General features: G+C 41.9%; 8 protein-coding genes across 11 annotated transcripts; 4 read left to right on the top strand and 4 right to left on the bottom strand.

Annotated features, from left to right (window-relative positions):
• Positions 1–627: 627 nt before the first annotated feature.
• Positions 628–4,206, bottom strand: zic6 (zic family member 6; the record flags this gene model as incomplete). Its single annotated transcript, XM_083980741.1, has 2 exons — positions 3,213–4,206; positions 628–1,253 (listed from the first exon to the last, which is right to left on the bottom strand). The coding sequence occupies exons 1-2, from the start codon at positions 4,174–4,176 to the stop codon at positions 628–630; spliced, it is 1,590 nt and encodes a 529-aa protein (XP_083836867.1). The 5' UTR covers positions 4,177–4,206.
• Positions 4,207–12,058: 7,852 nt separating this feature from the next.
• Positions 12,059–14,847, top strand: zic3 (zic family member 3 heterotaxy 1 (odd-paired homolog, Drosophila); the record flags this gene model as incomplete). Its single annotated transcript, XM_083980738.1, has 3 exons — positions 12,059–13,046; positions 13,854–14,017; positions 14,665–14,847. 3 exons carry the CDS (start codon positions 12,059–12,061, stop codon positions 14,845–14,847), a joined length of 1,335 nt encoding a protein of 444 aa, XP_083836864.1.
• A 62,024-nt stretch (positions 14,848–76,871) lies between these two features.
• gpr101 (G protein-coupled receptor 101) lies at positions 76,872–78,218 on the top strand (the record flags this gene model as incomplete). Its single annotated transcript, XM_083980737.1, has 1 exon — positions 76,872–78,218. The coding sequence occupies one exon, from the start codon at positions 76,872–76,874 to the stop codon at positions 78,216–78,218; it is 1,347 nt and encodes a 448-aa protein (XP_083836863.1).
• Positions 78,219–82,533: 4,315 nt separating this feature from the next.
• tm9sf5 (transmembrane 9 superfamily protein member 5) lies at positions 82,534–91,094 on the bottom strand. Its single transcript, XM_083980736.1, has 17 exons — positions 90,822–91,094; positions 90,299–90,366; positions 90,096–90,189; positions 89,862–89,989; positions 89,525–89,654; positions 89,234–89,361; positions 88,990–89,104; positions 88,790–88,869; positions 88,559–88,664; positions 87,655–87,787; positions 86,793–86,912; positions 86,613–86,670; positions 86,313–86,472; positions 86,050–86,201; positions 85,812–85,923; positions 85,270–85,441; positions 82,534–83,202 (listed from the first exon to the last, which is right to left on the bottom strand). The coding sequence occupies exons 1-17, from the start codon at positions 90,957–90,959 to the stop codon at positions 83,135–83,137; spliced, it is 1,962 nt and encodes a 653-aa protein (XP_083836862.1). The 5' UTR covers positions 90,960–91,094; the 3' UTR covers positions 82,534–83,134.
• Positions 91,095–93,367: 2,273 nt separating this feature from the next.
• Positions 93,368–98,433, top strand: rbmx (RNA binding motif protein X-linked). 2 transcript variants are annotated; one of them, XM_083980740.1, is made up of 9 exons: positions 93,368–93,664; positions 93,794–93,903; positions 94,457–94,563; positions 94,653–94,818; positions 96,084–96,227; positions 96,388–96,505; positions 96,667–96,795; positions 96,873–96,964; positions 97,805–98,433. In XM_083980740.1, the coding sequence occupies exons 2-9, from the start codon at positions 93,795–93,797 to the stop codon at positions 98,119–98,121; spliced, it is 1,182 nt and encodes a 393-aa protein (XP_083836866.1). In that variant the 5' UTR covers positions 93,368–93,664; position 93,794; the 3' UTR covers positions 98,122–98,433. The 2 variants fall into 2 exon arrangements, with proteins under 2 accessions (XP_083836866.1, XP_083836865.1); XM_083980739.1 differs by having other exon boundaries at positions 96,084–96,233.
• Positions 98,434–100,426: 1,993 nt separating this feature from the next.
• On the top strand, positions 100,427–127,419 carry arhgef6 (Rac/Cdc42 guanine nucleotide exchange factor (GEF) 6). 3 transcript variants are annotated; one of them, XM_083980728.1, is made up of 22 exons: positions 100,427–100,689; positions 102,143–102,226; positions 104,199–104,283; positions 107,095–107,216; positions 107,496–107,700; positions 110,228–110,280; positions 110,777–110,871; positions 111,111–111,206; positions 112,123–112,245; positions 114,406–114,544; positions 114,992–115,051; positions 116,543–116,689; positions 117,951–118,037; positions 118,181–118,262; positions 118,823–118,938; positions 119,153–119,314; positions 120,556–120,576; positions 122,560–122,656; positions 123,289–123,375; positions 123,510–123,609; positions 124,017–124,071; positions 124,822–127,419. In XM_083980728.1, the coding sequence occupies exons 1-22, from the start codon at positions 100,525–100,527 to the stop codon at positions 124,942–124,944; spliced, it is 2,304 nt and encodes a 767-aa protein (XP_083836854.1). In that variant the 5' UTR covers positions 100,427–100,524; the 3' UTR covers positions 124,945–127,419. The 3 variants fall into 3 exon arrangements, with proteins under 3 accessions (XP_083836854.1, XP_083836855.1, XP_083836856.1); XM_083980730.1 differs by lacking the exon at positions 100,427–100,689 and adding an exon at positions 101,867–101,953; XM_083980729.1 differs by lacking the exon at positions 120,556–120,576.
• A 1,919-nt stretch (positions 127,420–129,338) lies between these two features.
• cd40lg (CD40 ligand) lies at positions 129,339–130,920 on the bottom strand. Its single transcript, XM_083980742.1, has 4 exons — positions 130,675–130,920; positions 130,100–130,127; positions 129,880–129,969; positions 129,339–129,754 (listed from the first exon to the last, which is right to left on the bottom strand). The coding sequence occupies exons 1-4, from the start codon at positions 130,873–130,875 to the stop codon at positions 129,378–129,380; spliced, it is 696 nt and encodes a 231-aa protein (XP_083836868.1). The 5' UTR covers positions 130,876–130,920; the 3' UTR covers positions 129,339–129,377.
• A 2,221-nt stretch (positions 130,921–133,141) lies between these two features.
• On the bottom strand, positions 133,142–140,963 carry tmtops3a (teleost multiple tissue opsin 3a; the record flags this gene model as incomplete). Its single annotated transcript, XM_083981212.1, has 4 exons — positions 133,142–133,366; positions 133,910–134,143; positions 138,263–138,591; positions 140,570–140,963. The coding sequence occupies 4 exons, from the start codon at positions 140,961–140,963 to the stop codon at positions 133,142–133,144; spliced, it is 1,182 nt and encodes a 393-aa protein (XP_083837338.1).
• Positions 140,964–144,179: the final 3,216 nt, after the last annotated feature.

The following is a 144,179-nucleotide window of genomic DNA, read 5'->3' as shown; positions in this document are numbered from 1 at the left end:
AAATCACGCTCCAGGCCCATCACAGGCTTATTAGGTCTCAGGATTTAATGTGAGGAAAGATCTTTCAGATATTTATTTCATCTTTAGACATACATAAAGACATGAATAGTGTTTCTATACTTCCCGACATAGCCTACATTACACCTAGTTTACATTCAACAAAGAGCCCTACACTTAGGGTTACATTCAGCAAGACTTTTACTTTTACTTTCCAGTAATAGCCTATAAAGTTGAGAGGACTCGAGAGGCAGATTTCCATAAAAATCATTTGTCATTTTTTTTGTATCACTTAATAAAGATATCTTTAATACTTATGTAACACAGTGAACAATTATGCATACACACTTTGTAAAAGTTCCTATAACCCACTGTGGGGAGATGTAGCTACAGGCTACATAAGCCTAACCCAACCAAACAAACAGGCCTCACAACAACAAATAAAGCTCGCCACATTTCGCAATGCAAGATTTCAGATAGGATGACTCAGGACGTGTCACAAAATATTTGTTAACAACATTCACAAAAAATACAGAGAGTAATAGAGATACAGCTGGAACCTTTAGGTCATAACATGGAAAAATAGGCCCAAAATTAAATTGTAAGTTGCTCACGTGTCCCAGCAGGAACTCAGAGAGACGGGATGTTATTACATTGCTTTGGTGGGAAAGTGTCCACGCCGCTGTGGCATGTGTACCATCCATTCACAATACTTTTCTGAAAGGGAGAAGTGGAGGGGAAAGTCCTTGAGCTCTGGGCAAACGTGTGACCTGTCTGGCCGCAGGGGTACTGGGAGGACTGGGATCTGTAGCTGCCCCTCTGTAGCAACAAAGGGTCCAAGAGGGGCTGTGACCTGTGTGAGGAGTAGTCCAAACTGCTGTCAAACGTGTGATGGAAACGTGACCTCGAGGTCGACTGGTCTCGACTCTCTTGGGACAGGGGGACATCTTGAGTGGAGGTGGGGGGATGAGAGGGGCTGATCTGGGCTCCGTCCGGGACTCGGGTTGACCTGGCGTCAGCTACGTGACCCCCGTCGCCAGGTCGCGCGTCGCCGCTTTTGGCGACGTGGGCCTTGTTGCAGTGGAGCTTCATATGCTTCCGCAAGGAGCTTGGGTGGGTGTAACACTTGTCGCAGCCCCTGACCTTGCACATGTAGGGTTTATCACTGGAGTGCACGTGAGAGTGCTTCTTTCTGTCGCTGCTGTTCGCAAACCTCCGGTTGCAGCCCTCGAACTCGCATTTAAAAGGTTTTTCACCTAAACGTGCAAAAAGAGAAATGACGGCGAGTTACGGATATGCTCACAGGCCCGTGTTTGCTCTCCCTGGCCATATACTTTCCTGAAGCTGTCTGAGTCATCTAAATGCACTCCTATAGTGGTGTAAGACTATAAGAAACGTGATCCTTAAACTCCAAAACCTGCACATCCAGGCTCCACAGTAAACTCACTATCTGATCTTCAGCTTTCAATCAGTGACTCTGCAAACCCGAAGCCGCTCCCCAGGCCACATGCAGCAGCTTTGACTGGAAATGTTTTTAAAATACCACATTCTCACAATAAGCTGTTTCTAATGTGCAAAAAAAGTACGAGCCGTTCAGAAGCAGAGTTGGAATTAGTTGCTGAAACTTTACTGCAGCCCTGTTTGCAACAAGTGAGGCAGTTATCTGCGCAGTAAATCAGCAGGACTGTGGCTACACATGCATGAGAGGATGAAGTCGCAGACAGCAAATGCAAAGATTTGTTTAAATGGACTTATCATGCATAGAGTGAATTATGGCTATCAAGATGCTAATTGATCTTCTGGCACAAATGTGCCTGCAGCTGCGCGCCTCTGTCCCTCCTGCGCGCGCTCATACACACACACACTCTCTCTCTCTCTCTCATACACACACACACACACACACACTCTCTCTCTCTCTCTCTCTCTATCATACACACACACTCACTGATGTAGCGGGTTACCAGCAAGAGCCGGACTCTTTAACAGTTTCTGTTAAATCATCATTTACAGGCCTGCATGCTAATGGTTGCCAATCTTTGGGAAGTTGAATAAAAATGTTAATAAGCTTATATTTTTCTGACATAAATGATGCCTAATTAACACCACACGCATATGCAGTTGTGAAATAACAAATGTCCCCTTTCTGTTTCTATTCTCTTTGCTTTCATTAGGAAAACAATTTGCACCACAAATTAAAGGGGGGACGCCTGATAAATACAATTTTATTCTGCAGCCCTATTTTTCTGAGGGCCACTCACTTCATTTGATAATTATATTTTTAATTTAATGCCTACATTTCAATATAATTACACCTTGTGAGATCACGTTTCTACTACATCCCCTGACGTGTGTGAAAATAAAAGATTTCACTTGAAATCCTTATTATTCTGTGTCACGGGGGCGTTTGGATGGAAAATGCAAACCAAGTCACCATTATATGACGTAGTTTGACATATGGCATCATCTCACAGTGCTTCATGACAAAACAGGGCCATCAAAGGCGAGGACAAGGCCATAAATAAAATTATCTTTATGAAATGTGACTCATTTTGTCAATGCAGATAATTATTTCTTTTGCGGGCTGAGGTCAACCGTTTTACTCGCCTTTTTTATTCCCTACTACATCATAGTGTGATGTGCTCTGTTAGTGTTCCTCAGCGCAGGAGATGAGTCCCTGTGAGGCAGAGACAGCGTAACGACTACGTCACAACTCTCCGGTGTCCCAGCATTTATTTAATAATTTCACTGAATGAAGTGGGAGAGGCACCCAAACCACCAGGCCTGCAGACTCTAGTCATGTGTAACTGGCACACTATTACTACACATGTGTTTCCTGCATTTTCCTTGCAAAACCAGGCAGTGACAGAGACGGCGAGAAGCAGCACTATAGAAGCTTTGCATAACAACATTTATCATTATAACAATGTAGGCCTAGAATAAACAGCAGCACGCAATAAAAATAATTATAAAATAGACAATAACAGACTAATAACAATAATAACGAAACTACAACATTTAATTGAAAATATGTTCATACATACAAACATTGCAAAACTGATACATATTGACTATTAAGTGATTATTGTGAAATTGAAAATACCAAATTAATAATAATAATAAACTGTTAGTTTAAACCATTATGATCATTAATGATAACATTACATTAATCTTACTGTAGTTGTTATTATTTAATTGTATTATGACGATGAACTAACCTGTGTGAGTCCTCTTGTGGATCTTTAGATTTTCTGATCGTGCAAAAACTTTCTCACAGCCGTGAAAGGGGCATGGAAAGGGCTTTTCCCCTGTGTGCACTCTGACGTGGTTCACCAGCTTGTATTTGGCTTTGAAAGGCTTCCTGTCCCTCGGACAATTCTCCCAGTGACACACATATTCAGAGTGCTCGGGTCCTCCGACATGCTCCACTGTCACATGGGTGACAAGTTCATACATGGTCCCGAAGGCTCTGGAGCAAGGCAGCTTCCCAGCCCCCTCTTGGCCGTCAGTCCACTTGCACACCAGCTCATGCTTCACTGTTTGTTTAGAGCACCTGAGGAAAGCGTCGCCTCCTCCTCCACGCTGAATTGCCATGTTGAGGGGTTTGTACAGACCCAGGAATTGTGTGACAAGTTGTTGCTGGCTGTTTCCCTTGGGGCTGATGGTTTGGCCATAAGGGTGAGTCCGGGTGAGGAGGTCGCCAGGTAGACCCAGCATCATCTGGCTGCCGAGATCTCGGGATGCGTCGGTGGAGGCGTGGGCCTGCTCCTGATAACTTGAGAAAAAAGCATGGCTTCTGTTGTCTCTGCAGCCAGTAAAGTCACGATACCTTCCAATCCCGCCATGTTGGTTTGCTCTTGATGCCAGTTGATCAGTGACGGGTGGCATGCCGGCTCCAGAAAGATTGGCTCCAATGATAATGCCCCTAGGGCTGTGCTCTAACCGGTGGCTGGGGTATCCAGAGTCTGAAAAATTGGGAACCGAATGGTCAACATATGCACTGGACCTCGTCTCGGGGTAGTCTCGCAAATTGTGCGAGGGGCAGAGTTTTAAGGAACTGCCAGTGGGGTGTCCCATGTGCTCTCCTGCCAAAGGTGGCAGCACCACGCTGAGTTCAGTATTGCTCTCCCCGGGGTTGACGCAAGAGAGAGGGCAGCCACTAAACCTCGAAAGGCTTGTCATGTTGTGTTGTGAGTTTGGCTATGGGTTTGCAAAATCAACCAAATTCAGCACTCAGGATACACCTAGAAATTCTGTTTCCATGTTCCGTGTTGTATATCATCTGCATGTGAAATTCTTGGCCGTGAACTTCGCAGAAGTAGGAACCAGACTCAATTTCGTTAAAGTTGGTGTGAGTCCCATGCCGTTCACTTTGCCCTCTTGATTTGTGGCAATAACCGTGGTAGTAAAAATGCTTCGAAACAGGCCATGGTGCAATATAAAAGCACAGCAGGCAAACCTGCTTTTAAAAAGGGAGCTGTGGGATTGGTTGGAATGCGCTGTGATTGACAGGCGCTGGGCTTGTTTTAAAAGGGACACGCAGGCGTTCACTGCACGACTCCGTTTTCAAATGTCGCACAGAAAATGCTTTGAAATGTGCCGCGATATTCCCAAATATTGCAGCCTCTTTAACTTCAGGCGCTTTCTTATAAGTCTCCTTATCTCTATCTCTAAATTCGAAAAACGTACAGGTTAATATGAAACACTTCATAATCTCGTTAAAGTGAAATGATTAAATGCAGACACGAGCAAAAACAGGAGACAATCACAGCCTATCTAGCCTCTTTTATTTCCCTGGAAATCTCTGCCAAAGCAAATGTCCCACTCCTGCCCTGCAAGAATAACAGACTGGCCACTGCGTGTCCAGGCCAATTATTGTCAAGACTTTTCATTTTGAGTTGAGTGCCACATCTGAAAGTCACAGGATATTAGTGCTAACTATTTAATCAACCATTTGAAATAACTGAAAATACATTTGTATGTCATTATTCTGTACGATCGTAATTTGTAAGTTTTTTGTTGTTGTTGTTGTTGTTGTTTTTTAATGTAGGGTAATACAGATTCTTGAGCTCGCTCAAAGGTTATTGCATGGCAGCTTATTTTGTGGTATGCATTTTCATGAAGGTTGACAAACAATCACTTGTTGGCTTCATGTCCTGTAAGAAAAAAAAACTTTTGTACAGCAACAAGTAGCTCTACACTCAAGACGCACCGGGCCACCAATATTTGATAATCATCTTTTTTTGAAAAAGTTATTTCAGATAGAAAGCCCCTGTAGTGTCACTGGGGGATAGTACTCCAGAACAACATGTACTATTTTACCTTTGTATCCAGTTTCCATATACATAAACCCATTTTCCTTTTAAGCTGAAATAAATTAATAATCATCAAAAGCAGGATAGCACACGGTAAAATTAGTTACGTAAAATGGAAGTGTTGAAACGTGACAAACAGCAGTGAGAGAGGCTCCAGTGTTGAGAGGAAACTCAGATAAACTTTCTTACTTTGAGGTGCTGTGAGGACAGCAGCTTCAAGCCCTCTCCGCTCCTGTAGTGCAGCACATATTTCTGCACGTCTCCTCGTTTTGACATGGCTCTGATGCTGATCAGCGCACTTTCTTCCACCCAAGACCACTTTAGCCAAATTCCTTTATCTGTTGCTTTTATTTAAATCTACAAAAGGTGGCACGGGCCCCAGAGCTGTGGCTTATAGGTTTGAGGTGGAAAACCCCCTTATTTCCAAAGACTGTAGCTGGCGGAATTTTTCAACTTTTTCCTGAAAAAAAAAAAGGAGGGGAGGAAAAAAAAAATCCTTTTCCACATTGTTATGCTGACGTCACCTGCAGTGGATCCTAGGCAGAGACAAAGCGTGGGGCCCACTTGACATTAAGTGCCGCAAAATAGTAGACAGGCCCAGAACCGGCCTAATTCTGTCATGATTGTAATGGACGCTCATGTTTGTCAACCTTTAACCCGATGCATTTCCGAAAATGATTGAGGGTGGAAGGCCAATAAACCTAAAGTTGCCAATCTGTCATTCAGAGAGCATAAAGGACTGACAGACCTATGCCCCAAATAATCCAAGGGTTCTCATTTAGCAGCGAAGCAGCAAAACAGGAGAAGAGGGCTGTCTAGAATAACTGCACCTTCATGGTTTCATATGATGGACTAAGCCGATTCTATGAGGCTGGTTACCCATATTTTCCATAACAGAGCGACAGCTAGTGAGGTCTGCACTACAGGCCTATTTGATAACTACACTTTAGGCTGTAATATTTTACAATGTGCTATTAAAGGACTTAGATTATTTAATTGCTCATAACAACTTAATTTGCTAATATATTCTAATGAGTCTTAATGTGGTCATAACTTAATTAGACTTTAGCCTAATAGGCAGTTTTCAATAAATTACAATTCAATCTATCCCTCTGCAATAAGGCAGGTAATAACATAATGAGTGTGAGTAAATGTAGAAAATTTATGTTTAAAATTTGCCAAATAAGTTTAGCAAAATTGAAAAATTATAGGATTAATGTTTTAGTGCTAACGTTTGCTTCAGCGAAAAATAATAAAACCATAAAAGTAATGGCAAAGACCCGTAAATGGGAACCGCGAGATTTCAAGTAATATTTGTAAAATTTAATAAAATGTGCCAAAATCATGACAATGAAGCTCTTTAGCTTTAGACACTACTGGGGTGTTCATACAATTTCAGCTTCAATATCTGCATTGTGACGAATTATAGCATCCTGACATCTGCAATCCCTTCCAGCCCTGCAGCTTTATGAATTTGGTCACTTATGTTGGTTGTTTGACAGGCCAGACTAAATCCTAGTGACTGTTGCATACAAAATGTCACTCCCAACAATCAAAACATTCATGTCAGGGAATATGCTTTACATCCATAAGGTCCAAGTCACTGCCAGTACAGTGAATATGAACCAAATGACTGAGAGAAGGTGCTATGCAGGGAGGAAATGAAACAGGACTGCAAACGCCAGTGAGAAGAGCAGAGTTATGGTGCAACACCACACAGCAGACTGACTGAAAAAGCTGCAGATTTGATTTCTTTAACAACAGACAGCAATGAGAAGAGTTCTTTGTAAATAGCCAGATTGGAAAAAACTATTTGCACAAAAGCGCTAAATGTAGGCACAGGCTACACACACACACACACACACACACACAAATGTACATGTAAATATGCATGTTTATTCATAATAAACCAGTACTGGTCTGTATAACCATCAGCAAAGGTTACACTCGGTGATTAATGTCAATCCAACACAAGACACAGCAGAAAATAATAAAGAGCGAAGGCTAGGCAGCACAAAATAATTTCACCAGGTGTGAGTGTGTTCATATATGTGGCAACAGGAATGCCTGCGTGCATTTAAAATATTTTTTTTTTTGCATGTGTGTGTATGTTTGAACAACTGTGTCCCTTGGTGTGGAGTGTGCTGCTGAGATATTATAATTGATGAGGGATGGCAGTGCACAGTCTTGCCATGACTTTATGAAATTTAGATGAATTAACAGGTTTGGGATGAGTCCATTTGCAGACAGATGCTCCAGTAAATCACAGCAAGAAGTCAATTAGCCCTCTCCATCAGCCATATGAAGGCAAACCTCAAGTACTGTAAAAGTCACTCAAGACCAAACTGGCCATATCATTTACGAACTGCCGATAACAAAGGATGGTGTTGTACTCTATGTAGGTATAAACCTGAGTTGAATAACGTGAAGCGTTTATGGGAATTAAAATGTTACGGACAAACAAACAAAAAACCAAAACATATCTAGCAAAAAATATGATCGATAGCGATACAATACTGCAGTCAAGCCTTGCATTGTGAAATTCCAAATTACAGACAGTTGAATTGTGATCTGACATGTGAAGCTAGTATGGTAACAAGATCCTAGTCAGCTGCTCCACTGAAAAATATCATATTGGCAAACGCATAATGTAAATATTAGTCTTGTAAAAACATTTTGAAAATTCGTATAGCAAAAGTTTTATACATAACCGGGACGGTTGCTACTAAAAAACGAGAAACAAAAATTGTATTTCGTTTTATTATTTCATTTGTGTGTCTGAGATTTCCTGGGTCATGGTACGAGTGCAGACAATGAACCTTGACATTGTGGTGGGCTCCACACAGTGTAAGAGAGAACACATCTAATGAAGCACAGAAAACAAGAAATGCATTTTCTCGTTACTTCAAGGCACAGACAGAGACTGAGAGCAGGGACATGTCATTTTAAACCACAGCAAAAACCTGCTACTTCATTATGCCAATGTCCATTTGAGCAAAAACAGTGAATAACAGTGGGCTATCATTCATTCAACTCTGCCGCTGGGATAAAGTGACGATTTTTTGTCTGTTTAAAATGTAAATACAGAAAACACTTGTACAGTGGTGGTTGATAAATGGAAGCAATGGGTTAATGGTTTTGCTGTTGGTTTAGGGAGATGAAGCTTTCACTTCTGTCTGGTCACTATTGAGTTAACTTCCAGTCCACACACTTGTCTATAGCACCAGCGGCCTGAGCCAGCCAAACATAGTGTAGGCTAAAAGCCAGACAACATGGACTAAAAAAAAAAAAAAAGAAAATACCCAACTTTGCTTTTAGAAAAAGATCCAGACGACTGGGCTGCCACAGACCAATTTATTTATATCAGAAAATAATTTTCATGCATCTAAGGTCATTTACCAAAGGATGTACTGAAATAACCTTCATAGCTGCTGACTCTAACGCATCTAGGTGGAATAAATGTATAAAAAGTGAGTTGTTTACCATTTAGGCTGATGCTTTTGTTCTGCTCTTTTCCAACAGCATGGGCTTACTGTCACAGAGCTATGCACACGACAATATTGTGATATTTTAAGGTAACGCGCATGCTCAGTGCGCGGAAGGTTATGTTATAAGTAATGGGCTACCCCAGCGCCCAATGAGGTAATCCCATCAGAGAAACCTAAATAAATACATACCGCAGTCCTGCAGAAAAACCTGCTAGAATTATACACGTTGCATTTTGCCTGCGCCTATAAGTTATCTTTGAATATTTGAGCTGTACTAGACAATTAAACCAAAGAAAACACTGCCCAAAACTAGTCCAATGTAATCACTTGATGAAAATCAAAATGAACATCTCGATTTTCTTTCAATTATACAAAATAGTGTGAGTGGAAAACCTAGAAAAAGTATGTGTAATTTTTGTAAGAATTAAACAAAATTAGTATTTAAAAGAATAGAGGTGAAATGTCAGTGAGCGGAGGGCGGCATGCTCGAGAGGCGGTAAAAAAAAATACTTTGCTATGAAAAAAAAAAGTCTGGTGAGGGTGAGACAAACGTTTTGCAAAGGTGCAGCTCTGAGAGAAATCTGTGAAGCTGCCTCTCCACAACTTTTAAAGTTTCCTCTTTTTCTGTTGTCCATTCTAAATACTAGAAATACGCCAAGGCAGTCTGCTCTACGTGTAAACGTGGATTCATTTTATTTTAAGTAAATTAGAATAGAAATAAACGTGCAGGCATATATCACCTTATAGCGTCTTATTGCAATCCTGACTTTAGATTGGTTTTGATACTGGGGGAAATATATACAATTAGAAAATAAGTGTATGAAACCCTCAGTGGCCAAATTCCACGTTTGTAAAATAAATGCAATAATAACTAGCAGTACACCAGAGGAGATCTGTAGTCGTTTTAAATGTAACTTTCAAGCAACAGCTGCTTAACATTAGGCCTGGTTGATGACAGCTCCCCTTTTTCCCAGCAAGAGCTCAGTGCCTACGCTGCTGCTCTGTCGCTCACTAACATTTGTGACTCATCTAAACCATGTTACTTAATTATTTCATAGTGATAATATGCCTGCAAAATACACGGCACATAACCTTAAGTGGCAGTGCGGAGCCTCCACGTTTCAACAAGCCAATAAAATATGGAGGGAATATAGGAAACTTAACAAGCTGCTTGTCACTTGTGAAAGTTCACAAAGGTCTCCATAAATCTCACCCTGCAAAATTGCAAAGGCAAACTCCGTTCACTGTGTGTGTGTGTGTGTGTGTGTGTGTGTGTGTGTGTGTGTGTGTGTGTGTGTGTGTGTGTGTGTGTGTGTGTGTGTGTGTGTGTGTGTGTGTGTGTGTGTGTACATGGCATGCATGTACATTTACGTGCGCATTTTTTGTGGTAGGCATACGGGGTGTGTGCGTGTGTTGTGCGCGCGCGAGCCGTTTGCGAAGACGAGTGTGTGAGAGTGAAGGGAGGAGTAAACTGTGAGAGGGTATGCCTTCGTGGTGAGAGAGAGAGAGAGAGAGAGAGAGAGAGAGAGAGAGAGAGAGAGAGAAGGGGGGGGGCAGCTCACGGAGGAAAAAGAGATGAGTTGAATCTCATTCGTCGTTCTGCTTTAAGATAAACTGTCGACATTATGAACAAAAATCGCAAGTGTTGCACTAATGTGAGCGACGTCCATTAAAATAACAGAGGTGGGCTACTACACGCAGCACCGCGCAACAATTAAATTACCATATGCGTAGTAACAGGCCTATAAGTGCTGAGCTGTACGTTAACTAAATCCCATGCAGCCTCCACGGGCTAAACAACATAAAGTGTAGATTTACACACTTCCACAGCAGCATGCACTTCACACAGGCCTAAGTCATGTCCCGCTCTCCCCGGCACAGAAAGACGACGGATAAAGTCAGAAAACTCACCTTTTCAATCTATAACTCTTTCTCGAGGAAATGTTCGGGGAGTGAATGCGGTAGGATGAGGGCGAAAGCAGAATGAAGGACTGATTTGAAGATTTTTTTTTTTTTTTTTTTTTTTTTTTGGGTCCAGATCCCCTAAAATAAAGAATGTGAGCTCCTTCCTGGGACAGACTGAGGGGGAAAGGATGTGAAAGGCTTGGAGTTAAAAAGCGCCGCTTGAAGCACTCAGCGCGTCTCTGAACTTGATCAGATTTTATGTGTCCTGCAGCGAGTCAGCGGCAGCCCTGTGAAACTTGCTCAATGGCACGAATTTTTGGCTGAGCGAAAAAATCTCAGGATATTACAATTACTGCCATCTTTCTTTCTGTCTTTTATTCCTCCGTCTTACACCCTATAGAGCTTTTGCAGGAAAAAAATACCCCCCCCCCCCTTTCAAGCGGCTTCAAGAAAGCCACATTTTGGAACTGGGCCAAGTACATTCAAGTTTTCAGTTAATAAGAGCCAAAATGTTCACATAAAAGAGACAAATAAGTCAATATATGAGTGCGAGTGTAGATAGATAGATAGATAGATAGATAGATAGATAGATAGATAGATAGATAGATAACAAAGTTAAGTTGCCTTCAAAATAAAAGTTTTCTTTATACGCACTATGACAAAACACGTTATGTTGCAGATTTATTTCTGTAAAAAAAAACTAAACTAAACTAAAAGTGTAAACTGGTTATTAAAACCTGCCCTGTGTGTTTATTCTAGTCATTTTCCATTGCTTGCTTTGGGTGTTTGGGAGTTTCTCTGGGTGCAGGGATCAGGCAGGGCTGCACGAGAGGTGCACAACTCATAACACGTACTATGGGATCTGCGCTACACTGCTCCGTTATACCTGCAAAATAATGCCTGTAGGAGCCAATCAAATGAAACCAATTGAGACGACCTGCCATCTTCAATACCAAACGGTGCCAATCACCAGAAATCTAGCCAATTAACACCCTCCTTCACAGTCACGTGCCAGAAGGGTAGCTGCGCGCCGATTGGCTGCCGTGGCACTGCCTCCCGAGTTCATTTATGTTCTGGGAGTGAGTGATTGACTTTATCAGTCCAAGGACATCATCCGCCTGGAAAGGGGGGGAAGTTTGATCCTCTTTCTCACGGATCGCAGTCAACGGGAGTTTTTTCTCCCAACTCTTTACGCATAGGATTTTTCCCTGTTTGGCTTGGTTTGTTTTTTATTTTAGGGTTTTTCGCTAAACGTGGTAAATCTCGGCGCGGTGTCTGCAGCGTGCGTGCTCCGCTAAACTGGATTTTAATTTTCTTTTCTGTTTTCTTCCCGTCTCCTAAGTTTGCTTCAAGCTCATGACTATGCTTCTTGATAGCGGTCCGCAGTTTGCATCGTTAGGAGTGGGGGGCTTCGGGACACCACGGCATCACGATATCGGGAACAGAGACCCGAGTCTGGGACTGAATCCTTTCACCGATTCCCCCCACTCCGCAGCTTTCAAAATCAGCCCCGTGGCTCACGATATCGCCTCCAGCCAGACATCAGCTTTCACCCCGCAAGCCACTGGATATGCAGCTGCCCTGGGACACTCTCACGGCGGGCAGGTGGGCTCGTACGGCGGGGGAGCGTTCAATTCAACACGGGACTTTCTCTTCCGGAACCGGAGCGTTGAGTCCACAGCGCCGAGCGCCCAGCATGGGATCTTTGCAGCTTCAGCGGGGAGCCTGCACGGACCGCCCGGGATCAGCGATAACCCCGGACATCTGTTGTTTCCAGGACTTCACGACCAGGCGGTGAGCCACTCTTCACCGGGTGGACATGTAGTCAACAGCCAAATGCATCTTGGCTTACGCGGGGACATTTTTGGAAGACCTGATCCTTATCGCCCGGTCGCAAGCCCTCGGACGGACCCCTACGGGGCTCAGCTCCACAACTACAACCATCCTATCAATATGAACATGGGGATGAATGTGCCGACACACCACGGTCCAGGGGCCTTCTTTAGATACATGAGACAACCCATTAAACAAGAATTATCCTGCAAATGGATAGACGAGAACCAGATGAACAGACCCAAAAAGACTTGCGACAGGACTTTCAGCACCATGCACGAGATGGTCACTCATGTGTCCATGGAGCACGTCGGCGGCCCCGAGCAGAGCAACCACATCTGCTACTGGGAGGACTGTCCGAGAGAAGGGAAATCTTTTAAGGCCAAGTACAAACTCGTCAACCACATCCGTGTGCACACGGGCGAGAAACCGTTCCCGTGCCCGTTCCCTGGATGTGGGAAAATATTCGCCAGATCGGAAAATTTGAAAATCCATAAAAGAACACATACAGGTAGGCACAAACAATAGCACGGCATGGCTGAGCGTGAATATAACATTCAGAAAAGTGGGACTGTTGTGAGCAGGCATGATCTGTCTAAGACGCTGTTCTAAAGTGCTGAGGGAACGGGAGTGAGTGTTTTTGTTGTTTACAAAAACAATTTGGGAACTTTATCGAGCTGCAGCTCGGAGTTAGGTCCATAAATTGTTGCAGGACTAGTTTCTTTTCCGCATCACGTCGAAAAACAGCGACAGACGGGGGCTAAATGGCCTAATGCAGGGAGAATAACGTGCTTCTGTTGAGTAACTTCAGTGTGTTGTTGAGCCTCATTAATTCCTCCAGCCTCTGTGCTCAGAAGTTGTGTGTGATGTACAAAGACAGTTACTTCACTCACTTGTCAAGAGTTTAATTCGCAGCATTAGAGAACTGAGGCACACTTGAGGCTTCTTGTGATTTCTCAACGTCCTGTTTCTAATTATTGCATTTCTGGGTGAGTTTACAATTCTCACCCTCGCTCCTGCTACATGCTCAGAGCAGAAATGCCCTGTTGATTCACTGTTTACTACATAGGCTGGATAGAGCAGAGGCAGGCCAGTAGTAGCATGAAGGAGCAGGCCTCTTGAATAAATAAAGCCTGACAGAGCAGCGTGTAGTAGTGGAACTGTATCTATGTCGCACCCCCTGAAAATGTAGGTTACAGTGTTATATAACAAGCTGCAGACAATTTACATCTCCACGATGCGGGTTTTTACATGTGGTGTTACAATGGGAGTTTGTTTGTGCGGGCTATTCACGGTGTGTGTGTGTTTAATCCTGCAGGTGAGAAGCCGTTTAAGTGTGAATTTGATGGCTGTGACAGACGCTTCGCCAACAGCAGCGACAGGAAAAAGCACATGCATGTGCACACATCAGACAAGCCATACATCTGCAAAGTGTGCGACAAGTCCTACACACACCCCAGCTCTCTCAGGAAACACATGAAGGTAATTAACGTCTTCATTTCTCCTTTAACACATTAACACACACATATACACACGCGCACACACACACACACGCTCCCCCACTCCCCACCCCCCTTCCTACTCTTCCACAGACAGGGACTATAACAACTTCAAGTATTTCTTTACAGCACTGATTCAACACTGCCACAACACAAATTTATTAAAAAATAAATAGATAAATAAAAAAGCATGTAAGATGTAATTTAGTCCGAGTGACACTTCACCTCTTGGTGTAATTAAACAATTGAAACAGAGCCTGTAGTGAGTGAGTTGTGAATATTTTCGCTTGTGTGTCATTCTATTGCGAGCAGATTTATTTGTTTATTTAAGTTGCAATTATCACTCTCTCTTGATATATTTATTTATATATATATGTGCACTTAATTACAGCAAAACTACACTCGAAGTCATGTTATTTTATCAGTGTGGAAGTGTCCGTGTCTGTTTCAAGTTTGCTGTGTGTTTACTCGTCTAGTTCTCCTATAAAATCCTTAGTTTTATAGATAGTTAATCCTCATTTAGCTCCAACACCCTGCTCCTTCTGCAGGCTACTTGAAACGCACTGACTGACTGGATATTATAGGCTACACACCAGTCTCACTAACTAACTCAATGCTGTTTCCTTGCAGGTACATGAGTCTCAAGGATCTGAATCGTCTCCAGCAGCGAGCTCTGGATACGAGTCGTCCACGCCGCCAGTGTTGGTCTCAGCCAGCACCGAAGACCCGACAAAAACACCGCCGTCAGCCGTTCAAAACACGTCTGGTCACAGCGAAGGACTGGCACCCAACTTTAATGAATGGTACGTTTGAAGTCGTGAGGAACAACCCCTCCCTTCAATGTGGACCACGGGGATAAATGAGGATAAAAAAAAACAAAAAAAAACAAAAAAACAACAACAACAACCTAAAAAACTATTCTTGTTCACTTCACACACACATACACTCTGTCAGACACACACACACAAATGGGATTGGGACAACAGCAGCAGCAGCAGAAGCAGCAGCAACAACAATAACAACAACAACAACAACAACAACAACAGGAGATGAGAGCAAAAGCCAGCACCACGCAGGCCACGTCCGTTCTCAGGATCACGAAATTTGACTTTTATTCCGCAGTTTTGAGGGAATCAAACAAATGACAAATGAATAAAAAAGAAAAAAGAAAAAAAAGTAATACTTTCTCAGTATAAATAAATGGTTTTTTTATCTTTTAGTTTACAGATTTCAGAAAAAAATGTTTTATTTTTCATTTTATGTATTTTCTCAAATTTTTATTTAAAAAAAAAGAATAAAAAAGGAAGATTATTTCATGCTGTTTTATATGAGGGTGACAACGCTACTGTTGCCTCTTCAATTGATTGTTGGAACTTCAAACAGTCTTAAGAAACGTGCCAAAGTCTTTGTCATGAACTTGAACACAGAAAAAAAAAATCATAAATAAATATTATACTCGTGAATGTATTTCCTTGTTTGATGGGGTCGAATCTGTTGTCAACGTCCGTTTTCAGGTGGAGAAATGTGGTATTAGGTTACGATTGTTACCGTTGAATATAACGTTGCCTTTTGTTAATACCGTTGTAAATACATATCCATGATGCCATATTTATCAATTTGTAATTTAATTATGGGTATAAGTTCTGAAACGTAAATGATATTTATGGAAATGTTTTCTAACAAGAACTGTACAGTTTTGGTCATAACCAGCTTAACATTGAACAAATGATAAACTCTAAAGCTCCAACATCGCGATTGTATCCTTCTGTTTTTTCTTTTTAACCAATAGGCCTACATGTGTCTTATTTGGATCGAAGAAATCATCTATATGAATATTATGGATTTGTCTATATATAATGCAGATATTTCCGTCACTTTTATTTTGTTTATGAGACCATTGACATGTAAATCATTGACTTTGTAGGACTGAGTTCAGTTGAGCTGAGAAGCTATAAAACGGTTCTGTTGATATCTTTATTTTTGGTTAAATTTAAAACTTTTGTGTATTTTACTTTGATAGAATCAGAAATAGATGTCAATTCGTAGCATAAACTCAGTATTGGAAAGAAAAAAATAAGAAGAAGAAACCATCAGCCTATTGCACTCTTATACAGGTCTTAGACGAGTGGGCGAAGTTCATGATTTCCAAATCAAGGTGACAGTATTATGAGTATTTCAAATTCGGGGGTGAAGCGCCCATCAGATATATGCGCCAGTATGGCTAATCTTTATAGTTCCAGCAATGTCTTTGTGCAAGTATGTTTAAATGTGTGCATCGGCAAACAATGGAACTGTCACAACACAGTATCTTCAAAAATAAAAAAAGTTTTTTGTCTGTCAGCTTGCATTGTTTTAAATGTAATTCTTCTGTGAAACTAAGCGTGTTATTTGTTGTGGTGTTGCATATAGAAGCAGTTTGATTACACATTTGCTTGTTTTGTGTGAATAACTTGTCAAGATGACATTTTTTGTGTTTAACAAAAATTTAGTGGAGGGGACTCTAGATCTTATGTGGGTTGGGGGAGAATACGTTCAGTGGTTTAAAAAAAAAAAAAAAAAAAAAAAAAGAGTTACAGCATTGAATTGTAACCTGTTCTCAAGAATTAAATATTATGCATACACAAAGTATATTGTACTCATATGAGAACAATTTCAGACCACCAGCACTACTTTTAAAATAAAATGTAAAAAACGGTACCTCGTGACAGTGATATATGAAATAAGTTTATTTAAATAATTTAAGGAATATATGTTTTATATGCTATTTTCTATACCTTAATTTAAAAGAAGTACTTTTTCTTATTCCCACCTTTCTGCCCCATGTCCAGAGGTCAGAGAAAAATATCTGATGTATAAACACAGCTAGAATGTGATGTTGTAACACTTTCTGGGAGAAATGGGTCACACTCCAAGTTATTCCTGAAGAGCAAAAATGTTTTACTGATGAACTGTGTCACTGTGCCACATTGAGGCAAACCATGTTACAACAAGCAGGCCAATGCGTTATAGCCTATTTAGCTGCCAGAGGCAAAGGTTCCTTGTACTTTTTAGGCTACTGTATGTTGGTTGATTTGTTTTACCAACTATTTATGAAGAAATGTGAACGGAAAACTTTGACTGAAATTAAAAAAAAACATGATGAAAAGCGACTCCCAGACTGCGACGTTGATTGTTATTACTATTATTATTATGTTGTTGTTCTGCTCCATGCATCTTATGCACATGTAGCCGACACTGTTTGTCATGCTGTTTGTATCAGTGTTGTAGGAGTCACTTGAACTTGACACTGATTAAGGCGCCATCTTAGTATCTTGGCTGTGTGTGTGTGTGTGTGTGTGTGTGTGTGTGTGTGTGTGTGTGTGTGTGTGTGTGTGTGTGTGTGTGTGTGTGTGTGTGTGTGTGTGTGTGTGTGTGTGTGTGTGTGTGAATGGGAATACTGGGGGAGGGAGGAAGAGGGTAGATAGGGGAGGAGTGGGGGTGTAGATGGAGAGGTGGGTAATCAGTACATGACAAAAAGTTGCATAAGGCAAAGTTGTTTTAACGCTCGTTTAAAGGAGAGGTGCTTACGGATAATAAAGCTAACGTGCAGACTAGAAGACGGGCAACTGAGGACACTGTGTGACCGTGAAAGTAGAGAGAGAGAGAGAGAGAGAGAGAGAGAGAGAGGGAAGAAGAAGAAGGGAGGGGGGGTACGTCGCCAAAAGTGGCGCTGCCTCAGCGTCTCCCACCATCCGATTAACAAGGAACCGCTTCATAAAAACAACCAAAGGAGTTACCACACATCAATGGACGCCATAATAAGCATTTAAACGGCGAAAGAAATCAGCCTGAATCACAACATGCCGCTCAATGCACAGGCCTGAAATCTCCAATATCATACAGTGTCATTTACCCAGTGTTTGCAGAAAACCACCAATGGTTAAATGCAGGGGAAACACCAAAATATATTATAAGCATAGTGTGTTATTTTTGAAAGGCTGCTGTAAAAAAAAAAGAAAAAAAAAGAAGACTTTACTGTTTTACTCACCACTGAGTCCAAAGCAGAGCAGAGGAGCATTTATATACTCTCACCCCCCAACAAGGTGCTCCAAATCCCCCACAACCCCCTCAATCATCCCCCAACTATAACACAGATTTGGGAATATTGATTCAAATTCTGTTTTCTGACTTTTTGCGCACGCGCGCACCCCCTCGCATTCCGTTTGATTTCATTTCTCCTCACCCCCCCCCCCCCCCCCCCACCCCCAACCATAACCTTCCCCTTGCTACCCCCTTCCCACCACCACCACCACCACCCCCCAACCCCCCCCCCCCCCCCCCCCCCTCCTCTCGGCTCTCTAGTCTAGTCGCACTTTTTAAGTTCCTCCTCTCAGACACCGTGACGTCAAATAACAGAGACCCGGCTCCCTCTCGCTCTCTCTCTCGCTCTCTCCCTCCAAAACAACGGCGGGCTCACATGGTGGCTGCATTTTTTTTTAACGCAAGCATCTGGGATGTGCTAAACTGAGAAAGGTGGCTGCGCTCTGACCTGCAGCGACTGATCATCTTGAAGAAAGCGGCACAGCGTGATAGTGAAATAAATCAAACTTTAACGCATTTAGATCTGTTCCCCTCCCTCCCTGCCATTACATTAGGTTGATATGGATTTAGGTTATTACTGTCATCTTAAACCGGGTGGGACAACTGTAATTCTGCAAATAGGATTTCTGACTTTTAGGTATGTTTATACCCTCCACCGGGAATAGCCCGTGTTATTGCCTCTCTGCATGTGCTTTATATGCCGACGCAAGAGAAACCAGAGCGGGCGATTTGATCCAGAAGAGGAGAGAAAAGGGGGGGGAAAAATCATGAAAGGCTTCTTTCTGGTGGATTCTCAATGGATTAGAAAGCAGTGACGGTCACGTGGATGCAGTTGTGTAAAGACTAGCGGCTGTATCACAACAATGCCCCTCTGCAGCAGCAGCAGACTACAACTGGCTCTGAATTACGTTAGCGCTCATTCATCTCCAGTATCTTATGGACTGCTATAGTGAGCTGCAGCGCGTGGACGCAGAGGATGGCAGCTGACTGTTGGCAGCGCGCAGTAGCCTATAATCTCTCTCTGCCTATACGGTCTGCTAGTATCCGGAGGAAGCTGAGGGGGTCTGTATACTCTGTAAGAGGAGGGGGGCAGACTTGTAGCTCGTGCCTCAAGTTTGATATCGGATTGATAAGAGAGCCAAGCCCTCTCTCTACCTTCCTCTCCGTCTTCTCACTGGCAGGGTATTTGCTGGCTAAGCGGTGAGTGCGCGCTCTAAGAGGATAAACCGACACGAGCAGGTCCCCAGCGCCTCTTTGTCACGCAACGGAGGCTGCGATCTTAAAGAAAACAGTGGCTAATTTGCCATTCATTCATAATTTGTTAATTATTATATGCAAAGTGTGGTAATTCAAAAGGACATAGCGTGTAGAAAGCTGTACACAAGCAATACTCGTATTTTACCTGGCAGTGTTAGAGCTGTACAAGCAGCGCAGGGTGCAGAGTCATGCTCAAGGGCACTCTGGAAGGGAACTTGACCCTTGATCTAAATCAGAGACATTTTTGCATGAACAGCCCCTGGTACACCAGAAAAACATGTGTCTGCAACACACCAGGGCTCTGATCTCCTCTCTTTTCTACTTCTGACAGACAAGATGCCGCCAAAAACTGAATCATCATGAATTAATCCGGTCATCTCACAATGTGTGCGCAGGCTTTATCTCGTCACATATAGCAACAGAAAGTTAACAAAGTGGATTACTGTTGGAATATATAGGGCAGTCGTTTCTGTAATAGAACATTTTGTCACTGAACGCACCATGACAATTAGATTGAAGTGAGATGGATTTGTAACATCATGAGGGAAAACACGGCTTGATAAACAACTAATTGCATAAAAGCTAACATACATCTGATAATTGCTTAGCGCGGGCTTCCATTTGCTCGGAAGTTGATGCGCTCTCCAATTATCGATGCTTATTTCACCTCCAGCAGGGTGTTGAATATGCATTCGCAAAGTACCGTAATCCGCGGTTGCGTCTTTATATCTTTAACGTGTTTCATGGCTCTTGTGATGCAAACTGATTAACACAATGGCTTTGTCTTTGAGTTCAATTATTCCTCAATTGACTCCTAACAGACATTTACATACCAAATCATACTGTATACTGTAGCCTGCAGGCATTTCTGCTGATGAGGAAATGAGTGAAAGTAGGTTCGACCTGCCAACTCCGAGACGTGGAGTGATAAGGAGTTATTCTGTGGCTTCAGTTCAGGCACTTTGGCAGAGACAAGAAAAGGCCCAGATCAGTCAGACTGACTTCCTATGAAGAGGACAGGAAGCGGCCAAGTGCGCATGATAAATAAGAAATACCAAGGGGGCCACAACGTTAGATTTATAGTTAATCGTGTCATCCTTCCGCCATCATTTACAGCACCCCAACGCACACGAAACGCCCATCCCTCAAATAATATTTCTATTATGCTACGGGCATAAAGACAAACTATTGGTGGGATGTCCAACAGGAGACAGCACTAATTCCCCAACATCTGGCCGGGTGTCAGAAACTTGATGAATTCCTTATCAGAGCAGGCGCAGGAATCAACACTAATAGGTCCCCGGAGTGGAGGGGGGGTTGGGTGGGTGTGGGGGCTCCGGTGAAGGCTCGTTCAACAAAGCAGATGTTCGGCAATTGTGCTTCCGCGTTTGTCTTTTGACAGATATATTTTCAACACTTTTTGAGAGGTGGTAAATGAGCAATTGACATCCTTTTAATGGCCCGTTGCTCTGCCCTGAGCGCTGCGGTGGTGATGCTTCACCCCCCTCTACAACAAGCAACCCCCCCTCCCTCCGCCCTACCCCACCAGGAGCGAAGAGCAGTTTTATGAATCAATGCTCTGCAGGTTAGAAGGTGTAATGTGGATGTTTGAATTGTTTAACAATCTGCAATCACTCCTTTAATTAAAAAACCGCAGCACAAGTGTGTGCGGCTTTTATATCACATGCAAAGTCAACAGAAAAGCTGCCTCAGATGGCATGAAAGGTGGAGGTCAGCATTTTGAACAAACTTTTTCACCTGAGAGCCTCCACCTCACAGGGACTGCGGCTTCTCTGCCCCCCCGAGGGGACGGATGGCAGCGCTCACATATTCATCACCCTTTCAAAATAAAGAGGACAATGCTCCTTAATGTCCCTTTTCTCTCGAGACAATGAATTAGAATTGGAGAGTGCTTTTCCATTATTTAAAGACTTCATTCATGGTATCTTTTTTTTCCTTTCTTTTTTGCGCTTGCGCACCGCTTCTGAGTGAGTTCTGCAACGTTGCAAGTTACTGCAACATCAGAGTGCATATGGATTTAGATAGATAGATAGATAGATAGATAGATAGATAGATAGATAGATAGATAGATAGATAGATAGATAGATAGATAGATAGATAGATAGATAGATAGATATGAATGGTGTCTGTAATTACGGCTACTCCAACGAAAAATAAAAATATGTCAGTACTACAGAACAACGAGAAACAAAAGCAATGATTTGTGTCCCAGAAACGCCACTCACCGCGCAAAAAAGGCGAGCTGCGGTTGCATAATGTTTGTGCAATCTTTAATCCGTTATGGATATGCATGAGGCAGGGGAAGCACCATGAATAACAGTCCGCTTGATGCTGCCACAGCCTCAGCACGTGCGTGCGCGATTCCTGGCATCACACAAACAGAGAAAGAAACAATGAGAGATCATTACTCTTAAAGGTTTTTTTTTTCTATAAGACTCCCCCATCCAAGCAGGTGGTGGGGGTCTGACTGGCTTTTTTTTCTGTACTTCTAAGAGTAGACTCCATCCACATTTGTAATAATCTTTGTGATGTAAATGTATGGAGCACATCAGTGTCACCCCTGGTGATAATAGTGTCTTTCAGCCTAGAAGGTCATTTCAGATATAGATACTTTTAAGACCGGCTCCCTGTCCTGTTTTACCCACCTTTTTGATTTACATCACCTCCACTGCCTCTTCAAATATCATCAGCAGACAGATCTAACATTTCTGCCTTCTCCAAGAACACTGGAGTCATTATCTCCTAAAAGATTAACAGTTCTGCAAGAAGAACAGACCTGTTATGATTCTGAGTAACATGGTGCTATATTTGCGCCTTCTGTGAAACTAAATACTCCTCACCATGCAGGCATGATACAACTTTCCCAAGTTCTGCCTTGTGCAAAGTATCACAGCAGACAATCTCTTAACAGAGCAGTTGCTCATCACATTGTTAAATACATTTTAAAAAAGTCAAGTAAAAATGTTTCCTACGCATCTAAAATAACTGAAAAACAAATAAATAAAATGTGACAGGGATCAGAGCTGGTGTCTCACTTTACTTCTGATTTTGTCATATAATTAAGTTAGATCTAATAATAATAATACTGAGACAGGAATGTTTCCTTAATTCCTTTTTCCTAGGAGAAATGTTCTTCATAATTTGAAGACACTTTTTTAAGAATAGATTTTGTTTTAAAGAAATTAAAAGTTGTATTTCCTTTGTGCATTTGCAGCATCTTTTGAAGTGAGGGGATGAACAAGACTTGGAGCCACTTCAGAAATATTTGTGTGTAAGTTCTCATTTGCCATGTCACCAGAGGCACAGCTGTAAGGATGACAAAGAGAGGAGGCATGAAGCATAATAGCAAACACAATCCATCACAACAACCATACAAGCCTGGATTTTCCATATGTAATGTGTTGTGCTCCGAGGTGATCTAACTGTAATAAGATGTGTTTGGCTAACTGGGCGTTGCAGGGAAAGGACCAGGTTTGTGGACGGAGTTTTCTGCTGCTAAAGGGGAGTGATATTCAACAGCTGTGTTATACGGGTTTCTCAACAGCCATAATAAAAACTGACATAGCACCAGTTATTTTCTTCACACTTTTCCACTAATGTAGACTCGACTCTCCCACTGCGCCTTTTGGTCCAAACCATACACCACCAGCTCATATTTTCACAGCGTTAGACATACTATTATTCTGTGGTTTTTGGTCTTTGGGTATTTTCACAGTTCTCTCTTCGACTACACCAACACAGTCAAAGACATTTTCTCCCCTAGAAGTATCAACAATCAATCCTATCATGACGAGAAACAATACAGCGTGATTGCACACCTTCAACCTCTGCCACACTCACTGGACAGTAAAGATTTTTTTTCTCTTTCACCATCCTGGGACAATAGCAGGCGAGCAGGGTTTGGAGGGAAAGGAGGAGGTGTAGGAGGAGAAAAAGGGAACCAGGTAGGAGGGCCTGGTGAAGGAGGAGGGGGATGGGAAAGCCAGGTGCTGGTGGAAATTGGCAGGCGATTGCCAAAGCGACCTCATGCCAGGATAATGCACGGGGCCATAGGTGTCCCCCAAGCCAATCCCAACCCTCATGCTGATAGCTTTTCAATGCCTGTGGGACAATCTCTCCAATAATAGCTTTTCCTGTTTCAATTCTGGCCTGAAGGCCAGTAACAAAAGAGAAGGGACTTTGTTTCTCACAACCATTGCTAAACTGCGTGTTGTATTGTGTTTGGAGCCATTTTTAGTCACCATATACTTCTAAATTAGACCACAATTTGTCTGAATATGTTATGCTACAGCACCAAACAGTGGGTTTACATTTTCATTTTAAATAACACAAGAAAATGCAGCAGGACGACTGAGAGTGGTGCTTTCAGAGTTTGCACTAAACATGCAGCTCGTGACTGGCAGATGTCTCCTTAATATATTGCACATTTTCCTCCAGGAGCCCCTTTGGAGATTGTAACTAATCTTCCTGATTGTTAAAAAAGTAACACAGCCAAATATTTTCATTTGCATCCCTGAGACACCCTATCCGCCCTCTGCTATGATGACCGATGACATATTTCTCTCCTGATGGAGGGAGTGAAGCTCAGCAGGCCGGTGAAACCTAAAACCTCTCCCCACAGTCCTCACAAAAAAGTCCCAAGTCAATGGAAAGTTTGACTTGTTGCTCTAATAACAATAATAGTCATCTAAGAAACTTTTTGCTTCTTTTTTTTCCTCCTAAATAAGCTGGTCTGCCTTCATTTGTCGTCCGCGCCTCTCTGCCTGACTTCTACAATTAATCTATTTTTCAATTAAAATACAATTTTACATAATTAAACTTTATACTTTAGTCACTCAGTATTAAGAATGCTATTATTAAGTTGACAGAATTTTATTATTATCAAGATTATTATTATTATTGTTTGACTCTTGTGGGTTTTGTGGTTTGATGTGGCACATTGAAAAGATGGAAAATAACCCACAGGCCTTTTTTTTTTTTTTTTAAACAAACAACACCAGAAAAAAAAAACACAAAAAAAACAGGAATAACCTTCCTCATAGCGCTTTACACAACTCTAAACAAGAGAAGAAGAAAATGTGCGTTCTTCTAATTACTAACGACCCATTTGTCTCGCCCTTGGAAGGTTTTGGCCGCAGTTAAGTCAAGTAAACCCGAGTTCAATAAAAACAGAGCAGTTTTTATGGAGGGAAAAGTCTTAAAGCAGCGGTGCAACGTTCATAGTGATGGAATAATCAACGTGTTGCGTCGGGAAAAAACGAAATGAACTCGAAATAATAATAATAATAATAATATTATTAATAATGAAACAACCGATTCAAAATTCGGTTTAAATAACAGTTACTTCTTATTACCAGTAATATTGCGTGCTGTTTTTCTATTGAAATTAACCGTTTAACGCGATGTTTTTATTCCCTTCTGCAAAAGGAAGCAAACAAAGATAAGTTCATTTCTCACCTAAATAAAACAAAAGGGTGGGGGGCAGTAACTCAAGCTGTGTGCAGGTCAGATACAGTTTAATACTCAGAAACGTTACCACGCAGGCAGTTTGTTTTCATTCTTGCGGAGCATAAATAATGTAGAAGCTCTCCTGTCTGTCAGTTACATTTAATATGCCGTCGTTCATGCATTAGAAATGAAGGTGGTGGAAGCTGTTGTAAAAGGTGATATTATAAGACGTGGCATTGGGAAGTGGCTCAACCTTCAACGACCAAGTTCACACCTTGAGACGAGATAAAGAGGAAGAAGAAGAGAAAACAAAGATTATCAATAAATAAGTGAACAAACTTACTTGGTGTTTTTTTTTAGAGATCTGATTTTAGAACAGAAAAGAGCTTTGATTGCAAAAAAAAAAAAAAAAATCTTCAGGTTTATGAAGTGAAGCAAAAATAAAAATGTGTAGAGCTCAGTTTCATTTCCAGCGTTTTACATTCAACTTTATAAGGTGAAAAAAAAAAACCCAGTTCTCTCCTCACTGAGTTTTCTTTTGATATTCTATTGAACGGTGTGCCAGTCCAGTACCCAGTTTAATTTACCTTGTCTTGGCAATGATTTTTCTGTATTACCTAAATAAGGTGAAATCTGGGGCATGCAGACTCTCTACTGCTTGTGGGAATCAGTGGAGTGTGAAATTGCAACACCAGACAGCCAGGATAATAGCTCAGAAGGGGGCTAATGTCCCTGCTACATTCACAGAACATTTTTATAATGACTGAATTAAAAGGAAAAAACTATAGATTTATGTTATAGTCTGCTTTTTGTCACTTTCTTCCTGTCTTAACCTAAGCCTCAGCTTTTCCTGTACATGCATTTATCCTTTATATTAAGCGGAGGAAATTAATTTAGATCCAAAAGGCTTGTTTGTAAAATGGTCATAACCTGTGCAGTGCAGTCTGGTCTCATTTGGGCCCTTCAGGACCCTCCTCCACCAGCCTGCTTTGTCAGAGGAGGGCCAGTCAGAAAAATTATTATTATTGAGTGCTCTCTCTGCTCCATCACCACCCCCCAAGGCACTCAGTCCCACATACATGACCGCAGAGAGGGCACACGTGCACTTTCACACTCAAACCTCTTCCTTCCCTCTTATAAAACATGCACACACACACACACACACACAGACAAATTACATGGGGATTATTGAGACATGGTTCTGTTCAGGGAGAGATGTCACCAGCAGGACCTGATTTGTCAGGCTTTACTATACCCAAATTCAGCTGGTAACACGTCTGCTTTTAGATCACTCTAAAAAGCCCCCCCCCACCCCCTCCACCCACCCACCCAAAATCCCTGCTACTCACCAGTTACCACTCCCACTGGTGCTAAACCTAATCTTTCCTCTGACTGGGGTCACCATACTGGTGGTCTTTAGATTTTCAGCCACTGGACCGACTCAGACCACAGTCTGTCCCACATCGATGCAAACAGCTGACACGAGGAGAACGTTTTTATATCAATATTCACAGTGCAGGTTGTCGACGTGTGCAGAAAATGCAGTGATCAGGTAGATTCATAAGGATTTACCACGTAGGTCACTGCAAACTAAAAGTAAATGAACAATAAATGATAAAGTGGGTTCACATTTCACTTCATCTAAAGTAAGCAGCAGTATAAAAACTCTGGAAAATTAAGAAAAAAGTTAATCAAAGTTAGTCAGCTGTTGAATAAACATGTCACCTACTTCTAAAACACACTCGCAGTAAAATCAAAGTAATGCTTCTGTTAGGATGTTGTTCTGGCGATGTAAAAATGTCCAAGATAATCCCGGCTCAGAACTTCATGAAATCTGTCTAAATAAGCATGTTTACATGTACTCTCAAGCCCACAAACTAAACCCAACCCTCTTCATTAGGAAGATATAGTGTTTTTAGATTGTTTTGATGTGGCTGGGGAGCAGACGGACCATTGGCTAAGCATTGGAAAGAGCAGACAGACAGACAGTCCAAGCGGTTTAGCCTTGTTTAAAATTATTAATCCACTTCTAATTCCAGCTGGCCCCCTGACAGCATAGAACCCTATCAAAAAAATCAGCGCCTCCATTGTGAGGCCTGGCAGAAGGGGACTGGGCGTATTTTTTCTGCTCCAATCAGTTTCTAGAGGTTGGGCGATTAAAAAAAGAATCCCAAACCCCCCCTCCTTCCTAGCACAGCGGGGGAATAACGGAATCATTAATTCCCCATTAATTTCAGAAAAAAAAACCAAAATGTCGACTCGATGTAGTGCCGTAGACCAAATGAAAAGACAGGAGAGACAGGCAGGAGCGACAAGTGCCCGAAAAGTGTTGAAGGGCGACATTCCAAAACTCTGCATCTCTGTGTGACGGGGGGAAAGACTGTAATGTGATTTTTAAGATTGATTATAAATAGAGGACACAAAATAAGCCGTTTAAAAGTCTCATTCATGGACCGGCAGGGACACTATCTTATACTTCACCAGTTTCTTGAAGCTGATGTGTTCTTACTTTTCTTTTTATTTCTCACTTTTGTAACAAAGCTGTTCAAATTGATTTTTTTTTTCTATTTTTGAAGAATGCTTATAAAGGTACTTGGCATTGAAGCACTTTCGGAGTTGTAGTGTCTGTTTTGGGGCTGATCCACCAGATATCATTATGTGCAGTCTCACAACACAGTAGTTTAAAAAAAAAAAAGATCAACATCAAACCAAATACAAATACACAATTGACGCACAAGTTTATATTCACTTACAACCACAAACGACCAATATTTCAAAGAGTACTGTAGACAAAATAATGTGTGAGTGCTTCATGAAAAGGGTTTTTAACTTCGGGGTAACTACATAACAACTGGAAACTACATAACAACTGGATACACAACAGTGCAGCAATGAAGAATTGACTGTTGAAGTTCCTCTATGCGTATAACCATAATGTGTTTGTTGAGACTAACCTGCTGGATGATTCTTCACATGATTTTGAGGGACAATGATGGATTCTACAGTCTCTGTGTCTAAAACACCAATCGCTCGGGCACAAATGATTCAAAAAAAGTTATCCCGTTGTCCTGTATGATGCGGATGTGATGAGTAATATGAAAACAAACCCGTTATGACCCAGCCTGAAGGAGCCATTGTGATGAAGCTACTTGGAAAAGCTTAGGGCCATTTTCTTATGATGGGTTTTATATTCTTGTGTGTAGGCCCTGCACTATAGTGGTTCATAAATATAAGGATGTTCCAGGCTGGTAACCTCACATACAGCAGGGCGGAGTGAGGAGGGGGAGGAGGGTGGGGGTGGTGGGGCCCCCAATGTCAAATCTCTGAGGAGACAAAGAGGTGGTTCTGCTCCATCTCTCCCAATGTAAACACCATACCGCAAGCACACCGTTGTATGATCACCCAGAGAGTGGATGGGTTTTGATTAAGAAGCATGGTGGGGCCCCCAAGTATGGGCCCCTATCATCACCCCTTTCATGGATACGCACACACACTCACACACACACCCAAATACATACACATACAGACACACACCCATGGGGCCATTATAGTTGCCTCTGCTCAGAGTGACAGCCTTTCATATCTGTCTGTCTCCAAGCCAAGCGGTTATCATCTATGCACCCAGCCATTAGGAAATGTCACAAACACACAAGCTGTGACACACACACACACGTAAGCGCACACATTATTTTTTCAGGAAATGAGGTCCAATTAGATGTAATCAATGGCGGATAAGTAAAAAGCATTTCAAAAAATTCAATGCTTTTAATTTTTTTAAATTGATTTTTCCACTAATTTCTCTCTCTCTCTTTCTCTGTCTCTGGCTCGCTCGCCCTCTTTCTCTCCCCATCTCTCGGGGCGACTTTTGAACACTGCGAGATTGACAGAACAAAAGAGATTGTTGTGGAGATACTAATTATTTAATGAATTCTTTATTTATTTTAAAAGTTCCCTGGGTGGCGATGTGCCCGGACTGTTACAGTAGATGGAAAATTACAGGCTGGAAGACAGTGAGTGACATATGAACAGAGGCAGAGGGGCAGGGGGGTGGGCCGTGCCATCCAAACATGCCCATGCCCTTAAAGCCATGGCAACCCCACCCCCCTATAGATCCCATGCAACACCCCCCACCCCATCCCATCCCACCACCACCCCTCTCCACCTCCATTCGCCACATTCCATTTCAACAAAACTGCCATATTAATCAAATGTCAGTCAGTTGCCCCCCCCCACCCCCCCCTTTTTTTTCTTAATATTGCGCTCAAACTTCCAATTTTGCAGAAACAATCCTTAAAATGACAACAAATAACGGCCAATTTACCTCAGCAAGGGGCCACACGTCCACTACAATGAATGCAAACCGCAAAAAAAGATCTTTTCTACACATAACACGCTTTTGTTAAAATAATGTGTCCTCTCCTCTCCCCCCAAAACCAATAAGTAGGGCATGGGGATTGGGGAGAGTAGGCCACTAAAGACCGGGTCATTATTGATTTGACAAGTGAGTGAATAATTCATCTCTTGTGGCAGGCATCAGCTGGAGCGAACGTTTACAACTACTACTGTTACTATGACGGTCACGGACACATCCCAAATCTGACCTTCCCTCCGTCTCCTCCACCAGGCTGTTACGTCGTCTGGCACTAGATGCTGTAGATACTGTACAGCCCCTACGCTGCCTCTGTTGGCCTTCCTCGCTTTATGGGAACTTTTCTTCCAAATGTTCCCTTCAATCCCAGATTTTGTACTATTTCCTCAGTCAAGTGCTGCTTAATTTACGATCATTTCCAGCTTCCCTGTAGCTCTTGGCCAGCAGGACACAAGGACAGCTTTATGCATGGGTGTAATTCACACACTCATTGGCACCGGCCCCAGCAACTGCCTGCAGTACAGAAATACTGATTTACGCACCACCTCAGCTATAGAAGATATCAGAAAACAGATAGTTTTGATTGGCTGAGTCACGTTCAAAGCTGTTGCCTGATAAACACAGATGTGACTGCTGAGCTGCTAATATAAATCAGACATCCCCGATTGTGCCAGTACTATACTACACTTGGCAGATGAATGACTGCTAGTTAGTTCATGGCTATGACATGCACAGTAGTGCAAATCTGCTATAAGTCAATCTTGTTACTGCTAACAAAAACACAAGGGAGCTGAAAAACAGCCCTTGTGGTGGTAACCTCAGTGAAAGGTCGCAGGCTGATTCCAGGATTTAACTCACTAATGCCCAGTGACCGTCTGAGACAAACAAATCACCGGCAAAAACCGCCCTCCCTCTCAAGTCCTTTAAACAGGTATCACTTAAACACACGGGGATATTCTGTCGTCAAGTTACACTCTCACAGGCAACTCCAGTCAAATCTGAATTACATCAAATCTTTGACACACACGCACCTTGTAAGAAAATGACTGGGAGCTGAGCAACCCCTGAATCTATCCCATCTGTACACAATAAAAAAAAAGAACTCCTGCAATTTATTCTACAATAAAGAAACAGTCAAGCTCTTGAATAGAGCCTTCGGGATGTGTTGAGCGCAGAAAGGCAGAGTTAGTTTCAATCTGTACTTGGACTACCTGCTGAGTTACCAGATTCCCAGCGAGTGTGAAGTCAAGCAGACTGCTTCTCTGACTCACGCTGCCTGCCACCACCTCCACGCTGCATCATGATTTATTCTGTGACAGCAAGACGTTGGGACTGGAAGATTAAGATGCGTTCTGCAAGATGCCTGACACTGATCACCTGGTGAAGAAAAACATGTAGACAAGTGTTTAAGAACACACACATACACATATACACACACAAACACAGCCTCTGCTCCTGTAATAATTCAGATTTAGTTACATCTATTCGTGTACAGAATGTATACACACATACACACACACACACACACACACACAGGCACACACAGCCTCCCTGTCAGTAGGTCGAGGCACCGTAAAGCGTGTCAGAGCGGGCTGAAAGATGAAGAGTTATGTGCTTGAGCTGTCTGTGACCTTTGCGGCTTGTCCATATGATATCACTCAGAGAGGAGGAAACCGTGGGACTCCTCAGTCTCAGTCCTGCCACTCTGAACATGCACGCCAGTCTCAGATAATGTGCATTTTGGGAGCACATGCTTCAGTCTAAGGAGTCTAGCTCTTTAGTCTTCTCTTTTCTCTTTTAGCAGGATACGAGACAGCAGCTGTGTGGTTTAAAAAAATAAAAAAAATCACCTTTTTTTCTTGCCTTTTCTTTTTTCTTGCTCTTGTTCTTTGCTTCCTTTTCTTCTTTCTATCTGCATCTACCCCACTCACTCACACACACACACACACATACACATACACATACACACAGGGGCCACAGGGAACTCCAAGTTTCCATTCATGCTTCTCATTATCGGGGCATGTCGGTATTTTATGAGGCCGTGTAAACCACTGAATAACTGCACTTTAAAATGCATCCTGACACTATTACGTGACCATGTTGATGGAGAGGCCTTTCATTGCTGGAGCGAGGACCTAAAATGGTGGACGACAAAAGAGCATGACTTGTTAATTATTTTTAACTGCCGGATAAAAATGATTACGAAGTAAGGCAGGATACACAAATGACCAAGGCCACATCATAAAGTGACCTCCTGTCTTTGTAGAAAAACTCACGATAGTTTTAGAGGGGAAACGTGAATGTACACCAAGCTGAAAAACACTCTATCACGTCTTCTCATAAACTGCACTTTATTTCATCTAATTAAAGCAATTAAATAACATTACGCACTGACATTTACTAATGAGACATGACTTCCTGTTTGATTAGAAAGACCTAAAACAAATTTGTTTCCATGAACGCACACCTGGTTTTTCAAGCTTGTGTCTGACATCAAAAGATTATATTATATATATATATATTTCAAAAATATCAGATGAGTAAAAATTCCATAATTGTATTCTGAGTGGCAATAAAAATGAATTGAGTTGATGCACTTCTTTCAATTTATTCTGACATGCTATATTAATCCCAACTGTTTTTTCACTTTAATAAACAAGCATTTAATTAAGCGAGTCTCATTCAGACAAACACAAAGTGTTGCTGAGAAATATCAGTGGATCTGTGTGTGTGTGTGTGTGTACAGTATGTGTGTGTGTGTGTGTGTGTGTGTGTGTGTGTGTGTGTGTGTGTGTGTGTGTGTGTGTGTGTGTGTGTGTGTGTGTGTGTGTGTGTGTGTGTGTGTGTGTGTGAGAGACTGTGTCCCAGCCTCTGCAAAAGCCATTTATATGCTACCGATTTTTTTTCTTTGCATAAGTTGATCAAAAGATTTTTTTTTGAAATGGTTGTCATCACAAGTCAAAAAACTTGACTCTGACCATTTTCACTTCATTAAAAATGCAGATACATATTCATTCATCAACAGCTACAATTTGTCATAACTGCTGCTCACTGACAGACTGTTAAATGGTACACTTAACAGTATCGCAAATTATCAATTTTGCCGGCAGATCTCTCACTGCTGAGGGATATTATGTCAAATGCTCTGCATATTAATCAAACACCTAATAGGGAATTTTTTTTAGCATACTCTAAATTTGCTTTACACTTTTTGTTCTTTTCTTATTTTATTTTGACAATATATGAGCATGACATTCTTATGTTCACTACACAAATAAAGATAACAACTAGGTCTCCCTCCCTCAACTTCTAGTGCATTTATAATGCTCACATGCTTTTATTTGAACAGTGCTATCATCAAAGTCAATTCTTGTCTTTCCTATCTCTTCTGTATACCCCAGGGTGTCCACATGTGTGTATATGCATGCAAGCATACTGTGTATGGTGATATGTGCACACACACACACACATGCATTTGCATTCCAGCTTTTAGTGCATGCATGTGTTTGAGCACAAGTGTGTGTGCACATATGTTGTGCGAGCGTCTCTCTGCGAGCCACGGTGGCTGCGTAGCCGAAGCAGGAGCAAACTGTTGGTCGGCAGAGTGGTGACAATAAAAGGTGGCAGACCAGTCAAAACAAGCCCTGTTCTTCCAGGCTGGGCCAAAGTGCTGCTGAAGAGGTTCTTTTGAGGCACCCTTAATGTGGTAAAGTGATCTCCTCCACAATTGGGACACTCCAAGAGGCCATCCCTGACAAGCAAAGCAGGCTCCCTCCCCTCTCCCTCAGCCTTGTCAGTTTCCATCTAACCACCTTGGCCCAGATCTTGTGTGTAGATATACCCCAACACGGGGAAGGCATGTATGAAGAGGGCAAAAAATAACAGTAATTTCAACAAACACAATATATTAGACCAGAGCTCATCTTTTATCTGTATCTAACATCTCCCCCAGCTGTTTATGTGCCCATTTGCACACAGCACTTTCATGGTAGCTGTATTTCTTCAGAATAGCGAGTACTTTTATGGTAGTTTGTTCACTGACTGGTACTCTGAATGCAGCTGAACCAACATATTTCTCTCACCTCTATAGCTACAATTGCCCTCAATATCTTAATAGCCATTTCACTTGTGTTATTTATTATCTGTGGTGTGGATGTGATGGTGACTTTGTGACTGAGCCAGTTTACCACGGTAACCCCTGTGGGCACACATTAAAAGCTTCTGACTTTGTGGAGAAGCTGTCTGAATGAAACAGAGGCCTAGGTTGAGAAAAAGCCAGGCAGTGCCCAGAACTCGACAGCAGAGCCCAGTTGGCCTCCTGACAATTTGGCCGACAATACCAGCAGACTTAGCACTCACTTTTTACAAGGGCTGCCTCAAATTGCTTCTCTCTTTCTCTCTCCGCGGCGCTCACAAAAGAGAGAGTGGCAAATTGAAACCGAACTTTATTGGAGGCTGTAGCCAGACATAGTCCGTAATAAGTATGGTTTCCCTGATCCAAATAAATAATCAGCATCAAAGGAAACTGTCTGAAACACAGATCTGACCATTCGGGCGAACTCTCCGTAAAGCCTCCAAAGTGGAATGGAACTTTGGGCTCGACTTAAATGAAAAGGGGATTTCTTTTCTTCTTCTCACCCTATTCTAACTCTTCCTCCTTTCTCTCTTTACTTCTTCTTCTTCTTGTCTGTTGAAACATGTGGTCAGCTGTTATGCTTCCATGTGGTCAGATGATCAAAGCCGGGGAGCAGCAGTAATTGTCCCCCGCTGAAGCCCTGCCCCGGCTGGGATCAGGATCCCAGCAGGTGGGGGGGACAGCCATGAGAACGGAGGGAGAGGGTGGAGGAACGCAAGAGGCCCTGCCTGGCAGAAATAAAGACTTCCTAAGGGCTGCTCTCTGACAACAGAGCCCCAAAGGGAGAGTGAAAAATGAAGCCTCCACACATTCGGAGGGGTTTTCACTTAGGGAAAGGGGCCGCCATTGGGGTGAACATTAGGGAGAGAGGGCAAGATGGAAAGCATAAGAGAATAGGATTATAATATTTGCTCTGAGTGAAGAGGGACAATTGTGCGCCCATTTCACAGTGTCCTTAGAACTGAGCCTGTGTCGAATCCAAGAAAGGTTTTTTTTCTTTTTTGATGGTTCATGAAATATGGATGCTGTTTATTTCACCTGCTAACCCTGACTTCTCTGGTCAAACATTTTCTACCGGCAAACACTATTGTTGGCAAACAAGCAGAAAAACTACAGAAATAAACTTGGCAGCCATTCTTGTAGAACACACAAAAACATGAGCCACTGACACGGACGTAAACACACGAAAGTCCACTCTTTCCTCTCACAAGCATGCCAACAAACACATTATTACCATACACAAACACAAATACACACACAAACACCGAGGTGGGGAAAGGCCGTGCATACCACTGCCGGTCAGTGTTTACCTGAAGACCAGAGGGAGCTGTGAAAGCTCACAAGTCGGGCTACTTTGCATACGTGGGAGCCCGCAAAACACTTCTCACTGCTGTCCGTCATTTTGATTGCCCAGCACGACTCCTCCGCCCCAAACCTCCCAAAGCCCCCACCTCACTACTCCCCCCCCCCCCCTTGGCCAGATGGCTTTTTTTTTTTTTTTTTTAACTGTCTGTGGGCTCTTGCACCTCTGCTCTACCACACTAAATCCCTGAGATGGCTGGGTGGAGTGGAGGGTTTGGGAGCTCTGCGTGGACAAATGGTTCGGAGGTAGCAGAGCAAATAAAACGGATTAAGAGGAGTCTTTTCACAGATACTTCAAAACTATTTTGGCGCTGAGCCATGGATCCCCCTCCTCACCCCCCACCCCACCCCACTCCCCCATGATAGGACGAAAAATCAGACGGCCACAAAGAAATTTTCAGAGCATACAGACCTTGTCTTTGACCGATCTGTGATGGATGGAGGGTGCATGTGCTGCTGTGTTTTAGTGAGATCAAAAACCTTATTGAACCTAATTCAGCCTTCAATCCATTCATGACTGTATATGACAGCTTGTTGCATACTCTGTGCACTGATGCTCCAGCGCTTCAAAAGAAACAGCTTCTAGATATTGTGGTGTTAACTCCAACACAGACTCGGGGTAAACAATCTTGCACAGCGGTTACCGCTGCATGGATGTGCTCCAGATTTTAATCCAATAACATAACCATGTCATAAGGCAACAACAGAAGATCCTCGGCCTCATAACTCAGTCCAACAGTCCTTTTCCATTTTACATTATGGGAATAATTATGATGTGCACATTTCTTTACAAACCATGTGCTTTATGTTCTGTAAGTAGAAATAAAAAGCCTGTGATGACATAACTTAAAGCACATTTCGACATCACAAAGTGACTCATGCACGTCCATATGTAAGGACTGTCATTATCGTAACAGCTCCTTGACATTGATTGAAAGCTTTAAATTTTCTCACTGAAGCTGAAACAGTTTTTCTTCCTTATTATATATATATAAATAGAGTTACTTTAAAGCACACTTTACGCCATTTGAACCATAAAGTGCAATACAGCCACAGTGAGGACACAGTGCATCAATAGAGGGTGATATGAAGGAAATCCAAATGTCACCTCTTGGCTCTATCCAGCCAAAGGTTAGATTCTTGACTCCCTGCTGTCTCCTGTCATTAGGTTGCTTAGCGACAGGCTACAAGCTATAATTAGCTTAGCAAAATTAAGATTTCCATTTTGTTAACACAAAAACACTTATCTGAAAAGTGTCACATGTTCACTAAGAGATTCTAAAGGCATGCATTGAAATATGAGTGATTTTTTTTCTCTTTCTTTTTTTTTGAGGACTTGGCATGCTACAACTGTCACCATTGAGTGAGATGTACAAGTGCAGCTGTTATAGCATACTTAATGAAAAATCATAAGATGGGGCACGATATCACCCTGCGAGCATCTGTCAAGTGTTATTCTCATATGTTCGTAGCATACTAATTTTGAAACAGTCTAACAGGGCATCCAATCCCTTCATCCTCGTCATTACGCCTGTATACCTGCAGCAAGAAAGAAAAAAAAAATTCAAATAAACTGCATTTCTTGTATGCATCTTTCCATGCCTTTATAAAAGGCAAAGACCAGTTGGATCCTTTTATTCAATGTGCCTTAGAGTGCCTATGATTTCAATCAATTCTAGCTCTGTCAGCCCTGCAAGGAAACAAAGCAGAAATGGTAAAAGCATCAATGCCGAGCCACTGAACTGCACTTAACCTTGCTTCCTGACTATGACTATAGCCAGTGCATCCGGCCTTCATCTAGCATCTATCCTTCCATCATTTCTTCCATCAATGTAGCAATGCATCCCTCAACCACCGCCCATCATAGAGCTAGATGTCTAGTTATGACTTTAAGTGGTGGGCAGCGGCACCAGCTCCTGTTGATGTGTTACCAGGCAGCGACGACAGGGTCACCAGGATCACTCAATTAGCAGGGGTGACAAAAGACCCAGCAGGATCCAGCTCAGCCTTCCCCCCAACGCTGACAGAACATCAGCCATCAAGAGCAGGGGCCCGCCACCAACCTGCGCCTGTGTTGTCGTTAGTCATCAGAGAAGATGAAACTAAAACCTGTGCTTTTCCAATGAAACTATTGGACAATGATGTTTCATGCCAATATAACATTTAACATACACATTCATGCCAAACAATCTAAAGATGTATCTGTCATGAAAGGTTTTAAGCGCCGTAAATGGCATTTGGAGGGGGAAAAACACTTAATTCAAATTCTGTCGATTGTTTTTTTTCTTAGGTTTTGCATCTTTTTCAGCAAGATGACACCATTAACAGTAACTGTGTCATTGGTTTGTCTGTTAAATGTGATTTTGAAGGTTTTGCAACATTGCCACATTTATTTGAATATGTGCTCTAACTTTTGCGAGGTTTAGGCAACAAGACTACAATTTCAATCACATGTAACAATAACATTAACAAGTTTTCTCTAATACTAAGTCAAAGTTGGCATATGTATAAAACATACAATCAAATGTTGTTGCAAAGATTGACACTGAGCGTTTTGTAGAAACATTCAGTATTGATGTTTGCAACACGTTTCCTCATGATTTTTTTTTTTTTTTCCCCCAAAGGAGGTTAAATCCTCCCTCCCCTTTATGATATAAAAAAAATATCTAAGCAGCATTACATTTCTTTCTATACCGGCGGTATGTATTTGCTGTAATACATTTCTAGGACGCAGGCTTGAAGTTCTAGATGGATTTTTAGTAGTATCATTTCTATCATTTTACTAAATAGGTCAGTTGATATAATGTCAATAAAATGTGGGGAAAAACCCCACTGGAGCCAAGGGTTACAACATTCAGATGCTTATTTTGTCTCACCAACAATACAAAATGGCAAATTTGTTCAGCTTACAATAATAAAAAACAGAGAAAAGTGGTGAATTCTCCCGTTTGAGAAGCTGCACCCAGAAAATGTGGGGGATTTTGTTCTGTAACAGATCTCAAAAAATAATCTAATTCAGATGAGCTATTATTTTTAAAATTCAGGGGGAAAAAAAGGACATATCATTGCAGGCTGTTGAAATCACGACCAGGGCATCGTATCAGAAGCGGATGATGGTGATTGGCAGAGATTTAATAAAAAGGCAATAGTGGTCCAACATACAGGTCTGTAATCCTCAAGTGTATACACATGGCATTCAATATCCTGTGAGGATTCTCCCCAATACATGGCTATGCCCACACTGTTGTACAGGTATCTGGATGCATATACATCCTGTACGTATGTGTCTTTGTGTCTGCCTATTCGTTAGTCTACTTTTTTCTCATCCTCTGTCTGTCAGTCTGTCAAGGCCATCTGTGTGTATTTCCCCTCCGTGGCAACCTGCCTGCCTGCCTGCATTTCTCTCCCCCTCTTACTGTCCTATTTGCAGCAAAATGACTCCTGTCTAGATCAGTGTTCGGTATTTTCCTCGCAGCAAAGATATACACATAACCCTGTATGTGTTTTCCCCGTTGAATGGATGCTTTTGAGGTGAGGATGCTGGAAGTTGTAAGCGATATTGCCGCAGATAGAGGTGTCAGTGTGAACGGCAGCATTGTTAATTAGAACATTCCCCTTGATGGGACTCTACCTCAGCACCAATATGTAGGGCAATAGTAACATAAAATAGATGCCTTTGATTAAGAACACATACACACACACACACACACACACACACAATGCTGAAACAGTAATGAAAATAAAAAGATATTGAGACTTAAAAAAGAAAAACAACTCTCTAGAGTCTTCCAAAGGCTTTGTCTTTGGAAGTGAGTGGATTTTCATTACTGTTTCAGTGTGTGTGTGTGTGTGTGTGTGTGTGTGTGTGTGTGTGGTTCTAGACAATCCACTGGAGAATGATAAGATACTTTAAGCGCAGTGTCCTTGAAGTTCCTGTGGCTTCCTTCAGTTATCAGTGAATCCCTCTGTCACTCACTTCCATCCATCCATTCAGGCAAAATTGTTTTTTTTTTCTCCACAGAACATTCAAACTACAATGACAACAACCGCCACCACAACAACTGTGTTATCACACAGAAGGGCAAAGATTAACAAGTGGCAGCTGCCTGTTGCCAGGGAAAACAGATTGTTGAAGTCCATCATTTCACCTCTTTCCTGTCAGTTTTTTCTTCTTCTCCCTTTTCAAGATGGGAGAAGTAGGAGTTCAAACAATAAACATATGAGTTGGCTGACTGACTGATTGACTTGATAATGAGACAGGGCTGTGAGTGAAAAGCAGAGGAGAGAAACTGAGCTGCAGAAAGTTTTCCAAGAGGAAAACACACTGTATGTTCGCATAAACCACATTTTATCCTGATGTTCGATGCGCCATGTTAATTTTTAAAATACCAATGCTGCAGTGCAACAGCTGTAACCAGAGTTGAGTTTACACAAGGGGACTTCTTCAGCTGCTGACAAATACAGTCATCAAAATAAACATGCCTAAGGGACCAGTGAACTTTATGTCTCATTTCATTGCATTTGCATGGTGCAATTCAAATTCCAAGTTTGTTTTTCCTCCCTGGTCTCCTCCTCCAAGCCCCAATCACACACCAGGCAGGTATTGCGAGTTTACACGTCACTAATAGTTCCCTTTTGGTGCTCATTAATTGCCCAATGATTACCTTTACACTCCAAAGATTCACACGTCACCTTGTGTCACCACAAACTTGCCATTTAAAAGGCTGGGCTGGAGGGACGGGCCAGAGAAGACCAGTGGGAGGTTAATCAAACAAAAAGAAAAGGAAAGGATCAACGACGTATGTCCAAGACAATATCTCAACAAGCACTGTAAACCTCGCTAATGTTGTATTGGTACACAAATACTCACAAATAAAAACAGGAAGTTAGAGGCATGGTAAGGTTGTTATGACCTTCTTGTGTATTTCATCCATCTCATTTAAAGGCATTTCAAGCAAATAAGAATATTTCCCAAAATGTAGGACTCACTTAGTTCATGTCTCTGTATATTTATGTATGGCAAAAAGTCATTGATCATTCAAATTGCTTTAAAAATTTCTCATGTTGTTCCTTAGCTACACCACAACCAAACTCTTCAGTCCACCAAGAAGAAGATATAACCTCCTTAGCAGAGATAATTCAAGGAAAAGTGGGGTAAATGTTAAAAATTCATGAAGCTCAAGCTGAATGTTTAAATTAAAAGAACAACCCAAAGTAGGAGGAGGAAAGACGAGACAAAAGCAGGGGAGGGGGGTGGGGAGGTGTATGACACCTTTGTCTGTTGACTTTACACGTGTGTAGTATTTAATTAGCTGCAATCCAATTGAAGGATACGGTTTCCTGTTAAGAGAGGTGCAAAGGGCCAAAATAAAGAGCTTAAAAGACTATTAAAACAGTAAAGATGTGGCCCACCGTCTACAGGAAGACAACAGCCTGACCTCAAGGACAAGCTGAGCATCAGTCCAGTCTCCAGACGCGACCTGACCTCTGGAAGCGACTTCATGTCTCAGCTGCTTTAGCTCTGTCAGATCTATGAGAGCGTTTTCTCTTTATTAAAGCAGAGAGAAAAAAAAGGATGAGAGACAGAGACGGAGAAGGGGGAAATTGAAAGGATAAAAGACAAAGGACATGAAGAATCAGAGGCAAAGATAATTTTAGTTGTAAAAAAAAAACTGTCTTATCTTATCTCACTTTTATCATATCTTACCCAGGGGTGTCATTAAGCTAAGTTTTTTGGAAAATGTCGTTTTCAAGGCAGATCAAAAACTGTGGCTAGCGCGTGTTTCTAACTAGAACCCCTGCATACACATAGACCACAGAGTTATTAGGTTATTATGATAGTCATCTCTTTCTTTCATCAAAGCCTCCATTTCAAAACCACCGATGAGCCAAAGGTGTCAGCTTGTAAAGACTCTCTCCAGAGCTCATCCAAATCATGCTTCAATCACCATCCAAGCCCACTATCCTGCAGATGAATGAAATTCAGTATATACATGATTCAGAACAATCGCTCTGAGGGGTACAACAGTTGGTTGATGCAGAAGGCATGGGCTTTTTTATAGGAATAAATAAAGCTGAGTGGTCAAAAAAAACACTGATTGGAACATGGCTGAAAACCATGGCAACAGACTCCTTAGTAAACAGTTTATGGAAGCCCAGTAGGAAACCCGGCGGTTTGGATAAAGACAGCCTCGTGCTAATCAGTGCATACCAACACCTCCAGCGCCCAAACCTCCATGAATCTCAGGAACAGATGTGTCAACTGTGCCGGCCGTACATGCTGTGCCGCTGCAGTGTCTAAGCCAATCAGAGCAGTATTACTCAAAGAGAATGTCTGCATTAATTAGTGTGTGTGTACGTGTGCTTAGTGGTGTTTGGTATGCAGTCAGAAATCCTGTCAGAAACCAAAAGTTATTTCCCTGCCCTCTCGCCTCAAAACAAGTCCCTTCTTGTCTTTGTGCAGGTGCCACCCGGAGACAAAGGTGTCAAACTAAAGACAAAGACGCCCACTCTGTGCTCTGGCCTGTAGGCTACTACTGACTTCAAACAATGACAAAAAACACTAAATATTGGAGTCCAGTAGAAACCCCCGCACCAAGCAGCTTTCTCTTGTATCCAACTAGGAGTGCAAACAGATAAGAAAATGTGAAAGATACTCAAAACCACAAGTTCAAAGCAAAATGTAAGAAGAAAAAACGTATTTTGACCCATCTTCCTATAGTGAGGAGCCATGTCGTTAAATATAATGCTGCCACTCGCTGTGCTGTGATCAATAAGCCAGCAGCAGAAAGAACGAAGCAATCTTAGAGGGTGCACTACAAACACAACTCATCTAATCATCTTCAAAGTTTCTCAGGCCAACACAAACCCAGAGACCAGCTCCAAATCAAAGACTATATCACTCCGTGACAACCGGGCAGAGACAACGCGTGTGAGTCCATGTCCTCACACACAAATGCAGATGTGCACAAAGAAAGACTTATCCCTCCCCTGGGCAACTTTTCGCCACGCGCTCTCTCTCCTGCACAGGCTGCTCCGCTCCCAATGTAACCATAATGTATAATTCACCCCTATCGTTTATCAACTTAATCATCTGCTGTGGCAAACGGAGAGGGTTGGCGGTGAAGTGAGGTCAAGGGGAATCATCTTTCAGGGACTGCCGACTGCTGCCAAGCCGCGGCACTGGATGGTGAGGTGGCCGTGGCGACGAAGAACGGGGGAAAGGGAGGGGCGGGTGGGCGGGGGGGTTGTGTATGTGTGTGTGTGTGTGTGTGGGGGGGGGGTTAGCTGCCAGTGCAGATGCCCGCAGACAGACCGTCTTGCCTGGGAGACACGAGAGCTGCTGGAGCCTCAGACAGCTCTCTCCATCACCCCCTCCAACTCTCCCTCCCCTCCTGTTGCCATCTGTGATTCACACACACACACACACAGATACACACACACACACACACACACACACACACACACACACACACACACACACACACAGATACACACACACACACACATAAAGAAACACAGCACCCACTAACTAAGAGGCCCAGGGACACTTAGCCACGTTAGCAGCCTTACTAAGACTGCTGTGCCGGGTAACTGCTGACACGCTTTAAAAAGACTAAGAGAGAGTGAGAGTTAGTAAAGAGGGAGGGAGGGAGGGAGGGATGGAATCAGAGCTGCTGAGCCAGATGGTTGGTCTAAGCTAAGCTAAGCGCTGAAGAAGATTGAGATACCAGCCAGGTGAATTTTTCTCTTTTTTGACAGGTGGGCAGAGGGGAGCCGTCTGGGGTTTGACAGTGCTGCCATGTTTTCAATAAGCAGTCCTGCATATGAGTGTGTGTGTGTGTGTGTGTGTGTGTGGCAAGAGCTGCCATGCTCATGGTTGCGGACGGTTTGTGTGAGTGAATATGTATGTTTGTCTGTTATTCTGTTCCTGCGGGTCCACATGGACAGTGTGTGTGTCACATTTCGTTTACTTTTCTAAAATGCATGCGAGTGTCTCATGTGTGATAAGCTGCGGTGCTTTAGCCCTGTACTTGCATCAATTACAGTGGATAGTGTTGACAAGTGTAATGACAGAGTCTGAGCCTCTAAAAGGCCGGGCTCTGTCACGGAGAGGAGTACAAGCTACCGTTTCCACCACATCTCCTTCCTCCTCTCCTCTCTCTGCACTATTCTTACTTTTAGAAGTCTGCCTCACCGCCTCTCTTCTCTGTTGTCAGGTTAAAAAGGCCATGGAAGGTGAGAGCAGAAGAGAAGTGGTAACACCTGACTGCACTAAAAACTCAGTAACAGTTTCATCTGGCTCTGGTCAAGATTTCTGTTGAGCTGCTCAAACGTACCGACACATTTCAAGTTGGGAAAATTGAATTTATTTGGTACAAGTACAAATGTTCCTATACTTTGATTTACAGATCTATTCAATGCTTCGTGACAACTCATGCAACCATAAACAACGATAAAATGTGAACTACTCCAATTATGGGTTAGCTCTTAAATTCATTTTCTCAGTCTGGGACATTTAAACCAGATTGACCAGATTCAATTTTTGGACAGATTTCAAGCAGCTTGAAAATCCTGCATCAGTGAATCTCATCTTTATGATTGTGCCACCATTGAAAATGTGTGCTTGAGCGGCTTTGCTTTAACGTAGATGAGCTCCCAACCTCTGTAGTACATCATGTAGTAATTGTCTACCCGCATCATAAGGAATTTTCAATAAAATCTCACATTTTGATTGTTTGGAAACGTATTTAAGAACAATCTTAACTGTCTAATGGCGGGCAGCTTCTGCATCGATCTGGGATGCCAAGTCAAATCTGCCGTTAATAATTAATGATTAGTCTGGGGGGGGGGCAAATGCATTTCGTGATCACTTCAGTGAATGGAAACAGTGCAGATTTGTTCATGGAGGATAAAAGTGCTCCTGCACAGATGAGCTGTGCAGACACACAAACCTGCGCACAGACAGACATACACTACACACAGTTGCATTGGCTCTAATCTGTAATGCATCCAATATGTGGAGCTATTGGCCAGCGCTCTGGGAGGCAAAGCTACATGGCACACACTGAAACCTGCACGCTAGTCTCCATACATCTGTCCAATCAGCATCTTGTCTGGCTCCTGTGCCAGTGGGCCAATCAAATGCCCCAGATGAAGCCCACTCCCCACCCCCCCTCTCCTGGAAACAGACAAATATCTACAGTATTCTCTCTCTCTAACACACACACACACACAGACACACACCAATCCAGCTGTGACTCTTGGATATAATCCAAGTTGCCTGTCTGGTGTGTAGTGTAAGATGGTGTGTGCGTGTCAGTGTGTGAAAGAGATGATCTTCTATCATAAAAAAGAAGAGTGGCGTCATATCAGCGATCCCTGCTGCCCTCACACAAAACAGAGGAGGTGAACTCTGAAGGAGAGCAACAGACATACAGGTGAGAATTAGAGAACAAGAGACAGATAGCGAGTGAAGACGGGGAAAACGTGACTGAGAGCTACAGAAAAGCAGGCAGTCATTGAATCATTCTCTCACACAGCGCTTTGGCCCAGATCAGCCAGAGAGATAAAGGAAGAGGATTACACTCTGGCTGAAAGACTTGGAAGTCTCCTCTGACTCTCTGCCACTTCTACAAAGTCACCTCTGACAATGGAACTATCTGTTAGCAGAGCATTAGATCAAAAACACACAAGTACATTTGGAAAAGTATGCGCTGCAGCGACGTGGAGGTCATTTCGAATGTCCCGAATCCAAGATACTTCAAAGAATGGGCAGATTAGCGGTGCTTGATGGGTTGACTAAGCATGAATCCACAGGGGAATGGTGAAAAGTGGAATCATTGCTCCGTGATGTTGCGCTCTGTTTACAGTGTTCTGACGTGAATGGGACTCACCAGTGGTCTGGACGGCTGGTTTGATGCCATCCAGGGCTGCAGGTGTGAGTGAGCTCCAGCTACACTACGTAGGCCAGTGGGAAGACAGACAATCAGCGTCTGTCAGGGTTTAACACAAAAGAAAAATCTAGTTAGTTTCATCTAAAAAGAAAGTTCTGTTTTTCAATTATTTTCTTTCTCTTTTTGCTGTTTTGGCCATCATATTAATTATGATAACATTGTACTTTACAAATTGTACTTTAACAACAAGTCAACAAAAGTAGCCAACGAAACAACTAAACTAATATTAAAGCTTTATGAAACCTGAGCTTCCTTTTATACCCAAGTGTCCACTTTAACATGAGTAAGGCACAAAGGTCAAAGGTCAAAGATCACATTGTTCATAATCACCTTTCATGCACTGAAGTTTTGTTTGTACATGGTGACTGTTTGAGGTCTTCCGACAGTAATGTTAGTCATATTTGTTGCATACCGTTTGCATAATCACAGCTTATTGCTTATTCCGGGACGAATCACACAGATTTGAGGTATTCCAACATTGGATCTTTTGATTTTCTTGCTCTAGGCTACGCTTAACCATGCAGCTTTAGAAGTGTCAAACCAGTGCCAGCCTATTTGGACTTATTGTATGGAGGTGATCCTGGGGGAATGTACCAAATGTGGCTCAGGTAGAGGGCGTTGTGAGATGTATTTGGAGAAAAAGCTGCTATTTAGGGCAGTTATTGCTCTTTACCTATTTTGACATGTTAAGTGTAATATGAAAACCATTACCTTATCATATTTATCTACCGAGAGGCTCATACATAAGTTAAATATGTGCTGAATTGCATCCTCAAGTGGAAGGATGGTCCGAGCTTAAAGGGTCAGTATGTTTTATTTATAAGCATATTACTTATTAGTACTAAATACAAAAATAGCTGAGGCTGATGGGAATGTTGATAGTTTCACAGGTATTTTTGTCGCAGCCTGTATGTACAGTACTTGTCTGCAAATTGTTTGCTGTTAAAGTACATAGAAGCAGCTGTTCAGTGTGTTTTTATAATATCCTGAATAAATGAGTTGTGAGTAAATGTTTTGCATCTTTTCCAAGTCACTTCCTGAGGTGGCAGCGAGAGTCAGTGTGCTTTTACTTCCTGCAGCAGCTGGATGATATTGATGCTGCTTTCTGATGACCTTAAATAGCTTATTGATTTCTGTAAAAGCAGGAATGGACAGACAGCTTCCCCCCCCCCTTACCACCTCCTTTTGTGTTTTTCCTCTTCATTCCAATTATCAGAGTCAGGTTTATTGTGGTATAAAATGCAACTGTTTACACACTCTGAAAATGTAACATACATATAAGACCCTTGCTATGGTATGCACGTGTTGAGTGGGCAGTTGTGTAGATACTTATCCAAAAAGGTCAAAGACATAATGGGTTATAATTTCCTCATGGACAACCTTTCCACCCAACAACACTGCTACTTCTAACAAAGACCTTGGCCCCGGCCCTCAGCTGTCGCTTCCCCTCCTTGGCTTCCACTGGCAGACCTCAGATGACTGGTCTATTGTCGTACAGCCTATCGACTTGTAAGATGAATTCAAATTTCACATGTCAATTAAATGAGTGTTGCCCTGGTGATTAGCAGATCCCACTAATTGTCGCTCCCTCCTCCTCTTTCCTCCACTTTTTTTTTTTTGCCCCCTTTCCCTCCTCCTCTTGCTCTCCTGCCATTTTCCACATGGAGGAGCAGGGAATGGGGCTTTGTGCCGTCGGGCCCCATGCCCCATGTCAAAGATGGCTCCTCAGACCTCTTCCCCCAGCCGTGCTCCTCCTCTGAGAGCTCCAGATCCCCTTTACTCAAGCGTGGGGTGTAAGGAAAAGATGGACCTTTATGTGTAAGTCTGTGTGTGTTCCACAGGGCATATACTATAGATCACACAAGCCTCAAGCCATATATAGGGCTGAGTGGATATGCATTTATATCCCGTCTAGGGCCACAGCAACAGGATGCAGGAAACATCCGGCGTTACAATCCTATCTGCACCTATAGGAGACCTGAGCACAGAGACATGCTCACCCTGACGCACTCCAACACGTGCACCCTGGCAGATAATTACCCCAACAGCCTCTGGAGAGCAGAACGCCCATGTGGGCCCCATAACCGCTTTAGACAAGGGCCATGGCACACCCAAGACCCTCCTTCTTTGTCTATCTCCCAAGCCATGTGTTTGTTTTGCTTGACTAAATGAACTTGATCTGTGGCTCTCCACAGCATTTTGTTTACTGTGCATCCCAGTGGTTTTGAAATGAATAAATTAAGTCATGGTACAGTACAGACGATGTTGTCGGCTGAAAAAACATCCACCTCAAAACTGACATGATTTTCTGTGTTTGTGATCTGGCAACCTGCCTGTGTTATCAGCATCTGGGAAATGATATACCTTTACTTTCATTTTATTTTAAAAGAGCAGAATTGTTAAATATGAGTCAAGCACAAGTCTGCATTTGTGCAGCATCCTCCAACATTTTTTCAAAAAAGTACACAATATTTTACAATATTTCCGTACTTCACTCCTGTAAATGTCTCAACTGTTGATCAAATAAACTCTTAAGATCACGTTAATGTAGTTTGTTTGCTTCCAGCGTGACTTGCTCATATTGCTGGAGTGTAAAATGGAGTGTAAGTATTCTGTGAGTCACTCCTTTCATTACCAACACAAGTAGTTACTGCAGGTGTTGGATGAATGCATTGAAGTAAAAACTAGGATATTTCCCATATGCACATCAACACACCCACGCACATATGCCCTGCTCTGATCACTATGACAAGTGTGTCATGTTGGCGCTATCTGAGAACTCTATAATATTGGGATTTTGAAACCCTTGAAAGCGAGCGAGACAGAAAACTCTCCTCCAGTCTTAAGCAGAGCTCTAATCATCCCTCATCACAATTAAACGCAGTGGACAGCAGCTCCAAACACTGGGGGACATCTTAAAACTGTATGAATGGTCCCTACCCCTTGCCCCAACCACCCCCCCCCAGCCCATCACCTAATGTTCAACACTAACCAAGCATCACACAGACCTACATTCATAGGCTGAGCTACAATGGAAAACACTGCAGCAGGGCAGTGCAGCCCAGACGGTTTCGTTTGCACTTTATCAGACCATACAAAACAGCAACGCCTCATTGAGCCACAATTTGCTGCTAGTTTCCTACAAGAAGCAAAACAAAGAATGGGGCGGCCTGGTCTCCCTTTTTGTGCCAAAGCAGCGGACCAGAGAGCACACACACACACACACACACACACACACACACACACACACACACACACACACACACACACACACACACACACACACACACACACACACACACACACACACACACACACACACACACACACACACACACACACACACACACACACACACACACACACACACACGGCAAGAAGTACAGACAGAGAGAGAAGTGAGTGCAGCAGAAAAACACACTCCAGCAAAAACATCTGTCATATCCTTCAAAGGACATGATGCTGAGCTGTGACGCCTTTACCAGCCACTGAAAGTAAAAACAGTGACATTGCAGCTGTCAATAAATAGATTTTACATGTAAAATGCAACAATATTCACTTTAGAGAAGTAACTGTTCTGATTTCGTACATCAGCCTCAGCAGCTACAGGAGAGAACTGTGTCCTGTCCTCATGATGGGGTCACAGACATGGCAAAGTTCTAAAAATCGCTTGCGGATAAAACACTTTTGTTGGGACAATCGTTCTCCGCTTCTGTCCCGCTCTCTCCCTCTCGTCATCTCCCTCGCTCTTCCTCTATAGTTTTACTACCACGATAATTCCTGAATGAGTAAGCAAGTGTGTTTTGTGTGCGTGAGCCAGTCAAGGCTGCGGCCCTGTTTGTGCATTTGTGTAGTCATGCGAAAGCGCATGCGACCGAGTGTGTTTCTCGCGGATGAGTGCTGCGGCAGCGAGCGTGCTGAGGGAGACAGAAGTCTGCTAAGTGAGATGGGCTTACTTACTTACAGTCAGGCTATCAAATAGACGACAAGCCAAGAGTTAGGGGAGGTTTTGGCTGCGTCTGCCCCAGCACGCAAGGCACAGCCAAATAAAAAGAAACCTCACAACCACAGCAATTATCTCTGGAGTAGGGGTTAAAAAAAAAAAAAATGATGCAAAAATGACACAATAATGTGTGAGGGATAAAGGATCCTCACAAAACCATCTAAATAAACAAAGGCAAAGAGTTGCTTTACAATGCATACATAAGACCAGATTCATTAGCATACAAACTGAGATCAAAAGGCATTCTTAAGCTCAGTACATCATAGCCTTCTCCTCAAAGAATCCCTTATCACAGTACAGTCAAGTGCGCCCTCCCTCCAATCCCTTCCCTTCAACCACCACCAACATTACAGCGCAATTTGAAACCTAGAAGAACAGCCTCTTTGGAGAAGTAAATTACGTCGCCATGACAACACCGAGGAAGTTCAACTCCTGGCAAGAAGGTGCAGATGATGCACTGATTGCGCGTTGTGTTCCTCCCGTTTCCACCTTACCCCCCTCCCTCCCTAACTGCGCTTAATACCCCCCTTTTTTTTCTATGCTGGCAGCTGTTGGTCCTGGTACAGGATGGGTGTGTGTTGTTTTGTCTGCCTGTGTGTGAGATAAATAAATGATGAGAAGTGTTGGACCTTTGGGAGAGGGCTAGGCTGCAAATCTGGCCCCACTTGCTGGTCCTCTGTCCTGCCAACAAGGTGAAAAAGGGCCAGAGATGGCCGCTAATTGGAAGTGATGAGGTGATCTGATGACACTGCGGGGATACTTTGGTTTGTCACAACGCGTAAAGGCCTTAACATTTCAAGGGTGGCTGCCCTCAAGTAGGAGTTAATCAATGCACAGCTTAACGCAGACTATTGAGGACAGAGCACAGTTGCAGGTCCTGGGGTAACTGAGGTTATAATCAGCAAGACATTTAAGGAAGCCTCTTCTTTCCCCGCACAGACTTTGAAGCTATTACAACGAGGAAGCCCTCAGCCATACATAACACAAGGAACTGAGGCAATACATTCAACACTGTCATCTAAAGCAGTGGTAGACGGGCTCATGGTTTTAGGTATTTTACCTCAGCCATAACTTGAGAGCAGATGGCACCACATTCTGCAGACAGCCATGATAAAGAGCCTGTAAAAAGAGAAGATAAAAATGCATAAGCTGGAAAGATCAATCATGGTCAGAAAAAAAGGGATTCCATATGCAATCGATTTCCATAGTGTCTTCACTCCCTACAGCACATAGGATACTTTTTTTCTCCAGCTACATCCTTTTACATTTCACATCTCATGCTTGGATATGGGGCACAGAAAAATGGAAGAGGGAAAAAAAGATGTGTGAATTCTGAGCACATGCCAGTAACTCATATGTTGATATCTAACTCCTTTCTAAAGCAAAGATCATAAGACTAAGCACACATCTTATATATAAATCACTGCCTCTTCTGTTTTTTCTATTTTCTTTTGCTTACGCTCTCTCAATCACACACATGCACATTAACAGCCACCCTTTATGGTGTGCCACACTGACTTGTAAAGTTGTGATTTACACTTGTGTACTAAAAACAGCTTGAGACAAACAAACTTATTGAGGCATCCTAAACGTAATAGTGAGACAAAAAAACAGGTTGTTAAAAGTGTGTGCAGTTTTTCATTTTATGAACTTAAAGTAGAAGGAAACGTGCACATTTTCTGAGAGATAGAATAAGGTTTATATATACTTCTAGCATTTTCTATCATGCATGATGCCTGTGTGTGTCCTGCATGATCCCAGACCACCTTTGGTGCTTCTCTAAGAGAAATGAAGACCTTTAGAAATCAATTTACATTGTAAACACACCATGCATGCCATGTTGGGGGTCTGCAGCCATGGTGGTTGTTTGCAGGACTATGGATGGAGATCTAGAAGGATCTCCCTGGAGCCACCACACACACACACACACACACACACACACACACACAGACCCAACCCCGCACCCACCTACTACGTGTGCCCTCCCCTGGGGAGAGCGCCCAGCTCCCGACCTCCTCCAACAGGGGGGTCAAAGGGAATTTAACATGAGGGTCCCACATTCCTCTAAGGTGATAATTGCTGTAGCTGCTGGCAGGGGGCCATCAGGCGCAGGGTAAACAAGCAGTGACTCTCTCTGCACCGCCCATTCCCACCCCGCTAAACAGTATGCATGGCTGTGACCTGGGTAAATTACGCCATCAAGCCTGGCGTGACAGCGTGTCACCCATCGCGGTGCAGTGGAGTGTTTGGTGTCTGTGCACCCAGGTGGTTCGGTTAACTGTAACTAAACCATCAGTCAGAGCAGCCACTTCACACATACTCGCAACTACAAGCTACAGGCTAAAGGCTAACTCTGTTACAGTTAGCTACGAGCAGGGCAGAGGATCCACACAAAATGACAACCCTGCTACAAAAGAATAAAAAAAAAAAAAGAAAAAGCATCTGTGCGGCCTAATCACACCTCTCCATCTTTGGAAACCTGGGAGCGATAAGGAGAGTGTGATGGATGGAAGCAGGGAAACACTGATGTGTAGTTTGCTGGTTGGGTCTGTTCCCCACTCATATTCTCTCTGGCATGGGGTCTCACTGTGTTCACAGTATACCACAGACTGATACGTTACTGTCATATCAGGGGAGGATGACTTTTTTATGGAGCTGTGCAGTAAAACAGAAGCCTGCTACGGCAAATTTAACACTTCAATCCAGACCGAAATCACGCAGCTTGAGGACATAAATCAAAGGAATCTTCCTCTTACTGTTGACAAATCTCATAAATATTAACAAGAAAATCAAACGTACTAACAAATATTGTCCATGTAGCCAAATCCAGAGGCAGAATATCTTTATTTCTTTGTGGCATAGACCCACACTGTAATACTTAAACAATTAAAGACACATCAGTGAGCCGCACCGCTGGACTGGGTGACCTGTTTCTTCATTACGCCGAATATGTGCACTGTAGTTTACGTTGAGTCTCGCCTACACCATTCTTCCGCTGTCAGTACTCATTAGTGCACAAAATGTTTTTAGTGCTACAAATGTACAATTTCATCATGTCTGAGTAATGTTTCCAGAAAAGTGCAGTGAATGTCTATTGCAGGAAACTACTGAATCTTTGAAAATGTATTCATCATTACAGAAAATCATCACTTATTTAAAATATTTAAGATTTAACATATAATAAATGCACTGGTGTCCTGTGTGTTGTTGTTGGTGGTTAGTGGAGATAAGGGGAGGGCCTGGCAGTGCCATTATTTCCTGGTCTCTGCCCACATGTGGTCGCCCCCCCCCCCCCCCCCCCCCCCATACACACACACACACACACACACACACACACACCCTCCCCCAAGCGACACACTAAGACTTGGGAAGGTTATAAAAGCTGAGGGGGTGATTAAGAAGCAGGAATAATGGCCTCCACAAAACTAGGAATGCGTTTAACAGCTACAACGGCTCCGGAATCGTTCTAAATCGGACTGCCGCCATTAATATCAGGAATTATTCAGCTGCTCTTCCGCAGGGAACATTACGGCGGTTTTCAAAGGAACTGGTTCTGGGAAAAAACATGAGAAGCACAGGCAGGATGTACTGTAGGTTTATGATTTATGTCTGAGGGTGACCCCGGAGGATTTAGCTTGGGTATATCTGGAGCTGCGCTGACCTACCCACCAGTTCTGCATTGTTGGAGTTTGGTGGATCCTTATAAATCCAGGATTAGAAAAGTCAGATATACAAACACCTCCACCTCTCCGTCTCACACACAAGCAAACCAAGAAGAGGGAGAGGCAGAAAGAGTCACCCTTGGCGGCGGCTGCTGCCTGCTAAGCATGCCCAAACCCCAAACCCTATCACTTTCCTCATTACTGAAGCTTCATGGCTTTTTAGGGCTCTGTGCTTTATCTGGGATTTCACATTTCCCAGCCTGCCACTTGACATGGCTCACCCAGCTGCCAGCAATCAAGTAGCAGAGGGCAGCGGCGGGGCTGGCTGAGTCTTCAGGCTGCACCTTGATTTGAGAATTGCACATCACAGCCGCTGGCCCCGCTAAGCTTCGGTAATTACAGGCCACACATCCAATCGTGCCTCCAACCCTATTTCTACCCCACATCTTACACTGACCTGGCATAATGGGTGGAGGGGAAGGGGGTGCATACAGAGAGACAGAGATGGTCACGGGTCAAGGGTGGACTCAAGGGATGTGGATCTCTGCCTCAAAAGGCATGAAGTGTGTGACAGAGCTGGAGAAAGGAGCGAGAATGTGCTCCTCTAAGCATCCATACTGTCAATCTGGAGAGTGTTGCACGCATGGAACATCCTTGTACGTGTGTGTATGTGGGTGTGTGTGTGTGTTTTTTTTTAATGCATGTCCGTGTGCATGTACAAGTGTGCGCCTCGCTTACATCTACAGTACACACATTGTATGTGTATGTGCCTAATTGAGAGGTAAGCAAAAAAGTTGCCTTTAAAGTTGCCAATAAATATCCTGCCAGTAATGTTAAACACCTGCCCGTAAAGCCCAGAGGAATGCTAAATGAAACCAAGTTGCAGAGCCTGTCTCCTGTCTGGGGTCTCAAGTCAAGACAGCAGGATTTGTAATGGCTGTAACCAGGATTATTGAGTTCAAGCAGAACAGCCAGGAAGCGAGAAAAAAACTTGACATGGTCAGCAACACTGCTTTTCCTCCCTTTAACGGCCACTACAGCGACTTATGTGTGCATCCTTTGGTATATTTCAGATTATTACTCAACGTTACATTACACAGCAGAATCAATACTACAACTCTGAGTATTAAAAACACATGATGGTTTTTTTTTTTTTGGGGGGGGGGGGGGGGGGGGGGGGGCCATGGCCGTTACAGCTGAGTGATCAAAGCTCCTCATTGACTGTTGTGTAATACTAGTGGACACATGGGTGTTTAAACAAAAAAGTCTTCCCAGTGTCCTTTTGTGCGAGTCTGAGCCAGATAGAGTAAGACAGGACATTACTACAACTGAAAACATGCCCCCCTGATCTTCTCACCCCAGTGTCACACACCAATAACCGTCTCATACACACACTCCCCTCCAGCACACATGCCTGAACACGCACAAAGATAACCTCGCGCACATGCACTAAAGCATATACATTCACAAGATACAGTGTCAAGGGCAGGAAGAGGCTCTCACTGCGCTTATAGGAGCCTCCAGGGGTGAAAGGGAGCATCTGACCCCAGAAGCCAGAGGCGCTGTCGTTTGGCCTCATCTCTGGTTTCGATTCCCTAAACTCCTGACGCCTTCCTCCCACTGCACCTGTCGAGCGCCAGTAGACCCCCTGCCCGGACCCTTTCACCACAAAGAATATATGACCCCGCTCCCTGGTTCAGTCTGGCTAATTACTCCTGGCCTCAAACTGGCCTCAAATGCAACGACAGGACGAGACGTTCAGCTGCTGTTGCCACCCAGAGGCCCCACTTCGCCAGTCCTCCTTCTCTCCGGTGCCCCGCCATTCCTCAACAAGGGCCAGATAAGGCTGACCGAGCACAAGCATTTACTTCCAGAGTCACAGGCTGCCCCATTCAACCTAGAGATTAAGCACCGCTGTCTACACGCAACCATGAATAATGAAGCTATCACTCCAGACAGGCAGGCAACAGCAGTGCGAGTTATATACACCAGTAAGCTGCTGCACACACGTGCCAAACGTATACAGTAGCGGCACCCAGTATAGCTCATACATTATTTTGCAGCGCCAAAGACTCGGTTTTGCAGCGCCAAAGACACAGTCAATTAAATATCTTCAGTGGTCCTTACTTTCACTATAGGGTATCTAACTTAGCTTTACTTATAGTTTGAAATAGGACAATTCATTAAGGTGAAAAGCTGGGAGGCCCAGGTGCAACAGGAAGTGTTATGTGGCCCCACTACACACTCATTGTGCACAAGTGCCTTTGTGCTGTAAACTCACAGCCTGCACAAAGATAGTTAGTTGCCACAGTCCATTAAGCCATGAGCCAGCACTGATGTGCAGTCAGTGAACTGTGGCACATTATAGTGTAAAGACATCAACACACCACAGTATATCTATGGAAACATGATTGTATCGACACCTATTAATGTGTTGTTGTTTCAGTACTGTTCAAAGTTAAGCTGGATGAAAAGGTTACATGCAGGAACATCTGCCAGTCTGCTTTTGAGTGGAAGCAGCAATGATATTAATTTGCCAGGAATTGATTACTGGGTATAGATGAAGCTGCATCTGCAAAATACCATAAATAATTATTATTTGTAAGGCAAACTATGACCTTGCATCATATCAGGCTATAAGAGCTGGCAGTCAGAACAGCAGGTGGTGTTCATCATCTTCAATAATAATAATAATAACAATAATAACAACACTAATAATAATAATAATAATCCATCTGTCCATCTCTCTTTTTGTGATGACACATCTAAGCAGGAATTATAAAGATAGTGGAACACTCTTTGGGTTGTGGTGAAGTGCAAGTAATATTGTGTAATAATAAAATAAAACATAAAACATTTATTGCTTTCAGATTATCTTTAGTGAGGATATTCTGAAAAACATACAAAAGTGTAAATTTATGATTTTACACCTATTGAAATGAATACAAATGCATCAACTGAGTATTATCATTGCCCATTTTAATTTCATTTGTTTTATTCTTTCTTAGTTTTCGTTCACAATTAACAACTTGCCTTTTGCTATTATAGCACCTATATTTCTCATCTTTAATTGAGGAACAAGACCCTCCCTTGTAGGCTGTACCTGACGTGAGGGTGGATAATAGCAGACACCACGTGACTGCAGCACTTTCCGTCTGGGCGCACGGCAGGGCTCGTCAGAGCCTCCCTGGTGAGGACGACACACTCATGCACTGGACGGATAAAAATAGACGCCATTCATGTATTGAGAGGAGGCTTACAGAGTTACAACCTACATCCAACTTAGTGAACTTCATCGCCACCGGTTGTGTGTTTTTGTTGTTGCTATTGTTGATGTTCATCACAATTCAGACTTGAATCTGTCCAGATGAGTGTCAGATTGCGCAGGAGCGCACTGACCAGCCCCGCGCGGATCATACTCCTCCCTCCAGCAATTGTCAATCACGGCAAAAAAATACAGAGGTGTTTTCTGTTCCATCGCACCGCTCTCCTCAACCCCCGTGGTCTCAAAAGAGCGACGTCGACTCAATTCGCTGAATCACACAATAGCCTAAAGTCTTATCGCCTCTGCTAAGCGCTGCGTCACCGGCTTGAGAGAGAGGGGCAAAGTATGGCACCATATCTGAACTTGCATGAATGAAAGTGACGGCATTAAAGCACTCAGTCAGCAGGCGACTCACTCAGCCTCCAGTGCGTCTGTCTGTCTCGCCTGTGTGGCGCTCTCCTGCATCCTTCAATGAGCATCACTTTGTGGGAGCCGGTGCGAGGCATCCTCCTCTATACAAACACCGGTCCTGGACATCCTAGACAGCCCGTCCTGCGACATATTTTTAGTTTGGACCCGTTGATGTCACTTCCTGCCTGGGCAACAGCCTGCTCAAATGAGCCCAGGGATGTGGAGGGGTGTTCGGGGAGCCGTTAGAGGGAATTTTCGAGGTCACGCGGCAGGCAAGTTCACAAGGTCACGCGGGAGCGTAATTTCCAGAGGCAGACAAGAGGCACGTTAGTCTTAAAAAAAAAGAAGACAAGCATCATCCCCACCGGACTCATTCCAACTGTGCCCTATACTTTTATATAACCAGCCACATCCACATCGTCCGACCCCCCTGTGATGCGCCGGCGAGTTTCATTTCCTGGTACGCTGTGCGCATTTACGGCCACGATTATGCAACGAGGAAGGCTGCATCATCACTTTGGCGGTTATGACAAATACAACTAAGCATCACAATATTGAGAATGTGACACAGCACACAGGCAGAGACACTTGGAGTTTATCACAAAGTCATGGGACACCTGTTGATGTGAAATGAAAAATAATTCCATTTGGCTTCAGGTTTGCAGTTTTAAAACGAGCTCACGACCAATGTGGACTTAATTACTTGGTGTTGTGTTTAAGTTTCAAGCCCCTCCTTGTTTTAAAAAGTCTGTCCTTTGACATACATTCATGATAACTCAAAGGAGTCATAATGAGGGCACACATGGGGGCCTGGAGGAGACTGATTGCTCATGTCTGATGAGGAGTTGTGGTCGGCACACTGAGGTGATCTGCGAGATGGGTGATGGAGTCGACTCCTGCCAAGAGCACTATCCACTTTCCTCACCCAGGTCTCTCCTCTTTACCTTTGAACCCAGGCCCAGCAGCCCATCTCTGATCTACAGAGGGTCTCTTCTTACCCCCGTCCCCTTGCAGACCCCCTCATGATAGATGACCATCAGCATGCCAATACTGCACAATATTTCAATTTCCTGCCCAGGAAGAGGAATTTAAGGGGTTGAGTGAAGTTCAGAGGCACAGTGTGGTGCCTCCAGCTCACAACCAGCCCCCAGCCTTGCGCCGAAGCCCCGAGATCCAAACATTCGGCTGAGAACATTCCAGAAACCAGGCCCTCTCTGTGTCAACAAAACAACCCCATACCGCCATCGTCCTGCCTGACGGACAGCAACGCAGAGGACACTGACAGGAGACCCAGCAGCCTCCGTCAGTGCAACATTACAAAGATAAAAGCCCATTTGTTCACAAGTAAATATAGTTTCTGCAGAACTGAACTTTGAATGGTGAAATTCAAGCCACAAAATATTTTGGCTATTACTGAACTACACTTTTATTCAGGCCTCAAAATTCCAACACCTTATTATTTAACCTTGAATGAAAAATGTTGCTTCATATAATAAAATAGTGTCATATAAGTTATTGAAACATCAGACAAGTTTCTGTATTTGTCGAATAGGAGAGTTAATTACAGTTTTAAAAAGAAATCTTAATTTCAGGTCCAGGTTTCTAGGGCTTTTTTTCCAATTCACTTTTTTCCGAACCTAGATTTGTCTTGTCTATGTTGTGGCAAAGGCCATATACTGTAATAATATAAAAGAAAAATGTACATTTGCTGAATTACAAACCACAGGATAATGAAGATGTGCTTGACTTTGTGATGTGGATTAGTTATATTTATATGCCATGGTGAATTTAAACAAACAGGATTATGTACATTGTATCAATGTGAGTAGGGCAGGCAGATTTCCAATATGTGCACAAGTATACATGCGTGTGTGGTGTAGTATTTTTTGATAGGATGACGCTCTCATGTGGCTCTGTTGTGAAGGCCTGCCATTGGTCGATCAGTCAGAGGGCTGTGACAGGCAGGAGCAGAGGCTGCAAGGCAGGCACTGCAACCTAGTGGTGAAAGAGGGGTGTGTGGTGCAGAGGGGAGTGCACTATATGGATCATACTCTCACAAATACACACTTTCCGTTTCACTCATAGACACGCACACCAATGTGTGTACGCACTCACAATCAAACCCACATGTTTTGTTAATTCGCTGTATAGTTGTTTATCTCCTTGAAACACATGTTCTTAACCTCTAACCCATGCATTTGATCTAATGTCCTCAATACCCCACATAGTGTTCCAGGTTTAAAAATAACATAATTCCCGACACACCACCCACATCCATGACTTAAAGCCCTCTAACCAGGTTTGTATTTGTAATGTCAGTCCACCCTCGTTGCCCCTCCATCTTACACCCCCCAACTTCCATCCTCCCACAGCCAAGCCATGCTCTTGAACCAAACGGCAGCGATGACAACTTCAAAGTCAGGAGCTCTATGACTACCCAACCTTCAAAAAGGAGCATCCCTTTGCCTCTGCTATGGAATATTAAGAGCAGCATAACTAGACCAGCTGACCGACTGGGGGCTTCCACCTTTTTCCAATCAACCCAATGACACTTGGCCATACTAATTTATTTGGAGGCCTTCAGTTTAGGATCACAATTTAACCCCCTTCCCCAACCCCCTAAAAAAAAGAGAGATTACCCCACCCCTCCAGATGTGTTTTAGCAGTGATTGAAGGGGGCAGAAGGAGGAGCTTTGATAAAGAGGGGGCCGGGTATCGCTGGGTGGGTGGAGCTGCTTACCAATTTTGGGAGAAAGAGCAGTGCAGTACAGTAAGTGAAGGACCAAAAGCAGGGTTTAGCAGGGGCCCAGCTCAACCAGAGCCACGGCCCATTTTGCCTTGAAGGGGATTAATAATGAATCACGGCACTCCCACCCCCACCCCCCTTCTAAAAAGATATTCATGCATGCTAATGCATCCATTATTTATAGTGTGCATAGAGGCTGGCTAGTTGTGGCCACATGCAAGTGGGAGGGATGTAAGGATGCAGTGAGGAGGTGGGGGTCTCTTCCCCCCGAGTGAAGCGTAGAAGCTCTGGAAACAACATCCGCCCATTGTGGCTGGGCTGGAGCTGGGTGGGGATGTGATGGGGACTGGATATGGACAAGTAGGGGGAGGTGGGGGGGGTTGAGGGGGCCTCGCTGCCAGACAGGCAGCTCGTGCATAGGGAGAGAGCCGCCAAGTGTTGTGGGGGGAGGGGTGGATTAAACAAATAAATACATGATAAGAAATAATCATGCCAGGGAGGGAGGGCGTGATGGAGACAAAGAGGCTAAGAGGGACGAGTTGAGGGGGGGTGAGTTAAGTCGGACAGGATTTACTGTCTGGATGGTCCCGTACTTGACCAAAAAATAACATAGAAGGCCTGACAACTTTTGTGAGTGTTTTTCTGACTTGACTATCATAGAGGGTCGAAAGAAAGCTTTTCTACTCTGTCAGCATCCCCACATCTGAAATAAACCAGACACATCTGATTGAGCTCATCTTGTAATTTCAATAGCCGGTCTAGCATATACTATTAGGTAGCAGAGGGTGATAATTTAATAAAGCATTGCAGAAATTGATGTGGGGAAAGTGAAAGACGCAACGTAGATTTGTGAAATAGAGAAAAAGTGTGAGGCTGAGAGATGGAGGAAGAGTGAGAAGAGGCTGCGCTCCCTTTCATGTGCGCAGCATGCCAGGTATGTGGTGATGCAGCGCAGAAAAGAGCGGGGCGAGCTCAGTTGATAAGATAAAGCGTTAGAACGAGCCAGATGAGCTTTCAACCCTACTGATCCCCATATTAGCATAGATACAGAGTCATCAGCATGGCAGGGAGCTGGTGTTATGGAGGTGACACGAGGGCCATGACACCCCAACTCATCTCCATAGATATCACTGGGGCCCCAAAGATAAATCAGGCTTATCTATGACAGGTCTGTACTGCATAACATTCTGCCAACAAGCAACCACCTACAGTTTCAGTAATCCTTGTAAGTGATTTATTCCTAATACAGCTTTAGTTGTCCAAAACTGAATAAGTTAAAGATTACTTATAGTTGCTGCACAGTGCGCATGACAGCTGCTTCCACAAACTGTATAACATTGATAATCCTGTAGGGGGCTAGTCAGAGTTCACTGTTGTGACCTTGCTTCTTGCGTGCATGAATACACATCTGCTGAAGATGAGGTGATACTGTATCTGGGGTAAGAGGTTATCAGTGTGGCTTTGCAAAACCTGTTTCAATGGGATTGCCCTCTGATTTCAAAGTGTTGACCTGGTGTTATACCCGTGACATGCTAGTGAAGCAAATCCCCCAGTATGATGGCGTCATGAATACTTGTACCATAAACGGATCGAAAATTGTTACATGAAGTGTAAGATTCAGGAACAATGCAGGTACCAGCAAAACATCCATTAACGGCAAACATGCAACATGTTTCTCGACAAGTAGCACCGGAGGCAAGACCTCCCAGAAGGGACAATCTGCATTGTGCAAACATTGCAACCTTTGTTCCCCCAACAAACACAAGGTGAGGCACTTAAGTGTTTTTTTAATACCAAAACCTCAACCGCACACAGGAAAATCCATAAACTTTGGAATGATGTCAAAACAACATTGTGAGGTTTGACGGTTTTAATTTTCCACTGCTCAAAGTAAAAATGGCTCCTGCAACATTTCCTGCACCCCCGGTGATTTTTATGACAAATACAACAGCAGCTTAATTATACATGCGACCACCACCATAAAAGCAGAACCATTAACTACCATCTTGTTAACACAGAGGACCTGCCTTGAAAGTGCTAGAGTCGCATTTTAAAATGCTTTCACTCAGCGCCCGTCTGCTGTGGCAGATTGGCACCGTTTAGACAAAATATAAAAATTAATGTGGCCATGGATGCACGCCTCTCACTGTCTTGAATGAACAGGATGGTCACCAGTGAAGATCATTTTGATGGCCTATTCTTTATGTACTGGCTGAAGGAAATGCAAGCTGGTCAAATGTCACCCAGACAAACATGTGTCCAAAGAGGAAAAAACTGGTACACAGATATTTTCACTGACTTTGGATTCATCCTACAGCTGCATGGATGCAGGAAGAAAGGTGGCTTCTGGTGTCTCTGACCTGCCGCAGTGTGTCCAAGGAGAAATCTTTGGAGTCTCAAAATAAGACTGAACTATCAACCTCTTCCTGAAGAGGCTTTGGTTAAGTTTCAAAGGCTTCCTGGTTTTACGTTACTGGCCAAACACACCCCAGCTGTACACAAAGTGGCCACTCTCAACGAGACCCTATGGAGGCAGAGGGGAGATCAGACACCCCTTGACGTAACCAAACATCCCAGTTAAAAGCAAAGTGAGCAGAGGGGATGCCCTTGATGTTATTACTTGCTTCAACAGGTCGGTGCTCATTCATGGCAAGTGTGATATTACAGAAAGTAATATCATACTTGTGAGCAGTGGTTCAAGCCCAAAGGCCTCTACAAAGAGAATTCAAAGTTTGTCACTATGGTGAAGTAGAGCAGCAGTCTAAATATTTCATACTCTGTCCTTTAATCTACCTTATCCTGAAGAGTTCCATATGGCCTTCACAGCATATGTCAATCTCTTGGGTGATATAATGTAAAAACCCACAAAACACCCCCAAAAGGCAATCCCATCAAGCAGCATTCACTCAGAGATGTATGGTCCAATGTTAAGCAAATGGGCAGAGAAGCGGTGACCCACTGAATCCATTATTTCTCCTCCTATATCCATTGTCTTAAAGCCCGCCTTATGTGCCCAAAGTGCCTTTAAAGAGATGTTAAGAGAAAGGAGCTCTCTGCCTTGGAATGAGCTAACTCAATTATCATAGCAACTGGCAGTGCTCTTTAACATGTCAATGGTACTCGGCCTGTATGCATAATTTTGCTGTGTTATTGTGGTGGCCTCTGTGCTTCTCACTGACAAAAACCCAAACCACAGGCACGGGGGACTATTGTCATGGGCGCATCCATCTGCATCAAGGCCATTAGAGGATATTTGCACTTCCTCTGTGGCTCCTGGCTCTTTTTGACATGCGGCAGAAGGAGCAGGCATCACCCATCAATGTAGGGCCAATTGAGGTGCAGATTGACCAGAGGGACAGTGAAGAAGGACAGCCAGCAGGGCAGCGCTCCTGTCAAACCTAGTGATGGACACCCACGTGGGGGCTGGTAGCTGGCCTGCGGTTTCTGAGGTCCTATAGCAATTGATGGGACATGACTAGGCAGGCGCCCTGGTTTTATTCTTTTGTCCCCAGGGATGTTGAGGGTGTATCAGAATGTCAGCAGCTCTTGGCTGCAGCACACTTCTGGTGTCAACTGCCAACGATATACAACTGCCCCTTTCCTGCCTTCACACACACACACACTCACACACACCAGCAGGAAAAGACATGTTCAAGTTTACTGTGCCTTAGAGAAGAAAGAAAGAAACAGGTAGTTTTCTCTTTTTTGTTAAACCTCAGTACATGAATAAAACATGAATGTATAGAATCTATATGCTGCTTACATGAAGACGGCAAACAGTCTGAAGACAAATACATAAATGGTTCCCTTTGAAGCGGTGAGAACATGCTGATAGTCCTGATGTAGTTAACACCACAGCACTCATAGGGGCCTTGAAAGTCACCTCATAGGTGTGTGTGTATGTGCATGTATGAGTGTGCACAGCTGGAGCGGGGGGGTATAATAGTAAAATCATAGATCTCCATACGCGCATGGAAAAACAGCTCTCAGAGACATATCAAATAGAACCAATTCAGCTCCAACACATAAACACGTTAGCTGTCAATCCATATCTCCCCACATGTAACTTATACGCTTGTCGCTGCATACACAGCCTCCATGAGCTGTGCTGGAATGCTGACAGCACAGAGATATGGATCTTGATTTGATTAAGAGTCAGAGTTGAGGGTCCAAGCACTGGAGCCAATACTTGCTCGGGCGGGTGGGCAACGGGACTGTTGAAAAGGAGGTGAGGTGGAGGGGAAGGGGAAGGGGCAGAGTGTGATGGCAAAGGGGGGTTACCTGTGGCCCTGGCTCCAACTGGGAGTAATTTGGAACAGACTGCTCCCAATGTGTTCATTAGGTTGTGATTGGGCTGAGCGCAGGTGGGGAGGGCCTGCCCAGCCTGACGCTGAATAGTCCTGATTGTGCCCAGCATAAAACACCATCTGTTTCAATGAGGGAATGAGGGAGAGAGAGAGAGAGAGGGAAGCAGGAGGAAGGAGGAGGGAGCTACCGGTGAAAAGTCATGTTTTATGACTTCTGGACAATTTTGTGTACTAACAAAGGCACTAAAATTAAGAGGGAGAAAAAGCCATGCACAATGACATTTGAAACTTTCTCCGTCTAAAATCTACAAATAGAATAAGGGACATTAATATTAACTCCATTTTATGTAACAAAATAAGACCACAAACTCCATAAAATAAATTAATGACTATGGGAAAATTATCGCAATGAGAACAAACGTTGTTTCAAAACAAATAGGCAAAAAGTGGCCCATTCTAGACAAGAGGTAAAATGGCGTCCATTTGAATGGCAGGTTTGAGTCTAGCCGCAGCTTGCCACTGTGAGCAGACAGCTGAAGAGACAAGGGGATTGGAGATGGGGCAGCAGAGTTTATTTATGGGCCGTCCGCTTTAAAGCTGGGATGTTTTTGGTTAATCCTCTACTCATACCAGAAGCAGACATCCAAATGTTAATCTAGGTGTTTACACGCACATTTACACTGTCTGCTTTACCGTAGACACAACATTACACAAAATCACATTCACAGGTCTCATGCCGGTAAAAACACTGAGGACAAAATTTTCTTTTTACTCAGTCAGCTTCTCTCTCTGTCTTTTTTTCCTTTCTTTCTGCAAGGCCCTGGGAAGAAAAAGAAGAGAGCAGAAGAGAAGAAGGCCACTGTTTGCTGCTCGACTTTTGAAGCGTCTTTATCGGGCTTGGCAGCGTGGTCCTGCGTGTCCAAGCCTCGTCGTGCTTTTCATCCTTTGTGCTGTCCAAGGTGTGTCCAATGCACTGGGGCTTTGTGTGGGGAGGGAGACGACACATCACATTCTGTCTTCTGTCCCGAACTGGGGGATGGGGGGGATTGAGGGAGGGGGCTGTACAACAGAGGGGGGACAAAAAGCAAACTTATAGAAGGCCGCGAGTCTTCAAAGCCGCGATGCACAAAGGCTTATAAAGCGTTACTTCATGCAGAGTTGTGCCAGATGTAATTCCGGGGTTCCTGGAGATAGAGAATCACATGCAATGCCTGGCTCCGCCCCTGACACCATGAAAGGGCTGTGGCTAAGAAGATTCAACTGCAGAGGTGGGGGTGGGCAGAAAAGTTTGCTTGACTTTGATGAACAATAAACAAGTGAGTAAATAAGTTATCTTAAAGGTCCTGGTGCAAATCCACCCCTTGCCGTCTCAGAAAGGGTAATTTCATGTGCTTGATAGACGCAGGCGGACTGCCTGTCCCCATTAGAAATCAAGAAGGGTGGAAACAGCACCAAGCGACAAGTGACTCCCCTCCCCTTTATCACTCTGCTACCAGCTTCATGGTATAGGCTCTTTCATGTCTGATCAGTGCTTTCTACAGAAAATTATGTTGATTCATTGTTAATAAGCCCAGAGGTTGGCTGTGTGAGCGCACCGCATGGCGAATATAGGTAGGCTGTAGTTTTCCTGATCAACCTGACTAGTCCTCATCTGTTTCCTGTGGCCTCCTGCTGAGATGGGACGGGTGTCGAGTGTGCATTGTTAAATATGTTCCAGGGCACAAACGCTGCAACTGTCAGGTACACAGTACACAGCACAGCAGCCTGCTCCCTGTTCAGTGTGTGCACGCGTGTGCAGGTGGGCATGTGTATGTGTGTTTGGCTCACTGACAGTGAGTGATTGTGGGTGTGGAGGGAAGGGTGGTGCCATCACTTTAGGCCTGCAGATGGGGTTCCCACAGGAGGGGCACGCCCCGGTGTTTTCCAAGACAGAGACGAAGGCAAATATGGCAGCAGATCCATGTTTGCATCTTCCAGGTTCAGCAAAAACACTCCTATAGCCGGAGAACAGTAACGTCTTCTAGTCTCTTCATGTGCCATGTCCAAAGGCCTCCTGCTAGGGATGTGAAAACTACAGTGTCTGTATCCACAAGGTCAAGGCTTAGATGTCTTGCACAAAAGATTTTCTTTAGCAAGCTTTATTTCAGATATAACAGAGAAAACTAAACCGGGTAGAGCTTCATCAAGGTGACATAGTGCGAGCGCAATAATAGCATGTAAATGTACCTCAGTGACTCTCATCTTTGCAGGGTGGATTTACTCAGGGACCCGTGTTTATTTTACAGACTTCTATCTTGCCACGATGGCTCAGAATTTAAGTTTACTTTATGTCCTCAAAAGCAGTAAAAGGACCACATTTTTTTTATTTTTTATATACTCACGGAATTACAGTGGCTGGTTCAGAGCAGAATGAAATCTTGCCCGTGATTAGAGTGGAAATGAAGGATCTTGTGTATATCCAAGTGCTATTAAATGGCACCTGGCAGAGCAGGGCGCTAAAGCCTCACCCAGTTCTCCTTTGCATATCAATAAGTATGTACTTGCGTGAAATGGAATAATTCAACCATGGTATATTGGACTACAAAAATTATTTCTGATGTAGGAGCCACAATTAGCATGCAAATGCAGCGCAGATGAAATTATTTAAAATAATATTCAATAAAGAAATGAATTAGGGAGAATCCAAACATGTTGCCTCTCCTTAGTCCTTATATTGTAATGGCTGCCATTAGCGCAGATGTCTGTGGATTAAGGTAAGCGTTACAAGCATATGCAGCGAAACATATGGAAACAGTGTGTGCCACAGCGATAACACCGCTACAAAGTGGAGGTGCATAGGTGTTAAAGTGTGCAGCACTCTCATCTAGTGACTCATCGCTGTAACCTGTGTCCAAATGAAACTTTTGGATTAGCTACAAACTGCCGTGTATTTCTCCACATGCACACATCATTCTCAGGTCACAGAACAAAGCACAAGGGCCAGCAAGCAGGTGTCAGGGGTCATGGTATCCCAAGGGTACCTTGAGTCTCATCCCAAAACCTCTAACATTTTTCAAAGCCCTCCTGCAGCCCAGGACCTCATCAGCGAGTGCCCCCGATGGCCCCATGCACATATGCACTACCCCACACTCTTCTCTGCTGGGCGAAGGGGGAGCATGAGTGCATCACCTGGAGCCCTGAGTACGTGACGAACAGGCTTGGTCTGTCCAAAACCAGCCTGAGACCCGGTAGGGGGGGGCAATAATGATGCTGAGGGGGCAGAAACACATACAGGGGGCTGATTTCATTTACTTCATATTTCACAACGGCTTTTCGCACATTCCTGTTGAACTCAAAGTCGAGCCAGAGAGGGCTTCACCCCATGAGAGATAATTACTAATAACCCGCACGGCCCTGTTAGCTCGGGTTCATATACACATTCATTCAAATTTAAAACCATCACCTTAGGTTTACTCAAGCAGAGCTATGATAAATCATTTCAGTGTGTATGAAGTTAGATTTTCCCTAATATCTGGAACTTTTGAACATGCGCTGTGACAGAAATATAAGCCAAACTTTAACCACCACCAACATACGAAAGTGTCTATTGGGCCCTGATAAAGCAATGCGGTTAAAACCACTGATGGAGCAAATCTAAATCCCCATCCGCTTATCCAGCCTATCAGCAATCAATAAAGTATCTCCTCTTCACGAGTGGAGGCAGTTACAGCACTGACGAGCCCTTCCTTACATCAGGAGAGTGACTGTATGCCCCGCTATCTTACACGCAAGAGGCTGAGAAAAATTTAGGTGTTCAATCTCTCTGCAGATTATACTTTATCCGAGATGAAGGGCTGGAATAGAGCGAGTGTAGTTCAGTCAACCTAACTGAACGGGCGAGAATTAAGATGTTGTAGCGTGGGATGAGGCAGTTATGCATACATAACATGTTGAGGCTGGGACCCCCTACTGGGGAGAGGCACGACAAAGCCTCTCTAACAGCAATACCTCTGGGACAGCTAATGATTAATTAGCTTGTGTCATTAAGTGAGGCAAATGTCACCCGAGCTTCCTGGGGAAGCTGTCACACCATGTGTAGGCTACTCACAAGTTTCCCCCTCAGGTGCTGGGGAAGTCTGGGGGGGGGGTGGAGGGTGTAGTGTACTGTTACTAGTCAAATCCTGACATCTAGTGGCCAAATATAAAACTGCACCAATCTACTGCTGCCACAATGAGCAGGAAACATTTATCCAGACAAGTTTCTTAAACAAAATAACTAAGTAATTAAGGGAGAAGTTACACATAACAACTTGTGCCAAACATTGCTATAAGATAACAGGCGTACAACAGAGCGGTTATCCAGGTTCAGCCTTGGGATTACACCTTGCCCTCTGGTCGCTGATCACTAAATTAGGTGGGGTGACCTCTGACCTTTAAATGTCATTCACCTCATTGACCATGGCACCGATGTCAAAATTAGCTGATACTTCCTCAAACCCAAGTTTCAGAGGCACAAAGTGACAAATGGGGATGCTAGGAAATATTGGCTTTTTTTTCTTTTCTTTTTTTTTTTTTACTAAAAAGTCCTGACATCTCACAAACATTTTAAATGTAGCTTGCTTGATTTTATAGTGCAGAGTAATTTAAAAAAAGTTAATAAAACGCAGAGTAATTTTTAACATGAAAGCACACGATTTAAAATTTCTTACCAAAGATGCGAGATGCAGGCCGAGGTTGACGCCAGGTTGGGGCTAATCCAGACACCAGAATGGCAGTTAGAAAGTTACTAGCTTTAATTTCGCCATTTTCTTCCTTCTGCTTTGGACTATGCACATGCTCACACTTATTTATCTCTCTCTCTCGCTCTCTTTCTCCATGTCAGGATCAGTCAGTCTGACTCTTATGAAGATCAGCACTGAGTCCTGGCCTGCTACAAGACCAGACCAACAAGAAGTGAGAAGGCCTCTCTCTTCACCAGGGAGTGGCAGACAACGTGGACAGGCTTAACACACACACACACACACGCATATGCACCTCATGTCTGTGTTTATTCACGTCCACAACTGCACGTGCACACACACACACACACACACACAATCTGCTTCACCCTCACATAGACATACGCATACAAAAGCACACCTGTCAGGGCCTTTCCACTGCGTGAGCAAAAGCAAAGAAGTCTGGCCCCCCCTCCGTCTCTCTGTATGTGGTATCCCATGTCTGTTATATTAAAGCAAATCCATTCAGTTCCCACTTTCTCATCTGAGATAATGGCATGCGCAATTTTCACATTTAGGCAAGCAAGGACACATGCAGTCTCTCTCTCTCCCTCTCTCTGCTTAATGAATGGAATCGGATCCGGGCCCCTGTGGCTTTGGTCTAATCTGCCTTTGAAGATTTCTACAATTTCCAGATAAAGAAATAAACCCAAACCTCCTTGCACGGTGGTATTCTTTTGCAAAATACAGCACTAAATAAGACATCTACTCATATCTCATTATACATTTACTCATATCTACAAGTGCATGTGATTTCTATGTTATTTACGACAGCCATAAGGGCCCCGAGGCCTTGCCAGGAGCCTCCCAATTGTGCCAGTCTACTGGTGTGTGACGTTCATTTGAGGGGGGAATCTGTCAAATAGAATGATTGAATTAAAGTGCACTTTAGTCCAGAGTGCTCTCTCTTTGCCACTTTGCACCATAACATGTCTTGTCCTAAAATAATTAGAGTGAGGCCTTGGGTGGTGGAGTGGCCACATCCTCAATGGTCAAAAGAAGGAATGGTCTGGCTTTGAATGGAAGCCTCCCATCTTAAAAAACACTTTATTTCTTTACACTTGAGGTTTGTTGTCTTTTGTGACTATTATCCCCATTCACTATTTGCTTTCATGCAGCTGTGCCCCTCTTAAAAAAAAGTCTTTGTGCCAGCACCATGAATACAGGGAATGTGTCCATGGCAGGTAGCCCTTATTGCAAGTTAATCTCCTGAAAGAGCCTCATACAAGTACTTTTAAATTCTCCCTGAGCCACAGAGGGCTCATCATCAATCGAGCACTTCTCCCCTTTGTGGGGTTGATGAGTGTGGTGCGCGGCCGGTGACAATGGCTGCCAAGTGTGGCAAAGTAATCACCTTCTGGGGGAAAACACTAGTAATTACTTCTAAACTGTTTGGGCTTCGGAGACAACTGCTATTGTGCAATAAAATGAAAGGCTCGCTTTTGGAAGAGCAATGCTGTTTCTCTCAATCTGTTTGTCATCTGTTTGTTTACAGAGGTTTCTCTGTGCAGTTGCCCACTACAACCACGCTTGATCATATATGTGTGTATGTGCACACGTCCGCTAGTTTGTGTCTGTCCTCATGCCTTGGCACTCCCTCTCCTGTATTCCTGACAAGAAAAAGGACATTCGCCTCACACACAAAAGCAGACTTTGCATTGTATAAGCCACAATGTTAAGAGCCACTTAATTTTTATCAAACAATTAAATGTCTAATGTTCCCTCCATTCCAAAAGAGTATGTTAATTAAGCACATTCATTTTTTCAACCAGACTTACAGTATATTTCGTCCTCTATTGGGGTCTTAATAAGAGCTTTAGAGGAGTGACTATTTCCTGAGCTGCACTGATGCGATAGTACAGTTTCTGCTGATCCAGAGTAGCTTTTCATTTTAACTCATCATGGGTGGGACCACTACTGGAGAATACAGCATGATAGAAAAATAAACAAAACCAGCAAAAAAATGTTATATTGTGTAGAGATATTATGAAAAATGGTTTTCAGTAACACTGTTAATCTAATACCAACTCTTATCACCTTAATGCTAACTTTAAACTGTCACCATTACGAACATTATTTTATCAAATCAAATTCAGTGACGTTGCTAATTTTCTACAGTAATATATTTATCTTTGTAGGCCTGGGCTGAGAGATTAGGAACGCAGTTTAGATAAACTCCTGGTCTTACAAACTGCATTTATGGATTAAGGTGCGTATAATTCAGAGACAGATTTTGGTTTGCGGAATCTGCCGTAGATATGAACAAATCAACAAACAATCAAACAGACTACGCGTACAACACAAAATATTGGGAACTGCAAAATCATTTCTAAATTAGTATGTTTATATACCATAATTATATATCAATGCCTACACATACATACAGACACTTATGCGTAGGCACAGTGATGATTGAACCTTTGCTCATGCCGCAATTTTTCTTTTCAAGTTTATTGGGGTGAGCACTGATCTTTTGTGACATTATCAGTTAAAAGTAACCTGTCAGGGTTGATTTTAATACAACTCGTTGACCTTTTCTGTGCACCTCATTAAAGAGTGCTGCACTGACATAATTATTTCATTCCATGCTAATCAAACATCTGTTTATTGGATCTGTGCATGATAGTGTTGACATTACTCTAACTAAGAAAATAAGATATAATTTTAACCTTAAATTGTGGTAAAATGTTTCTAATATCACAAAACTTTAATTCTCTGTGTAATCTCTCAAGGATCAAACATCAAGCACCTGTTCACTGCAAACATTACATCACATTCACATGTATTATGTATGCGTATGTGAGAGATAGGTATCTGTTCTCAACGATGCATGTAAATAATTTAAAAAATGAAAAGCAGACTTCTAAAACATTTTTCAGAGTATGAAAGCCCCCTGCACTTGACCAGCACATGGAGCACGGTTTCTTTGAACATTATAGAGATTCACATCTAATGCAAGGATTATCAATAAATACAGGCAAGAAATTGCATTTCAAAAAACTTCTTGTCTCAGGAAAATAGCTTTCATTTCTCTGTTGCCTCGCACAGCGTCACACTCACTTACCTCGGCTTCATCAACTGCTGATATTGAAGGCTTGATATGGACTCATGGGGCCTTACTGGAAAAGCATGCAGGGCTTTTCATTCTATCAGGAAAAAAATGAAGTAAATTCAGCAATGAAAATGTTGATACATCTTTTCCACTTACTTTCCACATAATTCAATCTACTGTTAAGGCAGGGAAAATTCATTTTAAGTAGGCTACAAGGTTTGGTAAAATGATTGGGAGCCAGAAAAACATATGTAAAGAGTTAAAATAGCCTACATAAAATGCATTTTTGCTGTCCTGAATTACATATCATTGGTTAGAGAAACATTCATTTTCAATACCAAGAGCAAAATAAACTGTAGGGAGCTCTGCAACAATGGACAGTAATCATGTGTGCTTATACAGTCAGGGAGAGTTCAAGGGTTTTTGCACCTGCAACAATACCAGGTGTTTTCAGAATATATGAGTTTTCCTGACTGTTTGTGCCAGCAGCTGCATTCATTACTACATATAGCATAAGTAACAAAGACAGTTTGTGGTTGTGGTAATGAATGAATCCCCTTCACTCTCTTTACTGAGGCGCAATTTGTCTCTAATTTGCTTGAGAGTAGGCTAATTTTGGCCAGCAGAGGGCAGAAACCATCAAAACAAGCTGGCTGAGATGAGATAACACATCTCCCAAACAGCAGATTGATTGAGTGTCAGTGGACCAAGAAATCATAGCCTCAGACTCAGCAAATGTTTTCACATCAACTAAAAAAAATTGTGTAGCCTAATTATTTTAGCTGTTAATCAGTCAGCGCGTTGTGCTCTCTTCTGCTCCATAATAGACCACAATCACCAACTGCAAACTTAGAAACATGCCTACAATGACCTTTCAGTATTTTCGCATGCAGCATGACTGAAATTAGCATTCACGTTAATTTGACTTGGCAGATGTGACATAAACATTTATTCAACTGTATGCTTATACCCTGTACTGTTGTCTATTACTTGATACTGACAAACAGGAAGTTGGCTATAGTTTTGATGTTGTTGTTGCTGCTGCTGCTGTTCTAGCTGCAACAAGGAGCTATTTTCACATGTCAAGCTTCTTGAGTCTGATAGTGGGGCAGTGCACCTAGCTGACAGGCTAAACACAGTGGAGCAGGTAATTTCGGGCAGTGAGTTAGGACCGTGTAGCTAGTTGGGCCATAATATACAAAGAGCTAACAAGTAAGCCAACTGTCTATCATTTGGATCAATGTTTCTGGTCATTCAGCGAAGGTAAGTTCAGCATTGTCCTACTTACTTTGCAGCTCTGTTTGGGTCTTCACCTCCTCCAACTCAGAAAATGTCTTCCTTGCTTGCAGCTGGTAACTTAGCTACAACCTACCCTACTTGTAGATTTATGTAGCATTTGGGGTCAGACAGGTGACAAAGTGTAAGAAAAAGTGTTTTCATTTAAAAACCACGTTTCGTGCGAGCATTGAAGCTTTGAACGAATTAACTTCCCTGACCGTCCTACTTCACCCTTTGGTTTGTAAACACACGTCAGAGAGGGTCTGTCATTAAACGTTGACGTCGCCATTTTTCTTTTTTGGAGCCAAAATGTTTGGACGAAAGGGTGGAGCTAAGCAGAGGTGAGGGGCGGGCCAACCTGATAACACCTGGCTGCACCTGAAGGAGTGCGGAGCAGAGGGAGATTTCTGTTACACACCCGACAGCCCAATGAATAACTGATTTATTTTGTTGGTTTGAGGATTTCGGTCTGGCTGTCCTGTTTTCCAGTTTGATAATTTAGTTTTTGTTTGTTTGTTGTTGTTTTGTTTTTTTCCTATTTAGTGGTAATGCTCTCAAGGTTCTGGGTTCAGTCTCTGGACAATGTTCTCCCTGTGCAATAGGTTAATCTGTGACCCTAAAGTGTCACATGTGTGAGTGTCTGAACTTGTTTGTCTCTGTCAGTCCCATAGACCGGTGACCAGTTGGTGTATGCCCTCACCTGTATGCTGGTAGGCTAATGGGTGGATGGACTCTCTGGTGTGTGGCTGGGCCAGACATCCTTTCTTCTGTTCCCTTTGGCTAGCCTCCACACATATTGTTTGCCAATGAAATAACCATTGAATGTAAAGGTATGGCATCGCATCCTATGTTGCTGCACACTTGTAGGCTACTGTCTTCAGGGCAGCTGCAATAGGCTATGCATTACAGCCAACCTACAGCTGGTTGCACCATGCCCACTTAAATTGTAAGGACAGCTTTGAAGTTTATTCATTCAGACTTCTAAACCAGGCACTGAAAGCTATGAAGTATTATTTTTATGTTGACGATTTCTCATACATACTGTAATTTAGAGTTGTGCTTCATGTTGCACGAGAGATTCAGTTGCCTGTGTTATATGATGCAAACTTGTGACTGTGAAGTACATCTTTGCTTTGATCCACAACTGTATTTTATTTTCAGTTTTTATTACATCTGATTGCAAATTGCTACTTCTGTTTAAGCTTTAACCGGCAACTTAAATAATAGAAATGTTTATTAAATGTTGCTGGACTTACTCATGAAATATCAAAAGAGTTTCCCTTAAGTGTCTTGTATATTTTTCAGTTTTTATGATAAACTCTAAACTAATTAACTAGTTTGCTTTTAAAATCATTATGAGACATATGCAATTTATGCAAAAATTTGGATGTAGGACACACTTGTATGTAGCCTACTTGTGCCATTAAATCATGGTAGACTTGAGCTGAGCTAACAACTGCTTCAAACCATAAGAAATTAAAAGTGCTAGAGTTGATCCATCACTTAATTCCAGTTTAATTACCCTAATAAATCACCGCAGGTAATAAATCAAAGGCAAAAACAAAAGAAAAAGATATTAAACATATTTTTAAAATATAAAAGTGATATCTAGTGGACATGTTAATCTAGCCATCAAGAAGGCAGACACTGTGATAAAGATGCCAGTTTATGGGCAATAAACAGTAGAAAGACGCATATTAATAGGCTACATCAATATTTTTTAATCCAGAAAAGGAAAACTATGTCAGTTCTGCAATGGTTTTGTTTAGATTAATAAGAGACTTAATTAGATACTGTATGTAAAATACTGTTTGCCCTTTTCTCTGTAATATTCTTATAGGCTACATGTATGATTCTTACGTTATTTGGCAAATACCTAACATATAAAGTCCTTTCTGACTGAAAAATAAACTGACCTGAAAACAGACAGGAACAGTGAAGAAAAGAAGAGGAAGATAATTTGAGCCTGCAGAGCTGCAGCCCTTCCTGCTCTTCATGTGTTGTTATTTGTTGGCCCCTAGGTGTCAGTGAGTGACAGCAAATGAGTGACGGCGCTAGAGACAGAGAGACAAGAACCTGAGGCCGCTGTGAACATTCATACCAGTGTTATAATCGCATGAGGTAGCAGGCCTTTGAACCACTCAGCCCATTCAAGAGAGGAACAGGGAAACATCTCCCCACCTCTTTTGTGGTCACCAGCATTTCATTTGCAATCCAAATCTAAAACACAGGGTGGTGGAGAGTCACATCAAAGGGCTTTCTGATAGCTCAGATAGAGCAAAGACTTGAAATAAAATGGCTAATTATGAGTGTTAATTAGTAGGCCATATAAGCTGAGGACTAATTGGATTGTGCAATGTAGTTCTCCTTTTGTTTTCTGTGCATCTTAATGAAGCCTTTTTCTCTAGAAAGGCTGAAATGTTGAGACATACTTTAGAGTTTCCAGGATAAAAAATATGATATAAATGTGCAGTATACAAACATTAATAGAGGAACCTTTAACTCTAAGGCTGTGTTTATTTGATCAAAACAGCTAGGGCTATCCACATATTCATAAACAATAGATGTGAAAGCTCTTTTGTGTTAGTAGAGCCGTTAGAAGTTCCATGTAAATACATTTCAGCTGCATGGGCACAATGGGCTTCTATTTATCTATTCAGTCTCTGTCTTCAGTTTCATCCCATCAGAGGCTGAATGATGAAGCCTGAAAGAGTTGTAATAATGGAATACATGCAGTTAATTTCCCTTTTCCATTTGTGAATGGAGATTTTAAAGTTAAATAAGCTTCCTCGAACATATTATTTAACGATTGTTTTTTTTTAAATATATATCTACAAGTGAACATAAGCAACATTAGCTCTATGTTAAATAAATGTCAGAGGTGCAGTCCTTTGTAATAAATATGGAGTTTTTCTTTTTTGAGAAGAAGGTAATTCTGCCCTCTGTCTTTCTTTCTGTATGAAGAGCAGAAGAACAGCTGGCACACCTGCTCTGAAGTGAAGAGACAAACAAAAGACGAAATGAAAACAAGGATCTGCTGACAAATGATAAGAGAAATATGACTGGAAGTACCGGACCAGCAGTTTAGGCCATACAGATCTTTAGGTGAAGTTGTTGTATGAATCATTGCTTCCAAAGTCAAGAGCAAATTCTGAAACATTGCATTTGAAGGCAACATGAGACAAGAGCTAAATATCCTCTGGTGTGATTAAACCTTCTTAATTGAGCTTGATATTATAAATACAAGTGTCTACTTCTGAACAACTGTGACATTTCCAAAAACATGTTGAGTTGCTAACCACATTTCACCTTATAGCTATCAAATTAAAACCTTTATATTTCTAAACCTTTGGTGCTTGCAGCTCTGCAATGGGGGCTGATTTAGACCTATTTTCCTCTCTGCCCACAGTCGCCCTATTATGTGAAGATCACAGAAGCAGCCACTTGTTGTTACTAAGGAGATATGTGAGGCTGAAAGTATCCTATAGGCTGTGACTCAATGGACAATTTGGCTTTTTACAGAAGGGATAAAAAAGACAATTCTGATTTCTAAATGTCTAAATCCATATAAAAAGAAATGAAAGAAATTGTAATAAAAAGAAATAAAAATGATTCATTTGTTGGCAAATATAAATTATGCCTTTTCCTCTTATTAAAAATACATTTTCATTATGATTCCTCCATGTAGGAAAAGTGTGGATGTTGAAACGCACTTGCACATTCACAACAAAAGGGGAAAACGGAGTGAGGGAGGTGTAGGTGGTGGTGGTGGTGGGGGGGGGGGGTCGGTGACAAGCTCCAGCTAAGGGAGATTTCAGTGCAGGTGTCCTTGCCTCTTTTTTTTTTTCCTCTATATTATGACAGCTCGGAGACAGGACCCGACCGTAAGTAGCCTAAAGTCTGTTAGTGGAGGAATCACAACTGATCAAAAAAAAAAAAATGTTTGATCATCTGCCATGAAATCCGAAAAAGAGCAGCGAAGGAGAGATATGCTCGTCTGGATGAGAGACCCCCGCTGGGTGAAGACACACACGCAGCGTATGTGTTAGCTGAGCCGTGAAAGCCCCCATCGCTGCCATTGACTGGAGCCGAGGCTGAAATGGGAGCAAAGCGATGAAAAAAAAGAAAACGGAGCGCGGGGGAGTAAGTGAGCATCCTCCAGCAAACCATCACATCACCGATCACGCCGAGGTATTAGACACCGTTTTCAGATTAGTAATCCGAGATATTTGCCGCTGTCTGGACATTCACAGTCGATGTTGACGCGCGTACGGGGGCATCTGTAGGCGACTGTCGCCAGACAAATCCCCCCCCCCCCAGCTCTGTTTTTTCCATTGTGCAGATGTGGGCTGCAAGAATAATAGCTAAGGCCTGTTCGGTGGGTGAAACGATCAGGGATTAATCACCCATCACGATGAGCAGTGAATCGCTGTTGATAGTCTCCAGCATTACAGGCTCTACTCCTGGGTGAGTCTGCTCTACTGTTTCTTCTTCCTCCGTGTTATGGATGACATGCCATGTTTAGGTGAGGGATGCTTTGAGAGGCATTGTGAATTGTTGCACCTGAGATCCACTTGATCAAGAAGCACCAGCTACAACAAGCTCTACTGAAAATCAAAGAGGTGGTTTTCTCTCCAGTCGCCCCACTGGTCATGATGGGACTAACCTGACTCTGGTGGTGGACGTGAGGTGCGCATGCCCTCCCTGCCCCCTGCTGTTGGACCAACAATGCAAAGCTCTCATGCAACCGGTATGGACACAAATTTTACCGATGTTCCCTGGGAGCAAGGTTTCACCGACTCTGGTCAGGACCCGGTCTGGTCGTCCACGACTAACTGCGTGGTGAAGGTGGTGCTCATATCTCTCATTGTGTGTGTGTCCTTGTTTGGGAATGTGGTGGTTCTCCTGGTGTTCCAGAGGAAGCCTCAGCTGCTTCACGTGGCCAACCGCTTTGTCCTCAACCTGCTCTTGGCAGACCTTCTGCAGACCATCTTAGTCATGCCCTTTGCCATCGCGGCAACAGTGCCAGGCGTGTGGCCCCTGGATGCCCGACTGTGTCAGGCCCTGGTGGTGCTCATGCACCTTTTTGCATTTGCCGGGGTCAACACCATTATAGTTGTTTCTGTGGATCGCTACCTTGCCATCATCCACCCTCTGTCGTATCCCACCCGAATGACCCCTCACCTGGGCACCAACCTGATCATCTGCACGTGGGTGCTCAGCTTCCTGCAGAGCACGCCTCCCCTGTACGGCTGGGGGGCCATTGACTTTGACCGCCATCACAACGTGTGCTCGGTGGTGTGGTCCTCTAGCTTGTCCTACTCTGCTGTGGTGTCCACCTTTTCCTTCTGGCTGCCTGTGCTCATCATGCTCGGATGTTACTGGATGGTGTTCAGGGCGGCCCGGAGGCAGAACGCTCTGGTGCATCCCATACAAACGCAAGCCTACTCCCAGCCCTGCCCACAGGACTTCCAGGGACCCAGCAGTCCACAGCGGCAGCCCCCGGCCCAGCAGGCGAGTTCGCCAGATGGGCCCTGCTCTGCCAGAGGATACCCTGTTCGAGTGAGGCACAGACGCTTCCACTACCACTGCAAGGCAGCTCGTGTAGTTTTTGTGATCATGGCCTCATATATCCTCAGCATGGGGCCTTACAGCATACTGAACACTATATCTATGAGCACCAGAGCAGCAGTCCCCCCCTGGTTGTCTTCCCTTGCCCTTGTGCTCTTTTTTTTACAGTGCTGCCTACACCCGTACATTTATGGCTACATGCACCGTAGTGTGAGGAAGGAATTCCTTGCTTTGCTGTGTGGGCTGTTCTGCAAACAGGGTCGTCGTCCAGGCCAGAGCTCTGCTGTGGAGAGCTGCTTCACAACTACAGAGGGACGCTCAGGCGCCCACCCTCACCTGCCCAGCCTGGCTGCTCGAGTTCTCCCTCTGCGGACTTGGGAAGAATGCACAACATCCTCCACTCCCACTTTTGAGAGGAAGTCAAGGGACAGCCGTAAGGAGACCACGTCCACCAGCATCAGCTCAGAGAGGGAGCTCACGGTCCACAGCAAACAGAGCTCATGAACTGCCTTGAGGATTCATCACAGACCACGCTGGGTCTTACTCACAGAGATTGTCATACAGTGTGTTCACACATTATGCTAATATGCCTTTTTTTTACAACAGGGTCATTCATTCTGAAGTTGCAATGTAGTGGCACTTAATCACCACCATAACAATCTTTTCAATATTTTCATCAGCCTGATTAACTCAAGGTCAGATAATATCTCCTTGAACCATTTATTGTTGTATTATAAATTCATAATAGAATCTGCTTCGTGAAAGAATTTATAGATAATGATTTTCATTAGGTCAGATCTTGTAAAACAGGGGGTTTTATATGTAAACCACACGCCCCACATAGATAAGAGTTTGTGTAATGATTCTCATGTTTTGTCTCTACAAACCTATTTTAAATGTATGCAAGTACTGTACAAGCTACTGTTACATAAAACAGGCAGAAGGACCAAACTTATAGTAAAACTAGAAACAACATTTTAATTTAGATTTTTTTGTCTTTGTCTGCAAGTCTATTATAAGTGACACTGTTTTTTGTTGTTGTTGTTTTTTCTAGACTTAGACTTGCGATGTAGAGACAGAAATAAGTGGAATCAAGGTGGTTGGTGGTGTTCTGAACACTTTGCTTTAATTCTGGACCATAGATGTCTTTGATAAGGTATTTAATTGCAGTATCTGCGCAATGACTCTATCTCCTTTAAACTTTTAGTGTGTTTGTGTGTGTGTAACTTGTATTCTGTGTGATCCTGCCAGAGGGCAGAGGATGTAGGCTACTGTCCTTGTGTTAGTGCAAGCAAGCTTGGCCTGCATCTAATGAACTCAGGGTATGCTTGTGGAAAAACGTGTAGCGCCGCCAGTCTGTTGTTGAATCTTGTCGAGCAAGTGAACATAAGTGTGTTTATGTCCATGTCGCAGTAACTATTCTTAAATCTCAAAGCGCCTTTTGAGTAAATGGGTAGATTAGTGATTCATTGTGCCTGTAAGTTACAAAACAAACAAGGGGTTGGTGACTCCCTTTCCCTGAGGGGAGGGCCACGCAGTCAAGTTTAGTCTTAGCCTCTTTGTTTTCTTTCACTTTATTTCAACTGAGGTGACATTTAGCATCTTAAATCATCTGCCACTGTATATTCGGACTCAGTATTTGCTGCCTTTTTAATGTAAGCCTTTCCTTGAGGAAGCACAGTATTTTTGTTGAAAAAAGTACAATGTGTTGAGAGCAGGCTCAAAAGATAACTCCTTGCACAAGCTCTTTAACATAGACTGCATCATATAATGTATTGAAAACAGATTTCTTATATATCGACTGTACACTTGTAGATTTGTAAAGGTAGCAGTATATTGAATGGCCTGCTTAAAGCCATGCAGAGGATGAGTAGTTATCTAAGTGTTATATGACCACCATGACTCATCTCATGGAAAGATAATTCATGGAGTTCATTGGGTAGATGGTGGGTTGCCAAAGGATGTCATTGATGCATCACAACATCATGCGCATTATTTGAAAAGCATGTTCAGTCATTTAGTTTTCATTAAGTACGGTGGCCCTGAGGGCTCAACACAATGCAGTTTAAGAAACACATGCAAAGACATGCGTGACCCGTGCTGGAAGTCTTAAATTTGCTAGCACATGACCTGCAAATTCACACAATGTGACAGAAGTTTTTCCAAGTGACACAAAAAAGTTATGAACCTGGCTGGGACTTGTTGTTAAATCCCCGAATGTGACTTTTGAAATGAAAAGCGTTGCATAACAGTTGCAGAGGGGGATGAGGGAGACAGGAGAGTCAGGGAGGGAGAGGGAGAGAGGATGTTATGGAACAAAGGGCCTTGGGTTGGATGTAAACCTGGGCCACTGCAGCAAGAATCGCAGTACAAGTATTTGCATGTTACCGTACTTGGCAGAATAACCCAGGGTGTTCCTGTTTTAAATATTACAAAGAATAAGATTATGATGAGAATATTACCAGTATTATTATGAATTATTATTAGACTGTGATTAGGAAACAATTCACAGTTCCTCAGACTTGCCTGGAGTTAGTGTGGATTTGAGCCTTGGTGTATTCAACAGGTGACTGGAAATCCACAGTGGAGTAGTATTATGACCAGTGTTGTGCTAGTTACTGAAAAATAGTAACTAGTTACAGTTACTAGTTACTTCATAAAAAAGTAACTCAGTTAGTAACTCAGTTACTTAAACCAAAAAGTAATGCGTTACTGAGAAAGTAACTTTTTCGTTAATTAAAAAGTTTTTTTTTTTCCAATGCTCCCATTAAATAAAGGCTGATTGAATTCCCCTCTAGCCGTCATTTCAGTTCTGTAGCCTACTGATGCTGATGAAGAAACACGTGTTTTTATCTGTACAATTTTACCATCATCATCATGCTGCATGATGTCAGCAGCAGCTTGACCTAACTGCAAAAAAAATCTCGAGTTACGTTTAAGACTGTTTTCAGTGACGGAAGTAAATTCACTCCAGCGGTATTTTTTTTATCGATCGATCAGCTGTGTTTACCCAGAGCGATCAGCTGTGTTTAGCGTTTCAGGCGTCATAATTCGAGTCCGTCTGTCGGACTCCAACCACTGCTGCTCGGGTGGAGTGGGTGCTGGTGTGTGCGGGCTGTGACTCGAGCTGTGTCCCAGTTCAGGGGCTCCAGCCTGAACTGACACACAGCTTCGGTCTCGGATGCTGCGTTAGCAAAGTTACCTTAGCTCGCCGTCATGCCGTGCCCAGAGAATCGCTCTGACCTGCCCAGTCCTCTTCATGTAGCGTGTTTGATTACGTGTGGGACGCTAGAGGGCGGCCACCAACTAGTGCTTAGTGGTGCTTAGTGTCTGTGCTCTGTCTTTCTTTCAATTCAATGAAACTTTATTGATCGCTGAAATGTTATAGGAATTTTGTGTGCCGCTGTAAAACCTCACCAAAAGGAACGGAAAGGAACGGAGTAACGCAGCGTTTGGTAACGGGAACGGAGTTACTGATTTAAAAAAAACAACGCGTTACGTTATTAGTTACTGAAAAAAGTAACGGCGTTACGTAACGGCGTTACTAATAACGCGTTACTACCCAACACTGATTATGACTGACAATCAAACTTGCATAATAAGTTTGCCACAATGTTTCTCTGTAGAGACAAAGCGACACAGTACAGTATGTCATACAATCTATCATCAAGTAAGAGAAAATAATGTTTTCAAGTGCTTTAAAATGACATAATTTTGTGATTTCTATTGTGCTTTTGTATTATTTCTGTTAGAATTATTCAACTAAAGATGTCTGTTGTTTAAATAAAAGTGAATTATATGTAATACTATGTGTGTTATGTTACATTTCACAGTTTGATTTTTTATAGCAAACAAACACTCAGTTGATCTTAGGTGTGATGGAGGTGTTTGATGGTCATAAAAACCAATGTCAGACTTCAGATGTGACAAGAAAATGTCATCTAACTCTAATGATATTTGGATTATTATCACCAACTTGCCTGAGATTAAACAAAATAATTTGAGGTGTTTCTCCGGGGCAAAGTTCAACATTTTCAAAAGTCAATTAAAAGGTTTTAAGAAATTCATCAACATTTTGACAGAAATATTTAAAACGTGCCAGTTCTTGCTTCTGAGTTTACATAACTGGGGCTAATCTGCGTACAAATTCAAAAGCCATTATATACAATCTGTGGAAAGTGGGACTGAAGAGGCAGAATAAGAAAGCTGCATGTTGTCTGCATTAACTCATGAACTGTTGGGAGAGTTATTGCGATGGTACTCATAATTACAGGGCCATTTTTCTAAGTATGCTCAGAGTTCTGGTTTCAGCCAACTACACTTAAGTAAAGGTAGCAGCTGGAAACTAAAGCTTCAGGTCCAACATGAGTTGTGAGGACCATGGCTGAGTGTATAAAATGTTGATGTGCGCCTTCCTAAGGGCTCAAAGAAAAGAACATGGCCTTCATCTTGGATTAACTGCATTTATTTTGTAAAAACGTTATCACCTTGGGTGATGACTCCACACTGCTCGAAGCAAAAGACAGCAGTGTTTTATGTAGTTACAGTTCAGCAAACTGTTTATTAAAATCTAAAAGGGTGCATCTCAACGGTGCATATGTATTGTGTGTGTAAATGCAAGGTCTGCGTTATGATGGGTAGGTGAGGATCTGTCCTGTGGCCAAACATATTAGACATGTCACTGAGAGATTGCCCTTAATGTGCAACACACCGTAGCTGCAGCATATTGGTCTATGATACAGATGTGCTTCTTAACCAAGAGAGACCTTTGTTATTCAAACATAAGTGTAGCCGTCAAATGCAAGAAAATGGACATGTATCATAGCAATGTCAGTGTTTTATATTTTTTCTGAACTACAATACAAGCTGATATTTGTAAGGATTTACAGCCCACCTTTACTTCAAAAAAGAAAGAAGAATGGAAAATTTCATAAAGGTGACAATCTTTAAGTAGCATTCTCTCACTCGCTCGCTCTGTACAGTATATGTACACAATGGTTTTCATCATTACAATACAAGTAATAGATGAAAAACAACATTTAGACATAATATAAAAGAAAACAAATACAGAACATTTTACCTTTAGAGACTTAAAATAATAATATTTCAGCTTTTCTTGTTAAACCCACCAAAGGAAACTGCTCATTAGATCACTGGAACACTTCCCGCCCCCCCCCCAATGATTTTTCAAGGCGCCACTCATATTACTGGTCAACAGTGAACACAAATTATATATATTTTAAAAAAGAAAACAATAGCAACATATGTTTAAAGCACAAAAGAGGACGGGCTTTGCTCTTCAGGTCTTTCTATTGTAGATGATGTTTTCAATTCAGGTCCACATAGACCACTTTATCACACGGCCAGCACTGAGGAGGCCAGTGCTGCGACAGCAAGGAGTCAGTCTTTCCACCAGTCCTCTAGTCCACCTTGACCACACTGTAGATCTTATTTACAAACCAGAAGCAGGCGAAGAAGCCAATTGTACCTGAGAATAAAAGAAAGAGGAAGGTTAGAGGAACGATTTAATAAGTGCTGTAAGATTAAATATCACACAGAGATCAAGAAAGGATACGCAGAACTAGCTGTTTTGGGAAATCTGCTTAAAACAAATATGAATAAGGTGCAAAATGAATGAAAGGCCACAGGGTCCAGAATTGAATCACTTCAGGGACACGAGCAAAAAATAACCCACGTGTCAGCGGTGCAGCCACATTTCATCCACCAGAAGCGCGAAAAAGAACCTTTGACTGCAATCTCCACAGTGTTGTAAAAGAAACAGCACCAGCATTTAATTTTGTCATAGAGAACAGCATATTTCTCTGAGCTCCACCGATGTTGAGAAACCAGATTGGTCAAAATCCTGGATCATATCATCTGGGTATAAAAGTCCTATCTGACTGCTCAATGGGGGCCATGCAGCCCAATCCTGAATTAAGTTATGATCAAAGTTGCAATGAGGTAAAAAAAAGGCAGACAACAAAATAAAAACTTTTAAAAATGGGAAATGAGAGATTAGGATTATTTAGATTAAAACTGGAAGCAGGGAGGCAAACTGATAATCTTTTCCTTGAATCCTTGGATTATTTCTTGGTGATAATCTTTTGACATCTTGTCCCCCTGGTACTTACAACTCTGTCTTAAGATAGTGTCAAACAGTAAAGCAGTGACAAGCAAGGCTACAGGCTAGTTTTTTTTTATTAATCTGGCCTCATGACAGCATAGCACCAGAAAGTATGTCATCATTGTGACATCGTGGTGAGCCTCGTTTCTGGGAGACATAGAGACTCAGCGTGTATTTGCTGGTTATCAGGCCCTGTGTATTATCCTCTTTTCACACACATCCCTACTCTCATCTGAGTGGGTGTGCAGGAGAGCTGGACAGGGTCAGAGAGTGCCGTTACCATGTCAACAAGTGTCAGTCTTTGTGTTATTTCACATGGAGACGAAACCGGCAACAGTGTTCTGTTCATCCTGGCTGTGTGATGCCGTGTGAGGTACACAGACCGGAGCCACACAGCTGGATTTTAAGTGCAAGCACAGAAAAGTCATCTAAACAACAGTGGTCAGGATTCCTGAGTGCATATAGATTTGTCGTCCATCACAAAAAATGAATGTGGAGCCTGTATATTTTGATCTATAGAACAAGGAAATAAATAAATAAATAAAATGAGTCTCTGGCTTGTCGAATCAAACCATAGACAGTAGAACTGACCTAAATAAGTCTCCAAAACTAGATCTGACCTAGAGGGACTTTGAACATTCTAGTGTCATTTCACAAAGTCTCTCTAATTTCATTTATCTTCAAACAGACTTATACATTATGCTCAAATGGGACCCATACACATAAATGCTCTTTAGTTTCATTTGACACGGTGCTTTTGTACTGCTAGTGCAGACGTAAGAAGGCCGCGGCTTGGTTTTTCATTAAAAGACAAGCAAACAGTTGTTGCACAATAGTGAAGTTACTTCCTCCTGGTGCACTACAGTATGTCAGAGAAACAGGATGGAGATCCTGAAGCTTCACTCTGCTGTAGAATTGACATTTGCTGTTACTAGATAATCCCTGGACAAACAATACCATTCACACCTGTAAACGTACACACCCCATTCTGACAGGGCAATTCAGAGCAAGTTAGCTGAGCTTCTTCACCGCATTTTAAGGATTATTTTTTAATGTGTATAGATAGATGATCATTTGTGATTTGAAAGCTCCCAAATAAAAGAAACAAATACGAATAATATGATATTATGATATGATGTCCCCACTTTGCAATTCAAGGCAGGGCAGTTGGGACTTTACCCCCGCCCACCCCATTCTGTATAAAGTACGAACACAGAATGACGTAGTGGTGAGGGAGTGGGAAGACACACTATTGTTCATCCTCTACCTCAGCAGCAGAGTTACACACTCGGTTATAGGTCGCACCTTGGACACTGGAATTCAGGCATGCAAACTACATCACACAGTGTCACCAGTTTTGTTTGCATTGGCTTCGATAACAACACAATGTCAGTGTAGTGCCTCTCTGTATAAATAGGGCTAAAGCCTCACCTGTGAAGAGGAAGAAGATGAGGACCATAATCATAGTATATCCGAAGTAGAGGAAGGTGCTGGCCGCTCCAATTATTTGCAGTTTTGAGAAGAAGTAATGCACAGCATAGATGAACAGATAGACTGCTGTGAAGCCGCTGGTCAGGAAGGAACGCCACCACCAGTGGTAGTCCTGGACACAAGACAAGAGATGACATGGTAGGATCCAGCACATGAAGACAGATCAAATTAAGTCTGGACCAGGAGAGAAAATTAGGCATGAAGAAGCTTCACTAATGCCGATACTTTAATCTAATTTTTCATTCTATGCAAAAAATACTATAGATTTACACGTTTTTGAGGACCAAGATCAAGAAGATGCTTTTAAAATGATCTTGTCTATTTCAGGTGATATGATGGGTGACCATCTCACATTACTCTTAGCACAGTGTTTACAACAGTGTATACTGTTAATTTAATTCATTGTTTTTAATTTAACTTTTAAACTTTATAAATATTAAGTTTATAATGAAAGAGACCACGTCTTTTGAAAATTCGGGTACCTCAGCACATAGGTGGAAGTAGCAGAGCAGGACTGTGGCCTCAGAGCAGGTGATGAGCAGGATAATGAAAACCAGGAACAGGAAGCCAAACATGTAGTACATCTGATGAGACCTAAAACACAAACATATACATATGTATAAACCTAAAGAAAATAACACAAGGAAAAGTGCAAAGTCCTGTGTAAAACTAATCTGTCATTCATGATAAGCAGGAATAGCAGCATTCCTGTCCCCCTACCAAATGCTGTTGAGGATGAAAAAGAGCTGGATGAAGATGCAGCCAAAGGGCAAGATTCCACCCATCACAATACCAGGGATTGGCTTCGTAAAGAAAGACTGCTCAGGAATCTGACGGGGGATCTGGTTTGTTCGCACTGGTTGCTCAATTGCCTGCACATGTGAGATTACATTATTACATTCCAGAGAGACAGACATGACATGGCATCTGAAATCAGTTATTTCAAACTAGACAAATAAATGAACTTAAAGGGTCTAACTCACAGGTTTCTTAAATCCAAAGTAGGCCCCAACAAAGGTAAGGGGCACTGAGATTCCAAACCACAGCGCCAAAATGGCCACCAGAGTGCCAAAGGGGATTGCAGCTGAGGAGCCCTCCACCCAGAGGATCAGGTTCATCAGGAAAAAGTCAGCAAACACAATGCTAGGAAAGGGAGATGGACAAAGGACAATGACACACAGAAACAGAATACATGAGAGGATACTAGCAGTGTGCACGGGGCATGAGACAGAATTTAAGTGCATAGAAGTACAAAACTGAAGCTAATGTAGCACTGATCATACCCTGGGCACAAGAGTGCTGTCAGCAAGACATTTGTCTTCCACTTTTCACCTCCAAAAGCTGAAAATAAAAAGAGAGATTATGAGAATATTATTTAAAAAAAATAAAAAGACCACAGAGTGTCTGTGCCAACTGTTGAGCCTGACATTAACTTTGCAGTCAGGTTTTCCCTGGACTCTTACTTTTATAGAGGCGTGCAGACACGTAGCCGGCAGGTGTTCCCAACAGAACCCAGAGGACCACAGCACATGTCATGAGAGCCCCTCTGTTGGCTGGTGACAGGAAACCAAGGCAGGCCAGGACTGCAGTGGACAAACAATCATCAGTTGACGCATTCAGACATACCAGCACTAATGCAGAGTAAGTACTGAAACATCAATGCAAAGACCGCTTTTAATCCCACAGCTCTTAGTCTGACAGTAGTGTACAGGAAAACACATGATGAGGTTTGTTTTGGGTATTGGAGCTGAGATTTAACTTGCATTATCTTATTATTTTCACACATCCATTTGCAAATATTTAATATACAAAACTGCCTAATATATTCAATATCAGTATTTTGGATTTCAATTAATAAAGTCCTAATTTTTGAGACAATTTACAACAAGTTGCACACACAACTGCAGTACAAGTACATCGCCACCACCTGCATCCTCAGGAGAGCAAATCACATCATAAAAGACTCCACACACTCTGGTAACGGACTGTTGGAGCTGCTGCCCTCACGCACACACTCCAGGACTCCCAGAGCATGAACAACCAGATTGAGAGAAAGTTTTTTCTCCCCAGAGTCATCGCTGCTTTAAATTCTCTGTCTCTCTAACTGCTGCCTATCAATTGCACTTTAGACTGACTGATTTTAGTCTATTCTATTTATTATGTATGATGAATGGTTGTATGTATGCATGTATTTAAGTTGCACTCTTATTTTTTTGTGTGTTCATACAATGACAATAAAGGATAGCCTTTCATCTACATCTGAAGTACAGGAAAGAAAATGTGACCTGTATTCCATATCACAGCCTTATGTAAAATAGTTCTTACAGAGTGTGATGAAGGTCATGATGAAGATCTGGGTGCCCTGTCCGAGGAACACAGACAACAACATGCCTTTCCTCGGGGGACGGAAGACATCCCCATGCACCTGCTTCCACCCGGACTCCTCCTGAGCATCCTCCTAAGAAGAAAGACAGAAGCACAATCAAGGAACTACTTAACATTTGTAAATGCTAAAAGATTAACCAACCACCAATCAGTGAACAACCTCATAATCTCACACCTGCTAGCAAAGCAAAATAAGGTGAAGACTGGGAAAACTCATTGACTACAGGCTGTAAAATTTTGGTGTAAAAGGTACAAAGGTCCTTCCTTGAATTCTGTAATGTTTTAAAAAAATATATATATCCGCACCACATTTTGCATTTTATGCTATGTGCCACACCCAAACACCAGATTCAGGAACCACAAACATTCTTGTTCAAAATGGTTTTCGATAAGCTTACATAGGGCAGAGGGAATTTTTCCTTGGTCGTTGGAATCTTTATCAAGTCTGCCTGTGAAATGTAACACAATATGTATGTATGTATATATATATTTGCAATTCTGGGACCAGTGGACAGAGAGTGTTAGGTGGGTTGTCTAGCTGCAGAGCAACAGCCATATAAATGGGATAAGAAAACATAGCCAGTAAACGATGTCTAATGAAGTCCTCAGCATCTAATATTTCTGATTTTCAGTTAAATTAAAAAAAAAATTATCATCCACTGTGTGGGGAAAGAAAAAAAACAGAGAATAAACAACCTTTTAAATCCCAAAGTCATAAACTGAGTAATGCATGGTCATCTGGCCAAAGACAATTTGTTACCTTAAGAATATAATCCATTTTGTTTTATTTCTTACAAATGCATCTTCAAGGGTCTTATCAGATTCGGCAGTGCAATGCTTTTACCTGATCCACCTGGTTGTATCTGGCGATGTCCTTGTGCAGGGTTCTCAGCATGATCATGGCAACCATGCCAGACAGGAAGAGGACGATGACCAGGGAGTTCATAATACTGGAAATAAAAACACAGACGATCAAGACATAAAACAGGATTGGCTAACAAGCATCAAGAACCATAGTTGTGGTTTTAGGGAAAGAGTATTTCAATGGTGCACAGTGTGAAAAATGTCCATGGACCTGAACCACTGGATGTTGGTGTGGGGCATGGACACCAGGATGTAGTCCCACCTACTGGCCCACTTGATTAAATTGTTTTCCTGTTAAAAGGAAGCAAATATGTTGGTAAAGCAGTGCCCATATAATGTATTTCTCACAGAAAAGGTCACGCATTAATAACATAGAATTCGTTAAGTAATACAGTTGGTCATAAAGCCTACCCCAAATGAGACAGAGTAGGTGTACACGATTGAGACATCGTTATCGAACGTCGCAGGGACCTCCATCGGGGCGGTCCCCTCACAGTTTGGATTTTTTTCATCTGGATGCTTGATACTGATGTGCACAAAACACATAAAATACTTCAGGTCAGATCATTCAGTCATTCAGCTGCAGCATGTTGAGGTAGATTAAACATGGATTGTGAAATCACATCAACAGTATCTGCTATGAACCAACATTTACCTCTTTGGCTCCAGAGTGGCAGCGACCAGCCGGGCTCCTCTCCATCCTTCTGTTTCTCCACTGTGGTAAGTGATCTTGATGTCCACATGGTTGAAGACGTAAAACGTGTTCTTCTTGTTAAATTCAGACTGAAAAAAAACAACAACAAACAAACTCATTATCAGATGCGTATTAACCTCCTACTTTGCGAGTGACCTAATCTTTACTTAAGGACAGTCAACTGTGACAGAGAATGAGAACCGCTTCGTCAAGACAGAAGACTTAAAAGACTAAAAGACAGAAATAACTCACGTTGATGACACAAGCATCTTTGGGTCTGCCATCTGGGGTAACAAGGCAGCCAATGGGGAAGCCTGGGTTGCAGTACTTCTGACCATCTTCCACATCGTAGCACCATGTCACTGGCATGTTGTCAACGATCCTGAAGACAAAATAAAAGAAGGAAACCTAAATACACTCACTCACTGCGGTCTCATCTCACAGGCCAGAGGGGTTCGGGTTTTGTCCCTGCTTAGGAGACTCATGACTGAATTTTAATTATTACTCCCCATTATTTATCTATCTCAATCAGATGAATTTCAACTCACAAGAAAGGAATGTCAGTACAATGCAATGTTGAATTACAAACCAGTGGTGCTGGTAGTTCAACTGCATCCCCATTTTGAGAAAATCCAGTTTGGTTGCATCCTCCTTGCTGCTTTTCTTGTATTGTTTCGTGCACACTGCTTTGCATTTCTCGTCTTGTTTAAAGTTAAACTGTAAAAGGTAGACAAGAATCATGTTACATAAATAGAGTACATTTACCAAACATGGTTATTATACTACAGTGTGCCATATATGTTTCAATATGCAAATAACACACCTTGTATGGGGAAGATGCAATTCGTTCACCAAACAGCACCTGTCCAAGGTTCTCAGAAGGCCTCTTTTCTGCGACATCTTGGCAAAAGTCAAACCTTTAACACATTCGCAGATGGACACACAAAATGAGGAGATAATAAAAACCTAGTAAATATATGAATACATTGCAAATTTTGCATAAAACAAGAACTAAATAATACTTACACGTCATATTCATAAGGAAGGACTGACTCCACTGAGTCTAAGCGATTGACGAACAGTTGGATCTGTGACTGTAAAGCAGCAAAAACAGTTTGTTTATCAGTCTACATTTGTTTCACAAACTTTTATCGATGGGTAAAACCTGCCAGAAAACCTTGGCAACGGGTGCCGCGGAGTCATCAGGCCAAAAGCTGACATTTCAATCTGTAGTCATGTGCTAAAGCTTTGATGCTATGCTGGTGGAGAAACCACCACATCAGAAAGCATAAATGCATGTTTATACAGCGTAAATAAAAAATAGCCGTAGCAATGTCAGCCAGCGCTAAAAAAAAAACCAATTACGATAGAGGCACATCGGAGTATTACTCCAGTGTTCCGGTTCCAGGTAGTAGCCGGGGCCTACGGTGAGCACAGGCTTGCTAGCAAGATTTAAATAGCTGACAAACTCATAAACGTGCTTATTACAATTTCAGCACAATGTCCACTATGTTGGGCAAGATTTATGAGTTTTATGATTTCTCCATACCTGACAATCATCTCCTGCTGTGCTGTCTTCACAAAAACTCACTGGGGCTAAACCCGGAAGATAAAACGCCGAGCACGAAAAGAAATACGAGACCAACGTATAAACCAGCACAAAACCGAGGTGTATCCGCCTCTTCATTTTCTCGCGGACACAGTTCTTCCAAGATTGTGTATAGTTGCGTAAAAGGAGATTATAATTCTATATAGCGGGAGAAAATGTATACTAGCTTTCCACGGTTGGCTAGGTCCGTCTACTCAGGACGCGGTGGCTAAGATGACCTGCCAGCGTCAGAGGCGTCCAACGCAACCACAAGATTCTAACCGGAAGTTAAAACTTTTACTTACAGAATAAAATACCATACTAACTAATCTGTTTACTATGCACAATGTATGCGTGTATAGCTGTGTATTTACACACACACATGTCATTTTAAGGCATTATGTATACAAATATAGTATGAATACGATTGTATATGATTACATTTTAAAACTCAGAAACATCTACCGCGACAATAGTTTTACTTTGAAAGGTATACAATCGGATGCCGTGTTTGACTCTGACATACTTGACACCATGGAAGTAACACTGACGTTGCCTATCTATTATTCCATAGGCACTTTCATTTTCTTCTTAAAACAAATACTTTACGTGACATTGCACAAACTACGAAATAAATATTGGTGCATAGTGGTAATACAAAATTTAAACAGCTATAGGAAAAAATAAATAAAAAGAGCGGGGGCGGGTAATTAATTACCTTGAGATTATACTGGCTAATTTTAGAGATCTTTGTAAGGGGTGGATAAAGCAGGTTGGAAAACAGGAAACGCAACATTCATTTGCATGCACAGGTAGTGGGCACACCTTGGCAATGAATTGAAGAGAAATATACGGTTATTGATTAAAGTTCATGAGATAAAAGGTTTTCCTTTATAAGGATTGTTTTTCTTTTTGCTTTGTAGGCTATCTACTTCTTTTCACCTCAGAAATAAGCAAACTTTGTCAGTTGCCCAGGGATGCCCCAACTTTTGCATGGAGTGGACAGATATCCCAATGAGAGTTGATGAACAAGTAGAGCCAGTGGTGCCGGTGACCTTTCTTGAAAGGTTAGCCTACTTGAATTGAATTCTGACTTCCGACAGTAATGCAAATTTCGCTACCCAGTGGAGGGCAGCATTGCATCAACTGTGAAAGCAGAGGACCTATGCTCAGTAATACATCCAGTTACTGGATTTATAGTTTCCTGATAAGCCGTCTACTGGTATAAATCATATAACAAGGTATTTAAACATCAACAATAAGGTTGATGCAAATATCTTTTAAAGATGTAAGTGTAACCAAGACATTATAGGCCTACTTGTCAAGGCTCTGTGGTGGACAAACTGTGGAGAAATTGTGTCTCCATACCCAATTTGGCATGTCTGTACTGCATTTTGTGTTACTTATGTGTCACAGGTCTGTGATACACTGGCCAGGTCAATTTTTGCAAGCAGGAGTTAATTCTTCAGACAGTATACTGCACATTCAACTTTATTAAGTGTCTGGATTGTATTTGGACTCCAGTGACCTACAAACAAAATGTTAATCATTGAGGAAAACAGTTGAAGATGACACTTTTAGCCTTAAACTATTGTTAATAAGTAACTAGGCTACTCAACAAGTTGTTAATCCATTTTAGAGCTAAATAAAGTGCTGCGTATGTTCATGTTCCAGCAGGTTATCCTCAGGTCTATTTACTTAGTAAATGTTAAAAAAAAAAAAGAAAAAAAAAAGATTGTAAATCTACCATCCCATTCTCACAGTGGCTTGATACTGCACTCTTCAATCAAAAAGATGATTATGAAGACTCTGTAATAAGAAAGTATGGGTTGCTGGTCAAGCTGAAAGCCGCCCAGCAAACCAATCTCACTGAAATGAAGGAAAATGTAGTTTACATAGATGTAATCACATTTTTACTTTTGCAACATTCCACTTAGTTAGGTTTAATAAGGTTTAATAAAAGTCGATTTGCCACTGAAGTAGAGGACTTGTCTCATGTCTAACAATTTCGCCTTTTAAAAATGAAATAGGCTACAGAAGTATAGTTAATTTTTAACAGATAATAGGCTTTATGCACAGCTCCTCTAATTCCTGAACTTTAGCCAGCTCCTTTATTTCCTGTTTTACATTATTGGACAAACTGATTAATCCAGGTGTCTGACGACCTCGCAACAATGGTCAGATCTGGATTAATCAGTTTGTCCAATAATGTAATAAATAGGCACATCCATGTGTAAAACAGCCAGGAAATAGCTGGCTAAAGTTCAGGAAGTAGTGGAGCTGTGCATAAAGCCAATTAAAGTTGTGGAAACAAACACACATTCAATTTATAGCAGAGTATTTCGTGCTTTATAAGATGTCAGAATGGTAGCCTACACAGTATTTAATTTAGGTAAACGTTTTAAATTTGCTCCCACTATGGTCATGAATCCTGATTCGCGCGTTTCGACCTATGGGTGGCAGTGTTTCTCCGCGAGGCGCCTCTGTTCAACCGGAAACGTAGCGGAAGAAGAAGGACGCAAGGGGCGGGAGAGCTGCAGCCGTTGTTCACCGTATTTACTCAGAGCTGCGGCGTAGAAGAGATAGGTAGCCGCCAGCAGCTTGCTTTGTGTTTAGCACAAACTGCACTTTACTGTTGTTGTGTGTGCTTTTTAAAGTAGCGTTAGCATCTTAAGTTAAGCTCAATTTGCTTCGTTGTCGGATCACTTGCTAGCTAGCGTTAGCCAAGTAACAAACCACAACCACTGGCACGTTTATCGCCATTTTGCGCATTCAACAGCCCTAAGACTTTGGCCAGCAGTAAGGTAATAATAATCACATTAATGTCTGATATACCGAGGACAAGTACTGCGTTGCATGCATTTCCAACGCGCGAATTTCTAGATACTTTAACCGAACTTCCTTTTGTTTTGTTGGATGTGTGTTTTTCGCAGCATGGCAGAGGCAGACCGACCGGGGAAGCTCTTCATCGGTGGACTGAACACGGAGACCACCGAGAAGGCCTTGGAGCAATACTTCAGCAAATATGGCAGGATTGTAGAAGGTGAGAATAGAGCTGTTGTTGGACATTGTATTCTCGCAGTCAACTTTGGATAAACGGTATAGTGTTACAAAATTAGCCTACATGTTGAAGACACAAGAGTCAAATAAGTATAACCGAAGTTGATCCATGCTTTGAATGTTTTCCTAATTTGTGAGCCCCTAATTTTGCTGCATTTTGTTTAGGCACTCAAAGGCTGCATGATTGACGAGTTTTTCTGGAGCACACTTTTGAAGTCAATCTTTAAAAATCTGTGAAATTGTTAGCTGATTGCATATTATTTCACCTGAATACTATTTTAGCTACCAATATTGAAAATGATTGATTACTATAAGTTGAAATTTAAGCAAAGCAAACCTATCTGGGAAGGCAACGCCTCTTTGAAGTTACAGTAGTGAAAGCATGCTTGTGTCATAGGCTTGTGTACATCTCACTTTGTTATTAATTAGCTCATTGGTGTTGTACCATTATCATCTAGGCTACTGATGTAATCAGAGTAAACCAGAGTAGTCACCAAGTGCTGATGCTCAGCTCTCTGCTATTTTCTTCATTTCAGTTCTTTTGATGAAGGATCGCGAAACGAACAAATCAAGAGGATTTGCCTTTGTGACTTTTGAAAGTCCAGCAGACGCTAAGGATGCGGCCCGTGAGATGAATGGAAAGGTTGGTAGTGTCTTTTAAATCAGTCACAGTCTTTAAAACCTGTAGGCCTAGTTGAAATTATAATTTACATTTTGTTTTGTCTACTGCAGTCTCTTGACGGTAAGCCTATCAAAGTGGAACAAGCTACAAAGCCTCAGTTTGAGAGTGGTGGCAGACGAGGACCTCCACCTATGCACTCTCGCAGTCGTGGTCCACCTAGAGGCCCCCGTGGTTCAAGGGGAGGTCCTGGTGGTATGAGGGGCCCACCATCCAGAGGTAAATTTTTCGCTTGTAAACACAAAATTGTTAATATGTATAATAGTTCAACAGCGTAATTAAAGCCTTTGGAAACCCGACTATATATAGTAAAAATGCTTATATTATATCAAAGTCAAGTGCCTCATTAAGCATCCACAAAAGTCTGAGTGACAATAACTATTCATAACTATTAGAAAACCTGGTTTAAAAACAGCTCATTTTGCTATTGAGGCACTATTGAGGCCACTGGTCAGGACAGTGTGGGCGTGGCAGATAACGTTATGATTGTCAGCTCCGTTGTCATAGCAACACGTCAATGGCGACCGTTAAAAAAAAAAAAAAAAAAAAAAAAAAAAGTCCTCAGCCGTGCATAGATTGATTGATGCTATTTAGCAGCTAACTAGACTACCAGCTTCGTTTTGGAGCATCATAACCGTCTTTGGTCGTAGTCTCACAGAAAAAAAAAGCTTTTAACCGTCACTCATGTCTGTGTGAGCGTCAAGAGGGGCTGACTGACACACACACAGAGACAAGGCAGTTCGCGCTGGAAAGCTAATAAATGCTAAAAGCTAATCGCCAATTTACACACACCCTCCCTCCCTCCCTCCCCTCACCCCCCCAACAAAAAACGGCTGTATCGGCTGTATGTAGAGAGGAGTTGTGAGGAGTTGTGGGCACACACACAGACAGACAGACTGACACACAGACACAGACAAGGTAGGTCGCGCTGGAAAGCTAATAAATGCTAAATGCTGATCGCGGATTTACACCGCCCCCCCTCCCCCCCCAAAAAAACGGCTGTATCGGCTGCATGTAGAGAGGAGTTGTGGGCACAGACAGACAGACACAGCAGGTCGCGCTGGAAAGCTAATAGATGCTAAAAGCTAATCGCCACACTGGTTGCCATGGCTGTGGTTGTGAGGACGAGAGGAGTGGAGGAGCGACCGTTAGCAGAACGGTTTTGTTCGCTGCCACTGGGGGGCTGGGTGAGAGAACTGACGTGGCGATTTATGAGTGGTAGGATTTATTGCGTGATAAATCCCAGAGATAACTCCGCCCAATTCAAACCTACTGTACAAAACCTTAAAAGACAAATATTTTCAATTTGGATGGAAACTTTTTTCTAATTATTTTTACATGTTTAATAATATGTACATAAGACCCTAAAATACATAGTTAGGAGGCTTTGGTGGATTTGGGTTTCCAAAGGCTTTAATGCATGATTTGTAATTTTTCTTTTGAGCTTGGTTGTGTAAATATTTGCATTTCTTGTCTTTGGAAAGATTACTATGAAAATTCAGGGAGTTCAGAGCCGTTCTTCAAAGGGATGTCATCCAGAGGCCCTCCTCCAATGAAGAGAGGTCCCCCAGTACGTAATGGAGGCCCCCCACCCAAGAGGTCTGCCCCGTCTGGTCCCATGAGCAGGCGTACGTGTGAGGACATTCTATCTTTTTCTACCCGACTCAATTTAAATGTACAAAGAAGTTTTGATGTTCTCAAAACTTCACCCATTGTCTTGCACCTAGATGGGCTGCTTGTATCACAGAGTTTTGTGTGGTAAATAATAAGCCGTTTTGTGTATTCTAGCCCCCATGTCAAGGGACAGGGATCCCTATGGTCCCCCTCCTCCACGCAGAGACTCCATGATGTCCAGGAGAGACGATTACCCATCACCAAGAGATGACCATTACAGCTCAAAGGACAGGTAGGATTTCTAGTACTTGGTTACATTATACAGTCCTGTTAAACTATTTGAAAACGCTATTGCATTTGTGGAGATTTTGTTTCATAATTCTCTACTGCATCTCATATCTAAATAAGCTGTAGTCACAACTCTGCGGCTAATTTGTGGTATATGTTTCACAGCTACTCGAGTCGGGATTATAACTCCAGAGATTCAAGGGACTATGGACCCCCTCCAAGAGATTACTCGTACAGAGAGTACTCCAATTCCAGTTCCAGGGATGACTATGGCTCAATGTCAAGAGGATATAGGTATGTGTCTTAGTTGATCTGAAAGGTTTAATGATATGACAATTTGGCATATACTAACACATCATGCTATTATGTAGTGATCGTGATGGTTATGGGGGAAGCCGGGAACCCAGAAGCTACATGGACCGTCCGAGTGGTGGCTCCTACCGAGATTCATATGATGGTTATGGTAAGACATGATTCCACTAGTGTAATGACAACAAAAGATAAGCACCGTGGCACAAAGAAGAGCTGCACAAATAACCAACCAAATCATAGCATTGCCCTCCACAATCTCCTGTCACAACAAGCTGCAGTTTCCCTCCCCAGTGGAAACGACATTTGCAGGCAGCGTTCTCGTTAAGATTTTTTTCCTTTCCCTTTGCCGCATTCCTGACTTGCAGTACTAGTGCCATTTGTTCATGCTACAAGAAATATATAACCATTGGCATCTCAACATCAAAGCAAAATTATTTTCAACAGCTGTGACCTCATATCACAGTCCCTGTTACCGCTGCATTCATCACAAGATTCAGTATTTGTGGCAATGTCGTGCAGAAATAATGCAGAATCTTAAAGTGCCCCAGAGAGTTTGCAACAATAAGGAACCCAAAAAAGTCCTTGGAAGCATCTGTTGACCACTCAGTATGTGTTGCCTAGCAAAGCACTCCCTCAAGGAGTAACCTTCACAAAACCATCAAGACAACTCTGAAAACCTCGTCCTTAACCCGCAATTCTAACTCTTGGATCTCTAAAAGGAAAATGGCTTCTCAGATCAATGGCATGCTGAAATGGGTGACACTGCCCACTTATTCCCTGTGCTTGGAAATATTACTGCCCGTACCAACTAAATATCCATGTTAAATTTAAGAATAATAACATGATGGGACATTTATACATGTCTTCCATTAGTAACTCTGTTTGTCACAGAATTACGGTAATTCTATTGGCAAAAAAAATGAGCACTTCACGGTGCAAGAAAATGTCTAAAATTATACCTTGCCAATTACCTGACCCATTGACCCTGCAGGTAACTCTCGCAGCGCCCCACCCTCACGGGGCCCCCCACCATCCTATGGTGGAAGCAGTGGAAGCAGTCGTTACGATGACTATGGCAGCAGTTCCCGGGATGGCTATGGCAGTCGTGACAGTTACCCCAGCAGTCGGAGTGACCCGTATCCACCTAGCCGTGGTGAGCGAATGAGCAGGCAGGAGAGGGGCCCAGCTCCCCCTGTCGAGAGAGGCTACCCTCCTCGCGATTCATACAGCAGCTCAAGTCGCGGAGGGCCACGAGGTGGCCGCGGAGGCAATCGAGTCGATAGAGGAATGGCTCGCAGCAGATACTGAACTGGACTTGGAAATCACAGTAAAGCAAACGTTAGTCTCCGTGCACACAACACGTGTTTTGGAAGAAATCTGACAAGACAAATTAGCCATGTCTAAATCTGTGGAATATGAAGCTTTGAATTGTATCTTGACTATCCCAGTTTTTTTTATGTGTAAAAGTTTTTTGTTTTGTTTTTTTTAGTATTTCTCTTGCTCATGTAACAGTACAGTTACCACGTGAGTGTTAGTTTTTGTACATTCAGTGCTGTTGGATTCTGCAATGCCCTATAAGTCTGGCTTTCCTACTCTAATAAAGCTTTTAGTTGTTCTTGACCACTGCTCATCGATTTTCAAAACAAGATCAGCGACAGTAACATGAATGTTAAGTAACAACATGATCTCCTTTACAAAGTTGTCTGTACAGCTCTGCTGTATGAATAGCAGAGTGACTTGAGTTCATTCTTGTTTTGAGAATGAAGAATGTACTTCCAACTGGACGCTACTGTTTTCAAGGGTCAGGCAAATGTTACTGTCAAAATGTTCCAATGTAGTTTCCTTGGAAATGGATCCATCACCCTAGAGCCATTTGATGGCATTCAACGACAAAACCAAAGGCAACAACAACCAAATGCAACTCGACCGCTAGTCAACAGCTGGTAAGCAAAGCAAACCTCTTTGTTTCTCATCTGTAAATGAGTTTCACATTGTCCTGTATTGCAATCTCCACTCAAAAGGGTGATATTCAAGACAACTTTTGCCTCAGAGGACAAAAGAAAAAAGAGGAGGTCGACTGAGTGAGCCTTTTTCATTGTAGTCGGTTTTCATCAGCTAAAATTGTCAAAAGTGCAGCAACATCCCAAGACATTTCGTCTCTTTTCAAGAATGAAATCGTTAACAGCCATTTTGCCAACTGAGCCCTCAAAACTTTTTTTTTGCCTAACCAATCATCCAACCCCAGTACCCTGATTGGCAACAGCGCATTTTTAAATCATAGCTCAAATATGTCTAGTTATTTGTAACACGTTTTTATTGGTTAACAAAATTAAAAGCCGTTTTTTAAATTAAGAGCCGTTTTCTCAGTATCGAAACCTTTTCAACAAGCATGCCAATTCAAACAATGGAGACCTCTGGAAGAACACCACCGTCCTCACTGCCAAACTGGAACCAATCAATGAAGCGAATTCACTGTTGGACCAAGGACTACAATATCATTTTCAGATATTTTATAAATACACGATTAAGACGAGGGCAATTTGCTAATATTATGTTCTAATTGCAGGATGAACATCCCTCCAAAGCAACTGGCCTTGTACATGCCTGAATAGTGTTGTGAAGTTGTTGGACGAGTGAAGCCACAGTGCACCACTGCAGGTATTTAACCAGAGTAACTGTCTCTTGACTTGAACTATCAAATTGTAAAGGTATCATGAGGGAATGTTATATAATGTTATCTACTAAATATTAAAAGTAATTGTGTTGTGGTACAATTGATTTTTATCACTGCAAAATCAAAGTGTTGATGTGTAAACAGCTGTTTTTTTTTTTCGTGTCAACTCAATTTCAGATGCTGGCACAGACTTCTGTTGGGATTGCTGGCTGCATCTCTGCCAAGTGGAACGGCGTTGTGAAAGTGGGAAGAACAAAGGCGGCGAGCTCACTTGAATCCAGTATCTGTTGTCTTCAATAAAGACTTTGAAAAAAAACGCTGTTCACTTTTAGTTTTGTCTTGACATGAAAGAAGAATGCAAAGAGCACCAAAGGTATTTTCAGTGCTGCTGTTATCTTTGTAGATGGAGCTGAGGTATCTGTGGCACCTTGTTGATGTTTTGCAGCATAAACTCAAGTTGTTATGGAGATTTTTGTAGCAGCGGTAAAAGCATTTTCCACAACTTTTGCACTACTTCATTTTTAAATCAATTGAAGCAATCAGAGTATTTCCTTTCACAAATAGTCAACACATGATTCATGGGTGAACATTGCAATACTCAGATGGCATTTATTGCTGTCAAAATAATTTGCAGATGACATGGATTAAATGTCAACAGACTACCTATCAGGCTCACTAATCACATATCCTTCTCCAGAGTGATAGGTGTTTCCTAATTCCTGCTCCCTTTTAACTTGTAATATAATATTAGATAAAGTGGTTCCTCTGTCAGCATGTGCCACTGCAGGGGAGAAAAAAAAACACACACACTCTTGTATATTGTTGAGGTGCTTGTTTGCCAGTAGGGGTGATCATCAGTTTGGCGTGTGGAAACAGCGTCGTCCTGCCCCCACCGCCTCTTTTTTTTTTTTTTTTTTTTTTTTTACTTGTAGCAGAAGTGCGGATGTGAGTTGCATATTGATACGGAACAGGCCGCCAGTTTCTTTTTTCTTTTTTTATGGCTATGCGTGCTTAGGCAATGATCGTTTTGTGGAGCTATGAATCCCGAGGAGCAGACAGTAACGTGGTTAATATCACTAGGAGTGCTCTGCTCGCCTAAAAAGAACATAGCGGACCCGGAGGAGTTTTTGAAAACATCGCTGAAGGATGGGGTCGTCCTGTGCAAGCTCGCCGAGCGGCTCATACCTGGCTTCACTTACAAGGTGAGTTGCTGATTTAAGTTAACTTAAGTCAACAAAAGCCAAATGATCGACGGGCTCTTGTTGAACGGAAGGGAGGGGTTTGCTGTAAAGTGATACCGACAAGAACTTCGCTTCCCTGCAGCAGGGCCTTTCGGGTTTTTTTCTTTCTAGCTCACACACACACAGTACCCGAGGCGTTTAAGTTTTGATGTTCTTATTTTTGCTCCGAGCTCCTGCACCGAAACACACTTGCATTTAGCGAGTTTTCAGACGTGAAATTTTTAAGATGCGGTTTCCTGTGAAGCGAAGAAAATGTTCCGCATTTGACAGGAGTCAGTCGGTGTGAACACCCCCCTCAAAAAAAGAAGAAAAAAAAAAGAAACAGGACAAATTCGGCATCAGGAGGGTATGAAAGCACAGGCCACACCGGAGAGATAAGATGGAGCAGGGCAAGTTCAGCGTGCTCAGTTTGACAACAACTTTGTTCAACATAGTTAATGTTATTATCACTGTGAATCACATATATTTCGTTGTCGAGATGACAAAAGTTGATAGTGATAAATAACAGTTGCAAAGATAGTTCGTCACTTCCTCCTGTAAAGACTCGGCTCTACCCCAGTGCGACCTCCTCTTTCATCAAGCCGCGTCAATGCGATTGGAAACAGCGACGATAAAACCGGAAGTAGTAACTTTTTTTCATTTACTTTTTTATTTGTTCCATGTATTAGACATTTTTAGTTTGTACACTATTGACACAGTGATAGTTTATAATTTGCACATTTCACTTCCATGCATGGAAAGGAGCAGGATGAAGAAAACTGATTTTACCTGCCCCTTAATCATGGATTGTCTGCCATTATAAATATAACATCGACAAAAAAAAAGCCTTCCCATTAATGAGCAACTACCTTCCCATTGTATATGATATCTTAGTGTGTTATGTTCTAATTCTCTCTTGAGATGTTTACTTTTCTGCCCAGTTTGTCGCTCTTTCTCCTTTTCTTTTTTTTTTCTTCTTCTCTCCAACACGTTACAGTTAAAAGAAAGGTTTTTGGTTAAAATTAAAAAAAAGCAGCGAAAAGCCAAGCTTCTTCTTCCGCGTGCGTTTTTTTTTTCACGTCCATTGAAACTCGGCAGTACTGTTGTTATATGCTTTTATTTTGAAAATCCAAACAAAAGTGAGCGGATGTTTTGCTCACAGTTGTAAACTTGACGTTTGTGTGGTGTTAATGGTTATGTGTGCATGAAGGAGACGCAGGAGGAATCCACAGTTATTTTGTTAACTGTAGGTAACCGCATTCAGGTCACTAAAACAGTGTTTTTTTTTGGCGCTTTTATGTGTAACTGAAATGACAGCAGCGTCGGCGTATATAGCCTTTAGCTAACAGCTAGGGTCAGATTGATATCTACCTCCTGTACTAGACCGAGGTATTGTTTATATATTTATTTCGTCTATGTTTGTGTGTGTGCTCAGTATTGTCAGGATCCCAGAAGTGAAGCCGACTGCATTTCCAACATCAGGGAGTTCTTAAAAGGATGCTCGTCCTTGAAAGTGGAGGTAAGTTGACAGTGTTGTCTGTCAAGTTTCATACACATAACGTTAACCTACGATGTTTTAACGTGGACTGAGCTCCCTCTCTCTCTACCTTTATTATCTCCTTCCTGAGCCCTCTTTAGCCCACTGCAGGTTACAGAGCAGACTTAAACACACTCTTGCTTGTGTGTTGTTTTGATCTGCTTACCCTCCTCCTGACATATGCTTTCTTCACACGTCCATGTGCAGTGAGTGAGCCACATTAACAGGCTGCTGCTGTCCACCAGTCACTCTCTCACACAACTTTTGGCCTACATGACAAGTGTCTCTGCTCTGGAGAGGACAGAGGTTTCAACAGTGTTTACTTCCCTGTTAATTCCCTTTCTCTTTCATACTGCAGTGACTTTTTTTTTCTTCTTTTTGCTCCCGAGGCAACACTGCAGGCCTGCACAGTGCACACCCAAAAAAAGATGTCCTAATATTGGAAAGGGTCAAATCATTTGCAGATGTTGGGAGTTTTCTCTGTCTTTGTACCAGCCTGTTTGTGACTACTGCCACACCGGACAGTAATTTCTCCCCCAACTTTATAAATAGTCTTTTTCTGGGCTTGAATCACATCAGTTGGTTTCTTTAAACAACTAATTGAGTCAGCAAGCCTGGCTCACTGCAAAGTCAAGTGCTTCAGTAGGTCTGCCCAGCTGGCTTGTTATGTCTGGGAGGTCCCCTTTGCTTTTATCCATCAGCCCTGCTTTAGCCCATAATTAGACCTTTTGCGGCTAGCCAGTAGCTCATGGGCAGAGGTTTTTTTGCAGAGCCGCTGTCAAATGTATCAGCCAGGGCATGTCTGTGGTGCTACGGCAAGCCCTGCCCATCCTTCTGGTCAGTGATGTGATCATGGTTGGAGAAACCTTGTCTTTCTGTTTTTGCTTGAGCAAAATAGTGCCTGCTTGTCCTGTGACTGCATAAAGAGAGCAGTCATACTGCTTTCACTTCTGCCCGGAGGTACAGAAAGAGGAAGCATCAATTACTGCTCAATGCCTCTGATTTTTTTTTTTGCTGGGTTATGAAATGCATGGGATAATTTTATTTGCCCTGATAGTACTACAGGCATTCAGAGCAACATGTGTTCATAACGTGACTCATTGAAACTACTTGACCCTAACCATGGTCAAGGTTTTAGCACGGGCAACAGTTATTAATGATCCAAGTCGATACGGTGATGTAAGACCCATTTGGTGTTTCGTTTTGTTTTATCAGTGCAAATGGATTGTTCCAGTCATTTAGTACTGGCACTGCAAAATCATTATGCATAAAGCAAACATTGTATTATTGCTGCTTTTTTTTTTTGCAAAGTGAAAGGCAACCAGAGTACATTTTGATAATCAAGTCACCCCTATGATCGATCCTGTACCAAAAGATGTAATGGTCACACCTTCTTTAACAGTGAATTAGGTCACCCAAAACTCATGACCACGGCTGTACTACTCAAACTCTATATTTAAGATGTTTTATTTAAAATGTGAAACTTTATCTGCTGGAGGAAAGAAGATAGCTGTCTGAGACAGAGCAAGCAAGCGGTGCGACTATGAGAGTGCGCGAGCATCTACGAATCGCAAATGTGTCTGGCACTGTCTGTTTTATTTCAGACCACTAAGTCACAAAATATGGGTCATGCTCAACATGTCAGTTTTTATCTCTATCTTGTTATAGGCCTTTTTAAATCCCTGTGTGTGTTTTTTATTGTGCATGCGTCTTTCTATTGTTTGTGCAGCAGCCTGGAATGAGTCTCTCTGCCCTTCTCTGCCTCTCTCTCCCTGTCCGTGTGCACTCAACAAGCATTACTCCTCACATCACTGCAATCATTAGTTGTTCAAAAGTTGTAATTTTGACTTTCTCTTCTTCCACATCTGAAATATTCCAGGTGATTTGAACGGATGGTTTGATATTTTTCTATCCATTTGGCTGAAAGCATCTTCTCTGTTCCTTTTCCATCCAGGGGTTTGAACCAGAGTGGTTATACACTGGTGAGAATTTTGGCAAAGTGCTGACCACTTTGCTGGCAGTCAACTTTGCCACACAAGGTAAGCATTTTGCAGTCTCTCTCTGTACTTTTAATCCTCCATACTGGGGACAGCTTAACAACATTACTTCTCCTCTCTGAAAGCAGAGAACCAAACAGTAGTGAGCAACCGTTTTTATATACCAGTATCAGAGTACAGTCAAGAAAAAATTAGGCAGCTTATGTGGGAAAAAAGCAAAAGCAAATCCTCATATTAAAGATAAACACTTTGTAAATATTCCTCCCTCCCCTGCCTTTTGACATAAACCTCAGATCAAATAAAGAAGCTTAGACAATGAATAGTACATGCAGCTAATGTGTAGCTGTGGTTGGATGATCTCCCCTGCCTCATGTATTTATTATGGTGATGGTCTTTTTCAGTTTTTGTTCATGCATCCTTTCCAAATCATGATTGAGTGTGTGTGGCCCATGGGCAGCTGGCATGGCAGTGTGTGCTTGTGTCATGCTGGGTGCCATATTTTCTCATGTTCACCCATAGCTTGAGCCACCCTGAATAATTCTCCTTCTTTGCTGATCATTTTTCTACATTCACATAAAGCTCCAGTATGAGGCAAAATGTCCAGTGTTGATGTATGTGTGAGCATTATATGCATTTCACACACACACACACACATACACACACTCCCCTTCTTCAACGAGGACGCAGCGTATTGTGGTTTACAGTGCAGCAGCCCCACAGCAGTTTAGAGTTAATTACCTTGCTTGAATCGCATTGTTTGGGTAGAGAGAGGGGAGTGTAACGCCACTTTCCCTCCAGTCTCCAAGTCGAAGCTGCCTCAGAACCAGCAGCCTAAGAATAATTTAGTCAGCATTTTTTGAGACCATTGTGCCACTGCTGCACACTTCATAAGAGATGCATAATGTTCCAGGTTATTTGAGAACATGTGTTTGTGACATTTCTGTATGTAAAGCGAGTAATGGGATATGTGCCTCAGATTCTGGCTGAATGATATTGGAGTTGGAGAATAACATGAGGGCTGCAACTGCTGATTATTCTCATGGTTAATTATTCTGCTGATTATGTTTCTGATTAATTGAGTCATCCATTTTTTGTAGCTGGGGGTGACATCTTCATGGCCTTATTTTGTCTGACTTAACTGCTCAAACCCAGATATGAAGTTCACAGTTATGTAAAACAAAGATGAAAAATCTCCACAATTTAGAATTGTTCAGCAGCAGATATCATGTTTGTCTTATTTTTTTGCCGTGTGTAAATTAATTATCTCTGATCTGTTAATCAGCTAATTGTTTACATACTGCATGGCATTACCCACTGCACCTTCCTTTTGTGATATGTAGCGCTGTCACTTTGTTAATGCATGATCAATCTCTCCTGAGTGCACATAAATGGATGGGAGGATGCTTGCCCCACTGTGAGATGTGTGGGCCAGAAGCCTCTGCTATAGCGCCTGGGCTCTGCTTGATATGCAAATCTTTTACAGGCTGGCAATGCCTAGCAGCTGTTCTCCCCTCTTCAGAAGTGAACTTGATTTGAAGTGGATTAGTCACAAGTTAGTTGATATGATTAAACATAAGAGGCCTCTGTGTTTTTACTCAGGATCCTCTTCCAAGCCTCTCACGACGAGCCTCTGTGCTCGGCATTTATGTTTATGTAGGGTAAATGCTTTGAACGTTGCCCTCATACAGAAATAACAGTGGAAACCACGGAGCTTAGCCGACAGAAGGGCTTGTCGGGATTCTCTGTGTGCGTGTCGAGTGTGGCATGTGGGATCCATGAGTGCATGTGGACTACCCTGCTGCCTTCAGTGTGATTTTTATCATATCAGTTATCCCACAGAGTTATGCACCCTGACGTCCCAGCATATGGAAAACAGCGGGAAAGCTCCAGAGTTTTTCCATGTAAATGTACATTACACAGATATCAGATGTTGTACTGATAAAAAAAAAAAAAAAAAAAAAAAAACGAAGACGCAAAAAGTGTTGCCATCGCTCATTTTACTGCCTGTAAGTGAAAGTGCACTTAAGCGTTTGTCGATTTTAGAGCCACAGAGTTGAACTACTTATTGGATCGGAATTAGAGGCTACTAAGGGCTAATGGTGCACGCTCATTATTTTTTTTATTCTTCTGTAATATGCAACAGGATTAGACAGTAGACCTGGCCTGCCTCCCAGTTCACCGAGCGTGTTTCTGCTTGTTAGCCCGTAAGAGGCTGCGGGGCGGCCATGTGTCACTTTTCAAGTGAAGGGCTGGCAACAAAATTGAGACCTCCATCAGTGCATCTGGAAGATTGCGCCCACACCGCAGGACAGCTTGACAGCCACTGACCCTAAATCACATGCACTGACTGCTGCAGTGGCTTCGGCGATGACACTGCAGAGGGTGTGGGTGTCTGTTACACGAGTTCGCCCACTAGATTGCACTTCAGATAAAAGAGAAGAGGAAATTAGGCTATATACGTGTCAGTTTGTTTGGATGAAATATATATGCAGGACTAACTGACTATATGAGCATGTCAGTGAGACAGATGATGTATCAAAGTGCATGTTGCCTTCCTTTTTACAGCTGCTCCATGTTTTTTTGGAGCACTGTGCCAGTTCTGGTTAACTCCGATGATTCTATCCACTGCTGTAAATGTGCATGTTCACTGCCCCGCGGCTGTCCCGAGCAATGGACCATACTCACATGAATTATCATCAACTGGTCATCCCCCAAAGTATGTGCACCTGCGTCAGCTGTGATGATGATGGTGATGATCATGATGAGTGTATGTGTGTGGGTGTGGGTGTGATTTCAAACACCATTGCAACCAAAATAACAGAGGCTCTACATATTTCCCGTGTGTGTCCATAGACTGTGCTCCTGAGAGGTCATGTCCGCCGTCTGGTGCTCCGCCTCCTAGTCAGTCGACGTCTTCACACACACTCTCCTCTGCCAAATCCAAAGGCTCACTGCGTAGACAATCCAAATCAGTGGTATGGTCTCGTCTTTATACATCCACATTTTCTGTCTTCCTGTTTTTTGTTCACTTCACATGCTTGAAACTGGTTTTATCCGAATTTCCTTTTTCCCCATTTTGCATATATTTTACATTGAATATATCGGATCGTATCGATTGTTTTACTCTACATGACTATTTCCTTTGCACAATATATAACTAAATGAATGTATTGAGTCATAGCCAAAGAAGAATTTGAAGATATCGCACTGTAGATGAGGATACACCTTGTGACACATTTGTGTCCGTGTGCCAGGAAATGTCTGAGAACGGCAGCGGCGGGAACCAAATGGTGAAGGCCCGCTTCAACTTCAAGCAGAACAATGAGGATGAGCTGTCGTTCGGTAAAGGTGACATGATCCTTGTGACGCGGCAAGAGGAGGGAGGGTGGTGGGAGGGCACACTCAACGGCAAGACGGGCTGGTTCCCCAGTAACTACGTCCGGGAGATCAAACCCTGCGGTGAGTTGGGTCACATAATCGGGATCGTAAATTCCTTATGGTGCTATGGTGTGTGTGTGTGTGTGTGTATATATATATATATATATATATATATATAACTTGTATGGTCATATAACTTGTATGGTGGTGGCAAGTCTTTGGAATACACTGGTTTTCCGCATTAATTGGGCATAACATGTAATCAGATCTTCATCTGACTCACAAATGTAGACAAACACAGTGTCCCTAAGCTAATATCACACAAGCAATTAACACTGCTGGTGGAAAAAAATATGTGAACCCCTTAAATAACTAGTCAAAACTCCTTTGGCACTGATAACCTCAAACAAGCTCTTCCCATAGCTGCTGATCAGACTTTTGGACTTTTACTCCATACACATCATCTCTACTGGGTTTGGACTCTGACTGGGCCACTCAACCAAAAGATGGATTTTCTTTATTTGCAGTCAGTCTGTATAACAGTATTTTAATGTTACGGTTGACAAAATTGAGAATTCATTCTTCCCTCAGTGATGTGGAAATGTTCGTACGCACCAAATAATGATGCTGCCTCTACAGCACTTCACATTACATATACTTGATGTTTTCATTTTGGTTATGAAGTTCCCTTTTTTTTTTTTACACCAAACATTTTCCCAGTGGTACTGTGGAGAGTCAAACTGGCCAACTTCAGTGGTTTGCCCCAGATATTTTTTAATGTGTCTGTGGCTGGACTAGGGCTGGGCGATATGGACCAAAAGTCATATCCCGATATATTTTGTCTGAATATCGATATACGATATATATCCCGATATTTTTCCGCAAAGTGAGAGCAAATGTTCAGTCAAAGTTAAAGCCAAATATGACAAGTCACAGGTAGTTTTATTGAAACCGGCTATTTCACTGAACAGTTGCAAAATCAAATGAATACATAATAAACAGGTTTCTTCATCTGGTTCATGAATAAATGTTCAGTTGCTCAAATAACAAAATATAAACATAAATACTGCCTGACAAGAGTACCTTTTTTGAAATCAAAGTAATGGAGTAATGGATTTTAGAAGGCGTGATTCCATAAGGCCTCTTCTAAGATCAATGTTAAAAGTTGGCTGGAAATGTGAAAATATTGTCATTATCATGTATAATTTATTATAAGACATTTCTGTAACATAAACACCAGCTATAGCAGAGTCTTATAGAAAGGCACTCTTGAAATAAAAAAAAACGATCAATTGTCTGCACTAAAAACTAAAAAAACAACAACTATGTGTCTCTGTTATTTCTCAGAGATTTTTTTTTTTAACCTGGAGTCACGTGACGTGCCCCACGTCTTTTCCGGTCAGTCGTCATGGAAACGTCACGTGACACTCACGGACCCACGGTTTGGACCAGAGTGAAAAAAAACGTGTGTAAACCATGGATGTATTATATTATCATAGATCCATGGGGTAAACGCGAACCTCACGAGCTGTATCTGGTGAAAGCACCGCGGCTCACAGAGGTCTGGAGCTCTGACGCTGCTGCAGGGGACGACGTGCTAATGGCTAACGGCTAATAACAGCTAACAACAGCTAACGGCTAACAGCCGTGCTACAGCAGCTGGCTGAGCCTCTAGAGCCGCGGCTCGGCTCGTTAACGGCAACGAGGTCGACGTGGACTCGGTGCGTTCCTCTCGGTCAGCTGGTGAAGCAGCGGTCAGAAGCATGAATAAAATAGGAAGAGGAGGGGCGGAGCGGAGCGCGGCGAGCAGTGCAGGGAGCTCCAGATCAGCAGCCTGAATGGAGCAAGGATCACAGCGCAAATTTGAACTATATCGATATATGCGATATGGTCAAATTCCATATCCCATTAAAAAATATATCGATATATTTTTTATATCGATATATCGCCCAGCCCTAGGCTGGACAGCAGGCTACATGTCCCCACGCACCATGATTTCCATACGATAGACTCATGAACACAGACGTTAACCACAGCAATGATTCATTTAAGCCCTTAGCTGTTACTCAGAGGTTCTTTGTTATGTTATTGATCACTCTCCGCCTTGTGGCCTTGGAGTCATCCCAGCTGGGCGCCCACTTCCAGGAGGAGTAGCCACATAACTAAACCTTCTCCATTTATAGCCACTTTGTCTCCCTGTGGACTGATGATCAATATCTAAACTTTTTGACCTTGTAACCCTTTCAGCTTCACGCAAATCAGCAATTATTGATCTGTAAACTGCTATCTTAATTTGTGAGACCCAGTTCAGATCAGCATATGCTTCTTTTGAATAGCAAATTCAAAATGTTTGAAAGTTGGTTTCATTTACCAGGCTCTAGTTAGTTTTTGTTGTTATGATTAGTTGAACGGTTCTAGTGCTTTTTCCAGTAACGTTTTAGAGATGTTTTCTATACAGACAGAACAATAGAATGATTTGGGTGTTATTTGTTAAAATAGATTTTATAGATATTCACTGTAAATGTTTTCTTTTTCTATTTATTCTTATCACGAGAGAGTCCTGAGGAACTCACTAATCCTTGCACATTGTCACTTATATTCTCCACAGAGAAGCCAGTGTCTCCTAAAGGAACTCAGTTGACCAAAAACTACTTCAGTGTGGTGAGTGAAAATCCTGTGGGATATTATATAATTTGTGTTATTCCCTATAGCAGGTAGGTTACATAAGCAATCATGTTTTTTTCATAGAGATCTGACAAAAGCTAAAAATCACAAGGTGTTTTGCTTTAATCTGTCAGCACATATAGTTTGTATGCTGGTAAAAACACTGGTTTGCTTGCTTTTGAAAAATATTTAGAGGTTAGTCTTGGTCGAATGCAGTAGCAGGAAGGAAATCATAGGTTTGACCTCATCTCTGTCTACTCATAAATAACTAACTTCTGCATTTAAAATCACACTCTATTGCCCCTGCATCTCTTTGTTTATTTTTATGGTTGATTTAAACAGTGAGAAAACAAAGTCCTGGCAAAATAACATAGACTAATGTCTAACATAGACTAATGTCTAAAAATATCCGTATCTTCTTTGCCTGAAACAATGTTGGTCTGGCAGCAGTTAACATGCTGTATTATTCTGCTGATTTTGCTGCTTATTACAGGTGGTGCAGGACATTGTGGAACATGAAAGGGAGTTTGTCAAAGAATTGCAAACAGTCCTGACCTGTTACCTGCGACCTTTGCAAGCCAGTGACAAGTAAGAGCGACGTAAATTAATGGGAAAAGGTCACTTAAATTTGTGGAGTGGATTACCAGAAAAAATGTTCTTGATCAATTGAATCATCTGAAATTCCTGAATTTTACATTTCCTTTTTTTCACTACATATGAAATGAGATTTGTGACTTTGTGTAATTCAAATGTCAGAATTCCTAATAGTAATTCACAATAACTGGAGTCAATGATAACAAAATAACTCAATATCTGTGTATGTTCAGACTGAGCAGTGCAGACAGCGCCACCCTGTGTGGGAACCTGGAGGAGATCCTCACCTTTCAGCAGGGTCTCTGTGTGGCTTTGGAGGACTGTACCAAGTAAGTCGTGCTGGACAGACATGGGTCTTCATGTTTGATCAGTTATATTCAGCTTCGATTATCAACAGTCTCGTGAGCAGCAATGATTGGACCATAGTGTGCAACCTTGCTGCTTGTTCCTTTTTTCTTTTTTTTTTTTTTACACATTTGCTACTCTGCGCATACTATACATTACTGCCAAGAGTTCTCCAAAACATACCATACTTGGATCTGTTTTTGCAATCACTTCCTTCCTCTCCGACATCTCTTCCCTCTTGGTACAAAGACCAGCTTGCAAAAACTGAAATATTGCCTCAAGTATGCAATCTGTCTCAGTGAGGAAGAAACTGAAAGTATATTTTTTTATCAAAGTTAATAACTTTTCACACATTGATTTGAAAAATCTGCACTTCTGTGGGGAAACTCTGATACGAATGTCTGCCTGAGTGGAGAGGAAAATATGTTCATACATCTAAGAAGGTATGGTATGCTTTGGAAAATGGCCTCTAGGAAAGTGTGCAGTCTAAAAATAGCCCTTTGAATAATATGTACTTTAACTACATTACTTGAAGCCTGGAAATGTCCTCAATTTCTCTCATACAGCAAAATAGATTTTAAGGTGGTGTTGTATTCTCGGTGCTCTGTTAACCCGATGAGAGAGCAGTCGTGCGTCAAAGACCTGGATTCTATGAGTGTTCAAAAATGCAAGCACGGTCTTGTACTCTGCTTGTCAGTAAAATGTCTTTGGCAGACTAAAAAAATCTTCCAGACACCCTGAATAATGGCAGCTTTTCAGTTATTGGGAAATGACTCCATATATGATCATAACTTTTCTCCTGGTCTTTTTCCATATCCGTCCCTTTTTTTTATTATTATTTTCTTGTTCCTTCACTCCTTCCACTTCTCTGACCTTGTTTCTGTGTCTCCAACTACGTAGAGTCCCAGAGGGCCAGCAGCGAGTGGCAGGCTGCTACTTAAACCTGATGTGTCAGATCAAGACCCTGTACCTGGCTTACTGTTCCAGCCACCCTTCAGCTGTGTGTATCCTCACCGATCACAGGTCAGTCTCTGCGCTCAAAACAGCACAGACAGTCATAACACCATATCAGAGGGTGGGTTATTATGTCACGTGATTCATCTTAACATTCAGGGTTTACAGACATGCATAGTATATAAAAACTGAGACGGCACCATTAAACAATATTTTAAGCCAGCTGTTCCCAACAGGGTTTACCTGTCTTTCCACACCCGGTTGTGAGGAATCTTGACATGCATCATCACTGTGTGATTTCAGGGATTACTATGTGTTGTTTTCTGTTGACGAGCTGCACTTTAAACCTCTGGCCACAAGATGTCAGGCTCTTCATCTGTAAACGTACATGAGGTTAAACTCAGTCCCAGTACGTGCACCGGGTCCCCATGTGCTGAGGGTTTTCTTCAGCCCATTTACTATTGAAACGCGCCATTCTCATCGAGTGGGACGCGCCACCATGAGTGTGTAGATCCCAGTCATTATGAGACAGCAAAATGGTCAAGGTGCAGTTTAAACAGTGGATTATTGAATAATGTACAAGGGGCATGTTAGTTTATACATTATGAGCTGCAGATTAAGTTGAATTACACACAGGAAGAAGCTCGACTGTTGACAGGATGTATGAGTTGTGGTTACTGTGAAAAGCAAGCAAGGCGCTTTTTCACAGTAAACACATTTACATTTCAGTTGAACAAGTCTTTCTTTTTTTTTCACTCTCACATTTACCCACTGTTACCAGGCAGTGCTGCTAGAGGATACACTTTTACTGAAGTTCTGGATCCCTAACGTTGACAGTGTTGATAGCAAAATTTCAGAAAGCAGACTGATGACCTAATTTGTGCTTCTTTTAAAATGCTGTTAACACCTGGGACAAGTTGTTGGTGGCTTTTCACACATGCTACCATACACATCTACCATAATACTGTCACAGTTTTTCTGAAATGAGTACCAATATTATATTTATCATCAAAAATATGATACCCATACTATACTATAAAAATGTACCACGCATATAACAATTTGTTTCCAGAGTGGGAAGCAGTTATATATTTTAGGTTGTAGGATGTAGTCACCACCTTTTTTTTAGCTGTTAAAAAAAAAGTAATACATATTTGTGTTATTTTTAACTGTGTGTATGACATGTAGAGGATATAACTGTTATGTATCATGATATTTACTTTACTTTACTTTATTGTTTTATTGTACGTGGACAGTCCCAATTAATCAACTGCATTAAATACAGTAAAAAGGGCAGCTTTAGCCAGCATGGCTAATATGCTGCTGTAGTCCCCGGCCAGATGACAATGGGCATCCTAAAAAAACAACAACAACAATATATTACACAATGATTAAAAAGAATCAATAGGGAAAGGATAGAAAAGGTAGGCATCAGTACAATCATGCAAAGACAGCACATAGAAACATACAAGAGCAGCACATGCAATATACCAGTAATCACACACAATAGGCTACATCAGCACATACTGTACTACACATTCTGGGATGCAGACAGACAGGGGTGCATGCAGATATCACGTAGACAGATAAAACACAGACAGGCAGCATGATCATGACGCAAATAGCACAATATCTTAGTGGGTACAGGTGTAATTATGAGCGAGCCATGTTTTTAGTTTGGATGTAAAGGTACAGTATGTATGTATTTCTTTAATATGGGTGGGAAGTGAGTTCCAATTTTGTAATGCTTTAACAGAAAATGATAGCTGGCCAAATGTACTTTTCCTGAATGGGACTGTTAAGTCACCACGAGTGGTATGGTCTCCTGCTGTGTTTTAAACATAATGTGATTAACATGAGCATTTTTTAAATAGTATTTTCAGGTTCAGGACACATTCACTTAACCTGCACATGATCCAAAAATGGACTGTATAGTAAAGCCATTGTTTTGGTTCTAGCCATACTATACTGTATGTGTAACAGCAGAACATTATTAACTTTATATTGAAATGGCACTGAGCTGCAATACACTGATATTGTTATATTCTTATGGTAGAATTAATGTTTTTATTAAAAATCTGCACCTTTGAAGTCTCCTTGAACTTTGACCTATACAGTCAGGATGCCCTGTACTGTGTGTCCCCATATAAAAAAAAAAAAAAAAAAATCGTAACCCTCAACTGTGCATTAACCCTGCTGTGTGTCTGTGTGTGTGTGCGTATTCAACAGTGATGAACTCGACAAGTTCATGGAGAGCCAGGGAGCGAGCGCCCCAGGGATCCTGACCCTGACCTCCAGTCTCAGTAAGCCCTTCATGAGGCTTGACAAGTACCCGACCCTGCTGCAGGAGCTGGAGAGACACGTGGAGGTACAAGAGGACACGTCTGCATACAGTGGCATGCAAAAGTGTGGGCACCCCTGACCAAACTTTCTGTGAATGTGAAGAGTTAAGCAAGTGGAAGATGAAATGATCTTTTGCATGCCACTGTACATACTGAAATAACATTTGATAAATAGATGATCTAAATAATAATATTTTTTTTTTTACAGTGCTCTTGATTACTCAAATTTTGTTAACTCGATCTACTTCCAATTATTAAATTGGCCAATAAAATCTGACAATGTATATAAATGAAAAGTTAAAAACTCTAAAGAATGAGTAAAGAACAAGAACTTTCTCTTCCTGTCTCTGACTTCCTTCCTATCTCACTATAAATCTAGTTATCACACCTTCTTTCCTTTTAGATTTAGGGCACAGTGGCTTGACTTTTAAGATGCTGTATCTGATTCAATGTGTTGTTTGTTCCCACCACAGGAAGCCCACCCAGACTATACTGACATTATAAAGGCGACAGCAGCATTTAGGAGCCTTGTGGTAAGTCTGGAAATCCAGGGCTCTTCAGTCTTCAACACGCTTTTAACCATTTGATCTTTGTTCACCTCCACCGGGGATAAGGCCTCCTCTTTTTTGTCAGTGCAGTCCAAGCCTCATTTACACAAACTTTAAGCCTCTTGTATCAATTCTCAATTTACTGCTGGATTTATTTATTTATTTATTCTGCAGAATTAAAAACACTTGATTTGTGTTTTCTGTTTTATCATAACCCCTAATTATAATTGTAGATTTCAAAATAATCCAAAGTACAGGTTATTTCTGACATTAAATGCGATTACAGATGTTATGATGTCACCTTCATTGTTTCAGGGGCTACAAACTAATGTTGGTGTAATGTAACACAGCGCCTCACAGTTGAGCTCAGCTTTGGCGAGAGTTAAATGAGAGTGCTTGAGATTTGTGGCTGTCGCATGTTGGTGATAATGTTGTTCCTACAGTGGGTGTGAACTGAAATGCCATTTTTGAAGAGCTGGACTAGAAACGAGCAACCGCAGTGAACTTGGGTGAACATTATTCTGAGACACAGTTTCCCCAGTACAGCTTCGACTTCTGTGTAAGAATAAATGAGGTGACTCACACACGTTTCTTGAACAGGGCCGCGCAGGAAAGTGTGGAGAAAAAAAACTTAGACAACACTGACAATTGTAATTTGCAAGTCTCTCTCTTTTTTTTCTTTGTATGTGCTTGTTTGTGTGGGTAAGGTGGGTAGACACAGAGAAATGCAAGTTACCTCAGTGTTCTCAGTTTTGTCTCTTTGCAGTGGAAAGCGGCAGATGTTGCATTGTCATTTTTCCTGCTTGATGAGGGAGAACCCCTGCATTACACCTAAATATACTTATTTATTTTTTACAGATTACGCCTTTTTAGAAGTAAAAACAAACAGATAAACTGAAAAGAAAATGACATAGACACTGGGAATGGCTCAAGAGGTCAAGTGGGTCATCCACTGATCAGTGGCTCTTCCTGTTCGTATGTCTGAGTGTCCTTGGGCAAGATACTGAACTCCACATTACCCATGATATAACATTGTTGTGTGAATGTGTGTGTGAGGTAGAAAAGTGCTGTATGTCTGGAAAAAACATTGCATGAATGTGTGTCTGTGAAAGGTTGAACGAAACTTGTAGTGACCCTGAGTGGTAGATAAACGCTATGTAAGTGCAGCCAAATTATTAGATATCAGAAATAAACCAATATTTTTTTCTAAAGCCATTTCCATAGTGGAAAATAAGTCTCCCACTGCTCATTACTCAGTATTTCTATAAGGCAAGAAAGTGTGTTGTGAAAAAAAATGTTGAAAATGGTTCAGTCAAAGCTGGATTGCTCACTTCTACCAGTGAGCAATCCAGAAATCTGCAAATGGACAGGAATCAAAAGCTTTTTTGTGTGTATTATTTAACTGTTGCAGTGATTTGTGAAACATTTTGTCACTTCGTCATGCATCTATATCCGTGCGTGTGCTTGTGTGTTCAGACGCAGTGCCAGGAGCTGCGAAAGCGTAAGAACCTGGAGCTCCAGATCTTGTCGGAACCAGTGCGTGGCTGGGAGGGAGACAGCATGAAGGGCCTGGGTCACGTAGCCTACATGTCCCAGGTTCACATGAAAAATGGGTCCAGTGAGGTGAGAGCCATGTTAGGGTCTGTTTGTCCATTTTCTCCCCCCCCCCCTCCCCCATCTGATTGGTAGGATTTGGTTGTCCAAGTGAAAGGTGTAGATAAGAGTCCCATGGGTACCATTCAATCAAAGAGGATAGATAGATAGGGATCTGAGAGAAAAAAAACTGTCACAGGACATATTGGATTACACAAAAACACAAAAACCCGCCCCAGTGTGCATGGAGGAGATTGTAATGATTTCTGTCTGCTTCTTTTCTCATCTTCAAAACCCTTTGGTATCGTTAAGCAGGAGTCTGAAATTCAATCATATGGTCATAGCTGTTTCTCATTAGGGAATATTGGGTACATTTCTTGCTGCATAACAGATTAGACATGCATTTAAGTCTAACACTAATCCCATACTCTGGAGAAACTGCACTGATCCCCATTCATTTTAGAAAAATGCAATGAAAGTAGTTTTTTTATGAGTTCAAAATGAGGTAAGTGAGATGATCTCTGCACAGATAGGACGTTTCATATTGGGTCAGTGCTTTTCATATTTTGTGCTAGATTGAGAATGCAGGTGGTGTTTAATGCAGGTACACAAACAGAGGAAGTGTGAACACCACTTTGAGGTCAAGTGCTCTAGATTCACTTAACCCAGCAGAGTGTCATTATTTCCAACACAAGTAAAGTGTTCATCATTATCTCTATGTATTGTAGGATTCCCTGTGTCCATAAACCTTGTAGGCTAAAATCGACCCCCCCCCCTCCCCTCCGCTCCCCTCCCCTTGATGCTAATTTGATGTCTCCCACAAGTTTCAAAACAGAAACCTATGTGGGTCAGATGCAGACTGAAAAGCCAAGTCCTGTTTTTTGTGTGGTTTCTGTGTAGGGGTCGACTGTGACTTGGTGGTTGGAAGAAAGTTAAGAACTCACATTTGGATTCACCCTCTTTTGATCACGGCCAACCACTTTCCAACCCCCAGACCGCTCTCCATAGTTATTTCGGAACTCAAACAGTCTTATCAGCTCATCTTGGTTTCCATTCATATAACAACGTTACCAAAATGCCATCTAGTCGCTAACTTGAGCTCAAATATGCTAATGATGGTTGCACAGAACAGGTCGCATCTGGTTTATAGTGAGCAACATGACGAACAGGTTCAGCTGCAGACAACTGCTAGTGACGACACCTACTAAGGAGAACAGAGGTTACCCTGTTGCACCTGTATATAAATGAATGGTCACATACCAAAACTCTCTTGGTTCTCTCTTTCCTGCAGGAAAAAGAAGAGCGCTATTTAATGCTTTTCCCTAATATGTTGGTGATGCTTTCTGCCAGTCCCAGGATGAGTGGCTTTATTTATCAGGTGAGCTGCGGTATCTCGACATTTAAGTGAAGATAAAAATTGTATTTAATTGATTTCAGGTAATGACAACATATCATAGCAACATATCCTCCACCTATGACACACAGTGACTTATCTTCTCTCCTGCCATTTGATCTATTCAGGGAAGACTGCCGCTGACGGGCACCACAGTAACAAGACATGCGGAGGACGGAGACAGTCCCCACTACGCCTTTGACATCACAGGTTTGCATCAGAAGCTCGTCATCATCTTCAGTTTAGCGGAGGAGGCTAGGGCAGTGATACAGTTTAATGGCTGGACTTGTGGACCGAGAGATGGCGGATCTCTAGCAGTTCTGTGACCGTGTCTTCAATGTGTAGAGATTCTTACATTCTCAGTCTCAGCGAACTGATTCACAACATGAACATTTAAATTTGGCTGATGAGGAGGCAGCACTCACTCTAGAATATTCATGCTAGTGCCTGCACATCGTCGATAAACTCATTTTTCAAAGATAACAGTCTGATACACCAATGAAACAATAAGATGTAGCATTTAATTCAGATGGATTAAATCTGAAGATCAAAATGATTCACAGTAATGAAACAAAACCTGTACTAAAATTAGAATAGATTTGAGAAATTAAACTAGACTTAGACATGATCATTGGGTCTTTAAATGTCTCACTTTAACTTTTCTAATTACGATGATATGTGTTGTCAGCCATGTCAAACCTTCAGTGTAGAAAGTGAGTTTGTGTATGTGTTTGTTTGTTTATTTGTGTGTGTGTGTGTGTGTGTTGCAGGAAGCATGATTGACCGCATCACAGTGTTCTGCAGTAGTTCTCAGGAGTTGCAGGAGTGGCTTGAGCACCTTCAGCCCTTTACCAAAGGAGGCAGCCCTGTAGCCACCATTTCAAAGGTAAGGACACACACACAATGCACACAGTACATATTGTCTGTCACAAACACACACACATACAATACCGTCAAAACGGTACTAAAAGTGTCGTTTGCACAATGCTGAAGTGTGAAAAACCCTTTGAACAAATTCTCACCCTGAGGTGACAAACACTAGTCTTTCACAGTGTGTGATCCACTAGCCTTACTTTTGTCTTTTTGACTGTCCCATGTAGACTGTAGAGGGAAAGCCGCTGAGTATGATCGGCACTCCTGCTCACCTGTCCACCCCGGGCCGTGGCCCCCTAGAACCACCAAAGATCAGCAAGCCCTGGTCTCTCAGCTGCCTGCGCCCCGCACCTCCCCTCAAGCCGTCTGCGGCGCTGGGCTACAAAGAGGTAGGAGGATGTTGTGTTGCATAAACAAGCCCACACATGCTTGATATGCATCTCCGGTAAGCAGTCATGCAGAAGAAAATGAGTCTCAGGAACCACAATGAGTCCCCATCCTCTACAAGCCCCCTCCCCCCCTCCCCCTTCTCCCCTCCACTGTTCCTCTGTCTATCACTTTATCTTTATCCAGAATCCCTGTGTTTCCCACCAAACAACACACACACACACACACACACACACACACACACACACACACACACACACACACACACACACACACACACACACACACACACACACACACACACACACACACACACACACACACACACACACACACGCACACACACACCTTAAAACCACTCAGATTGAAGTAGTCCAATTAAATGACTTTAGGTTCAGTGGTCCAACATGTCCAAAGGAACATTATTATTCAAAATCTAATGTTTTGAGTACTTCTTCTCAAGTTAACCAAACCTTTTATCATTACTCTCATGTGACTTGTTTACAATAACTTCAGCCATGTGGCCAGAGCCTTTCAAAATGCCGCATTGTGTTGTTAATACTTTGAAGAAGGCGTGGGCCAGAGGCTGTGAAAAGCAACAGCGAACGCTTTTTATAAATACTCAGAACTTAACAGGTAGAACTGATGTGAAACCGCTGGTGCAGGTGTGTTGTAAACATGGTGGGCCACGCTGTTTTTCTTAGTAGTAGTAGTTCCTTAGTAGTTTATTCCAGTAACAGCAGCGCAACGGCCGAGTCTGACGGGCACAGTAGGAGAATGACTGACAAACTGGTCATAAGCTACTTGTGTTGGGAGATGGAGGTAACTTCACACTGTGGTCCACGTGGGAGGCAGAAACTTTCACACAGTCAGCACTCTAAAGCTTTCGGTTGTTTTGGACTCCTACAGTCTAGTGATGTGATGAATGTACAGTAAATCTGCGTTCTCTATACGTTTCTCCACTAAATACACTCATGACTATTTTTACACTAAACTAGGAACTCATTCTCATCCACTGAATGCATAACCTTCTCCTGTCAGTACCCTCATATATCTTTATTTATTTATTTATTTATTTTCTACATGAAATAATCACTCTATGCTGCACAGATAAAGACAAGGTAAATGACAATGGGCGGGTTAAAAAAATGTTCACCATTAACTCTCCATCACATCCTTCTCTCATCATATTTTTCATGCACATTTCCCCTTTTTCTCTCTTTCTCCATCTTGCCTTCTGTAGAGGATGTCTTATATCATGAAGGTAAGGTGTGTGTGTGTGTGTGTGTGTGTGTGGGAAAGGATGTGGGTGGGATGGGATGGGGTTGCCTGTGTGTGTGTGTGTGCGTGCGCGTGTGTGTTTGCCCCCAGTGTTGAGCAGGCATGCCATCGCTCTGTTTGCTTCTCTCCTCCCTCGTTGTCATCCGTTGGTTTCCTGTTTCCTGTGGTTCTGCGTGTCTACATCTTTTTTTCTCTCTCTCTTTCTTTCTCTCTCTCTGATTCCCTGTAGTGTCACTCACACCTAAAAGCATTTCTGATGCAGAAACAAAAGTAGTCACTTCTTCTAGGGCTGCTATTTTTGGAAATGAAGGCACTGAGTGCAAAAAGTGCAGACGAGCATAGATAGAGCCGCCATACAGCTGAGAATATATTTGCACATGTTGCAAATTTGAGTAAAATGACCTGTCGGTGTCTCTTTTTAAATTGATTGATTGTTCCATGCAAACTTGGCGGGAACTCTTGCATGCATAATGATGTACAGTTCGATCACAATGAACATCCATCATTCCCCAGGTGGATTTAAACTAGGGCTGAACAATGAAGATAAATAACACGTGCAATTTCTAAATCACAGAGGGTGCAGTGTTTTTTATGATTAAGGTATAGCGTGACATAACATACCACAAGTGAACTGCGGCGCTACGGAGAAGCTCTGGTTTAGAAAAAAACAGATTATCCGGACGTAGAGGAACAAGTTTTCTACCATGTTGTTTGGTATAAATATCACAACATCGACAATTATTAAATTATTTTTCATTGATGATAAAAACGCAATAACGACTACTCAAACTGAAATTGTGACTCATATCACGGTCGCGATATCTGCCCAAATAAACACAGTATGATTTTTATTCCATATTATTCAGCGCCGCCACTCGGAAAGACTTTCTGTGTCTGTAAGTGTCTCGATAATCCATTCCTGATGTACTCAAAGCATTCAGACGGTGTGAAACGCAGCCGATTAAACTGAATTGCCATCGGTTACACTGCTTTTATCCACTATATTCCCCTCAATGACACTTTGAGCCGCCAGTGCTCTAACTTAGCGAGGAAAGAATCTCCGCACTGTACTCGAGTTTCTTACGTGACGTGAATCCCTGAGGTTCTTCAAAGGTTGTAAGAGAAATGATTCAGTCAGTTCTTCCCTCCAAGTCTCATGAGTGAGTGTGTGGTCGACTGTCAGGATTCCCCATGAATGGGTTCACTACCTGTTCTCCCATTGCGTGTGTGTCTGGGTTTCTCCGTTCCAGCCAAGGGCACGGCACACATGACGTTATGTTAAGTGTCAATGACAGTATATGTCACAAGGCGGGATTACGCTGTCACGTTGGTACATGCACATCAATGTTTTTTTTCGTTTCTAGTAAGTTAAATTATTCATGACACCTCAGCTTTTAATGTGATGAGGAGAGGAAACAGTCATTGCACCTTTGTTCAGGCCTTAACCAATCCAGCAGAACAGAGAAATTCTTTCATTCACCGCACTGGTGTGGTTTGATATTGTAAGATTAATGCCATACATCTTAAATTACTTTCTTTGCTACAGTATGTAAAATCTATGTCTCATAGGTAAAGCTTGAATATGTGTAGTACATTATTTATTTCTCTCACCCTGACTGAAGTAGTCAGTAAAGACTTTTTTACAATGTGTAAATCATTTTTAATAAATCTTTGGTCTTCTTTGAGCTTTCATGTACATCATTACCGTGTTAGGCAGGATTCATATCAGCACATATGGGTCACATGGGTGGTTTGGTCGCAGTCATCACACCATGCTTGCTGCCTTGTTTGCTGATGGTATTTTTTGTTCTTCGATGTTGTTTGTGTAAAAGGGATGTGCGTCCCTGTGAGCTTGCATTGTGTTTGGTTTGGAGTCTTGGCTTTACAGGTGTGTGTAGCAGTGTGTGCGTGTGTGCGCTAAGGTGAGGAGGGATTAGGCTAAATTTGAAATGTTGCACTCCTCCAGGACTCGAGCAAGAGCCCGCGTCCCATGAAGAAGTTCCTGCCAGGCAACAGGAAGAAGGAGCGGAAGCCCTCGGACGACGAGGTTCAAATGAGGAAAAGTACGAGTTTTACCTCCTTTGTCTAATACAGGAATCCATTTCTCACTTTCTTGTAATTTAAATAATTGATATAATTTTTCTTTTCTTTTATGGTTGTTTTGATATTGAGTAAAGTAAGTAAATCTGAAAGATTCGAGCAACACTAAAAGTCTGTTTTACTCTTAATGATTGTAATGGACACCTGCCCTTAAAGGGCATTTCCAGTTGTAATCAATTCTTACCTCTTTTTGTTCAAGAATCTATTGTTTTTTCAATGTTCATTAATGGTTCATTAAAATTGTTCTGTAGTTGCAAGTAACGTCCTTTTGACCATCATTTGAATTTAAAAATTTGCTTTACAATTAAATTAAATCAAAATTTAGACTTACCGCGGCTTCCGCATTGTTCCTTCCCGGGTCAGAGAACAAACGCCTCAGAGTCCCTCATGGATATCTATGAGAGTCCCTCTACTGTTGTGTTCTCTGACCCGGAAAGGAACAATGCGGAAGCTGCGGTACGTCCAAATTTTGATTTAATTTAATTGTAAATCGAATTTTAAAATTGATTACGACTGGAAATGCCCTTTAAAGAAAAAAAAGGAAATCAATGCTGAATGAAAGTCATAAGTGTCTTTTATATGATAATCTCATCAGGTACCGTTGCTCTGGAAGAGGATGCTCAGATCCTGAGGGTGATTGAGGCGTACTGCACTGGAGCCAGTCTACACCAGAGCACCACAGGTGTGTGTTTGTGAAAGAAACATGGACAAATTAGTTAGTTACTTTAATGCCTTCTTTGATTGCACATCCTCCACAGCTCATACAGCCATGAATCAGGCTTTCTCATTAGTGTGTGTGTGTGTGTGTGTGCTCAGCGGTGCGGAAAGAGTGCGTCCCTCAGGTGCTTCTGCCAGAGGAGGAGAAGATCATTGTGGAGGAGATGAAGAGCAACGGGCAGACAGTCATTGAGGAAAAGTAAGTAAGCATATTATTACCATGAAAAATAGGTTTTCATGTACCCGCTGTACTGACGGTGACAAAAAGCATTTGTCATTAATTCTATTTGGATCCTGATCTTCTCTGTAATGAGATTCAGAAATATGATATTGATCCCATTCAGGCGGTTGAGTAATGAATCCTCACACAGCATGACTGTGGCTCGGAAGCCAAGGTCACTTTAATATACTTTAACTTTAATATACAAATACGTTACCAATACCAAATAATACATACAAATACTGTATATATTTTTGTAATGTCTTTCTTTCTTTCTTTCTTTCTTTCTTTCTTTCTTTCTTTCTTTCTTTCTTTCTTTCTTTCTTTCTTTCTTTCTTTCTTTCTTTCTTTCTTTCTTTCTTTCTTTCTTTCTCTCTTTCTCTCAGGAGTCTGGTTGATGCTGTGTATGCTTTAAAGGACGAGGTTCATGAACTGAAAAAGGTACAAGTTCTGTGGACAAGTCACTAACACAGCGTTCTTTGTGCCGGCGGCAACACACTAATGTGTCCTAGACTCACTGTGGTTCTTGGGGTTCATACGTTCACATATGTGGTTGAATGTGGTTTTAGGTAGGGGGGCAGATATTAATACCGATAAGTATCAGTCTGATGAAAATCATACTTGTACGCAACCACATAAAATGCATTTAGTGATCAAGGATTGTCTCTGTAATGATTCCATACAAATGTAATCATCAAAAATAACAGTGAAAGTAAATCCACATTAGATTTTCAAGGGAAATCACAAAATTGAAATATATGATATATTATTTAAAAACTAAAATAAAAGTACTAAATAAAAGCTGAGAAAGATTAAAGTCATACACAGCAAATATTAAAACGTGTATTACTGCATTGTTTACTGGACTACTGAGAATTAACATTAGATTATTGCTGTGTAACACACTGTTGTTGTAACCCAGTATATAAATATACGGTGTATATATAATACATTAATTAATCTACAGTATTTGTAACTCCTCATCTGGAGACATGCTCTATATTATTACAACTATGTTTTACTTTATTGTCACATTATCTATTTTTACATGTGGATCATTGTAGTACCTTATGAAACATTAATTAATATGCTGCCTATAAAAGGTAAATCTGGCTTGTATCTTTGAGTTTCTTGTAAGATGCAGTGGTCACACAGTCTGTTGAATACTGTCACTGTCTGAATGTGTAACAGGAGAATAAGTGGATGAAGACGTTTCTGGAGGAGGAGCAGAAGTCTCGCAAAGAGCTGGAGAGAGTGGTCCGGAAACTGGCCAAGCAGAAGAATGATTGTGTTTGGGATGACGGCGGCCACTGAACACATCCCTATGATCAGCCTCATCCTGGTGTGTGCGTGCGTGCGTGCGTGTGTATGTGTGTGCAATCATGCATGGTTACATTTTATGTAAGCATGCTTGCAGCAGCACAGAGAGGGTCGGTGTGTGTGTGTGTTTTTTTGTGTATCTGTCTAAGTTGCGTCTCCATATTTCAATCTCACATTGCAGAGTTGGACTCTGACGATGATACTTAGAGTTGCTTCACTCCAAGTGCTGGAGCTCGATTTAACATTGTGATGAAATCTTATCTGTCTTCCTGATCCAGCCTCACAAGATGAGACAATGAATATGCTTCCTCCTGAAGCAGCTCAGCTAAACCGGGACTGATTTTTAAATAATGGGATGTTTCAAACATACCGCCTCTGGGCTACTGGCACTGTGAACACTCCCCAGCAAATACAACTATTTTGGACAAGGACTGAACAAGTTCTCTGCTTCTTTTGCTTCACTTGGAAAAAAGAAAAGGAGCTCGAAGCCATCGTGTCCAATAGATGTTCTTTTGCATGCACTTCTGTTACCAAGGGGACCGATGTCCTTGTCCTCACATCATGGCGTTTTTTGTCATTTTCATATTTTTATTTGTCACAAGGGCGCCCCCAGTGGTGGAGAATTGATTCATTGCGCTTTTGTGAGGACGTGCAATCGGCAGTTTTGTAACATTCTGGACGCTGACATACACAAGTTTCCAGCTGTTTTATTGGCGTTCAAGCAAATCCAACAGGTTCGCTCATTGTCTTACAATCAGTTGTTTCCAAAATGCAGCCCTGATTATTTAAACTGCATGAATGTACAGTGTTTCTACAGTACCAATTCTGCATCAGAAGTGTGATAATCAAGATATTCAGATATATAATCCAAAGCTATCAGGGATGTAGCTGCATAATAAAATAGAAAAGGCATAACTATGTATCATTTATTATATAAGAGTATGCAAATAATGACAGATGTCATCCCTGCTCTTACTAAAATATATTATCATTTTACCATATTAATAATATAGCCTGGCTTTATTTTGGATTTTTAAGAAATATTCCTATTTATTGTTCATCCAAGCATTTAAATGTGGGTGTTAGCCTTATAGATCTAGTTCTGCTGCCTTTATGTCCGTCTGGAATTATATTAAACAACACTGATGTGTAAAGGCAGAAACAATATCCTTATTGTGGCCAAGGGAAAAAGAGACATTTATCATTACAAAAGAGGTAAAACAACTTTAATAATGAGTGTGACTTGATGATTCAGAGGTTTCTGTTTTGCAACCTCTTTGGCCTCCTACTGGGTTCCTGCAGAGCTTATGGAGACAGACTGAGGAAATAAATGGAGAGAGATTTATTTGTTGGTGTAGAGTAGAGCTCAACTGTTTAAGTGCCTCCCAAAGGGGTCGATAAACTCGAGAGTTTAAGACCAGACTGGGACTTAACACATGATTTGTACTGAAAGTGTCAGAGATGGATTGTGGTGATATTTTAGTGAGAATGGCTTGGCTCAGTGGGCGTACATCAGATCTGATAACAAACAGGGCTCTGTGCGCTGTTAAACTTGCGGCCTCTTTGCAATACAGCGGTACATTTCCTCATGAGGCTGAGTGTGTGCACTGTCAACACTGTTATCTACTCCTGCTGCGCTGCAGAGCAGCAGTGGATGTTATTGAAATGCAATAAGTGACTGCTTTACTGACTGACCTCTGGGTGAGTCCCAGCGTGTTAGGCCAGATTTGGAGATATTGCAATAATGAATGAATTAACCCAATTTATTAACCAAAAAAGCGCCAGGCCATGTGGTTTAGCCACCACACAGTTAGGCTGTTCATTTTGTTCCCTTTGCCTTTATTTAATTAAGTCTCTGCTTGGTATTGATGATTGTTTGAAGACCACAGACCGGGTCCCAGGTTTCATTACAAATGATACAAATTTTAATAATATTATGATACTGTTCAATCCCTGTGGGGAAGTGCTGTGTTTGAGTGCACCTCTTTACAGGGAGGTGAGAGCACTGTGTCGGGTACAAGGCAGCACCGGTACATCTGCAGCAGAGCCACTGTCCGTCTCGGGGGCGCTGAGCTGAGGTAAATTCTTGGACAGTTGCTGGGACCTGGTTCCTACTTGGCTCAAAGTGAGCAAACAGAGCCTGTGCTGCCTGCACAGATGTACAATCACATTGCTGTCCAGATTAACAATGTTGCTGTTTCTGTATTTTAAACTGTTTTCATTAAGTATAACATACTGTAGTTTTCAATTCCCATTTGCCTCAGTGAGCACTTACTGGTGGGAAGGGGCTGAACTCCGGTTTCATCTTGTTTATTTGACATGACATCTCCAGACCACTGTGTGTATTGTTTTTGAAAGGTTGTTCTATGCAATTATTGTTGTTGCAAGTATTGTAATGCTTTTTTTTTCTAGACACTCTGTACTTTATGTTTGGTATGGTCATTCTTTTATTAAAAATTTAATATAACAGCTTGAGTTAAGCTTCTGACATTATTTTAACAGCATGAGGAATGGAAAACTCCGAGAGATTTCAGCCTCCGTGTTGTTTTTCTACCACACAAAGCACAAACTGTGGGCTCCCTTTTTATTCATAGTAGAAAATCCACCAAGTATGGCTTTTCCATGTAGCGTTTAGCACATGTGCGCCTCAGGAATTTGTAGGTTGTTCAGGTTCAACAGTAAGAAACCCTATGTGGAAGGAGTGACTAGAATAGATGACATCCTGTGAGAGTGCGTCGCCTCTGCTTCTGTACACACCTCCAAAGATATTCAAATTTTCCATGCTCTTCTGCTCATGAAACACTACTGGGTTTTGTGATGTGTGTGTGTGTGTGTGGTAGTAATCTACAAACCTCCACTGTACATTTACTTGTGATGGGTTGGTGGAGGATGATTTTTTTTTATATATACATATATATTACTCACCCAGTGAGTTAAAGCCTTCATATTAGTCACCAAGCAGGCTAAACATTATTTCTAAGTCATACCTGTGGTGAGAGGTGCAGCCAGTGATTCAATAAAAAACCAGGTCAGCGTTTGTCACTTGTACATATACATTTTAACCCTTTCATTTACCAGGAATCAAAAAATGATCACTAAGAATTATGTGTCAAATAGAGACTGTGCTTTCTGCACAGATGTACAATCACGTTGCTGTCCAGATTAACGTTGTTGCTACAGTAAACGTCAAAATGTTTTTTGACATTTAATAATTCTTAAAATGTCTTCCAATTTCCATGTCATTTAGGTCAGTGTTGGTCTAAATCCAATTATATACAGAGTAAAAAAAATATAATATAAAATATATAATATAAAAAAAGATATTACTTCTTGAGTTGTGTAAAATATCACAGTAATGCGCTCATACATGTCAGTTAAGACAGTTTTAAGTTCATTGTGATGGATTACACAACTCAAACCAGTTTCAACAGTCAAACTGTTAAGTAATTATGACTCACACATGGAAATGAATGTAAACCATTGGCTAAATGGAGTGAAAGAAAAAACTTGTGGAAAGTGGAAAGTCTTCATTCAGCTCGATTTAAAACCCATTGTAACTTGTTACTAGGGAAAAATTGCAAAAACATTCATATGTTTACACTGGAAGTGTCCCCTCTGAAAGTTAATCTTTGTCACACCACTGAAAACAACATGCAGTTTGACATGTGTGCACTTGTAAAGGATCAACATTACTGTGAGAGTAGTTCCCTTCTCAAGTGGTAACCTATATCTCTAGTAGTCCTGTTTATTGTGGCTTAGCGTCATGAGAAAATGCTCGTGTTTGCTCTGTGGTTACTTGCGTCCTAGAAATACAATTTATGACCAAAGTGGAACAGACTCAGCTGGTGGGGTTTTGCATTGACAGTAAATATGATACAAACCAAAAGAGAAGCGCTTTGGTTATGCTAAATAAGTATTGTACAAACTTTGCTGTTTTGATAACGATCTGGATGTTTTTAACTTGTCAAAATAAAAAAAATTAAAACCCTGTTGGTCATTTCTTGATCAGCAAACCTCTCTCTTAGACAATTTATAATGTTCTACATTTTCATGCAGAATAGCTGTGCAACCCAACACTGCCAACATCACTCCAGACCAGATGCTTCAGTCTCTAATGTATATAATGAGCAGATGCAATACAAACTGATGAAGTAAAATTTTAGTTTTAAATATAAAAGAAAATAATTTCACATCCATACAATCTCATCTACAACAATAAATACAGAACAACCATTTGTAACAACAGCACAGAAACACACAGTGATAGAAAAGTTAATAAATTATAGTTAAAGAACGTGGTTTCCTTGAAAAGAAGTCATCAATCCAGGGTATTAAACAGTGTTCTCAGTAGATTCATATCCATATCCATTTGTTCACTGAGTTCCCTCTCTTCAGCTTAGTTCCATGCACTTGCTTATAAAGAGTTCCTACAGTTTGTACATCCCAAAGGTCGTGGCTTTGTCATCGTAGTCCACCAGCGAAAGGTTTGGCACCCAGACACTAAGCTGGTATCCTTTCTCCAGCTTGACCACTTTCCCCTGTGTGGCTGTGCACAGGTTGGGGATCTTCTGGGTTGGGGAGCTGTGCAGGCTGCAAGAAGCTTCCATCACCACTGTTGCATCTTCATTTTCGCTTTTCCTCAGCATGATTCTGTTGGCCAGCGGGTCCTCTGGGTGGCTCTTGGAGAAGGTCACCGTGGAGTAGACGTAGTATTCACCTGGCTGCAGGATGGTCAGCCAGCTCTCTTTGTAGTAGTTGATGTTCCTACGAATGGAGGGGGCCATTTCCCACATGAGGAACCCCGCTGGAGAGACAGAGAGAGAGGTTTATGTCACTGAATTAGTACCAAAAACATGTTTACTCTTAATTCCTGAATAGATGTTTGGCCATTTGCATTGGGAAAAAAAAGTGTAATTTCCAGTTTCTCACCTGAATTTTTTTCTCTTGTTTTCCTGTCGACCACCATGGCTGCCAAGGATCTGAATCCACTTCTCTGTTCTTTTGATGATGAAAAAGCAACTGTAGAAAAAGAACAAACATCTGGTCAGAGATAGTTTTCAGAATTTGTGATGTTTTTCATTTTTATATTTTGTAATCAACTTTATGTATAAAATTAGTTTCAGGAAGGAATAAATAAAAAGAAATGTACCTTGTCCTTCAGCTATCGGAGGTCTCTCCTGTAGGAATGAAGAAAGAAGATCAGTAAAATGTCCTGAAATCAGGATTTCCCTGTGACATTTAACATTGATATTTTGTATTCAAATAGAAAAAGCTTTCTCTTTCTTCTTTCACAAAATGCTTGCTTTGTAAGAAGAAACTGTGCTTACGTCTCACCTGCATGTTCAAGAGCATTTCCTGTGTCTATGTGAATTTCACAGATCTATTTCAGTATAGCCTATGTGGCTGAGACCATGTGCAGAGCTGTAGACAGTTGCTTCATGTGTTAATTTGAAAATGCAACTGAAAAAAGTCTGTATTATAGTTTCAGTTGTTGAGAATTCTTTTTTTTTAAGTTTAATAGTGGGTGGATATGCTTTAAAAATGTGTTTTTTCTTAAAGCCATCACCTTTATTAATTAAATTCAATGAAATTAGATTAAATTAAATTAAAAGTAATTCATTTGAACTTGTCATGACCTGGAATATAACCAACACTTAATACAATTTCAACTAGAATATATTAACTGTTCTTTTCTAAATTCCTCAAACATGAGAAAATATTTACCATTTTGTCTTTGTAGTACAGAAAGATGAATCCTCCAGCAGACAGCAGTAAATGCAGCACCACCACACCAACCAAGAATCGGATGAGAGGCTTGCTGTGGCCTGGGGATGGAAGTTGAGTTGGGATGAGGACAGAGTGGGACCTGTTGAGGCGCGGTGGCACCGGCGGAGGCGCCAGGCTGGTCTGGTAAGTGTTGATCATGGTAGAGAGTCACGGTGAAATCTAGAGCTGCCTGCTGTCCGTGACATCCCATGCACATCTGAACTGCTGCTCTCTCGAGCAACTGAGTTTTTACTCTTGCTACTTCCTGGAAGCTCTGAGGTCCTCAAAGTGAAAATCTACAAGAGATGTGACCTTTGGTGAGTACATGTATGCATTCATGTGAAATACCTTCTTACATGGTTTTTTCCCCTTTTTTCTTTCTGTTACCTAAACTTCTCAAAATATCATATGACTTGGCATTACACAGTATTTCTGTGTGAGAGTGCCGCACATTTCTATTTTTAGCAAATAGGAAAAATTCCCATTAAGTTCATTGTAATGTATGACATAAAATAACATTCAATGTTAGAAACTTTGCAAAAAGCATACCAGTAGGCCTGTTTACAAAGTGTTCACAAACATCAGCAAATAGATGATTGGCAGTAGATGCAGGAAAGAACACATTTACTACACACTTCTTTTAATAGCACATGAGTGTGATAGCTCAGTGACCACAACACAAAACAGACTGTATTAACCAGACAGTCCAAAAAAGCAAAGGTGTCTTTTAGTGTTGGTTTGATTATTTGGTCATTCACTTCACAAGTGAATTCAGGAGGGACACCTCTAAAAGAAAGGCCAAATGTGAGATGAAAGCATTCTGATTTCAAGTAATTATTTATTCACACACCACACAGTTGTCAGTCTGTAATAATAACCATCGAATATGAACTCCACTTAGTTGTGGCAACATAGTCACATCGTCATGGCTGCAGCAGTCTCATCTGGCTGATGCGAAACATTTTCTGTGGCATGTGTACCACCATTAGTCATGGAATGTTGTAAAAGCATGAAGTAATGATGGTTTGGTTTCTGTGAAGTTGCAAGATTAGTAGATTTAATTATTTCTTAACAGCTGTGAGTCAGTGCAGCTTCAGGGCCTTGTGCGCCGGATTTACACGAGTGACAGGATCAGGAGAGAGAAAAAAATCCACATTGGAGATGAAAAGTCACAGCCATACTGTTATTTTGTTATGTAAACATATGAATTATAATCTACAACAGTCCTTTTTAAAATTACATGCCACTATTTGTTACTGCTTCTTTGTAATATATTTTACCTTTGCAGTTTTTGAATGTTGAAGTAGCATTTTGTTGAAAGAATACAAGTAAATCCAGCACAGGTGGTGCCACAAGGTTTTGTGCTCTCATCCTCCTTAATATGGATATTATACTGCTCTTTATACCGTATAATGCACTTCATAAAATAACCACATGTGCTATACAGTTTAGTAAATTCACAAATCTGTATTAATATGGCATCTCTGGTCCACAAAAGCTTATTTGAGTAGATTTTTACCATTGAAAAATGCACATTGTAAAATGACTGACATGCATGCAGCCAAAACAACCTAGATTACTCTCTTGTACTTCCACAAATGCATAGTTGTGGTAAGCAACCACTTAGAGAAGACTGAAAACATTCATATCATGCAACTTTTGCAACACCCCATAGCTTCCTCTGATGGTACTGTACAACTGATAAGTTATATGTAGACTATTTACATGTACATGAATAAACAATTACTGTAATAAATGTTGATAAACTCTCATTAATTTGGCTACTTTGTCATCTCTACTCTGTGCTAGACAATATAAAATTAGTTGAGTTAAATTCAAGTAACCTATAGTTCCTATATGTTAAATTATGTCTTTTCTCTCCATTAAATAGCATATTACACAGTACTATATTGTTGTATATGTGGTTGCTGTTTGTTGTGGTAAAGGAAAACAATTGAGAGACAAGGGTAATGCATCAAAATCAAAGACACATGTAAGAGTAATTTAAAAGTTGGAGTTTGAGTTTATTTTTACATATTTGTATGTAAACCGTGACAGACATTCATTGATTTGTAGATTTTTTTTATATAAGTCTGCATTTCAATGCTCTCAGGGAACAGAGAGAGAACAGTACATAATGTATTTCCATAGCATTCATTCAGAGCATATACTATACATTGGCATTATGCATACGTGGAAGGTCAACATATGACCAACTTAAATATGCATCTGAGCAGTGGCTGGACTGCATGGCACTGAGTACATTCACATGTTACAGATTTGACAGTGACATTCATCTTCATGTGTAAAATCAAAGGCAGGAGGTGTTGAGAGCTAGAGGGTGGGTGTGTCTTTTAGTTGCACTTTGGATTGTGGACATTCATTCAGAAAACACAGTCACAGTCTGTCAGATGAAAAAGATTTTTCATGGAGTGTAGTGGACAACGAGTGTGTGGCGCTCAGTGTGCCGGCTACAGAGGGCGGTGTTCCTGGAGCCGCTTTGGGTCTGAGGTTGTGCAGAGCTCAGAGACGTTTGTCTATGAATGGGGAAGAAGCCTGAAAGCTGTGTCTTGGGAGCTGGGTGCACATCTCCATGAACACACTGAGGTTCACCGCTGCACTTCATCAGAGCCACAAAACATCTGTAAAACTGTGTAAAAGCACAAAACAGGATGTTAAAAAAAACCACCTCATTTGGTTAAAGCTGGGATTCATATGTTGAAGGGAAACATTCTTTATATTAAGGGTACATTGAATCATAATTTTAACACTTTTTAAATCCATAACAATGTGAAGTAGGACCTTGCTAATCATGAAAATGTAAATGCAATGGGAAAATAATAGTCATATGCTATAAAAAGTTATTAGTCGCATCATGTATTTATGCTTGTAGGAACAATTGTTGTTGCCCATATTAGGCTTCAAGGGAAGGAGAGCGCATGTGATTATCATAGACATGAAGTAGTGAAGAGACACTGGGAGTAAAGTGACTGAGACTGAGCTTAGCTCTCCTCTGTGGATGTCACTTTATTTTCAGCTCTTTTATACAATCAGATACAGAGCTGCAGCATACTGTATGTGCTGCAGCCAACAGATCTTACATACTTGCATACATACTTCAATCTCGTGACAGATGCAGTGAAGGCCTGGACTATGGGTCATCATTCATCACCACTCAGTGCAGCTTTCTCACCTGGTTGTTGAAGAACATGTAGATGACAGGGTTGATAACGGTGCTGAACTTGGCCAGGACTGAGGGAACCACACTGGCCATAGGAGTGACCAGCCCCAGCCTGCCGAAAGTAGCCATGAGGGCGGTGATGCCATAGGGCATCCAGCAGAGCATGTAGCAGGACACCATGGACAACACCATCACCAAAATGTGCTGCTCTCTGCGCTGAGCTGCCAGCAGGTTGATCTTACCCACCTGCAGACATGAGAGATGACGAGAGGAGGAGACAGATGTTAAACTTGTCTTGACCAAAAATTGAAATCTAAATACTATTTTCTACACATGTCTGTGTAGTTGGTGTGTTTTTTATTTTTTTGTTTGGTTAAATTCATTGTCTTAGTCATTTCATGATTGATTACACTAAAACTACACTACGTGTTGCATCTGCAAATGTCCTTCTTTGGTGCCATCCAGTGGTGTTATCAAAAAAAGACAATGGCACAGTGGTGAATACTGATATACCAACCTATGGGCAATGACAGGCATGAAAGCAACACACTGGAAGCAGCTTCCTACAATACGATTTTAATATTTCTGCAAACAAAGATCCACCAGAACAATGTAAGAGACAAAAAGGGCAACACAAATTCAGCTACATGTCACACAATTTCGTTTTCTGATGAAGGCTGTGAGGTGTGAGAAAATCTCTGAGAAAGTCACTAAACAAACTTTGAGTAAAGAGGTTTTTTGTTGAAAACGTGGTAGATTTAAAGGGCCATGTCAGATTTCATTTTTTTGTTGCTGCTTTTCCATAATGTTTGCAAAGCGTATGGACAATTACAAGTAAATAGGTCAAAGTCATGGCCAAGGTCAGTTTATTTTTCCTCTTAGGTAAAATTGGTTTGCAGTGAGTCAGCCTCCTTTAACACAAACACAAAGAACACAGGACAAGGACATGTCTGTCACATTGCTCAAGGCGAAAAGGAAAACCCCTGGTAGAAACAAGGTATGGAGGAGGAGTAGGAACAAGATGAAAGAAATATCAAGTAATCAGTAAAAAACATCGGTAGGTAAAAAACCGGTGACATACATAAAACCACATTGGAAGATCAGGTATGTGTGGCATCAGTAGGAAACAAGATAAAAGAAAACGGACAAAAGTTTTTTTCCACTTGTTAATAACACTAATGGCTGCAACACTGTTTTTGTTGCGGTTGGTTTTACAGGCTGGCACTGTGAGCCCCCGTCCTGATGGGAGCAGCTAAAATTCAGCATTAAGAGGGTGGGAGTCATAATTTAAAATAGAGCCAACCAGCCATCCTGTGTAACTGTTTAGTGTACAGGGATAATGGGTAGGGCTGAGACTCTCCAATCAGCCTGCTTGACCATTTTATGGTTTGGTTTAAACAGTTTTTATTTTTAGGGGACAAGTTCCCAAACCATGAAACAAGAGAACACGAGAACTTTAGACTCAATAAAACAAGGTCAACATGATTCTGTTAACGTGGAAAGAGGACAGTTTTCTAAAACAGAACAGGCACTGGTGTCCCCTTTTTTTTTAAGTATATTTTTTTGAGCTTTTATGCCTTTAATGGATAGTATAGTTGAGACAGAGAGAGGGGCAGCAACATGTCGGGATTCGATACAGGGCCTATATAGGACTATAGCCTCTGTAGTATATGGGGCACCTGCTCTACCAACTGAGCTAAGAGCCCTTTTTACACATATCTTCACCATTTGCCTCAAAGTCCAGTTTGCTGTCAGTGACAGTTCCAAGATATGTTATATGTGTTGACACAATCTACCATTTGACCTTTTAAAATTGTTACATCTTTTTTGAGCCTATTTGTGACAGTCAATCAGCATGTCTTTAGTTTTAGAAATGTAGCTTTTTGCCCTTATTTGGGTCAAACACCAAAAAGCACTGGATCCTATGAAGCATTTCTCAAAATGCAACTCAAGAGCATCATTCTTGGTCTGGCGTTCTGTTTCAAACACACAGGCATCTTTCACTGAGGACTTCTTGTGACACGTAAAGTGGCTTAAATATCCGTCCTTTTTCAGCTATATAGACCTTTTGTCTCCGATTCTGTGCAACAGGATGCGTGACGGACATCATGGATCAGTAGAACAGACCGACACGTCAGACTCAGTAATGGCTGTGTCTCGGTCACCATAGAAGGCCTCATTAAAAGAAAAAACAGTGCATGGTTCAAGTTTGGTCTGTAGCAGCAGCCGTGTGGACACTACACATGCTCCGGTGTGTTTCATTACAGCTGTCCTGCTGGTTTTTATCGCCGCGCACTGTGGCTGTGGGCTAAAATTAGCTTGGATATATCATGAGCACAGTGGTTAAAGCGTTGCCTCATCTGCTGTGACTGTCACCTCCTCAGTATTGATTTCATCCCCCTGTGGTCACCGCCTGGTGTAATTACCACTCTGACGCTCATCACGGTGCTTCATGAATGAATAAGAATGTCAACCTGGTGAACGTGGCCCTCCTCTATGTCACATTACTGCACATCTTTCACACGATCAATTAAACTTCACCTCGTTGCCGATGCGTCCAACATCCCCTATCATGCAACGGTCATCAGCTCAGGTGATCTTTTGTTCTGTTTCGAGTTTTACCCACAGAGAACTTCTATGTTATTTCAGCAGCATATAATAAATATACCCAAGAGTGCTACAGAGTTGTGCTCCTCTAAATATATGGAAATAGTTATAATAATTATTTATTTTGTTTTATTGTTAGGAAATATGTGCATTGTCAATTCAACAGCACAAGATGAATATAGGAATGGTCTTAATCTCAGAAGTGCATGGCAGTTCCAAGAAGAAGCTTTATAGACAGCCTTGTGAATACAATCTAAATGTGATGCTGTCATGTGTAGAAAAAAAATCAGCCCTGATCCACACTGATGCTGTTGATATAAATGCCATCTCTCCTTCTGACGTGTCAGTTTCAGTCACCTTTGAGAAGCCGCCAGAAGGCTCTGTGCACCGATTGCTCTTGTTTCTAAGAAAAGCCTAAGGCTGTACTCTCGGTTGGAGGGAGACTGGTGTGCGGTTGAGCCCCCCATTCAACAGCGCGGTAATCAAGTCAGCAAAGCCTTCATACGCTCCGACTCCCCCAGGTGCACCGGGTTTAAAAAAAAAAAATGGAGTCGCTTATATAATAGCAGGTATCCATTAGTAACAGTTTGCTTCCACAATCTAAAAATACCTTCTAGGTGATTCATTAATAGGAGTAGTAGCAGGAAAGTGCATGGAGGGACCCAACACCAATTTGGAGCCCTTTATTATTACTTATTTGTGAGACTGGTGAGCTTATATAAGCCCCACTGAGGTGGGGATGAGTCACTGGAGACTGAGACGCTGCCCCTCATTCCCTCTCCTGATGGATAAATTGATTGTAAGATTGTAAACACAGAGCGGTGGCTTCTTGGATTATCTGGTTTGATGCTCTTTGAAATTACCTTTAAAGAAAAAAAAAAGTGGAGTCGGAGTGAGTGTTAGTGGGAGTTTGACAGGCGTCACTCAGCCTCCGAGCTATTAAGGCTTCATGTCTGAGCAGATGGACATGGTGAAAGGCGGCACTTTCAGAACATTATCCTGAGAAAATGACATCTCTATGCATGCAGCCTGCACCATGTGTGTTTGAATACTGTACCTTTGTACAGTACCTAATCTGTATGCTTTCCTGCCAGAAAATTGTTACTGAAACATAGCAACAGTGTCATGTGAGTGACTGTACAGGGTGGCCATCACAGACAACTTGAAAGGCAACACCACGCCTAGTTAGGTGGCACGATTAAACTGCAAACAAGGAAGAAACACCTGTGATTTAAAACATGGGGAAATGAATTCCAGTGGAGACACTTCCCTTCAAGCAGAAAGTGAAGTATCTCTAGTCTGTCAAAACAACAACAGACGCAACTGGAAGTGCACATCTGTTTCTAAATTTAGACCCAAGCCACTTTAGCTCTGAGCTGCCGTCTGTTTTCAGTGATTTTCTCATTTGTGTTTTTTTAATTATACGGGACGCCGTACGCATTTAAACCTAAATGATGTACATACACAATAATACAGATACAAATATAGAAAGAGAGCTACAGTGCTTGACTTATACTTTATACTTTGTGTCTTCTTTGCCTTCCTCTTTTTGTTTTTCTCCCCCATCAAACACATTGTATAAAGAACAATTCATTAAAGAAGTTTTATGAATAAATGCATGTCCCAGTAGATGATATGGTAATGAGACTTTATATCTTGTAAATTAGTTGTTAGCCTTATGTCTGCCACGTTAAAGCAGCTTATGTGTTTAATATGTTGCACCTTTTCTACGAGTGTAACAGGTTGGTGTCCACTCACCCTCCTCATTGCAAGCAGGATTCGGCCATAAGAGTAGACCATGAGTAGAAGGGGCAGCAGCAGGCAGAAGATGAAGAGACACAACACATATGAGACGCTGGTGGGGGAGCGGAGGTGCCACTGGACGGAACATGTGGTCCCGGGTCCCTCGGGGCCATAGCTGCTCCAACCCAGGAAGGGGGGCAACGTCCAGAGGAGGGAGTAGAGCCAGGAGCCTCCGACACAGAGCCAGGCCTTCCTGAAGTTGGAGATGTCGACCTGGGAGGAACAGAGCACGGTGGTGTAGCGCTCGTAGGAGAGGACAGACAGGGACACCAGGGACACAATCCCTTATGGAGCAAAAGAGGAGAAAACAGACACAAATCTTTTGTTACTGTACGGAACAACACTTCTCACCAACAACTTTAAACTGGTTTCCGCTGGTGATGGACAGTCTATACAACCCAACCTGCCACGCAGTATCATATGCTAAGTGCCTTTTATTTAATGGTAATAACAAGGCTAAACTTTCATGTGAACGTCTGTGACCACACGGTGTGATGAAAGCATGTGCCCTCTTACTGCTGTCGATCCTCATGGATCTTTGTCAAGGCGCCACTAAATGTACTGTATCAATCAGTGGAGTAATTATAGTGTAGAAACCACTGACTGAAAGCACATCACAGACCACCAGCTCTGTAAATGCCTGAGGTGACTGAGGTGGGCTACCTGAAGGTGTGTGGAAAAGTCTTTCTTTCTCCTTTTACTGTGACAGAAAGCCTCAAGACCCTGAAGAAGACCCAGAGGGAATTATCCACGCTGACATGATGTTCAAGCTGCTGTCATCTTTTCATGCTGCCTCTGTAGACGCCAACAATGTTTGCGTCACTTGGTCCACCTCTTCAGCCCATACTGAGCTATCTAAACAGCCATTTGATGGACTGCCGTGACATTTTCCCACAGACGTTCACACTTCATACACACTGAATCCTGATGACTTTGGTTATCACCTGCTATCTTTCTCCTCTAGCACTAGCATGAAGTGTCATTTGAAATTAAAAAAAAAAATCACAAAATTGAAATTTGTGACAGATATTCATGTTCCTGAAATCCCATTTAATGCCATTATCACATTAATACAATTCTCATAAAGCCTGTCATCATAGAAGGAAGGATCTTGAGATCCACATAACAGTTTGAGTATTGAGAAAATATCTTGGTTAAGTTAGATTTTAGGTTGGATAAGTGCTTTACTTACAATACTTGTGTGAAAGAAAATGTCTATGTGTTAGTTTGTGTCTGTTTTATTGCCTTTTCAATGCAATTCCAATGTCTTACCTCTGCAAATGCCTCTGTAAAGCACTTTTAATTACCGTGCGTCTGAATGGTACTTTATGAATCAACCTTTAAGGGGCATCGAAGAGTGCATGGATGTGTGTTAAGAGTGACTCATCAGCAGGATTATGACATAATACAAGTCTTTCTTTTGTCCAACAAATATAAAGACAGGCTGTGCTCTTCTAACTTGGCTGCAAAAACCCTTTAACTGAAATCTTTTGTTGTAGCTTGTAGCTTGCCTGTGCTGCGAGTTAACTCAGGATTCAACAGAAAAAATAGGTCAATGGAGCAAAACCAAATGAATTTAGTCAAATCTCACAACCGACCTCAATCATCCTCACAAGATGAATGGACTGAAACAGCACAACTTCTCTCATAGTCACTGGCCACATCTTGACCTGGTTATGTTGTCATTGTGGATTATAAGATAGCCTAGGCTATACATAGTAATTTAAAAACTAAACAGAACTGTTTCTTCTCAGATGTCTCTCAAATCAGTGACACTTTACACTGCAGCATGTTTCTGCTTTTCATATACAAAAAATGCACTTCAGTTGAATTTTGTAATGGTATTTTAATATTATGCCACTTTATGATTTTACACCACTACATTTTTAAATAGAAATATTGTGACTGATTTTTGACACATCTATCGCACTATTTTAAATGATCAGATTTGAATATGCTATATTGCACTGAAAGCAGATTAGGCTACATTGATAATGATCCAATCATAATTCTGATTATGCTATGTAGCCTAAGTTAATTTTATCTAGTTTTGGACTTTGGTAAATGTTTACTTGAAAATTGTTACCTAAGCTATTTCTCCTCAAGGTTTTGCTATCAGAGAACCAAAACTTAAATTAGGCTACCACTCCGCTTAAAACAAAGGTAATCACCCAACTTGTTGAATTTATCATAAAAGTTCCTAGTTTCAACACAAGTGGCAAACAGACATGTACTATCTCTGTATCTGCAGGAGTCCATTACCAAAGAGGGAGTTGGCGAACCCGTACCACTTGCAGCCGTGCTCTCCAATGAGCCACCTCCCGTGCAGACTGGCTGCGAAGCTGAAGGGGGTCCCGAAGACACAGACGAGGATGTCGCTCAGGCTGATGTTCAACAAGATGAGGTTGATGGGCGTCCAGAGAGCGCGAAACTTTGCAAAGACGAGCAGCGCCAGGAAGTTGTTGAGGATTCCCGCCACTAAAATGAAGCCGAGGCATACTGCCACCACCGTGTGGCCGGTCCGGCTCAGCCCGCCGGGGACGTAGGGGGACGCCGGGGTGTCCCGCAGGGTCACGTCGGTGCTGAGGCTGGAGCTGGAGCTGGAGACGGAGCTGTCTGTGGTGCTGAAATTGCAGCCGCGTATGTGCACGACCATAGTAGCCTAGTAGTGAGGAGAGCGGAGGGGCTGCTGAGGAACCGGACACAGCGAGCAGCTCCACAAGAGCCAGTAGCCTACCACACACAGTCACTGTGTCAAGAGGGCTGTAGGCGCCCTGTGCAAAGCTTTATACCTACACCCTTTCAATAAATGCAAATACCCCCACCCCCTTCTTCTCTCTATCTCACGCAAACACTCACTCCCCCCCCCCCCCCCCCCCCCCCTTCTTGGAATCACTCCACTTATTAGCCTACAGAGTCACTCTGATCAATCACAAAGATCAGTATAAATAGCCTACAATAAATTCACCAATCAATTACTTTTTCAGCTGTGAAATTAAGTGAATTTCACCTGTGAAAATAGTCTCAGCAAATTCACTTAATTTACAGCTGAAAAAGCAATTGATTGGTGAATTTATTGTATTTATAGTACTGATCGTTGTGATCTCATCAGATCAAGTGATTGTTATCCTGTGTGTTTCTCCTATACAGCTTTGAGAGGACCCAGGCAAATGATAGCCTACATAAAAACGTGTGGCTCGATCAGGATAATGATTTCCCACAGAATAAGAATTCTGTAGAGAAAATGATGTGTTGATATATTGACATCTTTGATGGCATTATTAGTAAGTATTATCATCAGTAAGTATAATGTAAGATAATAGTATGTTGGACCTGAGACCATAACCCACCAGTTGGACAGGTCAGTGGGTAATGCTATTAACTTTGGAGGGGGAGACGTTGGTTCAAATCTAATTTTGGGCTCCTGCCTGTATGGGTTAACAAGATCTGCAGAAGATGGTCTTGTTTTCCTATAATGAATAGACGACGAAAAGATGAAAAGTATTTGTCATAGTAAAGTGGACCTAAGGGCTCAACAGTTAGATAGATAGCTCAACGGGTAATAGCACTGACTTTGGATTGGGGTTAAAGTCCCACTTACGGCTATAGAGCAATAAGAAGAGGAAAAAAAATGTTTAGGCTATTTATTGCAGCCACCCAGTGTCCCTCCACAGCCAGTGACAGTGTGGGCTTGGGCTCTAGCACCCACACTTGTTAGAAATAATAGTAATTACACAAAGATTGCCTATTTGCATTAGAGGGAATAAACAGATTGTGATGAAACAACATGGGGTAATATATTTATTATTTTCATCTGACACACCAAACACCCTCCTTTTTCTTCAGTCTCAGATCAGACTGATTATGCCTGACTCAAAGGAGGAAGCAGGATCAAGGTTTCAAGCCTGAGCGGCTGCTGAATCCATGCCTGCCTCCTGGAGAAATTAATTTTGTCTGCTGTTCCTCCTCCACCCCTGCTGTCAATCTTCTTTCTATAGACAGCATCTCAAAGAGATATTTGTCAGCTCTTAATAAGAAGTCCTACCAATCCTACTTCTATACCTGCTACATCTTCTTTCCTGATTCCGTTTTTTTTTATACCACAGACTCCACATGAGCCCTGTGAGCTTTATAAGGCAAAGAAGAATAAAGTGTTCCTAATTGGGACCTGTCTTTTTTCTTATATTACTGTAAGTTGGAAGACGGCAGGGTTTTGTTTCAGATAGAGTCTGAGAGTTTTCACTTCCTATTTATTTTTATATTTGCATGTGCAGCAAAATCCCATAAACCTTTAGCAGTATGTATAAGTATAATATCTTAAACATAGGCCATGTGACCTCTCTGGTCAGTCACTGATGAACCAGGATTGTTCACTGGTTCCCATGGTGTTTTCCATGCATGATCTCTGTAACGCTGTGTGAAGTTATAGGAGCACAGATGTTTTCCAACCAGGAACCCCATGAAGAAGGATTTGTGTGATTCATCAGAGGTGTCATCTTAGAGATTGCTTCAAAAGTTTTACGTAAACAGATTTTTTTAATGTAGCATGATTTAGCTGATAAGAGCTCAAGCTGCATCAAAATCACTTGACTTTTAAATTCTTTCCTTTCTTACTGTCCTAATCCTTATATTAATTTATATATTTTACTTAAGGATGTTTCAATAAACATGTGCATTTAAATTAGCCAAAAAATATGTAACTAATCAAGAAGACTGATTGCATGAAACCTGAAAATCAGACATCGACTTTGGAGGAAGCAATAAGTCATTCAGTCAGTATTTAATAGATAGATAGATAGATAGATAGATAGATAGATAGATAGATAGATAGATAGATAGATAGATAGATAGATAGATAGGTAGATAGATAGGTAGATAGATAGATAGATAGATAGATAGATAGATAGATAGATAGATAGATAGATAGATAGATAGATAGATAGATAGATAGATAGATAGATAGATAGATAGATAGATAGATAGAGAATGCTTTATTCATCCCTAGCAGGATGTTAATGTTAATAACTTAAGCATGAACAATGCAGCTTACCTTTCATATAGATTCAAACATAATCAGTTAGAGATTTACCATCAAATGTGCATTTAATAATAGTTACCATAGTCAGTCACCATTGTAATGTTACATTTTTACGAGCCTTTATATCCCTCAAAGTTCATCTTCAAAATTTTCCTCCACATTACCAACAGGATAAATTTGACCTGAATACATACATAAGCTTCATAAAAAATATCCTATTGTTTCCAAAAGGGATAAATAGATAATGATTCCTACAACAAAAGCTTTATTATTTTTTTATATGAACTTATTTGCCAGATTTTTAACCTTTTAGAATTCAATAGTCAACACACATAAACTATATGAGAAACAGTTAATATGATATTTTTTCCCATAGCTCTAAGCTGTTTGTCCAAAGCTTACGTTAAATATTGGCAGACATACTTAGGCAATCAATAGAAGGGACTGGCTGATCCTGAAGGAGAGGTTAAAAAATGAGAAGGTCAATTAATAACTTAAGATCTTAGAGAATAACAAAATCTCAGCCAAATACTAACCTGAAAGGACAGAGCTGTGGTTCAGTTACTCACTTTTTACTTAATTGTTTTGTCGAGTTCATATTGTGAGTTGGGTCTTAATGATGCTATTTTGCCAGTTAATGGTGGTGCCTTGAAGACTACAGTAGTGTTTAATACTGTCGTCAGCAAGTTTTCAGTTGTGAAATGACAAATTACCATATGAATAATGACAATAAGAAATCATGCATATTCATATGCACATAAGATGGTTTCTGAATAATAGAGACATTTAAAGACAATGAAACATTATGCATCATTTTACACTTGCGAACAATGG

This window comes from Trachurus trachurus, assembly GCF_905171665.1.
Source record: "Trachurus trachurus genome assembly, chromosome: 10".
NCBI classification, from domain to species: domain Eukaryota; kingdom Metazoa; phylum Chordata; class Actinopteri; order Carangiformes; family Carangidae; genus Trachurus; species Trachurus trachurus.
The sequence above is the reverse complement of the archived record's forward strand: the minus strand, read 5'-3'. Positions and strand labels throughout refer to the sequence as shown.

What these genes read in the sequence shown, in the direction of transcription:
- tm9sf5 (XM_083980736.1), bottom strand. Translation starts at nt 90,959, where the DNA reads ATGAAGAGGCGGATACACCTCGGTTTTGTGCTGGTTTATACGTTGGTC. An exon ending in CTTCCTTATGAATATGACGT is followed by an intron (nt 90,190 to 90,298) that starts GTAAGTATTATT and finishes AATGTGTTAAAG; the next exon opens with GTTTGACTTTTGCCAAGATG. An exon ending in AAGATGCTTGTGTCATCAAC is followed by an intron (nt 89,362 to 89,524) that starts GTGAGTTATTTC and finishes GTTTTTTTTCAG; the next exon opens with TCTGAATTTAACAAGAAGAA.
- cd40lg (XM_083980742.1), bottom strand. Translation starts at nt 130,875, where the DNA reads ATGATCAACACTTACCAGACCAGCCTGGCGCCTCCGCCGGTGCCACCG. An exon ending in TGTACTACAAAGACAAAATG is followed by an intron (nt 130,128 to 130,674) that starts GTAAATATTTTC and finishes TCATTCCTACAG; the next exon opens with GAGAGACCTCCGATAGCTGA. An exon ending in AACAAGAGAAAAAAATTCAG is followed by an intron (nt 129,755 to 129,879) that starts GTGAGAAACTGG and finishes CTGTCTCTCCAG; the next exon opens with CGGGGTTCCTCATGTGGGAA.
- arhgef6 (XM_083980728.1), top strand. Translation starts at nt 100,525, where the DNA reads ATGAATCCCGAGGAGCAGACAGTAACGTGGTTAATATCACTAGGAGTG. An exon ending in CAGCATTTAGGAGCCTTGTG is followed by an intron (nt 115,052 to 116,542) that starts GTAAGTCTGGAA and finishes TTGTGTGTTCAG; the next exon opens with ACGCAGTGCCAGGAGCTGCG. An exon ending in TCTACACCAGAGCACCACAG is followed by an intron (nt 123,376 to 123,509) that starts GTGTGTGTTTGT and finishes GTGTGTGCTCAG; the next exon opens with CGGTGCGGAAAGAGTGCGTC.
- rbmx (XM_083980739.1), top strand. Translation starts at nt 93,795, where the DNA reads ATGGCAGAGGCAGACCGACCGGGGAAGCTCTTCATCGGTGGACTGAAC. An exon ending in ATATGGCAGGATTGTAGAAG is followed by an intron (nt 93,904 to 94,456) that starts GTGAGAATAGAG and finishes TCTTCATTTCAG; the next exon opens with TTCTTTTGATGAAGGATCGC. An exon ending in AGATTCATATGATGGTTATG is followed by an intron (nt 96,965 to 97,804) that starts GTAAGACATGAT and finishes TTGACCCTGCAG; the next exon opens with GTAACTCTCGCAGCGCCCCA.